A 144179-nucleotide genomic window follows, 5' to 3' on the forward strand; every position below is an offset into this window, starting at 1 on the left:
GGCATCTCCGCTCAGAATCTCTTCATGGTTACCAAATGAACCCTGAATATCTGAGACAGGTCCCAGTCAATTTAGAAAGTTTATTTTGCCAAGGTTAAGGATGCATGCCTGTGCCACAGCCTTAGGAGGTCCTGACAACATGTGCCCAAGGTGGTTGGGGCACAGCTTGGTTTTATACATTTTAAGAAAACATGAGACATCAATCAATAGTCCGAAAAGGCAAGGCAACTGGAAGCAAAGGCAGGACAACTCAAAGTAGGGAAGGGGACTTCCAGGTCATAGGTAGATAAGAGACAAAGGGCTGCATTCTTTTGAGTTTCTAACTAGCCTTTCCAAAGGAGGCAGTTAGACATGCACTTATCTCAGTGAGCAGAGGGCTAACTTTGAATAGAATGTGAGGCAGGTTTGCCCTAAGCAGTTGCCAGCTTGACTTTTTCCTTTCGCTCAGTGATTTTGGTGTCCCAAGGTTTATTTTCCTTTCACACTATCTTGTATATTAAGAGGTACTTTCTTATTCTCACTCTTCCTCCAAAAAATAACCCCAAAAGCTAATACATAAACATTAAATTAAATACTCTTTAAAGTACTCACTTTGTAACCATGTCTACCCAGTTAGAACATAAGGGTAGGGCAGGAACTGCATATTCTGTCTTATTTGCATTATAAAACTAGAACTTGGCACAGTACCTTGCATATAAGTGATTAAAATATTTGCTGATGAAATGAAAGTCATATTTATCACTTGTTAAAATTCTCCAAATAAGAACTTGAAAAAAAATTCACTTATATTTAGAATTGCAGTGGTGTGGAAAATAATAGGAGCAGCAGCAGCAAACACAACAATCTAGTAGTTTTAAATCTGAAAATAGAAAATTCACAAATTTCTTTATGGCATTTATTCTGGATAGAAAAAAGTATAGACATTCCAATTATCCATTGTAGATGTGAAAAGTTATGTTTCTGACCACCACTTTAGACACCTGAAAGCCCAAATGAGTGGCTAGCTAGCTGGATATCTGTATCTCTCCCTCTATATGACTATATAGAGAGATATATTGTCTACATTTCATATGTTTTAATAATATAGTCACTATATATCTAGCTAGCTAGATATCTATTTATATATGGCTATGTATTACCTATGTTATAGTCATATATCCAGTTCTATATCTATCTATATGGCTATATTAGAATTGAAAAGTCTGTTTAAAGAAACACATGTGATTGTATGAACAATACTATATTTAAATTTGAGAGTTTCTAAGCTTTAAACTTGTTTTTGTCAATTTACTTCTTTGCTGTTCTACCTCCTACTATTATTTATTTAGAAAATGATGACAAAGGCCGGGCGCGGTGGCTCAAGCCTGTAATCCCAGCACTCTGGGAGGCCGAGACGGGCGGATCACGAGGTCAGGAGATCGAGACCATCCCGGCTAACACGGTGAAACCCCGTCTCTACTAAAAAATACAAAAAACTAGCTGGGCGAGGTGGCGGGCGCCTGTAGTCCCAGCTACTTGGGAGGCTGAGGCAGGAGAATGGCGTAAGCCCAGGAGGCGGAGCTTGCAGTGAGCTGAGATCTGGCCACTGCACTCCAGCCTGGGCGACAGAGGGAGACTCCCTCTCAAAAAAAAAAAAAAAGAAAAAAGAAAAAAGAAAAAAGAAAATGATGACAAAGAAGTGAAATATGGCATATGTTAGCACGGTGGTAAGAATCTTGCACAATAAATAACAGCTGTGGTTGGGACACTGGCCCAACTTTAGTTAAAGCTTTATGTATCACTTAATAGCTGTATGTATGACCTGGTGTGGGTCAAGGTCCACTCAGAAGAGACTGCTTCTATGTATGAAGTTGTTAATTAGGTCAGAACAAAGAGAGTGACTCATTGAAATTGAGGACCTTAGGGGAGGGTTCCTGCGGGAGTGAGACCTGGCTCTCTAAGGAGAGGAGCTTGATAAAGCTGGTTCTGCAAGTGTTGGAAAACTGCAAACTAGGATTTCTGCTGCTTCAGTGGGGAACTATGACCGGCTAATATATGCCCAGTGGGAGCACGACCAGATAAGAAGAATACAGGAAACTCACGGGAAGCAGCCCGGAAAGTCTCCCGTCTTCCACCTCCAGCCTTGCAGTCACCCTCTTGCACCCCCTCTTGGCAGAGCCTAGCATAGATTCAGCTAGAAAAGCAGAAATGTGGCTTTCCAGCCTTAGAATTTCAAAGCCAGCTGAGGAGAGAAATGTATTTTGAAGCTGGGATATAGGTTAATAATTAGTGCAGGTAGCATAATGACAAGAAGTATATTGCATGGAAGATAAGAGCTGGGACTGGTAGGTAGGTTAAATTTAGCACCTGACCCCATCACTTAATAGCTATATGACCTTTGGCAACTTATGCTTGATAAAATAAATTGGCTCCAGGTATAATATGGGAACAACGTTAACATCATGAAGTTACTGTGAGAAGTAAATTTGACAATGAAGTAAACTGCTTAGCGTGCTGCCAGGCATAGCAGTATGTAACAAATGTTAACACCTACACATTTTATTTGCTTCATATAGCAAGACAGTGACTTGATTATTTAAGCAAAATCTTCTGATTATATTGTAGCTCAGTTCTTAATTTCTGAACTAAAAAGTATTGGATTTACAGTAACATGCCTGGAAATTAATATGCACATTTCAAACAACAGGAATTTGAAAGTCAACTATCATTCATTAATTCATCATTTCCCCATTATGTACATATATTTGTCATTATAAAATTTACAGTTTAGCTTGAGGATACAAACAACTAAGCAATTACATTAAAGCAGCATAAGGACCAGACTAGGAGAAGTGTAAAGATATATATAGTGGAGATGAACAACCAACCCTGAGAAGGGTGCAGAGGATAATTTCTGAAGAAAAGAGAACTAAAGTGAGTCAGGCAAAGTTTGCAGAGAAGAGAGACATACTACTTACCTTTTAAAATTAAAAATGAAGAATTTACAAACCAAGGTTTGGCACCATTAGTGACAATGGAGAAGCTGGTATTCACAGAACATATTAAAGATCTTCATATTGCACAGTGAGAATGTTTAGTCCTATTTCTTGAAAGGACTAGGACAATCTCACACGATTCTTTTCAGTCCTTCTCAAGAACTCAGTGGGGTGCTGAGTCAAGACTCAATATACACTTGTTGAGAAGTACAGTTCTGTAGTTTTGCATTGTTATGGCTCAGGTCTGTCTGGTTAATTAATTCTGTTTCACACTGAGCTGAACACCTTGACATATTGGAACAGAGATTACAAAATGAGAAAGGAAAAGAATGGAATGCTGCTAATCCAGTGTGTGTGTGCATGTGTGTGTGTGTATTACATACTTTCAAAATCCTTTCACACACATATATGTCATATATAATATACATGCTATATATATTATATATAGCACTTTCACCAATAGCTGTGCATTCCTATCTACAAAACTTAAGGAATGATGCTTCAAACCCATTGCGTAATTTTTTTATCCCTTTTTTTTTTTTTGGCTTTCTACATCCATTGTGTTATAGAGATTAAATAACTATTATTATGAACATATCAGCAGAGTTATGATTTCAGTGTGAAATGCCTCTAGATGTTCCTGACTTCTATTTACAATTGAAATAACAATTATAAAAGATAAATTAAATTTTTGTATTTGATTTGTATACATGATGTTATTTGTTGGGTAACATCACTGGCCAGGAAACATAGCCTCTTAGTTCAATTCCACACCTGCTTTTAATTATCTCGTATTCTCTGAGCCAATAAGGCAAACTTTGGCCTAGACTACTATTTCTTTATAAAATACAAGTGAGATTTATCATCAGGCTGCCTTCAATGATTCTACAAACGACTCCTGAGACAAGGCTTTCAAAGCTATTTGGTCTTCCCTGGGGGACCAGTACCTTGCATGATATCATCAAATAAGAGAATGCATCCATATACACACAAGAAATAATGATAACATAATGATGATAATTCTTTACACTTTGTGTAATCAAACTGTATTAAGAAAAGAAAAATGATGAGGCTAAAGTGATTAAAACAATGTAATACAGGTACAAGACAAAGATACCAGTGCAACAGAAGAAAGTGTCCAGATTTAGATCCACATACTAACTTAATTCAGGTAAAAACTACTATTGCAATAAAACAGTGTCTGCAAAATAAATGCTTAATAAATTGGTTGTCTATTTCTTAAAAGCAGTTATTATGTATTTCCTCATTCTATTCTGCTTTGGTGTAAAAGTCTTGATGTAGCTCAGGTATTTCAAGTCATCAGGATCGACAGTAAATCTTCATATTTCTTTCTTGAGTAGTTCTCACTACCTGAAATGGCTGTTGAGAAGTAACTGAGTAGATATTTGCCTTTCTAAACATGGATATTATTTAATTATATACATATAAAGGAAGATAATAAAGTTCTAAATTTGTGATTCTTCATTTCCTCTGGATTATGTTATTTTTTCCTAAAATGGGTGAGTGCTAATAATAATAATAATCACAACTTACGGAGTTTTACGTGCAAGGCAATGTGTTTGGACTTCATATGTGAAATCTCATTCAGTGACAATTTAACTGGTAAACTTAAAAAAATAATTAAAGAGGTTTTTAAAAAAGGGCAAGAGAGTATTTTTATAATATTTTCTACCATGAAAGGAAGGATGCCAAAATATAAATGTGTCTACATGTGTGTAAGTATGTGTTGAGCAGAAACTAGCTTTGGGGTGAATAACTGGAAAAAACAGAGATTCTTGATGTCAATTTTAGCGAGTCAGTATACAATTGCAAAATAGGGCTACTCATAGCAAATAGAGAAAATCCATAAATTGTTCATTAATCAAATGGAGAAAAAGACTCAAAAAGAAGAAATGTTTTTTTCTAAAATTGTACAAGTAGAGAGAACGCAGAGAGAGGGTGCTTATCTTCCAGGCCAGATCAGGTCAATAAATAAGCATGTGCTAAACATCTTCCTTGGCAAAAGTCAGAGTAAGACGCAGTTTTTCAGAAATGTTCAATTTAGTATAGTTTCCAACTCTTCATACATTTCTACCATATTAAGAGAAGTAATGTGTAGACAAGGCACAAACTTAGGGTCCTTGTGATTAAAAATACATCTATGCTCAGAGTGACGTGCTGTGTTACATATATATATGTGCATGTGTGTATGTGTGTGTGTGTTAAATTATAATATAAACAGGAAAGTTAAAATAACTTTTTTTTTTTTTGGAAAAACGAAGTAGGAAAATGCAACAGGCCAAAGGCAAACAATCTGTTATGGAAACATTTTACACTGGAGTACAATAAATATTCATCAAATTAATATAAACATAATACACCAAGATCCTATGTCAGTTATACTTTCAAAATATCTGGTCATCCTTCACTATTTTATATTTGCCTGTTATTGTCATATATGTAAGTTAAAAAGAAGAGTAGCTCCACATCTGGGAGGCATACTCACTGATACTAACTTTCTTTGTGGACTGATTTCTCTTCTTTTAAGTGTAGATAAAATCAAATCCAACCATGTTGTTAAGAAAACTACACTACTCCTCCTCCGGGGTAATTTTCATAAATTTTACTTGTATGACTTCTAAGTGAACATCTAAAGTTCTAAATAACTTTATGGCTTTCTAATTACTTCGGTAATTAACACATTTACACGGCAGAGCAAACTACTTAACTTGTGAAGGGCTACGACAACTACGATGATTATATAATCTATCATGTTTTCGTTGTTGCTACCAATGTGTGGGCCAAGTCCATGCTCAGATATGCAATTGTGGATCTGTGTAATCTATATGGCTTCTAAAACCTAGGCAATTATTTTATATTATGAAGTTTATCATGTAGGAGTGTATCTTTGAATATGACAGCAGCAGGCCTAATGAAAAATATGGGGTCTATTATGACACATTTAAATAGGCAGCATTACCTGCTGAGCTCTGCCTCCTGTCAGATGAGAAGCAGTATTAGATTCTCATATGAGCAGGAACTATATTGTGAATTGTACATGCGAGGGATCTGGGTTGCATACTCCTTATGAGAATCTAACTAATGCCTGATGATCTGAAGTGGAACAGTTTCATCCCAGAACTATCCTCCACCCCCCAGCCCCTGTCCATGGAAAAATTGTCTTTCAGGAAACTGATCCCTGGTGCCAAAAAGGTTGGGGACAGCTAGTGTACGGGCTGTCCTGCAAAGTATTCTCAAAAGTGGAATCTGGTGACTTACATCCATAATATACCAGATACTTTAGAATATTCTCATATATGAGCTACTTCATTTAATCTTTACAATACCCCTGTGAAGTGGAAATCCTGTAGCCATTTTGCAAGTTGGAAAACTGAGGCAATGGCTGTATGTGATATACTTAAGTTCGCACATACTTAGTAAGGGACAGTACCACTGTAAAATTCCAAAGCTCTTTTAACTAGAGATAGCTGTCTCTGTGAGCTAGCCAGATATAAAGGGAGGCATGTTAGAGGACAGAGATAATAAGAAAAATCAGTTTCAATAAAGTATGTTGTAAGTGTGATGGGTGGGATGAGAACTTGTGTGTGGAGATGATTCCCTTCTAGGAAAACTACCAGGAAGTGTGTGTGAAGAAAAGTAGAAAATGTTAAGAAATACTTAAGAAGGGCGGACTTAAGGAGAAAAGAGGAAACAGAAAATAGATTCCTATTCTTTTAAAAATGGATGCTTTTCAGGCAGGGTGTGGTGGCTCACACCTGTAATCCCAGCAGTTTTGGAGGCTGAGGTGGGCGGATCACCTGAGGTCAGGAGTTCGAGACCATCCTAGCCAACATAGTGAAACCCCATTTCTATTAAACATACAAAAATTAGCTGAGAGTGGTGGTGTGCATCTGTAGTCCTAGCTACTTGGGAGGCTGAGGCAGGAGAATCGCTTGAACTCGGGAGGCTGAGGTTGCAGTGAGCTAAGATCATGCCACTGCGCACTGCAGCCTGGGCAACAGACAGAGTGAGACTGTGGGGGAAAAAAAAAAAAAAAACCAAAAAGGATGATTTTTATTTACTTTAATACTTGTGCCATGTTGATGTGCTGCACCCATCAACTCATCAGCACCCATCAACTCATCCTTTACATCAGATATAACTCCCAATGCCATCCCTCCCCCCTCCCCATAATAGGCCCTGGTGTGTGATGTTCCCCTTCCTGTGTCCAAGTGATCTCAATGTTCAGTTCCCACCTATGAGTGAGAACATGCAGTGTTTGGTTTTCTGTTCTTGCGATAGTTTGCTGAGAATGATGGTTTCCAGCTGCATCCATGTCCCTACAAAGGACACAAATTCATCCTTTTTTATGGCTACATAGTATTCCGTGGTGTATATGTGCCACATTTTCTTAATCCAGTCTGTCACTGATGGACATTTGGGTTGATTACAAGTCTTTGCTATTGTGAATAGTGCCGCAATAAACATACGTGTGCATGTGTCTTTAGAGCAGCATGACTTATAATCCTTTGGGTATATACTCAGTAATGGGATGGCTGGGTCAAATGGTATTTCTAGTTCTAGATCCTTGAGGAATCACCACACTGTTTTCCACAATGGTTGAACTAGTTTACAGTCCCACCAACAGTGTAAAAGTGTTCCTATTTCTCCACATCCTCTCCAGCACCTGTTGTTTCCTGATTTTTTAACGATTGCCATTCTAACTGGTGTGAGATGGTATCTCATTGTGGTTTTGATTTGCATTTCTCTGATGGCGAGTGATGATGAGCATTTTTTCATGTGTCTGTTGGCTGTATGAATGCCTTCTTTTGAGAAGTGTCTGTTCAAATCCTTTGCCCACCTTTTGATAGGGTTGTTTGTTGTTTTTCTTGTAAATTTGATTGAGTTCTTTATAGGTTCTAGATATTAGCCCTTTGTCTGATGAGTAGATTGCAAAAATTTTCTCCCATTCTGTAGGTTGCCTGTTCACTCTGATGGTAGTTTCTTTTGCTGTGCAGAAGCTCTTTAGTTTAATTAGATCCCATTTGTCAATTTTGGCTTTTGTTGCCATTGCTTTTGGTGTTTTAGACATGAAGTCCTTGCCCATGCCTGTGTCCTGAATGGTATTCCCTAGGTTTTCTTCTAGGGTTTTTATGGTTTTATGTCTAACATTTAAGTTTCTAATCCATCTTGAATTAATTTTCATATAAGGAGTAAGGAAAGGATCCAGTTTCAGCTTTCTACTTATGGCTTGCCAATTTTCCCAGCACCATTTATTAAATAGGGAATCCTTTCCCCATTTCTTGTTTCTCTCAGGTTTGTCAAAGATCAGATGGCTGTAGATGTGTGGTATTATTTCTGAGGACTCTGTTCTGTTCCATTGGTCTATATCTCTGTTTTGGTACCAGTACCATGCTGTTTTGGTTACTATAGCCTTGTAGTATAGTTTGAAGTCAGGTAGCATGATGCCTCCAGCTTTGTTCTTTTGACTTAGGATTGTCTTGGCAATGTGGGGTCTTTTTTGGTTCTGTATGAACTTTAAAGCAGTTTTTTTTTCCAATTCTGTGAAGAAAGTCATTGGTAGCTTAATGGGGATGGCATTGAATCTATAAATTACCTTGGGCAGTATGGCCATTTTCACAATATTGATTCTTCCTATCCATGAGCATGGTATGTTCTCCACTTGTTTGTGTCCTCTTTTATTTCATTGTGCAGTGGTTTGTAGTTCTCCTTGAAGAGGTCCTTTACACCCCTTGTAAGTTGGATTCCTAGGTATTTTATTCCCTTTGAAGCTATTGTGAATGGGAGTTCATTCATGATTTGCCTCTCTGTTTGTCTGTTACTGGTGTATAAGAATGCTTGTGATTTTTGCACATTGATTTTGTATCCTGAGACTTTGCTGAAGTTTCTTATCAGCTTAAGGAGATTTTGGGCTGAGACGATGGGGTTTTCTAAATATACAATCATGTCATCTGCAAACAGGGACAATTTGACTTCTTCTTTTCCTAACTGAGTACCCTTTATTTCTTTCTCTTGCCTGATTGCCCCAGCCAGAACTTCCAACACTATGTTGAATAGGTGTGGTGAGAGAGGGCATCCTTGTCTTGTGCCAGTTTTCAAAGGGAATGCTTCCAGTTTTTGCCCATTCGGTATGATATTGGCTGTGGTTTGTCATAAATAGCTATTATTTTGAGACACGTTTCATCAATACCGAATTTGTTGAGTTTTTAGCATGAAGTGCTGTTGAATTTTATCGAAGGCCTTTTCTGCATCTATTGAGATAATCATGTGGTTTTTGTCTTTGGTTCTGTTTATGCTGGATTACGTTTATTGATTTGTGTATGTTGAGCCAGCCTTGAATCCCAGGGATGAAGCCCACTTGATCATGGTGGATAAGCTTTTTGATGTGCTATTGGATTCAGTTTGCCAGTATTTTATTGAGGATTTTTGCATCGATGTTCATCAAGGATATTGGTCTAAAATTCTCTTTTTTTGTTGTATCTCTGCCAGGCTTTGGTATCAGGATGATGTTGGCCTCATAAACCCTCAGCTGTTTATATGAAGAATCACATTTATTGATTTGCATATGTTGAACCAACCTTGCATCCTGGGAATGCAACCAACTTGATCATGGTGAATGAGCTTTTTGACGTGCTGCTGGATTTGGTTTGAGAATATTTTGTTGAGAATTTTTGCATCAGTGTTCATCAAAGATACTGGCACAGAGTTTTCTTTTTTTGCTGGATCTCTGACAGGTTTTGGTATTAGCATGAGACTCGTCTCATAGAATAAAGCTACACATGAGTCCCTCCTGCTCAATTTTTTGGAACAGTTTCAGTAGAAATTGTACCAGCTCTTATTTGTATGTCTGGAAGAATTTGGTTATGCATCCTTCTGGTCCTGGGCCTCTTTTGGTTGGTAGGCTATTATTGATTCAATTATGGAGCTCATTATTGTTCTGTTCTGGGAATCTGTTTTTTCCTGGATCAGTCTTGGGAGGGTTTATGAGTCCAGGAATTTATCCACCTCTTCTAGGTTTTCTATTTTGTGTGCGTAGAGGTGTTCACAGTAGTTTTTGATGGTTATTTTTATTTCTGTGGGGTCAGTATTAACATCCCCTTCATCATTTCTAATTCTGTTTGTTTGGATCTTCTCTCTTCTTTATTAGTCTAGTTAGCAGCCTATCTTATTAATTTTTTCAGAAAATCAACTCCTGGATTTATTGATCTTCAGAACGGTTTTTCATGTCTCATTTTTCCCTCAGTTTATCTCTGATTTTGGTTATTTCTTGTCTTCTGCTGGACTTGAGGTTGATATGTTATTGCTTCTCTAATTCTTTCAGTTGTGATGTTAGGTTATTAATTAAAGATCTTTCTAACTGTTTGGGCATTTAGAAATATGTATTTCCCTCTTAGCACTACTTTAGCCGTATCCTGGAGATTTTGATATCTTGGGTCATTATTCTCATTAGTTTCAAATAACTTCTTGATTTCTGCCTTAATTTCATTATTTATCCTAAAGTTATTCAGGAGCTTATTGTTAATTTAGATGTAATTGCATGGTTTTGAGCAATTTTCCTAGTCTTGACTTCTACTTTTATTTTGTGGTCTTATAATGTGTTTAGTGTAATTCACACAACACATTTGCATTTCAGTTCCTTTGCGTTTGCTGAGGATTGTTTTACGTTCAATTATGTGGTAGATTTTAGAATATGTGCCAAGAGGCAATGAGACGAATGTACATTCTGTTGTTGTTTGGTGGAGAGTTCTGTACAGGTCTATCAGATCCATTTGTTCCAAGGTTGAGTTCAGGTTCTGAATATCTCTGTTAACTTTCTGGCTTGATGATCTGTCTAATACTGTCAGTGGGGTCTTTAAATCTGTCATTATTATTATGTGGTAGTCTACACCTCTCTAAGAACTTCCTTTATGAATCTAGCTGCTCCTGTGTTAGGTGCATATATATTTAGAATAGTTAGGTCTTCTTGTTGAATTAATCCCTTTACCATTATGTAATGCTTTTATTGATCTTTGTTCATTTAAACTCTTGTTTTGTCTGAAATTAGGATTGCAACTCCTGCTTTTTTTCTGTTTTTGATTTGCTGGTAGATTTCCCTCCATCACTTTACTTTGAGCCTATGGGTGTCATTACATGTGAGATGGATCTCTGGAAGACAGTGTACCATTGGGTCTTGCTTTTTTACCCAACTTGCCACGCTGTGCCTTTTAACTGGGGCATTTAGACTACTTACATTCAAGCTTAGTGTAGATATGTGTAAATTCGATCCTATCATTGTGTTGTTAGCTGGTTATTCTGGTTTGTGTGGTTGCTTTATAGTGTCACTGTTCTGTGTATTTAAGTATGTTTTTGTATTAGCTGGTAGTGATCTTTCCTTTCTATATTTAGTGTCCTTTCCAAAATCTCTTGTAAAGCAAACTCCTTGAATGTTTGCTTACCTGAAAAGGATCTTATTTCTCCATCACTTAGGAAGCTTAGTTTGGCTGGATATGAAATTTCTGTTTTTATTTAAGAATGCTGAATGTAGATCCCCAATCTTTTCTGGCTTGCAGGGTTTCTGCTGACAGGTCAATGTTAGCCTGATGTGGTTCCCTTTGTAAGTGACCTGTCCTTTTTCTATAGCTGCCTTTAACATTCTTTCTTTCATTTCAACCTTGGAAAATCTGATAATTACATATATTGGAGATGATCTTGTGTAGAATCTTGCAGGGGTTCTCTGTATTTCCTGAATTTGACTGTTGGCTTCTCTAGCAAGTTTGGAAAGTTTTTCATAGACAATATTCTAAAATATATTTTGCCAGTTGTTTGCTTTCTCCCTTCCCTTTCAACAATGCCAGTGATTCATAGATTTAGCCTGTTTACATAATCCCATAATTCTCAGAGGTTTTGCTCATTCCTCTTCATTCTTATTTATTTTTGCCTGAGGGTCTTATTTCAGAGAACCAGTCTTCACGTTCTGAGATTCTTTCCTCAGTTGGTCTATTCTGTAGTTAATACTTGTGATTGCATTGTGAAATACTTTTATTGTGTTTTTCAGCTTTGTCAGATTCATTAGGTTCTTTTTTATATTGGCTAATTTGTCCTTCAGCTCCTGTATCATTTTATTTTGATTCTTAGTTTCCTTGGATTGAGTTTTGCTATTCTCCTGAATTTTGATCTTCATTTCTATCCATATTCTGAATTCTATTTTTCTCATTTCAGCCAGCTCAGCCTAGTTAAGAACTCTTGTTGGAGAACTGGTGCAGTTGCTTGGAGGTGATACCACACTCTGGCCATTTGCATTACTAGAGTTCTTACATTGGTTCTTTCTCACCTCTCCATGTGGGTTCCTTTAACTGAAGCATAGATTGAGTACAGTCAATAGTCTTTTTTTCTGGATGTTTTCACAGAGTCAATGCTTTTTGCAGGGTCTTTATTTGACTCTCATTGACTTGTTGTCTTTGGTTTCACAGTGGGGTATGTTAGCGAGGTATACTTGGAGTTGGAGCTTTGGGATGTGATCCAGTAGGGGGAGCTTAGGTATACTGGTCTGCTGGTAGACTCTTGCTTGGTTGTGTGACTCCCCTTTCTTTCCTCATAGTTGCAGCTGTGTGCCCTCTCAATGCTCTGAAATTGTGGGCTTCTGTCCCCTTTGACTGCTGGCTGGAGATTGTGGCTTGGAACTCCTGGGCAGCCTGCTGTAGCTCTTGAACAATTTCAGGGTATATGTTCCTTCCTCAACTTGGAGGTAGCAGAGAAAAGGACCTTAGAAGTGGCCATAACCAAGGGTCTTTCACTTGTCGCCTGGGAACTTCACCCTAGAAAGATGCAGGTCAGCAATCATTCAGTGCAATCAGATTAGGATGGAGATTCTGTAGCCCTCACATTTAAAAAACCAATTTGTAAAAGTAGTCTGTATCTGGTTTACAGTAAAAGCTTCAAATTCTGATTACACCTTGGAAAAACATATGCAAACTGATGTTCTTATGTAACAGAAATATACTATTATTGGCCAGGTTTTTTCTACCTAGCTTGTCCTTTTATGTGGAATATTCCTTTAGACAGTTTGTTTACTATGCCATAGTTCTTTATTACAGAAACTAAGAGAGGCAATGAATGAAAAACAAGGTAATGGAGATACAATGAGATTACAATCATAAGGTAAAATAAACACAGATAACATAGTAAGTCTGAACACTAGGGGCAAAGTCCTTAGTGCTTATTGTTTCTCATGGATACAGAAACTACTTTCTTTGCGCACCAAAGGAGGGTCAGGCTTGGGACTGACATGTACAAACATATACTTAATAGTTTCATCTGGCATCTAAAGCCTGACCTGAGAAAGTCACTACTTACGCATCATTATTTTAAGATAACTAAGTGAAATCATGGCCACAAAATATTGCTTATACCAATCTGCCAGGGCAAGCTCCTTACTTCTTTCTTAAAACTAACACAATCAGTTTTTTATGCTAAAAAGCAGAGGGTATCGCCCTAAAAATAATAGTGGATATTGAGGTCTTCCTTAACCTTCGTTAGTCCATTTTCTGTTGCTATAACAGAATACCAAAGACTGGGTAATTTAGAAAGAAGAGACACTTACTTAGCTCAAAGTTCTGGAGGAAGAGAAGTCTAAGATTGGGAAGCTGCATCAGATGAAGGACTCCTTGCTTCATCTCATGGCAGAAGGGTAAAAGGGCAAGCAAGCACATGCTAAAGAGACACCAGGAGCCAAACTCACTTTATAACTCCCCCACTCCTGAGACAACATTAATCCATCCACAGAAGCTCTGCCCTTATGACTCAGTCACCTCCTATTAGGCCCCACCTCTTAACATTGTTGCACCGTGGATTAGGTTTTGAACACATGAACTTTTGGGGGACGCATTCAAACCACAGAACTTTCCAATAAGACTAGGTTGACTAGGTCGGGCTCAGTGGCTCCAGCCTGTAATCCCAGCCTTTGGGAGGCTGAGGCAGGTAGATCATGAGGTCAGGAGTTTGAGACCAGCCTGGCCAACATGGTGAAATCTCGTCTCTACTAAAAATACAAAAACTAGCTAGGCACGGTGGCGGGTGCCTGTAATCCCAGTACTCGAGAGACTGAGGCAGGAAAATTGCTTGGACCCGGGGGGTGGAGGTTGCAGTGAGTCGAGATCACGCCACTGCCCTCCAGCCTGGGCAACAGAGAGAAACTCTCTCACGGAACAAGCAAACAAAAAAGGGTAAGTTGACTATGTGAGAAACTGTTTGCTTTGGGAAGCCCAGAAACCATGGTACCGGGCGGGGGGCGGGGGGGGGGATATGATATAGGTCAGAAAGTTTTTATATTTTTGAATTATGCTTAATAGAACTGAGAGCTGCCATAGGAGTTGAAAATTAATAGAAAATCTGGGTGAAGATTAGCATCTATAAAATAAAAAGAGGATATTGTGACCTCATTCACCTAGTGCTGCAATATTAGAACTACTCGGTATTTCCTGGAGCTTGCAATTTATTTACATAAATAAAATAAATTATGGTGATACTAAGGTATTATATTATGAAGCTCTTTATTCTCAGGAGGTATTACAGCCCAAACACAGAGAGGCTATAATAGTAAGTAACACCCACAAAATGAGAGGGAAGAAAGCTGTGTTTTGGGCATAGCCTTAAGTTTGACTTCATGCAGTATTCTCTTTTAAAATCTTGATCAGTTTTGAATTACCAGAGACTCAATATAGGCTATTTAACAATCCAGCATAGCAAACTTTCCAGTCCTGAAAGGTTTAAGGGTTATATAACATAGACTTTCTATTTCCATATATTTCCTACAACTCACCAGAGTTCATCATGAAGTTTTTCAAATTGTTTAAAAAGATTCAACTACTAGGTACTAAACTAGAGAGTAGAGTTTCACTGATGCTATTTTCTAATCATGAAAATACATATTGTTTTAGAAGGACATATAGATATCTATATTTCTACATGATGTCTATAATCATGTAATTAAAATTATTAAAAATATGAGCTTTTTTGGTTTGATCTATTATGGGATATTCCTTTAGACAGTTTATAAAATATTTAATGAGAGTCTAGAAGTTATCAGGCAATACAGCCACCTCTATCATTTTCAAAGATCTAGAAATCCCTTTTTGCTCCTCCCATCCTTCTCTATCAACATTTGATCCATGGATCAACATTTTCTAATGTAGTTTTTAATGCCTAACAAAATATAACAAATTATCAGAAATGAAATAAATTAACACATATAAAAATTTGCTGTGGTGTATGGCTTATAAATTTGAAGTATATAGTTAAAACTGAAAGCAAGAAACTGGAGTTTGGAAGAAAATAAGAGATGATGGAAAGAAAGAAGGAAAGAGCAAAAAGAGAAGGTGAAGATGTGATGGTACATTTTGTTATCATATGGACTTTATGGATGATCTTCATTCTGTTCACTATCAGGTTTAGTGTTCTTATAAATATAGTAAGCCAGAATCTGCAGGAAATGGGAATTAAAACAAAATATGGCACAATATTAAAACTGGATGTATAGGAAATTAAGGCCTAATTATCATGGACATTTTTGGACTGGGACTTATTTATAAAGCAGTTGTTCTGGGGTAAAAAAGGAGACATAACAAGGCAGTCTGGGATTATGTGCTTCTCAAATTTGTAGGGTTTCTCAAAAGGCCAGGTTGGATTCATGCTCTTCAACCTTTCCTCCCACCAAGATTTATACTGTGCTGAGAGATCCAGCCTTAATGGCCTGTATAGCTCAGGGTGTGATCATTGACTCAAACAGACCTCAATTCAGTTCTCAGTTTTGCAACTTTCCAGCAGTGATCTTAGAGAAGTTTTATTCCTAAACTCTCTGCTACTTTACCTTAAGCAGGGATAATAACAGTACCTACCTCAAGGATTTTTATAATTAAAATTACACAGTAATTGCATCTGGAAAACACTATTTAGGATTCAATGCAGAAGACATAATTTTTATCATTATTATTATGGAGAGCAGCATCAAATTAGACCTAATGAATCTTTGTGTACATTTAGATGCTCTATGTTCCTCAGGTCTCCAAAATAGACAATCACATTTAAAGAGCTCAAAGAGTAGAGCTGGTTTGTGAAGTCAGTGATGTCAGAGTTATAAGGTGCCCCATCACAATATATTCAAATAGTTGGATCTGTTAGCAAAGGGGTGTTGGAATGTACAGCTACTCATATTTCTGTGATTAAATTTAAATCCATTCTGCTCTATTCTACTTTACACGGTCTACATTACAGAGTCATTTGATGTAAAACTGTACCATTAATAATTTATTTTAGGAGGTATCATTTTTGAAAGTATTAAAGAAAAATTTGTATATTACTTTTAAAGTATTCATTAATCATGACATTACAAAAGTATATTCTTGCAAGTAGTTTAATATCTGAACACACAAAAACTTTTCAAAACATGCTGAATTTACTATAAAATGCCTAAAACTCATGTAGAGCCTTGAGCATACTCTTTTTTCTCTAGTATTCTTTTTCAAGAAGTCTTCATTTTAAACATATTCCTGACTTCAGTAAATTTTCAGGATACAAAATCACTGTACAAAAATCAGTAGCATGTCTCTACACCACTGACATTCAAGCTTAGAGCCAAACCAATAATGCAATCCTACATACAATAGACACAAACACACAGAATAAAATATCTGGAATATATCTAACCAAGGAGGTGAAAAGAGAACTACACAACACTGCTAAAAGAAATTATAAATGACACACGCAAATGGATAAACATTCCATGCTCATGGATTGGAAAAATTGATACCATTAAAATGGCCATACTACCTAAAGCAATTTGCAGATTCAATGCTATTCCTATCAAACTACCAATATCATCATACCCTAAACCTCAGCATCACACAATATCCCCCATGTAAGAAACTTGTACATGTACCTCCTGAATCTAAAATAAAAATTGGAAAAAAACAACCAAACAAAACAAAACCTATTCCCATTTCTGCATTCTTCTTCCACAAAAAGATGTATACATGTATTATAATATATGTATCTATCAATCTTATGGTCTACTCTTTCATTCATATATTATTTTGTCAGCAGGTAATGTCTCTACTATTTCCATTTGAAAATGAGAAAAAGAATCAATGTAAGTAATTTTATCAGAAAATGTTTCAGTCAAAATATATTAAGGTAACTATGGACAAAAATGGATGAAGTTCACTAGAGTGGGAAATGTAATAACTAAATTATTCCCTCTAATTGAATTTTCCTTCTTTTTTTTTGACTTATAGAACTTTTATTCATCTTTCAAAACACTGTTCCAGTGTCAATTATTTGTGAAGTCTTCTGAAACTTTCTCACACAATTATCTTACTTCCTCTGTATTACTTCCAAGCTTTCATCATCTTCTATTTTTACATGTATAATATATTTACCCTTATTTCTCACAATTCTGAGTTCCTTGGGGATCAGAGGATCATGATACATTCATATTTGTGGCTGGACTATCTAGCAGGGCCTACACCTATAGGTGCTCAACTGTTTCATTTGGATTGAAACAGTATGAAAAGTACGATTTAACAAGGCAATATATTTCAGGTTTAACATATAGAAGGTACTTTTAAAATTGCAATATTATGTATTTTACGGTAGTAGGTTTATTCACTTGATTTATAAAATTGTCCAAGAAGTATTACTAATACATTATTTTATTCTCAGACAAAATACCCTTTAGTTCTTGAAGAACTAAAAAACCTACCTGTTCTTCATGCCCTGGTCAAGTACAATCTTTCCCAATATCCTTTGTCTAACAAGTCTAGCTAATATTAATCTCACCTTCTCTTCTTTCTCACTACTTGTTTTTATTACATGTTTGACAGTTGATTACATTTAATTACAGTATGATTATATACTTATATTTTTTTTCAAAATGTTTGTAAGATACTTCTTTCCCCAGTTTGTTAAGGGCAGAATCAATGAAATAATTTTTGTTGGGGGTTAAGGGAGCAAATTCTCTACAGTGTTTATTAAAATTGAGCATAAATTGGGTGTTTAAGAAACATTTGCTGGACGGATGAATGCAGTACAGCTAGTGAGATGAATAAAATGAATGTAAGAACTATTTTAAAGAAATACGAGGTTACTTACTATAATAAAAGGCAAAGTATTAGAAGAACTTGGTCTTGTCAGAACACTGTATGAAAAATCAGTACTGCAGTCAAGAAAAGGTAGCAAGAAAGCTTAAAAAAAGGACATTTTCCATTATGCTGTGCTGCCTCCAGTAATAGAAAAATCCCCAATTAAATCTGCCAGTAAATATAACAACCCCCAAAAAACTTAGAAAGCTGGATAACTTTCTCCATTACCAGTTAGAGTTGTAGATAGAGAATGCTGTTAACATGTATTGAGCACTACTAGGTGCCAGGGGCTATGTCCTGCTTTATGAAGTAGGCATTATTATAATATTCATTTCACAGATAAAGAAATCAAAACACAGAGAAGTTAGGTAACATGGCAAAAAATTACACAGCTAACAAATTGTGAGGCAGAAGTTCAATGTGTTGTGGGACAATCAAAGACCAGAGAGATCAAAAAAAGTTCAAGAGAGTCTATCAAGGTCATCACCAGCCCAGCCAGACATATGTCCAGAAAGTCCAAGCCCCAAACAAACGGCTTTTCCTACTCTTAAACATCTTAAGGTGGGAACTACGTGAGTCGGGAAGCAAGTTACAGAAGTGAGAAACAAAGGCAGTTAATCAAGCATTACAACATTTCTTACGTCTTGAGAAAGACATGTCTCGCAACCTAAACTTAACGGTCTTGTGACCCTGCAGCCATGCAGGAGCACACTGGCCTGTAATAAACTTGAAGAATTTGGAGTTGGGGAGTATAGATAAGGTCCATTGTCCACAGAGACAAGACAGCCTGTTAATATTCTCTTTTGAGTGTAAGGCTGGGGATGGGGGGACGATGTCACACTTTGCAGCAACTTTAAGAGGATTTTAAAATATCTGTTACTACTACTATTAGTTTACAGTTGATTTCATTAATTCCTTTTTCATTCCCCCCTTTTGGTGCTCAACACAAATGTAGCTTTTCCATTGTCATCAAGCAGCAATTTGTTAAATTAAGTTTTCCATCAACTCCTCCTTCTGAAGCTACAAGATAATCCGGTGCTAACCTGTTCTGATAAATGACATCTCTCATCTGGATCACCTGTAGGGCCAGCAAGTCCAAGGCTCAGGGTGTTTCATTGACTATAATTTCCAGAACTGCTGGCAACCTTATGATGTGGTTTAACATATAAATAAGAGTACAGTATCCTCATGACCTATCCTGGGCCCAGGTGGCAGGTCCATAGTATTTGATAATTCTTTCAGGGGGGCATTCATTATCTTTCCAGTTCCCCATTTCAATGTCCTTTTTAATGTTAGTATTTAGTTTTTCCACAGTACTTATTTTTATAAACACATTTCTTCTGATTCTTTTTCTGCCTTCATCATAGACTGGACAGCTTAGATTTTCCCCTTGCTGCAGTGGGAGTAGGAAAAAGGATGGCTGTATTTTTCCTAATACACATGCCCCTGTCCATTTATTGGGTAGTAATTGATAAGCCTTCGTTCCACAGATCCAACATAACCCTGCAGGTGCTCTCCAAACAGTTGGAGGATCTAATTGGTACCATGATTGATTTAGTGTTGGGAACTGCAAAAAGGGATTAAAATCTGATACAGAGGAATTGTCTGTAAAGCTTCTCCATTGTGTTCTGTTCTCGGATTCTTCAAAATATTGTTGACCTAGGCAAGTTGTTTCCCCTGCCTGGTTCTGAAAGGCCTTGCCCCAGTGGGTGATACAGTATTTTGTGATGATGGGGTTCCTTAATAGCCAAACACTTGGATTTGCATTGAATTTTGTAACAAATTCAGGAAAGGTAAAATTGTCTTGTGGCATCAATTCTCTGAAATCCCAGGGCCATTGATCTCCCATATTAGTACCTCCATATACATAACATGAAGTAACTCCTAAATTATTAGCAATACTTTCGGCTAGCTGGGCAAGCAGATTTTCAGCTGATAAAGGAGGAATTCGAATTTCTGATACTTCAGGATTAAAGTGTTCGTTCAAAGATTTATAAAACCTCAAATGTTGTATTGGACTAACTTGAATTTGGGTCCTTTGGGTTTTCTTTGTGATGACTAGAGGAATACCAAGTCCTAGGAGAGCTCCCGCCTGATCAAAAGTTAGTAACCCTTTATGCCCTTCAGTCCAGAAAGGCATATTTGGCTTTAGTATTGTCAGATGGAGTGGGTTGCACATTCCAGTCGTGCACCCTATATTCGCCTCTTGGCTGGCAAATAGAGCAACCCCTTCCTGTGTATAGGTGCTGATTAAATTCATGTGTGGTCCACTGATTATCACGATCAGCAGTCTTTTTTGGACTCTCCTATTATGGCCTTGGCAGCTCTGCTGCTGACTCTTTCTTGTCCTAGATTTTTACAGATAGTCCCAATATTATTTAGTTTACTGAGATGTGCAGCTTGGCAGGCATCAAAATGTATGAAGATAGTCCCTTTATGTGAGTAAGGGAATAATTCCATTTCGTTTACAAGTTTACCGACCCCGGTTTCTGTGGGGTTTGTGTATGGTGGCATTAGGGGTTCGCCAATTTGGACTTCAAACCAGAAGTCACAGGACAAGAACTCTGGGTCATAACACACTTTGGGCTGCCTGTTTCCAGGATCACAGACTGAGTAACTAGTCTGGTTATAGACACAAGTTCCTGTATGAGTCCCTGTACACTCATAGTAGGTCTGGTATAACACAGTTTTAGTCACATCTTTTCTGGACCAGGCTTCTATCATACAGTGATGACAGTCATCCTGCTCCCCTTTTATAACCATAGGTGAAAGTGTCAGTGGCTTCAGTATTACTAATATGATTAAACTTATACTATGCATGGGCACCCTTCTGGGCAACAAGCTTGGCAGTATTTGCAAAGATAACATGACAGCAAAATAATCAGTACAAGTAGGAGTATAACTATGTTTGTAAATTCAATCCACATTTTCTTATCTATCATTGACTTCCTCAGGCTTTGGCTGTGAGTAGACTACTCAGCTTCCAGTTGTGTGACTAGAGCAGGGCTTGATGTTTTCTCAAGCTTCGGTTGAGACCACACTGGTGCGTGGACCAACCAGCTTCTGGTGTGATTGGAGCAGGGCAGCTGTCCTTGTTAGCGGCTTGGTTTCACTACAAAATCAGCCATGTTGGGTGGTCTGGATTTTGTTGACTGGTCCACTGGTCCTGGGCAGTGGCTGCTGCTGGTTTCAGCTGGCTATGATGAACCCAAGGTGTGATATCTGCAACTTTAACAGCAGTGGTGGTAGACAAGATCACAAAATGGGGACTATCCCATAAAGGCCCTAAAGTGGTTAGGTTTCATCATTTGACCTAGACAGAATCTTCAGGTTGGAAGGGATGTACTGCATCTGTGAGGCTAACAGGTATTCTTTTTCTTACCTACCCTTGTATTTCCTGCATGGCATCACCTAAGGCTTGCATTTTCCTTCTTATGGTTAATTCCTCAATTTCTTTTTTTTCTTTTCTTTGTTTTTTGAGACAGAGTTTCACTCTAATCACCTTTCATCTGAGTTATGATTGCGGGTGGTCGGCCAAACACTATCTCATAGGGTGAATACCCAGTTAATTTAGCAGGGATGCACCTGACTCAGAGAAGGACCATGGGCAGCACCTGATCCCACCTTAGATAAGTTTCCTGGCAAAACTTCTTTAACAGCTATTTGAATGTCCGGTTCATTTTTTCAACTTTTCCAGAACTCTGTGGGTGATAAGCTGTATGCAGTTTCCATTTGATTTTTAACATCTGCATTAGCTGTTGTACTATTTTCTGCCACAAATCCTGGACAATTGTCAGATTCTTAAGTTAGACGTAGTCCAAATCTAGGAATAATATCCTTTAGTAAGATCCTGGTTACTTCCCGAGCTTTCTCTGTCCTGGTGGGAAATGCCTCAACCCACTCTGAGAAAGTGCAGACAAACATTAGCATGTACCGGTAGCCTCCAGCTCCAGGCAGCTCGGTAAAGTCCACAAGCAGGTTTTCATAAGGTGTAGCTTCAGTTTCTTGAATCCCTGGGGGCTGTGTTGGCCCCTGCAGTGGCTCACAAATGGTTCGAGTGATGGCCAATTAGACGTGGCACATAGAAATGCCATCCTACAAGAGTCTCTAATGCAATTTTCCCCGTGTGCGATCCTTGATGAAACTGCTTTAAGAACTGGGGTGGGGCAGGGGGCATCTATTGCTTCTGGGATGGCTAGTCTCCCATCGGAGAACTTCCACCAACCTCCTTTCTGGTAACTTCCACTCTCCTGCTCAAGTCATTAACTTCCACTCTGCTGCTCAAACCAAGCCTTTTCAGTAGAGGAGTAGTTGGGGGTTCTGTAAGGGGAAGCTCCAGTAAAGACATGGTAAGGGTTTCCTCTTCTTTCTTAGTTACCTCTGTCATTGCAGCTCTTTTGGCTTCTCTGTCCATCTTTCTGTTTCCTCTAGCCTTATCACCTCCTTCTGTCTGATGCCCTTTGCAATAGATGACTCCTACTTCTTTTGGAGCCCGTACGGCTTCTAAGAGCTGCTCTATTTCCTTTTGATTTTTCATTTCCTTTCCTTCAGTAGTTAATAACCCTCTTTCTTTATATATGGCTCCATGGGCATGCAAAGTAGCAAAAACATATCTTGAGTCAGTATAGATGTTTACTGATTGTCCTTTTGCCAAGAGCAATGCTCTAGTGAGAGTTATTAGCTCAGCAATTCGGGTCAAAGTTCCGACTGTCAGAGGGTGGGCTTCAGATACTGAGTTCAGTGTTACCACTGCATATCCAGCCCGTCTGACACCTTTAGATACGAAGCTGCTCCCAGAAGTAAAGTCTTTGACATCTGGGTCTTTATTTATTTATTTATTTATTTTATTTTTTTATTATTATTATACTTTAAGTTCTAGGGTACATGTGCATAATGTGCAGGTTTGTTACATATGTATACTTGTGCCATGTTGGTGTGCTGCACCCATCAACTCGTCAGCACCCATCAATTCGTCATTTATATCAGGTATAACTCCCAATGCAATCCCTCCCCCCTACCCCCTCCCCATGATAGGCCCCGGTGTGTGATGTTCCCCTTCCCGAGTCCAAGTGATCTCATTGTTCAGTTCGCACCTATGAGTGAAAACATGCGGTGTTTGGTTTTCTGTTCTTTTAAGGGCTGGTCGTTTAAGTCTTTTCAGCTTGAGAAAACCTCATCCACTATTTCCACACAACTGTCATACCCTGAGCCAAACAACTGGGACTTTCCATGCTCTACCCATTCTACTGGCAGCAGTGTGGCTGGATTTAGAGTATTCACAATATCCAAGGTTATGCACGGGCTTTCACACAAAAGCCCTTAATATCTTAACATCCTAGGATTAGAAAAACCAGCAATGTCCCCTCTGCTCCATCGGGGTGATGACCATGTGGGGCACCCGAATTATCAACCTTTGTCCTAATTTGAGCTTGTTTGCACCTTCTGCTAACAGGGTAGTGGCTGCCAATGCCTTGAAACAGGGTGGCCATCCCATAGCCACCAAGTCTAGTTAATTGGAATAATAAGCCATGTGCCAATACCATGACCCTAGTATTTGTACCAAGATTCCTTTACTTTCATGAACATACAGGTAAAAAGGCTTTGCCATGTCTGGCAATCCTAATGCTGGGGCCTGGATCAAAGTCTTCTTGATTTCTTTGAAGGCCATGTCCTGCTCTTTTCCCCATAGGAGAGGTTCCTTTTGCCCTTCTTTGTGGCTTCATATAATGGCTTAGCCATGAGCAAGAAGTTTAGGGACCAAATGCAGAAGAACCCTGCTGCCTCTAGGAACTTTCTTATCTGGCGCAGGGCGGTTGGAGTAGGAAGCGCACAAACAGCCTGCTTTCATTCACCACTGAGCCATCTTTTCCTTTGGCTTATACAGAAGCCTAAATACTGGACACTTTTAAAGCAGATTTGAGGCTTTTTTTCCTGACACTTTATATCCTGCCATCCACAGCAGGCCCAGAAGGTTTTGGGTTTTTCCCAGGTGCAGTAGCTCTTGGCCGGTGGCTTTCTTATACTATGGTCCTGACCATTTTCCTTATTCTCCTTACATTCATCCTTTCAGAGTCCTTTCCTTTTGCACCATGCACATTAATCTTTTTCTAGCCTCGGCCAGCTCTTATATCCCTGTCCAGATTGGCCTTTATCACGAATGCACCCACACCTCCTTGCAAAGTAAGTATCCCTTCCTGTGCGGGCTGCTGCTAGCAAATCTGCCTTTCCTTAAGCTTCCAATTAGCTTCCTTCTTTGCCTCCTGATCTCTTTGCCTCCTGATCTTGGTTAATGTACACCTTCGTAGCCAGTTTAGTAAGTGAGTAGCACTCACGCCTGTGGAGCTTCTAATTTCTGCAATTTATGCCTAGTATTTCCCTGGGCCTGACCTACAAATGCCATATTTACCATGTACTGTTTTTCAGCAGCCTCAGGGTCAAATGGCAAATAAAGCCGGTAAGCCTCGCAGAGTCTCTTGTAAAATTCACTGGGACTTTCATCTGGCCTCTGGCTGACCTCAGACCTTTCTGATATTGGTGGCCTTTTTCCCTCCAGCCTTTATTCCATTTAGGAGTGCCTCTCAATACCACTGCAAACTTTGTAGCCCTTGAGCCTGGTTAGGGTCTTAGCCTGGGTCAGCCTCTATCAGGAGTACTCGTTGGCCATACTGCTTGATATCTCCTGTGCCTGCAGGCACATTGTTCTCTAGCCTCTGGAAAGTGGCTTGTATAACTCTTCGGTGCTCTACCATATTAAATAATGACAGAGTTGTTTGCAATCAGCCCAGGTAGGATTGTGAGTTAGGAAAATGGGCTGCATTAGATCTATAAGAGCCTGAGGCTTTTCTGTATAGGAGGGAGTATGTTGTCTCCAATTTCAGAGATCAGTAGTAGAGAAGGGCTGATAAATGAAGAGCTATTCTCCCCCTTAGACTTTATTCTGTGCATTCAAATAAATGTGTCCCCATGTTTCTCAGAGGGGCATCTGCATTGCTCCGGCACGACTCGACCTGAGGCGGCCAACCTCATCCCCCTGGAATTCCTCCTTTGGCTTTTCAGGCAATGGCTCTGACTTCTCTCTGTGTGGTGTTGCCTGAGGGATGCTTTCTTCTGAGTCTAGCCTCTGGAGGCAGCTGGGGCAGCCTCCTGTCTAAGCTTTGCCAGGGATGGATAAATTGGTGCATGGGGGGTGGACTTTCTAACTCTTCAGGTGGGGCCTGTAGGACAGGTTTTTTCTGCTTTTCCTGTGACTCCTTTTCTTTTTCTGATGCCTTGCAGTCTTTTTCTGTGGTTCCTGGTTTTGTCCAGGCCACTAGAGTCTTACAGTAGGCCTCAAAGCAGGTCTGCAGCCACTGAGGGTGGGTCTGAATTACATTTAGCCAGGAGTCTATATACAGGAACTGATCTGGGCGCCTGAGCTGTTCTCCAAGCCCGGTGACCACCTGAAACACTCGGCCAATTATCTCCTTGTCTATTGTCCCCTCGGCTGGCCACCCTACATTAAAAGACAGCTGGTTTGTCTCACAAAGGATTCTTGGTTTCTGTGGAGTTAGCTTAATCCTGCAATCACCATTAAAACCTTTTTAAAAGTTTTTCAGCATGCACTCCAGTGGAGTAGGCTTTGATGCTTTTCCTCCCATTTCCTCCCTCACCGCATGCCTTCCCTCTCACTTTCACTCTTGGATCCACCAGACTGGGTCCTATTACGGGAGGTTCGGATGCTGCTTAGCCAGGAAAGTGCCTTAATTCCTGTTACAGCTAACTGCAGCCATGGCGGACACTGCTTAGCCAGGAGAGTGCCTTAATTCCTGTTACAGCTAGCTGCAGCCAGAGCTGGTTCTATGGGCTGTATGCAGTGTTCTAGGTCTGGTTTTTCCACCCTTGTCTCAGAGCACACAGTCCACGCTAGGAGATCTGTGCCTCCCCACGTCATGCCCTGCGTTGGTCTCTCCCGAGTGTCTCTTTCACACACCTCCCCTGTCCCTGGAATGGTTTTCCTTTCCGACCAACTTGCGAGCCCCACCCTCATCTGATGTCAGTTAGGGTATGAGTTTCATCTGAATCAATGGGACTCTCCCATTGTCCCAATCCCCTTGGGTCAGACTAGTCATCATGCCCTGGGAGGTGATCAAGCTCCCCTTCTGTCCTTATGGGACAGGTCTTGCATTAGGACCCAAACCTTACCGTGGTTCAGATGTCTGTGCACTGCTCCTGCGACTGTCCTGCAACCCTTTCCACCGGTTCCATTTGTGCTGTCGGGGGAAGGCCCCAGAATGTGGGAGGGCAGTTCTCTTTCCAGGCTGAAACTCTCCTGGCGGCACCAAGGACCCCAGATTTCCTGTGTCCTGGGGCTCTAGTCCACAGGCAAAGGAGAGAAAATCTGCCATCTCCAATCCCAGACGAGCTCCCAGAAATGTTACAGACAATCAAAGACTGGAGAGACTGAAAAAGGTTCAGGAGAGTCTGTTAAGGTGATCACTGGCCCAGCTGGACATATGTCCAGAAAGTCTGAGCCCTGAGCAAAGGGTTTTTCTTACTTTTAAACATCTTAAGGCGGGAACTACATGAGGCAGGAAGCAAGTTACAAAAGCGAAAAACAAAGGCAGTTAATCAAGCATTACAACTTTTCTTACATCTTGAGAAAAACATATCTTGCAACCTAAATTTATCGGTCTTATGACTCTGCAGCCGTGCAGGAGCTCACTGGCCTATAATAAACTTGAGGAACTTGGAGTTGGGGAGTATAGTTTAGGTCCACTGTCCACAGAGACAAGACAGTCTGTTAATATTCTCCTTCAACTTGAGTGTAAGAGGGAGTGGTCACACTTTGCAGCAACTTTAAGAGGATTTTAAAATTTCTATTACTACTACTGTTAGGTTATAGTTGATTTTATTAATTCCTTCTTCAAATTCTAGGGAGTCTGACCCAGAGTTAATGGTGAATGATTACAAAGCTTATATAATATCTCACATATGGTTGTTTATGTTTTCCAATAAAGTTATATGCGGTGAATAATTACAACAAGTATTTCCGGAAAAAAAAAAAAAAAAAAACGATTGAGAATACTGATACATAGGGTCCATATAAATAATGAGAGTATTTTAATAGCATACTCCACATTGGCTGAACTTTCTCACTACAGCCTATGCTGTCCCATTCAACAGTCTATAAACTAAAGATGACAGGGAGAATCTTGTTTAATCTGTATGGGAACTTGAAGGATGCGTTAAATATGAAAAATATGCAGCCTTCCTTAAAGAGAAGTAGTAAGTGTTTCCATTATTCATTTATTCAACCACTTAATCAATAATGTTAACAATTAAAGGTGGGAGCATTAAAAAAAAGGAAAAGTGGGGTGGAGCGTTGAAGTGAACCTCACTGATTTCTTGCTTTTATCATTTCAAATCCAAAAGTGTATTTCAACTATTTATACATTGATTGACTAAACTTGTTTTACCTTATGGAACACCCTTACTGTGTAGAGCTGTGAGAAATTCAATAATCATTATTTAATGTGGACAACAACAGATAGATCAGAGAAACAATAAACATGAACATATCTACACATAATATATACTCCTTTTCTATCCAAAAATCTGACAAAAACCTTACACAATGATCAGTTAACACCATTTTAAGGACAAGGATGTGGTAAAACAATTTTAAAGATATTTGTAAAATAAAAGAAAAAAGTTGTTTTAATTGCTAATGATCAAGTTTTAACCAAGAATTTACATATGTATCATCAAAACAGTAGCTTGGAACTGAAGCTTGACCCTTGAGAAATAAAGCTTTTAAAGTAAATGTCTAAATTCTCTTTTCTTTATTATGTTACATTTAATTTACTTTAGGTTTTCTAGTGCAATTTAAATAAGAAATAAATAGAGAATATGGTAATCTCCTTAGATCAGGTACAAAGGCTGTGAAAATATTCCCTGCATTTTGCACAGGGAATATGTTCAAATTTCTAATCTGCAAAGAAGAAAAGTGCATTATCTTTTTTGAAATGGCATTTGAAGATCTCTCCATCAGTGAACATTCTTGAGCATATGGATTTTATAATAACAGCAGTGTATATTAGTTTTTTTATTTATCACTAACTGATAACATATACGGCAAAATATAATTTCCGTTTTCTTATCTAAGGGCAGAAAATCCCAATCTATTTCTGAATCTCACTTTTGAACAAGGAAAGAACGACCCGACATGGCATTTTTGATTTCCAACGTTTAAACACATAACGTTTGTGTGCTGTGGCAGCACCTTAGCTTCTGGAATTTATGCTCGACATGAAACATAAACGATAAACAATTCAGTTCACGTTATATATAACGTTATATATAATATAAAATATTATATATATAATATATAATATAAAATATTATATATAATATATAATATAAAATATTATATATATAATATATAACATCTCACACACGCACACTCTCGGTTTTCATGAAACTCACAATCATAGACTTTCTCGGTTTTCATGAAACTCACAATCTACCTCAGGCCCTCAAAGCCGCTCAAAGGTCTGAGGCACCACAAAGAGGCTGCTCCAGCAAGCCTTGGGCACAGTTGCTTGCTGGACAAGACGCCAACTTGGCAAGGTTATGCCTCTGGCAAAGGCAGATTCGTCAGAATAAAGTCGCCACAGGCTCAACCAGGCAAAGCATGAATGGCCCTTTCAGCAGGAGCCTGAGAGGAGGGATGTTATTCAGTCCAGCAACCCTATTTACTTTTTCTCGGTATCCCCAAACTCCCGTTTTTTAAGGCTTTCCGCTTCAAGAGAGCCAGAATTGAAGCCTGGGTTGGCGGCAGTGCAGGTACCTGCTCACCTAAGCATCACCCTCTTAATTTTCCACACTCCTCCATCCACTTGCCCAAGTATAACTTTTGAATAGATTCAGCAGGAGTGAGGCAGGAAAGGTAGGAAGGTGAGAAAACGCGCGATATCAACTCGCAGAGCTCACTGAACTGCCTTGATGATAAAAGGCGGGCACAGGGACTACGTGGGTGGTGGCAGAAAGGGCGCGGGACACGCCTCGCAGAGAGAGAACAGTGGGCGGGGCCACGTGTCGGTATCAGAGTCCGCAACTCGAGCACCCAGTGGGCTAGCTAAAAGTCCCAGCCTGCAAGCCAACCGCGCTCAGCGGGCGACTGGCCGGATCCCAGCGCTCTGCCCCTCGCCCAGCCTGCGAGCGCGTGGTACGAAGGCGCGTCTGCATCCATGCCCCAGCCGGGGGAGCTGGAGGCGCTCGCAGTCCGAGGCGAGTGATGCTAGGCTGAGCGCGTGGCGGCCCGTGTTGTGCCCCGCTGAGCCAAGTGCGGAAGGACAGCGGCGCGCTTCAGCTCTGCTCGCCGCGCGTAGGGCGGGGCGCGGGTGGGGGGCGGGGGGCCTGGCCGCCCGCGGGGAGCTGTGGAGGAGCAGGCGCGCTGCGGACCCGACGGAGGACACGGTTAAAGCATTGCTATCAACTGTGAACCCAGAGAGCCCTCCTTAGTGAACACGCTAACTCTGAAGCCTCCCTTACGCCCCCGAACCACCGAAGGCGGCGACACCTGACTCAGCGCACAAACACGGGTCCCTTCTGTCCCGGATACAATTACGCGGCAGAGACACACTCAAACTCGCGCGGGGCAGCCAAGAGACGAGGTGAGCGGAGGGAACACGCCGTTCCAGCGGGCGGAAGAGGGGCGGGCTGGGTGGAGGAGAGGGGCGTTGTTTGCTCCCTGAGGTGAGTGCCGGGCGAATGGCTGCTATCCAGGGGCGGGGGGGGGGGGGGTTGGGTTGGAATTAGAAAGCACAGAGGGGATTGGGCTGAGGAAGTTAGGAGTGGATAGTGGGGGTTGGCGGGGTAGGGAGAAAGGCTAGGGGTTGAGGGGATGTGAAGGAGATCTTTTTAAGCTGGCCCCTGATAGCGCCAGCAATCCTGTTTCTCCCATATGGCATCCGTTTGAGGGTTCTCTCGCGTATGTGCGCTCAAGGCAGAGGGAGGGTATAACAGGGAGGCGATTCGGCCGAGGGCCTTGTACTTGACCCCTGAAGGGATGGGCACCACGGCCCCCGGAGGCCGGAGCCAGCTGCCACGGCAGGGATAGAGATGAGGGGCCAGGAGGAGCTTCTGGACCTCTTCAACTCCCCCGTACTCGTCCCCCTAAGGAGGAACAAGAGCGGGATGTGTTGGGGGTGGTGAATGTCTCAGGGCTGTACAAGCTCGCTGAGACCTTTCGGGGCCCGCCGTTTCCGCGTGCCCTCGCGACCCTCGACAATGGACAGTGTACAGTGGTGGCAGGGTTTCACGGGTCCCCGCGCCGATCTGGGAATGGTACGGGGTGCCCTTGTATTAGAGAAGCCTGTGTGGGCCCCCGGGATTAGAGAAGAGGTGAGCGCCTGCGGGCAGGGAGAGAAGGACGCGCTGCCGGCAACAAGAAGGGCGCCTTCCACGGACTGGAGGAGCGGCGAGGGAGCTTGGGATGTGTGTTTTGGATTTGAAGGAGGCAAACCGCATCGGAGAGTGCAAGTAGATGCAGTGCGTCGGGGCAAAAGGACAATCCGAGGAGGCGGGCGGGGTACCCACTCTCTACATGCAAACTCGTTGGTTTAATTGAGGATTTATAAAATTGAGTACGGTAAACGTGCCATTGTGCAGCACTTCCTTAGGAAAGGAATAGCCTCTGTACCTGTACCGCGAGTTCCCATCACCTTTCAGCATCTAGGCGGGGAGAGGAGAGAAGGTAGAGAACTTCTGAGAGCGTCCTGAGAACTAATGTGAATGGCTGGATTGCGCTAACTAGGCGTTCTCAGCGGAGAATGTCGCCAAGGGAAGGAGTGGGTGGCTGTACCAAACCAGGCGTGCTCTGGAGAATCACCTTTGTTATGAGCCCGTGTTAACAGTGACGATAGAGTCTTTTATTCTGGTGGGTCCTATTGGTAAAAATTAGAAAAAAACTCACACTACTCCAAATACTCCAAAAATCTTCAGTCACCTCAGGCTGTCACCTTCTACTACCAGTTTTTCAGGATCAGTATCGTGAATGTTAGCAGTTTGGCTAAATGCCAAATTGTTGTTATAATTTCTGATAATTTCATGTTCAAAAACGTCTATATTCATTCAGAATTGGCGTGCTTCTGACGTATCCCCAGAAAAAAAATTTGGAGGAAGGATAGACAGTGTCTTTTTTTCTGTTATTTTTAAAAAACTTTTATTTTAGGTTTTGGGGTACATGTGAAGGGTTGTTACATAGGTAAACACATGTCACGGGGGTTTGTTGTACATATTATTTCATCACTCAGTTATTAAGCCCAGTACCCAATAGTTATCTTTAACCAATATTTTAATAGTGTTAAGAGGAACCAAACTTTGTCCCCAGGAGATTTTAAAATTAAAGAGTCATGCATCTCAATATTATATAGTAAAGGAGACCAGAAGTTTGTGTTAATTGAATTAAATCTTAGCCAGCTTAGTTTTCTCCTATAGAAACTATCTCTTGGTGTTTTGAGGTTTTGCTTTAGGAATGTGTCTGTGTTCAGCAACTATTCTAGATAATGCCAGATAAAAACACTCTAGTACTGTATGATTTGCCTGCCACCTACAAGGTTAAGTTGACACCTAGTGTTGTGTGGCTTAGTATTATACGAGTCTTTATAAACTACAGTAAATCATAGTGCCCCGATATTTAGTAAAAGTTTGATTCTCTATTAGGAGGTTGGGCATAACTGAGCCGAAACTATATTTCTGACTTTTTCCAGGTAATACTACTATACAGATTCAAACTCTTTTTAAATCTAAGATTTCCAGAGGACTGTGCCTGTTGTATTTAAGCTTGGTACGCATCTTAGAATAAACAAACCAATGTAGTAAATAAAGATGCTTATCACAATTTTTTTAAATAAAAACTACTTTTTGTTTAAAGATTTTGACAGTTTACATTTCCCAATAATTTAAATTAAAACATTTTATTGCACTTTATGAACAACTGTCAGTTTCATTACCGTTTAAACATTGCTGAAAATCCCACCTTCAATCCTCAACTCCTTTTTAAAATCATGCTCCTGTTTATCAAATAATATCAATTTGTTGCTTTTTAATTCATGCTAGGATTTTCCAACATACACCTGGGAATTTCTAAGATACACTTGGAGAGAGAGAACTTTTGATTATTTATGCAAGGTATCCCATTTATTTGACATCATCTGCAATGGTACTTATTTACATAAGTACATTTTCTAGGTAGCTGACTCTTCACACCATTAATTACTGAAACTTAAAAAAAAAAATAATAAGCCATTGTAACCCACAAGCAATTTCTAAATCTTACTGTCTTCCTTGTTCCCTTGGAGAATATTGATGTAAGTTATTCTTTCTTTTTGAGTTGTCTTTATGAATTCATAAAGAATTGAATAGTGCTATTCGCTGAGGTGTATAGAGCTGTTTTTGTTTATAGTAAATGGTCTCAGTCTGCTGGGTTGAAATACTAGAATGGGGACAGAAGTACCATTCTTCTTTTTATGTTTTTTTTTTTCTGGGTCTTCTTTCTGTTATCGGCTATCACTTTCTGCTGCTGTCAGACCGTGAGTGGGCCCTGCTGCTATATTATCTGTTGTCTTTTGTTTTCCATTAAATGATGTGGGCTATTGCCTGAGTATAAATCCTGTAGACTTTGTGACAGATACTTTCTGTTCACGTGCTTTATTTGTGATTTGGACTGAGAACTGAAATGTTTAGGTTTCCAGAAGGGTGGCCTCTATATAAAAGGTTTTAATGTATTTTTTATAGAAAAATTTGTGTATGAGATCTTTAGGAGGGTGTCTTAATTTCAGACAGTGAAGTCTTCTGGAAAAACTGAGAAACTGAAGCAGCCCTTAAAAAAAGTTTACTTTTTTATGATAGGCCCAGATTGTCTTTGTTTAGGAATATGTATACTAGGATATTTTGCATATTACTTTCTGCCATTGAAACTTACTAACCATAATGTAGTGTAGTTAATATTTTTCTACCCTGGAAGTCCAGAATAAGAAGTATTGAGAACCCTGCTACTTGAGGCTACATGAATTATTTAAATATTATTTTGCAAATTTACTTATGGAGGAGGTACATAATAAAATAAATATGATTAAAATGGTTTAATTTGGTCTTGAAAACAGCAGTAATCATATCTCCTTAAACTGAAGCATTTCACAAACATTCATTCTTTTATTCAACAAATATTTGTTAAAAGCATACTATGTGCCAAGCACTGTGCTCTGGGGATGTGCATACTGTTAAGGCCCTGGGAGGGCTCTAGGCATAAAAGGGGGAGATAAGAAGGAAACAGGCTATTTTCAATATCTACAGTATAGTGCTGGCTGTTCTGTAAGTGCCGTGATAGAGATATACACACAATACCCTGAGCAGAAAGTTGGAAGTGGTGAATTCTGTGTGGGAACGGGAGATTCGAGGGTTTCTTAGAGGGTAACATAAAAAATGAATCACTGGAGGCAGGAGCAGGATCGTGGAGGGCTGTTTGCCATCCTCAGGAGTATGAACTATTTTCAGTTCAAGGTTGTTTTAAACTAAGGAGTGATGTGATGAGAAAACAGCTCTTACTGCAATCTAGAAGGAGGGATCTGAGGAACGTGAGATTTGAATGGTAGTTTAGAAGGTATTGCAGTGGCCTTGGTAAGAGAGTTTGAGGTCCTTGTACCAAAGTGTTTGCAGTGGGATGAAGAAAAGGGTTTGGTTACAATAATATTCAGGTGGTAGAACCTCTGAGATTAGGTGACTGATTTGGTGGAGGATTGGGAGTGGGTGGTATGGGAGGATGGGATAGGAACTTAAAAGGAGATCCAGATTTGAGAGCAAGAGTGATAAAGTTCAGTTTTAGACATGTTGAACATGAAGTGCTTATAGAAAATCGAACTGGAGATGTGTGTCCAATGAATCATTGCATGTGAGTTCTGAGCAGCGAGGTCCTGGGCTAAATAGGCAGGTAGATAAATGGTGGGTAGATAAAAGGATAGACACACAGAAACATTTAGGATTTTTCAGTGTATAGGTAAGTATAAACCATGAAAGTTGATAGGTTTTCCAGGGCAAGTACCAAAAGTTAATAGGGAACCAGAGGCCTGGGGAGATCCTAAAATTTAATGGTTGGGTAGAGAAATAGGGAGCATTAAAGAAAAATGAGAAGGTACAGAACAGGAGAGGCAAGAGGAGAATTAGGGGGGTGTAACTTTTAAAAGCAGCTGAAAAATGAGAACATTTCAGAAAGTGAGAAGGTCAGGTACTGAAATGAGGGGTATTAGACAGTTTCGGTTCCCGCCCCGTCCCAAGCCCCGAATAGCTCTGTGACCTTGAGCTCACAATTTAGTTTCATTTCCTCATTTTCCAAATGGGGTGAGAAGCACCTACATTATAGGGCTACTGCGAGGATCAGATGAGATAAAAGCTGTCAAGCATAATGCCTGGGAGGTTACTGGTTTGTGTTTAACAAATGCTAACTGTTTTATGGAAACTAGGACTTGAATTTGTGTTTAGAAGGTCCTAGTCATTTTTGCTTTCACAAGTACTTGCTCTCAGAATTCACGGAGAGTGATTGAAAATATATGTTTAAGATGAAAACTTGATCACACTTTTAACTTTTTGGGTTAGAAGCCAGTAGAATAGCAGCCATTGAAAATTTTGAAGGGAGCAGATGGAGTCAACTGAACAAAGTCCTTGAAGAGAGAGTGGAAATTGCCTGAAGAACATTGCAGAGATGTTGGGTTTCTCAGGACAATCCATGCTTCCACCAGTCTGGAGGGTCTGGTGGCATATACATTGTGTTTATAAAGCACCTGGTAATTAAACCTACAGGTTTCTAATGTCCTGTTTAAAGTACTCTTAGTATTTTAATTGTGTTCTAGTTCCTTAGGTAATCTATAAGGACATTGATTATTCGTTTTAGTAGTAGCTGAAAACAAACTCAGAAAACAATACAGATGATTTCAAAATTTAACAAAATGTAATGTAATATTTGATGATTCCTAAGAAACTTCTATACCTCATAGGTCTTAAAAATCAACATGTGAAAAATAATTATTACCCTGTGTGATAGGGGAAGGACTGATTTGTAGAGGTTTGTTTGCTTTTTTTTTTTTTTTTTGTCAAATTTAGATTACTATGGTAATATTTAAATATACCTACTTTTTTCCTAGGATTTTCTGTTTGAATGAAGTAATGCTTTATATTAGAGATAAACATTTTAAATTAGATTTCTATTTTAATATGTATATAATTTTTTTACTCTGTAATTAGTGCATAATTTGAGAAAATGTTTACATCTTTGCACTGGTGTGGGAATCAACAATTGAACATACTGTTTACTAATAGGTTATAAGGCATATTATAAATAATTGTTGTCTTAATACATATTTGTTGAACAAAACAAAATTAGATGTTCCATATTTTTAAGATGAAATGAATTTGTTATCTGTAGTTTTAATATTTGATCATATTCTTTACCTGAAAATCGCTAGCCACACTCTTTGTTATCAGCACCTCTCTATTTTACAGTTGCGTTTTGGTGCTTTTATTTTTTCCCCCACTGTGCTTAGTCCTTCATGATTTATGGTCCTGTTATTTGTAAAGCATAGTAATCTGAGCAGGTGATTTTCAGTTTAGGATTTCTTCTAGTTCCATGTTCTGTATTCACCAACGCAGTTTTAGACTGTATATTGTCATGCTCAGCACTCCCTTACAGAGATAACAGATGCCAAGTTGAAATTGACTTATACAGAGTGCCACACTTAGGTAAGCATTTAGGAGTGCATAGCCAAAATAAAAATGGTACCTTTGGTTTATGAATGGCAGGGTATCTAGGACAGTGTAGTTCGTATTCTCTGGATGGACATTCGTGTAAATGTTAAAATATTTAGATTAGATGGAAAGATGTATAGTAGGAACATTTCAGAAATAGTTTGCTTGTAGCGTTGTACTATGTATCTGAATTGTTAATTTGGAGTAATCACTGTATTGATTTTATTTTGAAGGTATAATCTATTTCCATTGACTTGATATAAATAACAGAAATGCATCTACAAGGAGTCCAGTTCATTAAAGACATTTACATTCATATCTGATTTGGTAAATATTTGCTTGATTTGGGAATATTATATAACAAAATTTGTGAAATCATTTTGTGCTTTTTAATTGTTTTGAAGAAATTTAATATTCAAAATACTTCAAGACACCAAATCATGACTTTTTAGTTATTACATTAGCTATAACTTGCTTTAATAAGTAAAATCTATGGGGCTAATTTTCTTCCAAGTGAAACATTAAGTTTAAATAATGTGCACATGCATTTACAAAGTAGAATCAAGTGTGCAAACATGCTCTATGTTCTCTAATAGGTTCCTGTAAGCTGTATATAAATTCAACTTTTATAAATTGAGTCATATTTATAGAATTTAAGAAAATAGGGCAAACATTTAACACTTCTTAAATATTAAGTGATGGGCATACAGATGTTTATTATGTTAATCTTTATAGTTTTCTGTTTGTTAGAAATAGTTTACAGAAAAAAATTGTGGATAGTGACATTAAAGCACATTATATTTTAAATATACCCAGGGGCTTTGCTATTTAAAGCAATATCAACATACAATTTACCATAGAAAAAATCCTATTTTGATTATTAATACCTGTTTTGCAAATTCAAATTTTTTAATGGGCTTAATTAAGCAGACACACACACACACACACACACACAACAACAACAAACTTGGACACACTTCTATAACACATCTTGAATATAGTCTCATCTGTTGGAGTTTGTTAAACTTCTACACTTAAGTCTTAATCTGATTCTACCTCTTTCTCATAATATCCATTATTCAGAGGCATCAACAGGAAGAATTAAATTTTAATTTAAAAAATTATTTTTATTAGCAACGGAATGAGTGATTCAGTGGTGGTGTCTTCCTGCTTTGAGAGAGCTGTTCTAAGACTAGGCAGTTAGTGCTCCGCAGTAGGCCCTTCCTCTGGGTTCTTTTCATGAAGAAGGCCCTTGTGTTTTACATAGATTTTGCATTTGTGCTGCTGTCCCTATTGAGTTGTTCTCACCAAGCCAATCTGGGGAGCAGCTCTTAGGGGAAAACTAGTCAAACAGGTTTGCCTGTCTATTCAAAAGGAGGGAAAAATGGTGAAATGTATGGATAAAGGCCAAGAATAAAACTGTTTTAAGGAACGTTCATGCTGATCACTGACTTTATTTTCTCCTGTTTTGAAAATACTTTGTAGACATTTGTGAGAATGTATCTTAATGGAGATAAAGTGAGAGTCAGAGAAACTGTAAGGGGAAGTAAGTTAGAAGCAGGGGATAAGGACAAGATGGGGAGAAGGAAGGGAAAATAATGGAGAAAAAAAACTCAAGAAGAAAAAATAGTGTTTCAGTGTCATATTTGGGCTTTATGTAAACTGAGTGTGTTATAGCAGGAAACCATGGTATTGATCTGAGAATGAATTTAATTAAAACAGACGAAACCCCCCACATGCCTGTGGTCCTCAACATCCAAAATAGGGAACACCTTGCCAGGGCAGGCTGAAGTTTGCTAGGAATATTGGTGGGAAAATGTTACAGTTAACCATCTCTGACACTAATCTTATATTAGAGATACTACTTGGTTTCCCCTAGTAAAGTGTTAGATTCATACAGCATTATTGTAGTTTGCAAATCTCTTACACATATATTTCTACTGTTTAGTCCTCATTCTGCTCCTGGAGCATTGCCCTATAGGTAGTAGCATTTTACAGCTCATAACTTGATAGAGTCCCAAGTAACTTTTTGAAGTCAAAATGACAATCTAGTCTGGGGAATTTGATGTTAGAACTAAAGCTTCTTGCCTAGAACAAGTTCTTGAACTACAGCTCGCCACCTGCCTCGTGTTCTGGGGATGCTGAACCTTGATCCCACTGAAATTACCTTTAAGTAATTTCACTGTAGTCCTCAGTAATGTCCTCCTCTGCTCCATGCTTCTTCCCTGCTCCTTGAGAGTCCCTTCCCCTTTCTCATCTGTAATGGTGAGACTCTCCATCTGATCTTTGGTTGTGCCTCTTCTTCCTTCCTGGCATTTTTAATAACATCTTTTGTCCCAGCACCTCTCCTCTTCTCTGATCTCACTCTTTTGGTGTAGTTCTTGATGCTCATAGACTGGATTTTTACTTATATATAGATGATTCACAAATCTGTACTTCTAATTGTGATTTCTTCTATACTCTCAAGAGCTTAGAGTTCCCAGCTCAACTTCCTAACTCAGATCTGACATCCCCATTTGCCTCAGTCTTCAAAGACAGATTTTGGTGTTGTGGAATTCACTCTTTTTTACCCTTTGTATCTAATCTATTCCTAATTTGATCACTGTGTCCTTCATGAAGACCTTCTTCCCATGCCTGAGACTTTCCATTCACCTCTTGATGTCTTGGTGTAGTTCCGCATCACTTCTTCACCGTTGGTATTAAATGACTGTTTTTCACCATGACCTTGACCTTCCATCACCTCCCACTGCCCATAACCATCAGTCACTTGTCCTTACTGACCCATTTGCCTTCGAGTGTGATTTGACTATGCGTTTATTTTCACATGGAGATCTAAAACTTTTAGCCTAGCTTTCGAGGCTTTCTATTGTCTAGCTGCTTTCTGATCAGACTTATTCATTTTCTCATACGCCTCAATAGGATTCTATTCTATTTACCCACTGGGGCATTCATTTCAGGATATCCCCCCTCTTGAGATGTCCTGCCTTTTTTTTCTTCTGCACTTCTAAATTCTCACCCAAGGTTTTGACACTCAAGTCCCACCTTAGACTGTGGCTTCCCAGTCTCTGTCACTTTTCTGTGACTTTGATTTGTACATATATTCATGTTAACAATTAAGTTTCATTTTGCCTCTAAGGAGAGTATGAACTCTTAGAGGGTGGAGTCTCTTGTCTCCTCATACACCTTGGACAACCACTATTGATCAGAGATAAGATATTCAGACGTGGTTGAATGGTATCTTTAGTTTGTCAAAAAACATATTTTCATTAAAAAAAAAAATGAGTCACAATTTAAAAACTAAAGGTAGGTGATTTCAAACCCCTCATTTGTAGTGAAAAGGGCAAAGTCTCTATGGGGTGGTTGTCTCGTGTTATACAGCTAGTTCAGTTATTCGCTGGCAGAGTCGGAACTAGCATTCAGATTTCCTAGGTCCTAATCCAGCATCTTCTATCTGTACCATATAAACACTCTCCAAAGTTGTCACCGCCATATGTCAAATAATAGTTTGACTTTTAAAATTTTGGTATCATTTTGGCACAAATACATCGTGTCAATGTTTAAGTATATTTACCTAATTTTCACAAGACAATGGCAATGATATGCAAAAGACTTTCTCTGGACTTGTCTCATTGTGGTGAATATCTGTTATAATCATAGATACTTAGAAGACACAAAATTGTACATTCTTACCTGTTAGTAAAGGAACATTAGATAAATTCATTCCGTTTTTCTGCAGAAACTACCAACATTTTTCCACTTCTGGGGACTAATATAACTGCTATTTTTTATCTAATACTCAACCTATCTAATACAACCTTGTCCTAGTGATGATGGTAGAATTTTATAAAATAGGGAAGTTTGTTATTTGTTCACCTGTGAAGATGTTCAAATAATTGAATAGGAAAATACCTAGAATTTTGTTTCTTGTTCTAATTTGCTTGTTTATATTTGGTCAGTTTTGTCCTGAAAACATGTTTGATACATTACATAAAAATTTATTTTGTGACTCTTAATAATGTTAAAAATACGTTTAAACTAGTGATAGTAAAGAAAGGATATCTTCATTAGTGGCGGAAACAATCTCATGATCTTTTGTGATTCTACAACATTACTGTAGCCTTAAGAATCTCTAGTAATGTTGTGTTGAAAGCTGTTTCTCCTACATGTGAATATGTTTCATTGCAGGAGAAGATGAAAATTTGATCTGGATATTCACCAGATTCACTTGCTAATTTGGGATTAGCAATTATGGGATTCTAATTAAAATCCCAATAAAAGAGAATTATGAAGAGTACTAACAAAGCATTTTAAAACATCAATCACTGTTTTCGTATTTTTTTAAAAGAAAATGTATACATGTTAGACTGTAAAGCCTCAGATAATCTCAGTTGTATGATTTATGAAACTTTTCTCACTTGTGTAAAGATGGGATCAGAATCAAAACAAAGAATTTCCATATTGTTTGCTGAATGTTTATCACATGATGCAGATACGTGGAGATAACTGTACCAGGCTAGTCTTGGGGAATTGTAGAAATAGAAACCTATATCTTATTCTGTAGGATACATATATATATGGATATAAATACATATATATATACACACATAGATATTAGAAGACATAAAACTATACATTCTTACCTGTATAATAATACTTAGAAGACATATGTTTACATATATATATATATATATATATATATATACACGTATGTATTTTAAAATGAGGTATGTGATCAAGACATAAGTGCTTTAATACCACTGTTTTATTAAAAAGGAAAATTGCATTTTTAAAAAATTACAAACTTTTATCCTAATTGTCTAAATTTGGTTTCTAGAACAGAAACATCAGTGTTACCTGGTAACTTGTTAGAAATGGAAATTCTTGGGCTCATCCCAGATCTGTAAAATCAGAAACCACAAGGGCAGGCCCCACAGTGTGTGTTTTAACAAGCCCCCCAGGTGATTGTGACGCTTACTGATGTTTTAGATCCACTTATCTATGATACCCGATGTCTTGTCAATTCACTTTTCTCGCAAAACGAAAAAATTCTGATCATCTTAAGGACAAAAAAAAATTAAGTTTAGATTTTAAAATGCTTTCCAGGTTAGTTTTATAACCTTAACTCGTATCTTATTTTACTTACTAATTGGTTATTGAGGCATCAACAAACATTTTTAGTTCAGATAAACCTATACATGTTTTAGTTTATTAAAAAAAAAAAACAGGGTTGAATTAGTTGTTTATTTTGGTATACTTTGCTATGACATTGTATAAGTGTAGCCTAGATTTTCTTAATTTTTAATCACAGGGAATAAAGGGGAGGAGGATTGAAAAAAGTCCAAAACCCTTAGTCCTAGGCCTCTTCCCCAGAAATTCTTATTTGATTGAACTTCGTTGTAGATGGCAGGTTTTCAGGCATCTCTATTTTTCCAAAGCTTCCCAGGTAATTATTATGTGCAGTTGGACTATAGCCATATGTTCAAAGATTGGCGCATCCTACCACATATCGGTTCATTAAAAAAATTGCCCATTAGATCTATTAGGTTCTTTTATTATTTTAAGCAAATTGTCCTTTCATGTATGTTTAATTTAAAAATATTATTTTCCAGTAGGTTATTGGTATTGTTGATTTGCTTAACCATGTTATTGATCATTTCATTACTCTTTATTCAGCCTTATGGTTTTGCTGTAAATCCTTGCTTACTCAAAATGCACTCCAAGCACCAGTAGTCCCATATCACTAGGGAGCTTGTTTCATAAATAAGTATGATGGGGCCCCACCCTACATGTACTGAATCGCAATTTATATTTTAATAGTATCCCTATAAAGTGTGTCTGACATTAATGATTCTCTATAACTTAAAATTTAAAATCAAGGTCAATTCTTTTTCCTTTCATTTTGTTTCTTAGAATTTATTGATTTGATCTTAACTACTTTTGATGAACCAAAGATATCAATCTCATTAAACCTATTATTAAACCCTTTTTTTTCCCAGTAAGTTTTAGAATAGTAAGGAATATTTTAAATTATCTAATTTCATAGCCCCACCTGACAGGTGAAGAAAATTAGGGACCTAAATTAAATGACTTGGCCTAAATGACAAAGGCTACTGATTTGCAGATCCATAGATGCATGCTACAATCATTTTATTTTTCTTTTCATTATATGTCACTTAAAATGATGTCTTTATAATTTAAACTACTTGAACTGTGAGCTAACTGAAAAGATAGTCTTAGGTTACCAAGTACCATATATGTCCAAAAAACCCCAACATTTATATATGCATTAACAATTATTTTAATTATCTAAATTGATCTTGATAATACTTTACTAACACACTACTTCAAATTAGTTTAGAATTTAATTAATTAAGTAATAATGGGGAAGTTGACTATTAAACAAAATAAAAATGAAAGGAACTACTATGTCTCTTTACTACTTATTAAGTACTAAAACTATTCATGTGCTCCTGAGAGACTGCTGGTACTTTGTATACAGAAATTTAAACAGAAAGTTGTTTGGAATTGTTTATTCTGAGTTCCTGGGAATCTAGGGCTGTGTGCATTATGCTTTTCTAAATTCCCAAGATAATTGAACTTTAATTCAGGTCTTGATAGTTGGATCCACGTTACTTTCATTGTATTACCTGTATTTCTCTCATTGCACCTAAGTAGCAAGTACTAGATCCTTATCTGTCAATCCGGTGGAGAATTGCACAAATATCCCCAGCTGCTTACTAAATATGCAGATTCTTGGGTTTTTCCCTAAACTCCTTAACAGCTTATTTGCTGAGGTGACTTTGGAACCTGTATTTTTAGTAAGTACTTGAAGTGATTCTTCTGGATGCCAGAATTTGAAAACAACTTCATTATGTGATTATATGTTTGTGTTTTAAATAGTTAAATTTAATCACCATCATCAAGCATTAATTGGATACATACTATGTACAAGGTACTGAGTGCAGTCTGTTGATATTCGTATTATCTTATTTTTATTTTCTCACTATATTTTTGTTTTTATCTTACCTTCCTGTTTAGTGCTTGCAGAGAAACTCCCCAGGTGGGCCTAAGCCAGCTATCACTGATAAGCAAATAGGGTTGAGTTTCTCATTACAGCTTCACCATCTGTACTGTAGATGTCTGAAAAGAGATAACTGCAGATACTTGTGTTGAAGAAGTGTTAAGTGCACCTAGCTTGGAATGGTACAATAGCAACAACAACTTTCCTTATAACCTCTCCTTCATAAGAAGTTCTTTTGTATTCCTCTTGGCACTTATGAATGTTCCAGGTGCAAAACTGAATTTTTTGAGTGGTATTCCTAATGGTCTCTTCCGTTCAGTATTTCATGTGTGTAAAGAGAGGTCTGCATCTGTAATACTTGTAGAGATTTCTATTAATCTTATTTTTCATAAGATGATATACTAGTATAAGGAATGGAATAGTAATACAATATTTTTCATTATGCTCTTTTAAAATATTGCTTTTGTTATCAGGCAAAGCAATATTTTAAAAGTAAAAGTGATTGTGTTAGAAATTTTTACCAAAAACTTATGACAGGGAACTTTGGATTAATTTATTTCATTAAGTTTGTGAAATGGAACCAAATTTCTTCTTCCTTTGCATTCAGCATTTTTCAGTTTTATTTCTGCAGTTAAGCTGTGGGCTTCTATACAAATAAATTTCTTTACTTTTTCTGATGGAATGAAAAATATTTAGTAATGTGGAGGATTTTGAAAATCTAGAGCTACCTATATTTATTAACTACTGACAGCCAAACTGAGTTCTGTCAGTGTGAGGTGTTCACCCAGATTGTACTCCCAAAGGTGCCCGACCTTTTCTTTGTTTGTTTTTTTGTTTGTTTTTTGGGCAGGAGGCACTTTTAACCAACAACAGGTGGCCTCAATTTTCTGAATTATTTCTTCTCCTACTTGAAATCAACATGTTCCCATTCTACAATGTTATTTTAAGGGATTCTTTGCTTTTAGTAGTTTACTTGCTAATAGTCACCATAAATAACTCAAGATTAACAAGAATTGCCTACAGATGAAAGATACATGTTTAAAACCTGGGCTACTTAACAGCCAAGTAGATATAAAGCTGGGTTTTTCCGCAGTTGGTCCACAGTTAACAATTTTTTTTTAAACTTTCTTTTCTTTCTCCCTTCACGTAGTGTGATATGAGTACATTAGTTTACTAGATACTAGATCTTTGTCAAGTTTTCATCCTCTTAGTCTTATTATCTGTAAAGTAGGGGCCACTTTCTTGCCTTCATGTGATCTCAGTATGAAATGAGATAATGTTTAGAAAGCTGGTAATGCAGGGAAGGAGGCATGTAGCAATTAAAAACAGCTGCTGTTTATTGATACTTGTATGTTAAGTCAAAGCTATAGGGTGACCAGCTCGTCCCCATGTGCCCAAGACTTTCCCAGTTTTTGCACTGAAAGTCCCACATCCTGGGAAACTCCCCCCCTCCACCCCCTGTTCTAGGCAAACCAGCATCCTGAGTTCCCCTAGGGCTTCAGTGACTTAGAAAAGGTAGCTCAGTTACTTCACACACAATAATTTGGGCATAAGCAGGCAGGGCTGGTGTTATGGTTCACAGTCTCAGGACCCAAGTGTCTTTGTTGTTATACCTTTTCTGGTTTATACTTCTGTCTGTATGGTCCAGGATGTTAATCATTACCATGCCTCATTCCAGCTGGCAGGCAAGTGAAAAGTGAAACTCCAAGGGCATACATTAGAAATTGCACATAGCAATTCTGCTTCCATTTCACTCTCACTGAGTAGAACTTATTTATGTAACTAAAACCAGCTATTACAGAGGTAGGGAAAAATTGTCTTTTGCCTTTTTGGCTTAAGCCAAACTGAAGTAGGGTGGATTCCATTACTGGAAGAAACAACAAAGGCCACAGCTGTCTCTCATGTGCCTATGCCTAGCATCTAAGTTCTAGTTTCCTTTCATACTTTTTGTTATTACTAAAGGTAAAGGCAGTTCTCTTGGTCATTTATAACACTACTGTGAATGTGTAAAATGAAAGACCCCAGAATCAAGGAAAAGCTGTATTGAAATCAGTATTTCACTTTTATTTACTACTTTCTTCTTCCACCTGTAGTACACATTAGCCCAGAAATTTTCTCTATAGTTGAGTTATGCAAATAACTTTAGTACCTCAGGCAAAGGCTTTTGATTCAGAATTTTGTTCAAAAGTAAGAAAAGTCATATAATTAGAAAGTTCATTTATTTACAATTAAAGAAAAAAGTGGGGCTGATAGTGGAGATGCATGTGGTTCATCTATATATCCTGGTTCAAAATAATAATTGCAGTCATTTACTCAGTAAATAAATGTTGAGTGCTTACTACATAGTTAGGCAATGAGAATAAAGCAATTACCAAGTTTAACTAAAATCCCTACCTTTATGGAGCTTAAGTCATACTAGGGAAAGGCAGAAAAAAATATTTTTTAAATAAAATTTACATTTATTTAAAAGCACCAGTAATGATACTCAATGAATATTTATTTAACTGAATCCATATTTATTTATTTTTTATTTTGCTGGATGGCATTTTCCAAGGCTTACTTGTAGGAGATGCTTTGAAGAGAGATGAAGTTTCTCTTACAATATTCTATGTAGTACAAAGTTTGACCTCTTGTGGCAATTGATTGGTGCATTTGCTCACATTATTGCAGTCCACATAATAGTAAATGCCAGGGAAACTTAAAAGTACTGAGAACCTTAGCCCTTTCAGATTACATCATCTGCTTTAAACTAAATCACCCCCTTCATTTTTCTAAATATAATTCACCATATACAGAAATGATTTTATATTTTCCATAAGCACTTATTTTGTTTTTCCTTTAATGCAAAGGTACTTTGATTAATTCTTGTTTACAATAATGAATTGCTGAGATGCTGGGATGATAGACTCTCAAAAATGAACTTATTTCATGTAGTTTATGTGCTTGTCATTTTTTTCTTATATGGTTCAATGGTTCATCCACATTAATGCTTTCCAGTTCAGAGTTATTAACAATGAGCAGCTCTTAAATTGGAGAAACGAGAGGAATGATTCTTTCAAGTGGTAGTAAAAGGTGATTCCCCACTTTTTTTTAAATAGCAAGGGTGGAGCATGGGAGGAGGGAAAGGATCAGGAAAAATAATTGACTACTAGGCTTAATACCTGGGTGATGAAATAATCTGTACAACAAATCCCCATGACACAAGTTTACCTATGTAACAAACCTGCACATGTACCCCTGAACTTAAGAGTTAAAATAAAAATACAAAATAAAGAGAGTTAATGTATTCCCCCAAAAAAAAAAAAAAAAGGTAATGTTACCGGAGTCACATATGGTATTAAACTCTGGTATTTTAGCTGTAGTCTCTTTGGAAAAATGGGAAATACAGGGGCTTTATAAAAGTCTATTTTCGTCTTTAAAATATATCAATAGTATATTAGGGTGTTCCTTTATCAAATTTCAGCATATATGAACCATTGATACCTAGGCACAGGAGCATTGTAGCTAATCTAACTTGTTTTCTGGAGCACTAATGGTTTAAAACCTTTCCTTTAGGCCACGCGTGGTGGCTCATGCCTGTAATCTCAGCACTTTGGGAGGCTGAGGCGGGGAGATCACAAGGTCAGGAGTTCGAGACCAGCCTGGCTAACATGGTGAAACCCTGTCTCTACTAAAAAAAATACAAAAATTAGTTGGGCATGGTGGTGTGCGCCTGTAATCCCAGCTACTTAGGAGGCTGAGGCAGGCAGGAGAATTGCTTGAACCCGGGAGGTGAAGGTTGTAGTAAGCCGAGATTGTGCCATTGTATTCCAGCTTGGGTGACAGAGCAAGACTCCATCTCAAACAAAACAAACAAACAAAGAAACCCTTCCTTTGGCCTTGGAGAAATCACTTTTACAGATGAACATTTTGAATGTATGACATTTAAGTATAGTACCACCAGTATCCTGATATTCTTACTGTTTTGCCCAAATTAATTCATACTGAAATGTTAAATGGCTTCCCTATGGTGAGTGGTAGATACACCTATTAAAATGCTTTTGGCGTTCTGTCTTGAAAGCAAGCATAGAAATAATTTTTAATAGGAAGAAAAAAGTGTAGACTGATATGCAGCTTGTGTATAGTCTTCAAATTTGTGTACATTCTTTGAATTTTGGATTTTCTTCAAGATTCTGGCAGTATATTACTCCACTGCCAGAATCTTGTAGTCAAGTAGTAGTAGTATCCCAGAAGCCAAGAGAGAATTTAGAGGAAGAGAGAATCACTAGTGGCTAGTGTTAAAGGGAAATCCGAACAGATAAGTGGAAAATGGGCATTTGTGTGAATATTGGGAAGCATTAGTGCTCTTAACAACAAGAATTTGATTAGAATTGTGGAGGATTCAAAGGCTGACTGTAAACATTTGAGGAGTAAGTGGAGACCAGCAAATAGAGACTGATATTTTAAGATGCTTAACTCCAAAGGAAGGATGAGAGTAAGGCTCCAGCTCCAGGGATGTGCCAGCTGATAGCTGTTATAAGAATTACCTACTTTTGGTAGAAATCTTTGAAACTCCTGAAAAATGTAAGAAAAGGAAAGAAAATTGCTCAAGTCCACAACCTTAAACTGTTATCAGTTTCATCTTTACTTCGTTGTCATTATAATCACTTTATATATACATATATGTATATATCATATACATAATTTTATTTCTGATCTTAGTGTTATGTTACAAGTATTTTCTGATATGAAAATTATTTTCAAACGTGATTTTTGATAGTTCTATGATTTTCCGTCATAAAAATATGCTGTAATTAAATTAATCTACTACTGACTTTATAGTGGTTTCTGGCTGTTTGCTGTTGGCTGTGAATGCAATGGACATTTTTGTACATAAGTATTGGTATTTCTGTAGTGTTATAAAATAATATGTCAGTTGCATTTCAGAACATTTACACGAGTTTACATTTTCACCAACTTCTTTTTTTTTTTTTTTCTTGAGACGGAGTCTCGCTCTGTCACCCAGGCTGGAGTGCAGTGACCGATCTCAGCTCACTGCAAGCTCTGCCTCCCGGGTTCATGCCATTCTCCTGCCTCAGCCTCCCGAGTAGCTGGGTCTACAGGCGCCCACCACCTCGCCTGGCTAGTTTTTTGTATTTTTTAGTAGAGACGGGGTTTCACCGTGTTAGCCAGGATGGTCTCGATCTCCTGACCTCGTGATCCGCCCATCTCAGCCTTCCAAAGTGCTGGGATTACAGGCTTGAGCCAACCGCACCTGGCCTCACCAACTTCTTAAGACTACACTGTGCCTTTGCAAGAGTTGAGTATTATCACTAAAAATAACATCCTTGCCGGTTTTATGAGAGACAAGTCTAATTTGTTCATTTGTTCAATCATTCCACTGTAGCCCTGTCAATGCCTCATACCACTTCTCAGAACTAGTGTGTATTTATTTTCTTTTATATTCTTCACTCAAATTTGCGATGGAGCTTCGGGAGAAAAGGAATGGAAACACCTTTTTTAATCTGCCATTTAAACTGGAAACCTCTGCCTGCTCCAGATGTTCTAAACATTCCATAAATATTAATGATTATGCAATTAAATCTATTATTTGTAAAAGCAATTGTTTTCTTTGCTTTATTCTTAATGTTTTCTCTTTCCAGATAATCCTTTAAAACTAAACATTTTTAATGGATTTATCCAAAAAACTTTTAACACTATGCTATTCAATTTACTTTAAGGAAGGTTTAAGGTAAAAAATGTAGTGATTTTATTTTTCAAATATAAAGCAAATTTTTAACACTGTTGAATAAGTTGTTCTTTCCTCACCTATTTGTGGTACTTCCTTCATCATATATTATGTTTATATTTATTCAGGGAATTCAAATAGACTTCCTACACTGATCAATTGATTTCATGTAGAATTTTTGGACTAGTTCCAGTTTTTAATTACTGGGTTTTAAAATATGTTTTAAGATTTATATGGATATTCCAAATCATTACTGTTTCTTTTTAAAAAATGTATTCTCTCTTGTTTTTATATTTTTCCAATGAATATAGGTATAATTTTGATTAAATTCCGAACAAAGCACAACAAATCATCCAGTGGGATCTGAAAGAAACCCATCAGTCTATTTATCACATGGGAAAGATGAACTATTTTAGAATATTTTCTTTCATGAAAACAAAAGTGTTTCTATACATTTAGAAAATATTCCTGTGTATCTGTCTTCAGGGGAAGTCTGGCCATGTTATAGCCAACAAATAGTCTATGTTGGTAATGTAAAAAAGTATGTTGTACCCTTTATTGTTATTGTGAATGAGGTATTTTTTATCATATGTTACTTTAAAATAATATTTATTTTTATTTCAATAAGAGTAACACATGCCCACTATGAATTCCTTTGTGAATACCTAGAAGAAAAAAGTTAAAACCCTTGTAATTCACACTATCCAGAGAAAAATTATACTATTTTGGCAAGTACCATTCCCATATATGTACACATGTATATATTTTGCAAAGTGCTACATGATATGTATAATGTTTAGTATCCTAATTTTCAGTCAACATTAAATCTTGAATATGTTATGCCATATTCTTTTTGTAAGATTATTTTAGTGGCTGCATTATGTGAATGCTTGACAGTCTATTTAATCAATCCCAGTTGTTGAGAATTTAACATATCTTCAAGATTTGCAGATGGTAATAATCCTCTCCTGCACTAAATGAATTCAGGAGAATACTTAGGGAAGTTAAGTATCTATTATATATGTTGCAGGTTGTATTTCTGGGATATCATTTGTCATTATATTTGTTTATGGTGCATTTGATATGTCTTCATATTTTTATTTGTATTGCTTAGTTTTCTTTCTATTGAATATTTTTCAGGTTGCTTTAGTATAAATAATATAGGCTGTTATAATAACATAATTATATTAAAATATAAGATAATTATATTACTAATTATCTAATTATAATAAATTATATAATGAAAATAAGATACTTATATAATTATAAAAAAACTCCAAGATAAATATTATGAGCTGCTTGCATGAAAGCCTTTTAAAACAATTAATTAACTTTAATTTTAGAGCAGTTTTTGGTTCACAGAAAAATTGAGTAGAAAATACAGAGATTTCCCAAGTACTCCCTTTTTTCACATGCACAACCTCCTGCAATATGGATATTCTGCACTGGAGTGGTACATTTATTACAGTCAATGAACCTACACTGACCCATTGTTACCATCCAAAGTCCATAGTTTATATTAGGGTCCGTTCTTGGTGTTGTACATTTAATGGGGTTGGATGCATGTATAATGACATATATGCACCGTTATAGTATCATACATAGCAGTTCACTGCCCTAAAAATCCTGTGCTTTGCTGTGTGTCTCTCCCTTACCCACTAACCCTTGGCAACCACTAATCTTGTTGTGAGCTCTATATTTTTGCCTTTTCCAGAATGTCTTCATAGTTGGAATCATATATTAGGTTGGTGCAAAATCATATATTAGATTGGGCAAAAACCATTAAAAATAATGGCAAAAACTACAATTACTTTTGTGCCAACATAATAGTATGTAGCTATTTTGGATTGACTTCTTTTACTTAGTAATATGCATTTAAGGTTCCTCCATGTCTTTTCATGGCTTAATAGCTCATTTCATTTTTTAGTGCTAAATATAATCTGTTGTCTGATATACCAGTTTATTAATTCTTTCACCTACTTGGCTGTTTCCAAGTTTTGTCAATTTGGTAATGCTGCTATAAATATCTGTGTGCAGGTTTTAATGTGGACATTTTTTATCTTCTTTGGGTAAATACCGAGGAACATGATTGTAGGAATGTGATAAGAATATGTTTAGTTTTGTATGACAACCACACTGTCTTCCAAAGTGGCTGTACCATTTTGCATTTCCACTAACAATGAATGAGAGTTCCTGTTGCTCCACATCCTCATCAGCAGTATGTCAGCTTTCTGGATTTTGACCATTTTAATGGTGTGTAATGGTATTTCATAGTTGTAATTTGCATTTCTTTAATGAGATATGTTATAGAGCATATCCTTATTTGCCACCTGTCTACATTTTGTGGTGTGGTATCAGTGAAGGCCTTTGGTCCATTTTTTAAAAATTGGATTTTTGAAAAATTATTGAGTTTTAAGAGCTCTTCTTGTATTTTGGATAACACTCCTTTATCAGACATATCTTTTTCCAAATAACTTCTAATCTGTGGCTTGTCTTCTTCTCTTGATGTCCCTACATTTTTAATGTATTCAAGTCTGTCAGTGTCTACATTTAGATTGTTGTTTGAGATTTTGATTTAGAAAACTCTTCCCCGCTTAAGTACTACACATTTTCACTAACTCTTCTATTATTTTGTAGATTTATTTATTTATTTTATTTAACTCTTGAACTGGTCTGAAATTGGTTGTTTCATGGTTTGAAATAAGTTCCTAACTTCTTTTCAAAGTTTTAAAAAGTGAGCAATCCAGTTACTGGAATGATTTGCTCATTCTCCACTGATTTGAAATGTCAATGTTTACTGTAATATATATTCATGTACAGTACATACTATATGCAAACATCACAAACATACGTACATATTTGGGGCCTTCTTTTTGGCATTGGTCCAACTTTCTTCTTCTACCATCACTAGATTATTTTGATTTAACTTTATTTTAATGTAACATTATAGTATATTTTAGTAACTGAAAATGCAAGCCTACTGATTATTCTTCAGTTTCAATGTTTTCTTACTTGTTTACAATTTCATTTTTCAGATAGACTTGAGAATCATTTTGTTACCTTTGAAGGGATTTATTAGTAGGAGTTCATGATAGTTTTATGTCTGTACTATATTTGAGAACATTTTATGTCTATATTATACACAGTTCTTAGTCATGTTTTCTTTGGTTTCTCAGAAGTTTTATAATTCTTACATAGTAAGTTACTGAACAAGTTCAAAACAACGAGTGATTAAATAATGAGTATAATATTGATTCCCTTTAACATTCTTTGTATTTCCTTCTGAACAAATGTGTAAACTTTAGATGCAGAAAACAGTTACACTGTTGATGAATTTCAACATTTATTTCTGTGTTTTAAAGAGTTCTTGGCCATCATTTTGAAAATATTTCTTAAAACTAGCTAAAGACGACAGACTGGATAGATTTCTAATAATTTTCATCAATGGGAAAAAAGAAATACGTCTCATTCTTCAATACTTTAAAATGGCTTTTTCCAGTGTGCTCCTTCTTAGCAATTAATATTTTTCTGCATTCTTTAAAAGACAAGAGAATTTGATTATAAAAGAAATGGGCTGACTAGGCATGATTTTTTTGGTCTTGAAAGCTTAAAATGTAAAATTGGCAAAATTTTTTACCTTTTATAATACTTGAAAAATAAGTACCTCTTTGCTCTACAAGTAGAATGAATAGGGGAAGAGTTGAAGCCCGTTTGTTTAAATATTATTGCAAAGAGCTCTATTTGTAGAAGCAAATTATAGGCAGATTACCAGGTTCTTATAAATACAACTTGTACGTGGACATTCTGCAAACCCAGCTGTCACGTTTTTCTTGCAACTCCTTTTGCAAAAGCAGACTAAAATGTTTTAAAATATGAAAAAACTTCATTTTTTCAAAGCAAGAAAATAATTTACTGCTCTCTTACATAATGTATTTATAAAGTTTTTCCAGATAAACTAATCAAATAAATTAGAACAATGCGACAACATTACAAATTTAATTTGTTAGTTGCATTCCTTCTGATGTTACCACGAGGGAATGTTACTGATGATTCAGGGCTATTTCTGAAGTCTGTATGTTGCTGCTATCCCCAGTGATGGTGGACTTATCTTTGCCTTACCTGATCACAAATTATGTTGGGGAAAATAAAGATTTAATGTTTCTTTCAATAGAAAAAGAATTTGGTTTTGCTCGTTTAAGAGCAATGAGAAAATGAAGGAATGTTGACTGTGTTTGGCACACAGGACACGGACCTTCATGCAAGTCCTTGCTTTGCGTGGCATCTGTCAGCTTTTCATCTTTCATTCTTCTTCTTCACTTTTGCTGCTGAGCCTAGCTGTACAAACTTGCACTTTCATTTGCTAATATAAATTCAATTTTGTTTTACCATTTTAGAGACTACTAATGATTAAATGTAGAAGGAGAGGGTGCACATGTTTTTATGTGAAGTGTTAAAAAAGATAAATTTATACCACTGTAATGTGCAACTTTTATGAAAAGAGAAATTGGTTAAACTGCTAGGTTGAATGAGAGACTTCATCTATTGGACTATTTTTTTAAAAAAAAATCCAGGCATATAGTCTTTAGTAACAGCTTGTAATTTGTTAAAACATTAATTTGGGGGTTTTCTGTATTTTCAGTTGTCCATGTACACAGTTATTATATTAAAGAAGAAATCTGTTCGACAACAACAACAACAAAACCACATTAAAATACCAATGAATACTTCCTTAATTTTTTTATAGTCTCAAACCAAATAGAACAACATTCAGATTCTTAAGTTAATTAAAATCAACAGCTAAAATTTTTATATTTAAGAAATGGATGTGGAAGGTCTTTTTATTTTGGTAATATTTTTCAAATGGCTATATAGTATGTACTTTTGTTTATTTTCTTTATTTTCTCTCTCTTTCCAATAGAATGCAAACTTCATAAAAATAAAGATTTCTGTCATTTGGGGTATTTATTATTTTTGAATAACTCCCAGTGTCTTTCTGAAAAATAAATAGATTAACATATAAATATTTATTTCTGGTGATCAAAGCTGTTGGGGGAGGTGTGTGTGGTAACTGGGAATCTTGATCTTTCTTACTAGTTTGCCTTGTTAATTCTTTAGAGTTTCCTGTGAAGAAAATCTTTTAATACTCAGTGAGTCTTGTTTCCTGATTTCTTATCTTTACACCTCCTTTATTTCTTATTACATTGAGAAGTATGTTAAATAATAAAAATAATAGGGGAAATTTTCAGTTGTCACTAGCCTTCAGGTGTGACAAGCATTGGTAAGAGTGAATTCATGCTTTAGTTGATTGCTTGGATGTTACTACACTTAAAATCTCATTCAACCTTTAAAGTCTCATTCAACCCTGTCCTGGTGTTATTATGCAAGAAACTAGAGACATAGCGTTTTTTAACCTTCTATTAAAAAATCCATATTGTTGGCATTTTAAATGTCAAGTGCTACCATAAGTCATATATTGAAAATGATGGGTCATAATTAAACTTTAAACATTTTTGTGTGGCATCAGGTACTTCAGTACCAATGTATGAATCAATGAATGCTTATTTGGTTGTTTTGATGAACAGATATTGTAAGTGCTTATATTTTGGTAAGAAATTATGGTACGGTATCCTACCTTGTAAGTGAAACCCCTGACTGTAAAGGTTTTAAAAGCAAAATATTAAAATTAGGATATGATACAATAATTATGTCAGAAAATCATGTTTTCAGTAGACATACTCAAGTAATTCTAGACTAGCAAGAATCTCAGTGTTTGTTGCTAGTTGTGTTAGTCATTCTGTACAATGGTGTTTATGAGATTAAAGTGCTGTTTAATTTTGTGTTTTAACAGTAGAATGTCATGTTTGTGTAAATGGTAGTTCTTTCTTGGTAATCAGTATTGTTAAATGAAGATGGATGAAAAACTAGTAGGTATGATTTTTAGATGGTATTTTGTCACATGAGTATTCGTATTTCTGAACAGTAGCTTTTAGAATCTATATACTTTAAAACTTTATTCTAGTATGGTAGCCACTAGCAACATATAGCAAAACTACATAAAATTTGTTTCAGTTCCTCAGTCATACCAGCCACATTTTCAACTGTTCAGTAGCCACACATGGATAGGGGATACTATATTGGACAGTGAGGACATAGAACATATTTGACATTACAGAAAGTTCTCTTTGACAGTGCTATTCTAAAATATAAGCAGGTGTTCATTTAAAAATTATGCAATTTCTTTTTACTTTTTAGTAATTACTGAAATAAAATATTAAAAAGGAAGAATTAAACAAAAACACAGTGAAAGGATTTGTTCTCTATGATCATTTTTGTTTTAAGTTACTTATGATAGATTAAGTAGTTTTAACTGTAGCTGAGTGGAGTATGCGTGTGGTCTGCTCAGCTAGATCCAGAACCCAGTGAGAAGAGCAATTTTCTGCCATTATTCCATCATCAAGTACTCTCCTCTCCAGTATGCAAGAAGTGATAGCAGTAGGCAGTAGCTGCTAGAACACCTACCTGTATTGGCATTAGTCTCATCCCTGGAGTTGATAATATTTCCTTGTAAAATCTCTCATTTTTCCTTTTTCAGATTTGCGAGAAGGCCACATTGGAGAGATACATAGGTGAGGCAGTACAGTAGAATAAAGATTTGGAAGGTTTTTCTAAGATAGGCCCCTTAATTTTCTTTCTTTACTGATCTTGTAATTGCAGAGTAAACTTTACTATAGAATCAGTATCTTTTCCAAAGTTAATTATTTTTTAAGCCCTTATAATAATGTAAGTGACGTTTATATTATGTGTTTCTAATATGCATTACTTTTACTTATTCTTAATGGTATAACTTCAACTTTCAAATAGTTTGAAACTTTCCTTAGAGCAGGAGAGGAAAAAAATATCTGGATATATATGTATTTTAGAATTCACACTTGTTATTGGAAGAATCCATTAGTTGCCTGCTATTGGTTTCTTTAGGTTGCTTGCAGTGTTTGAATGTTGAGAAGGTATAGTTGTTAAAACTGCATTTAGGTGGTAGGAATTTATACAAATAGGAGTGTTAATGTATTTTAAGAGGTAAAAATAGGTATCAATTTGGTGATGTGTGTATAAATCTAATTTGAGTTTTTTGAAATGTGTCCAGTTTGCATGAGTGATTGTTTAGATCTATTTGGGGGTCTAATTTGGAGTCTAAGAATTAATTATATTGAATAGGTTAGTGGGTGTATTTGCACATTCTATGGTCCCCATGTATAGTATATTTATCTCTAAAAACAATAGAAGACAACTTTATTACACATATCTATTAACATGAAAAAGTAGGAGAAGTACCAGCCCTCAAGTGTACAGGCATCATCTGACTTGACATTTGCACCTGAGTTAAAAGGTACAACATAGCAAGTGTCATCTGAGACATAATCATTCATCAGTCCTTTTTCAATAAGTATTTACTGAGATCCATTAACCCTCTTGAGTTTTTCTATTAGAAGTTTCTCTTTTACATAATGCCCTGAAATGCATCAGCAAATTGACCTAGATTACATAAATATAGATTGCTAGGACACTTATGGTATTTAGGCAAAGGGAAAATATATGTTAAAGATCATTTTTCCTCCGGAAAAAAAAGTCTTTTCTGCAGAATCACCAAACTACCATTCAAAATAATTATTTGCAAAAACAGTCTTTCTTCGGTATGCTTTGATTATAACTGCAAATGTAACTGTTGAGTTAAAATGATTTAAATAAGAGGCACATGCTCATATACCTGGAAATTAAAAAGGTCAGCTCTTCTTCCTGGGATTAACAATGACATTCAGTTAGAAGGTGAACAGATGTTCCATAGATATTTCATAGATCCCCTTCCAAAAAGATATATTATGTGTCATTCAGCCTTATCAAAATGTTATTTCAAATGTTTGAAAATAGCTTACTAATGCAGTTTTCTTCCCAAATAGATTCATTAGATTCATTTTTAATATATTTCAGTTTATGTCAACTTTACTTTCAATTCTATACTTAAACATAATTGATCTTTCAAAACAAAGCGGTAATTAGAACAAATATCAGGATAATTTTTAATAGCAATTTTTTTTTAGACAAAGTATTAGATCAGATATTTTTGGGGAAAAATGCTTTGTGACTGCTTGTTTTGAATGGTGAGCATTGTTTTTTGTTTTAAGTTGTTTTCTGGTTGTTGTTACAGCTATGAAGTCTTACACTCCATATTTCATGCTCCTGTGGAGTGCTGTTGGGATAGTGAAGGCTGCCAAAATCATCATCGTGCCGCCAATTATGTTTGAAAGCCATATGTACATTTTCAAGACGCTAGCCTCAGCCTTGCACGAGAGAGGCCACCATACAGTGTTCCTCCTCTCTGAAGGCAGAGACATCGCCCCATCTAATCATTACAGCCTCCAGCGCTACCCAGGGATCTTTAACAGTACCACCTCAGATGCTTTCCTACAGTCCAAGATGCGGAATATTTTCTCTGGGAGATTGACAGCAATCGAACTGTTTGACATACTGGATCACTATACTAAGAACTGTGACATGATGGTTGGCAACCATGCCCTGATCCAGGGTCTGAAGAAAGAAAAGTTTGACCTGCTGCTGGTGGACCCTAATGATATGTGTGGATTTGTGATAGCTCATCTTTTAGGGGTTAAATATGCTGTATTTTCAACTGGCCTTTGGTATCCTGCTGAAGTGGGTGCTCCTGCTCCATTAGCATACGTCCCAGAGTTTAACTCACTCCTCACAGACCACATGAACTTGCTGCAAAGGATGAAAAATACCGGTGTTTACCTCATTTCCAGATTAGGGGTCAGCTTTCTGGTTCTTCCCAAATACGAAAGGATAATGCAGAAGTACAACCTGATGCCGGAGAAGTCCATGTATGATTTGGTTCATGGGTCCAGCCTGTGGATGCTGTGTACTGACGTAGCACTGGAATTCCCAAGACCCACTCTGCCTAATGTTGTTTATGTAGGAGGAATCCTAACCAAACCGGCCAGCCCACTACCAGAAGTAAGGTTTGCTGAATTGCTTGGTAATTCTTTGTTAATGTAAAAGTCAATTTTGATTTTTGAAAGAGATACTATTTGTTATTGTATATATACAGTACTCTAAAAGGTGATTAGGACATGGGGCCTCCAAAGTCCCTTTATTTGCGTCCACCATTTCCCTGGGAAACATTTCTGCTTTGAATGAGCATTTCTGTAATACTGAAGAGACCGCTCTGCTATATAGTCAATAGACTGGCTGGGAAGCAGTTTTCTGATTAAGTAATAGTTATAGTATGTGAGGAGAATATAGTTAATTGGTTAGTTTTAATGAGTATAAGTGATTTTTACCTTTACACACAGAATCCTCTCGGTCCTACCCCAAATAGCACAATTACAGGTATATATGTTTAGCTTCGATTCTGTGAACTCAAGTAAATATAAAACAAGTGAATAGAGGTTCTTCTCTGGGAGGTTATTACCACTAGTTTATGTCCAGTAATGAAAGTGAGGTCGTAACTTCCATCAAAGTAGGGAGTTGGTTAACTTAAGCTAGTAAGTAAATGTAATGGTTTTGAGGAAAGCATGCTCTATTGCAATTTCATTTTAATGATGGAATCAATGGAACTTTAAGAAACTCTGTTCTCTATGTCAAACTTAAATTCTTTTTATTGGTTGAACCATCAGTAAATCCCTTAGTATTCTGTTCACCATCCTTGTTTTTTATTAGGTATCCCACACTAGCAGAAGCCATACACATACCTGTTGTTATAGTGAGTTTTCTAACCTCAGATTGAATCTCTCAATTTAACCTCAACATCAAATCCCATTTACTAGGAAATGTAGGGCTTGTTGCAGGACTTTCTCTATTCAAACTACTTTTAATCCTATCTCTGGAAATAGCCACTCAAAATAATTTTGCTAAATTGTTGATTTCTAACTCTGGTACTACATACTAAAAATTCTGTCAGGGCCTTGATGAAGAATAAATCCAGATTTTCTAATATAGATGAGGACAATCACATGACTGAATTTTGTCATGAGGCAATAAGGTGATTAGAAATACACAACCTGTAGGCTTTTCTAATATGGCCATTAGAGTTATATTTAATAAATAATATATTTATATATTTCATGTAACATGGAAACATAGAAATGGCCTGTACACCCACAGCATTTCAAATCTATGCAGCCACTGGAGGCTATGAGGGCACACTTGTTCTCTCTGACGTCAACTGTAAAGGATAGGGATTAATCTCAGCTTATCTTAGCCATTCATGAATTTATTCCAGCTCGTTTTGAATCCTCAAACCTTCTCTGTCAGAGTCACCTTCCTAAAGGTAGCTAACATCAGATTTTAAAAGCAGCTTCTGAAGGATTTGGTAATCAGGTGTGTCTTTTCCTTAACTGAGTCATTTAAAATGTTACACAAATCTTCCTTGTTCTCTCTAGGTCGTCATCTTTTCCCAACTAGAACACTACCCTTCTGCCAGCTCCCTTTGGTTTTCATCTGGGTGCTGTCTCTCTTCTTCAATCACTTGACTGAAGAAGTATATGATGAAAAGGAGCCAGACATGGTGGCTCATGCCTGTAATCCCAGCACTTTGGGAGGCCAAGACAGGAGGATCACTTGAGTCCAGGAATTTGAAACCAGCCTCAATAACATAGTGAAACCATGTCTCTACAAAAAATAAAAATTAGCTGGGTATGGTGACACATGTCTGTAGTCCTAGCTACTCAAGAGGCAGAGGTGGGAGGATCACTTGAGTTCAGGAGGTCGAGGCTGCAGTGAGCTGAGATCACACCACTAGACTCCAGCCTAGTTGTCAGAGTAAGACTCTGTAAAAAAAAAAAAAAACAAAACAAAAAGAATGTCCTGATTGCCCTTTCTTTCCTTCCAGTTCCTGCTGTACATTTGTCTTGAGTTGCAGCAACTTGAATGACGCAGTATAAGTATAGGAAAATATGTTTTATTTTCAATACTCTACTTTTCAAAAAGATGCATAGCATGTGGGAATTTTTTTTTCTACCATCCAAGCATTTTTTTCTCTCGTGGATTCCTCTGCACACAGATTTCCTTACTAGTGTCACTATTTTGTTTTACATGAAAAGCATCTTTTTAGTGGTTTTTGGTGCTCGACATAAGGTATTACTCAAAAATATCCTTTAATTTGCCATAATTTCTCATTTGACATTGGCTTGACTTTCTTTGTGGACTTCTTTCTTCTTTTTCCTCTGGGCTATTTGTAGTGGTTCTTTTGAAATGCGTTTTTTATCAACTAAGTTTGCTTTGTGCCGTTTAGTTTGGTTGCACGCACAGACATGGCATGTGTGCATGTGTTATCTATAGTATGTGGACATAGATACGTGTATTATTATTACAGGAAGTCTTTTAGGTTATCATTGTGAAGGGCTGTTTTCATTTCAGAATGTTATTTATAGTTTTTGAGCAGGGAGTATTTTGAAGAATGATGTGCAGTACTCTCTCGGGTATTCCTTATTCTGGTGTGGTTTTATATGCTTATGAACATGTGTTCCCAGTGAGATTTTTCTACTAGATTTATTTGAGATAATAAACTGTACCTTTTCATTCTAAAAGTTACTGAGTTTCTCAAATGCCTGTATTATTTACAGGGCATTCTTGTGACGGTAACACAGGAGGGCCCAAAAAGTAGCTGCATAGAACACGTGATTCGCATATAGCAGCTTAATTGTTAATTGCCTTGGTATCTTACACTGGGCATAGATTAGGTTTTCCAGATGTCTGTAAATGATTGGACAGTGCGACTGAATTTCACAACCTGGGATAAAAGGGTGGAGAAAATTTATAATGGACATTTTAAATAAGCTTTCACAATGTTTGATCCTAAGGAAATCCTGTAGAGAGCATATAGTTTGGCTCCATTCATTTTATTTATTCTTTCCTTTAAAGGAGGTAGAATAGAGATAGTGAATAGTCCATCCATTTTTCACATAGTAGGTACAAAGACTTCATCAAAGGCCACACAGATAGTCTGTGGCAAAGTCAGGTGTAATGTGGGTTCTTTTGCTGTTTGTTAGGTGTTTTTCAAGGTGATTGCATCTGTTGTCACTCATTTTAGTCATTTACTTACTTATAATTTTGTATAAAACCATGCAGAGACAGCAGTTTTTTGAATCTTATTTATTTTATATCTCTCAAAGATTGTCAGTGCTTAATACTCAAGTCAAATGAAACCATATGGACTCTTAATTATGCTTTAGAGATTTGATAAACTAAATCAGCCTAAATTCAAATGCTTTTGATTACAAAATGTTGTGTCAGTGTAGAGTGAAGAAATTGTGTGCCTTGATAGTAGAAATCATTTTAAAATGCATGTTAGAAATGTGCCTGGAGAAACAACTTATCATCTACTACCTGGCTGCCTCTAATAGGAGTCTTTAAACGATGTGGACTAAGCGGAAGAATTCTGGGTTGGATCACATTCATATAGTGGTTTACCTACTCTATCATTGCAGGCCAGTAGAGAACATGGATAAAGATTAAAAAATAAAAATGCTTTGATCAAGAAGAAGGTCTGTAGACAGGCCCCTGTTTGAATAGATTCTTTTTTTTTTTTTTTTTTTCTTTTGAGATGGAATCTCTCGCTCTTATCACCCAGGCTGGAGTGCAGTGGCATGATCTTGGCTCGCTACAACCTCTGCCCCCCATGTTCAAATGATTCTCCTGCCTCAGCCTCTCAGGTAGCTAGGACTACAAGCAGGTGCCACCATACCCAGCTAATTTTTCATATTTTTAGTAGAGATGGGGTTTCACCATGTTAGCCAGGGTGGTCTCAATCTCCTGACCTTGTGATCTGCCCGCCTTGGCCTCCCAAAGTGCTGAGATTACAGGCCTGAGCCACCACTCCTGGCCACATAGATCCTTTAAATATTAAATGTGAATGAAATAATGACACCTAATTAGAAAGTTATTTTAATTTTTATTGATTTCATTAGCAGATAATCCACCAAAGAATAGTACATGTTTACTTAGGGAATCTAATGGTTATTAAAAAGTAAATGTTTTAGTGATACTTTTTAGATGATTTCCCACCAGCTGAAATGGCCTAGGCTGCCAGGCAGTTGCTCTCTGCCAGTTTTCAACTTCTACAGCCCTGAACTCTCGTAGCACCTGATCGCACTTTAACTACTGTTTGTTATTGTTGTACTGTTTTTGTTGTTGTTGTTTATTTGTTTTACATGCCTCTCTTAAATAGAATGTGAGTACCTCAGAAGGTTGATCATCTATAACCCGAGTGCCTGAAAAATGGTTGGTACTCAATAAAAAGTTTCATATTTAATGAACTGTATCAAATAGAAATAGTTGCCAAAAATAGGTGATAAGAGTTAGTGCAACAATATTAATATTATAACTATCATCTGTTTGTTCCAAATTTGTGTCTGTATACTGTCCCAGCCATTAAGCAACCCAAAAATCTGTGCTAAGTTGTTGGTTTTCTAATTTTTTTTTTTTATTTTTTGAGATGGAGTCTCACTCTGTCACCCAGGCAGTGGCATGATCTCCACTCACTGCAGCCTCTACCTCTTGGGTTCAAGCAATTCTCCTGCCTCACGCTCCCAAGCAGCTGAGATTACAGGTGTGTGTCACCACGCCTAGTTAATTTTTATATTTTTAGTAGAGACAGGGTTTCGGTATGTTGGCCAGCTAGTCTCGAACTTCTGACCTCAAGTGATCTGGCCACTTTGGCTTATCAAAGTGCTGAGATTACAGGTATGAGCCACTGCCCCAGCTGGTAGTAAGTTATTTTAATGAATTAGAATAGCCACTCTAATGTTATTGAGAAAAGAAGATAACCATACATTACCCAATTGTAAACTAAAAGAGTCTTTTCTGTCTTCCGAATATGTGTATAAACAGGGACAGTATTGAAAATCAAGCCAGCTATTGCCATCTTGAAAGATGATTTGAGGCAGCATGGCACTCATTTGATGTTCTTCAGAGATGCTATATTTCCACATTAGGAGTATTAAGGTCATCTTAATTTCACCAATTGTGGAGACATTTTTATTTAAGGAAGCATAGTCTTGGGGAGAGATAAGAGATAAACAGATAAGAAAACACATGGGACCAAGGACTGCACCAGGAGATATTCACTGTTTGTCATTTTGTCATTTGCTGGAAGTCCCTCAGAGAATGATATTGGGGACAATGAGAGATTGAGCAACAGAATCGTTAGATTAGCCACTTGTGAGCAGGTGAGTTTATGAGAAGAAAAATGAAACGAAGAAACAAAATAGTGGCTTTCCATACTTGGTATTCCTTGATTAACATAGAAGCCATTACTTTTTATTACATATGGTGATTGAAAGCTGATTTCACTATTAATGAATGAAGTCTCTAGGCTTGGATATGGGACTAGGGTCTTTGGGGCTTAAAGACTTGAATCAGGTTTGCAGCAGCTGTGGAAAATTAAGGCCATTTTATTAATAATTACATATGCAATTTATTATGAAATTTAAAGCTGGAGATGTAAAGCTTCATCTGTATAGTAGTACTATGTTATATTGTTAGCTATGTGGGGGTCAGAAAATTGAAGATTACAATGTCTAGAAGAAACTAATAATTTCATTCCAGTTACTAATTCTGAGTTCAGAAACGATAGTACTTTCTGTTTGTTTGTTTGTTTGTTTGTTGGATGGCTCTCTTAACTAGAATGTGAGTACCTCAGAAGGTTGATACTCTATAGCCTGAATGCCTGAAAAATGGTTGGCACTCAGTAAAAGTTCAATATTTAATGAACTGTTAAATGATAGTTTGGAAAAAAAAAAATTCTCTAAGGGAACTCATTAATGTAAAATGTTTTTGCAGAAGCTTTATAGGTTAATCATGTATTTTGTTATTATTTTGTAGTAAGAAACCAAATTACCTTTCTAAAGAAATCTATCCAGGAAGTAAATAAATCAAGCACCATTGAAACTATCAATGACTTAACTGTTCAGTTCACTGATACAGAAATTTTCTAAGCAGCATTATAGTTTTTAGTAGCTTATCATCTGCTTCTATAAGCATATGGACTTATAAGGATTTCCTGATATGATAGGAGATCCAATATATGAACGGAATCAAACAAACTTGTTTTGAATTGATATTGCAAGATCTGACGTGATTTTTAACCCCAGCACACATCATTAAGTTTTTAAGCTTTAATAAGCCCTAAAGAATTGTTCATTTAGGTATTAAGTCAAACACTGGCAATATTTTTAAGGGAAATATTTTTAACTGATAATTTTTAGAAATGACAGTTTTCTCAATTAAATTACTGTTGACGCCAGTTTTGGGGGATGATATTCTTCACAAATACTCTTATTCTAAGCCAAACAGGTCTATTTATGAAATTTAAATTTCTACTGCCAAAGGGTTTATCAGATCTATTTCTGAGCTCAGATTTTGACAGGATGTTGTAAGCAAGAGCTTGTAACAAATCAGTGGCACTGAAGACAAACTACCTATTTTCTGGCTTTGTTTATGAAAAATTTTATCTCACCTTTCCAGGTATTGTTCCTTGTTGTACAAAATACCAAAGTGGAAAAACATGGACTTTTTTAGTCAAATGGCCCTGACTTTTAGTCTTATCTTCATATGACTCTTTTGGATAAAGGAGTCAGCCTAATCAAAATGATGATAGGATGTCAGTACTTACTTCAGAGGACTTTTGGAATATGAGAGCCACGACAGTACCTGGTGGTGGCAGTTATTACTCTTATTATTGCTGTAATAACCCTTGTAACTTACAGTGAGCCAAGAGTATGGAATCACTGATCACTTCTTATTTTCCACATGCTGAAGAGAAGAATGATTCTCAGGGGAGTGGATGGAGCTTCTATGGTTTCACCTCTCTTCATTCGGGCAGTTGACACTGGTACTTCTGTTTCCATCTTGGGGATTTTTTTTTTTTCTTTCTTCCATTCTTTTTCTCACTGAAGTAGAAGGAAGATGACAATTGTGTGAGATACGTGGTTGTTAGATCACCTGGAGTTTCTTAAAAAATGAACAGAAATTGATAGATATGTCTTCTCTAGGGTAGAAAGAAGAATTAAGGGAGGAGCTTCATCAGAATGCTGGCTTCTTTACCCAGGACACTGTTGTTTTTCAACAGAAGCCCCCTCTTCTGCCGGCTCCACACCTATCCATTCTCCTGACTCTGTGTTTCTCATTTTTGAGTGAGTTTAGGGGAGAACTCTAGGCAAATAAATGATTGCCTTCCTTCTAGCCCAGCATTACACTGAATCCCCTCCACACTCAGACCCTGAAGAACTAGACTCAGTAACCTAGAAATGCCAAAAAAGGCTTAGTAGTTTCTTCTAAGATCTAAGATTCAGACTCAGCAGCCAACCCCAATATTTATACTGACTTCTTCTTGTATTATTTATTAGGTTGGTACAAAAGTAATTGTAGTTTTTGTCATTAAAAGTAATATCCCAGCAGGGCTCGGTGGCTCATGCCTATAATTCCAGCACTTTGAGAGGCTGGGGCAGGCAGATCACCTGAGATCAGGAGTTGTAGACCAGCCTGGCCAACATGATGAAACCCTTTCTCTACTAAAAATACAAAAAAATTAGCAGGACTTTGTTGTGCAGCATGCCTATAGTGCCAGCTACTTGGGAGGCTGAAACAGGAGAATTGCTAGAACCCGTGAGGTGGAGGTCACAGTGAGCTGAGATCGTGCCACTGCACTCTAGCCTGGGCAACAGAGTGAGACTCTGTCTCAACAAAAACAACAATAAAAGAAAAGTAATGTCCCATTGTATTCTTTGTATTCTCCTTCACTCTCCTCAGTATTGTTTAGATCAGAATTCCATGAAATTCTTGTCAGTACATGATTGTAGGCCACTTAGTAGATCTGGGGTGGGTCTAATCATTTGTACCATGTTACCTGGTAATGCTGATACTGTTGGTCAGAGGACCAGCCAGTGTTTGAGAACCATTAATTTAAACTCACACAATCCATATGATCCATAAATTTTAAGAGCATTATGTAATGCATTTTGTATGAGAATCATTTTTCTGGTAATTAAATATTTTCTCTGTTTTAGAAAGTTATTTTCAGTGTAAATTGCACCCAAACAAATGGGTATGTATCTAGATTTCAAGAACTAGAAAAGCCCTGGATTACATCATAGATCTGAACAGCTCATTACCTTACAGTTCCATTTTGTGAAACTAAGATGATGTTGTTGAATGATCAATTCTTGCTTTAAGATATAGATCTAAATAGAATGGCCATGTACAGCCATGTCAATAATAGGTAAGGGCCTCAGAACTAGTAACTTTCAACGCTTTCCCTGTTTTAATTCATCTTCACCATTCGCTTTTGGCCTTCTGTCAGGGTATATTTTTGTAAAGCAGCATTTATTGCTATTTGTAGGAACCACTTTTAGGAGAAGATTCAAGAATTCTGATTAATATAAACAAAGAGTTAATTAGTTGGTTAACAGAGCATCCATTCTAGAAAGGGCTGTGAGAGATGAAAATGCTATTATATAGGAGAGAGAAAAAGAGACAGACAAGCATGTCTTCCTTTGTCCTAAAACTTCAAAGAAGTTCCTATAAAAGTGGTCATTTACATATAGTATTTCATAAGGGTGGCCTTTGACTGGGTGGATTTTCAGAAAAATTATGGTGTTCAAATGCAGGAGGGGAAACTTAAGACCATGAGGTGGGTACTGGCTTCCCTTGATTTTCTTCTGCTTTTTTCCTCCCTGGATATGTGATAGAGTGAAAATAAACTTTACAAAGTAAGCTGACTTGGTTCTATACTTCATTGAATATAGTAACTACTTAATAAATGTCTATTCAATTGTTTTATGCTGAATTAGATTTAGAGAAAAGGTCTTCTTATAGCATTTAAAAAGATTTGATTTACACAGATCTTTAAGGAAAACATTAGGTTCTAAGGAATTTTAAATCTTTCAGAAACAAATAATGGAGGAAGCAATACTCTTTGAGAGGAGGGATCTCAGGTCAGTCTACTTTTATGTCCCACCCACTTTCATACCTATTACTACAGTGCTTACATAGTATGGGTTTTAATGCATATGTTTTGAATTAATGTAATCCAAAGTTGCAAAAGCCAGTGCAGTTGCCTAATTTATTTAGCAAAAATGGAATAAAAGTTCTGTTACACTATAAATTTCCAGACTTTGTATCAGTGAAAAGCAACTTAATTGGCTTGGTAAATATTGTTAAAACTTTGAGGCTAACTAAATTCCTCCACTTGTGTTTTCAGGCCATGATGAGAAACAGATAAACAGACTTGACTTTTTTTCACTACAAAGTCCTCTTAGAACTTTTTCACATGTGTAACATTGGAAAGGTTTTACAAACCACAAAGAGATAGCCACACTTAGAAAAGATAGATGGCCATTTAGTTATGCATTCATTGCAGATTTATTGGGTACCTAATATGTGCCAGGCACTGAGCTAGCAATGTTAAGTGCAATCGATAGTTTTTTTTGTGTTGCTTCTAGTCTAATAGGGGAAATAATAAAGATGTAAACAAATTAATATGATGCATATTTCCAAAGCTAAAGTGCTGTAACAGAAGCCAAAAGAATGCAGCGATAGAAAATAAGTAGTCTTCTCAGGTGATCAGAGTAATGCCTCCTGAGAAGGTGGAGACAGCCGATGGAAGGAGAGTATTTCAGGAAACCAACACCCATCCCAAAGTGGGAGGGACTTTACATTTTGAATAACTGAGAAAGATCAGTGGGAACTGAGAAGCTGATGGCATGGAGCTAGGGTAGAGTGACTGGGGTGACCTTAGAGAGATGAACAGAGATAATATCATGCAAAGCCTTGTGCACTGTCCAAGGTTTGAATTTCCTTCTGAGGCTGTAGATGGGCTTTAACATGATGGGATTTACTTTTAGAAAGGATCACTCTGGGCCAGGTGTGGTGGCTCACACCTGTAATCCTAACACTTTGGGAAGCCAAAGTGGGCAGATCAAGAAGTCAGGAGTTCGAGACCAGCCTCACCAACATGGTGAAATCCCATGTCTACTAAAAATACAAAAATTAGCCAAGCATGGTGGTGGGTGCCTGTAATCCCAGCTACTCGGGAGGCTGAGGCAGGAGAATCGCTTGAAGCCAGGAGGCAGGGGTTGCAGTGAGCCCAGATGGTGCCACTGCACTCCAGCCTAGAGGACATAGTGAGACTCTGTCTGAAAAAAAAAAAAGGATCAGGGTTGCTTTGTGGAAAAAGAACAATAAAACGGGAAGAGAGGAGACAGGCAGGATCAATTGGGTGAATATCACAGTAGCTCAGAGGTGTATTGATGGCTGCAGAGATGGTGAGAAGTGGTATAATTCCAAGTATATTTGGGAGGTAGAATTGAATGGGGTGAAGTTGAGTGATGGGCGGTTCTAAAAAACACAGTTTTCTTGCTTGAGCAACTGGTGGATGGCATTTCCTTGATGCAAAAGAGAAAGGGATGAAGAAGTTATTTAGGAAAATACATTGTTTAGTTGGGGGCATATTGAATTTGAAAAATCTGTGGGTATATGAGTGGATTCAAATGTTAAATTGATGTTTGAACATGTGAACATGGAGTTGATAGGAAAGATCAATGCTGGGTATTCAGTTGTGAGAGTTACCTTCCAAAAGATTATAGGAAAGCCATAGATATAAATGCAATGGCTTATAGACTGTCCAAGGAAGAGGAGGAAGAGGAGTCTCCAAGAATTCTGAGAAGTCATGACTAGGAAAGTTTAAAGGGTAACTAGAAAAAGTGGTATCATAGGTCCATCCATTATCAGTGTTGGTGAATTGGATGTTTCCATGAGTTAGGTGGGTATGTATGCCTGTGGTCTTAGTCACTGGACAACTTCAGTTGTTGCTAAATAGATATACAGTAATAAATGACTAAACTTATACTCTCCTTTAACAATCCACTTACATTTGTGGCATCAGACCATTGGTAGAGGTGACAGAGTACTCACTGGGAACCAGGCGAATATGTAGTCCTTGGCAAGATCACTTTACCTTTCTTTATCGCAAAATTGTGAGTGGGTCAGTGATAGGGCTTGGATGGTCTTTAAAGTGTCTTCCACTTCAGTGATGGTGTGAAAGAGAATATTTTGAGCCTTATACATATATTAAAATACAGACTTCTATTCTTAAAATGTTCTTATTTCTAGTGCAGTTGGCAGATCTCTGATAATTCATAAAGATGGAATCTTGCAGAGGATGGACAAGTGAGAGGCATAGAAAAGAATCAATTTTACAATTTGTGTACTAGTGAAGCTGTGATTTTATTTTAGTAAACCATGATCAATAATTAGAAATAGGCTTAAGACAAGTAATATATTTTTTTAAAAAACCAATGATTAAAAATTCAAGCCACCATCACTTGAGGTCAGGAGTTTGAGACCACCCTGGCCATCATGATGAAACCCCATCTCTACTCAAAATACAAGAATTAGCCGAGCATGGTGGCACACACCTGTAATACCAGCTACTCAGGAGGCTGAGGCAGGAGAATCACTTGAAGCCCGGAGGCAGAGATTGCAGTGAGCTGAGATCATGCCACTGCACTGCAGCCTGGGTGACAGAGTAAGACTCTGTCTCAAAAAAATAAATAAATAAATAAATTCAAGCCACCATATTATTTGATTTTGTACAACACAGAAAGTACATTTTTCCCCCAAGGAATATAATTGAATTATCATTTTTATTGAAAGACTTTTTTTCTTCAACTATAATCTTAAAGAGAATTTTGAAATGCATCAAGCCGTATAGATAATTTTCTTACCTTTTAAAAATTATACCTTTCAGCTTTTTGTGATAGAGAATTTGTGGAAAAGATTTTGTAAAATATTTCTTTAGAAACATTTTAAGGAAAAAGTTGAAATTATAGAAAAATACTTCAAGCTTTTTCAAATTTATTTTGGTAAAGTTCAAATGCTTTCCCCCCTCATAAAAAAGATCCAGTTATTTCAGTTAAGTTTTAAGTAACTTGCTTTGTAAATAAAACTTCAAATGAGACTTGTTTACCAGATCTTTACGAATTTAAAAAGCAGAAATTTATTCTGATGTATAATTTGAGTCAGTTTCCTGTTATGAAGACAGAATTTGTTTCCAATTTTTAGAAGCATTAGATGTTACAAGAAGAAATAATGTAAAAATGAAAAGATAAGTAATGCACTAGATTATATACAACTTTTCATATGAATACAAAAAAGCTCATTTTTCAGAACATATGGGATTCTGATAATGTTTTGATATGGATGGTATAGTTTATCCCTCTAGACTTGCTTAGTAATAACTTTAGTCTTTTAAAATAACAGTTTACTGGAAATCAGTGTAATATATTCTATATATGATTTCAACTGAATACATTATTTAAGCTAGGCTTATTTTCCATCTAGTCCACATAACTTTTTAACAGAAATGACAAATAATATATAGATATCAGCTTTATTCACATATTGTATACAATCAGTGCTTATGTTGATTACTTCTTTCAGCTGAATAGGGAATAAGGCCTCAAAAGGTTTATATCCAGTATTTGAGTACTTTTGTTATTCTCTTTAAAAAGTCAGTATTAGGCACTACTGGTTACTACCAGCTGAAGCCTTACACAGCTGTGTATTTAGCATTTAATCATGCTAAGAATTGCTAATTAGAAAATCAAACCGGACAAAGCGTACCCAGTGGAGTTGATACAATACCATTTCTGTTTGAGAACCATAAATAAATAATCTTTAAGCATTAGTATTTCATTAATAACCATTTGTGCTGAATGTGTAAAGCAGGCAATATTTAACAAAATGTTTTAACTCACTAGAAATAATTTCTTGATATTCTTTCACAGAAATCTGTCATGTCTTTAAAATATGGCCAACCTTATCAAAATTAAGTTTCTATTTAGCCTTTGATTTCTCTGTTTTTCACTTTCTTCTGTTCTGCTCCATTTCAGCATTCTGTTGCCTCCTCTGCCTTCCCCCAAACTTCCCGCTGCCCTCTCCTCTCTGCTTTGTTTTACCCCACATTGGAACCCTGTGGCCAGAAACCAACTATAGCATCCTCAGTTAGCCTTGTTGTGGCTCAGGCTCCAAAATTCCTTTCTCTCTCTCTCTCTCTAACTCTCTCTCTCTCTTTCTCTGTCTCTCTCTGTCTTTTTATTTTCTTAAATTTAAACCACTTTGTTTCTAAACCTCAGATACACTTAGCTGCAGCAAAGAATGAGGGCAAAGACATTCATTCAGCACTATGTGTTGATGACTGATAGCAATTTAACGTATTACCTTTCAAGGAGTAGTGAATATTTTATACTGAAATTGGAGGTCTAGTGACAGTAAGGCATTAGTCAGAAGAATCAATACCAGCAGCATAATCTGGTTAGTAAAAGTCAGAGAGGTGATGGTTCCAGAGGATTAAGAGGACACAATATGACTGCCCCTAATACCAGTTTTATGGTCCACTCCTATGGGTGATTATGGCTCAAACTTTGAGGAAAGAGGTAAGGCAGCATTTTCAGCTGCATCTGACTTCTCACAGTCATTGTGAGTTCACAGGTAACAGTGAATGCTACAATGCCTGGCATGTTGCTTAATATCCTTCTGTAAGTTTAATTATGTCTTTTCTGGTTTGAGAATAAAATAGGCCGGAAACATCCCATGTTGCTGTTTAGACTGTACATATTTTGTTGAGTGTGTGTTCTTGTTTAGAAATATACATTTTGGGAAGTAACAAAGTTGTGATTTCCTGAAATTCAGTAAGTACACACTTCATTTTAGCCTTTTTAGACTAGCTCTGTTTCGCTGATTATTATTTTCAAACCTGTCCATGTGGTAACAGAAGAGTTCTGGGATTCAAGTGATTGGAGTTTGAGTCTCATGTCAGCCAGTGACTGACTTTGGCATCGTGGAACTTGTCACCTGGACTTTCCAGATGCAGCTTTCTTATTTGTAAAATGAGATAATATTTTTGTCCATATCAAAACATTGAAGGTCAATTGAAATAATATTTGTAAGTATCTATAAATTACACAGCATTATTATAAAGGCCAAGGGCTTATTACAACATTATGTAGGAACTCTACATGATGAATTTTTAAAAATATAACACATCATTTTCTAAAATGAACTGCATTTTTAAGAGAATATTTAATGGAAAACCAAAGATCTAGAGTTTTGATGTCATTTCTTCTAACAGTAATAAACAGACTTTTTCTGGAAGTGTCATTTACCTGAATGACACCAAGAACTAGAAAGAAAGTCACAAAGACATTTGAGAGACCAAAATCAATGCCAAATGTCCAGGAACTAACATTGACTTGACTCACAGTAGCTGCCCTTAGGTCTTCATCACACAGAGTTAATTTATTCCAATTATATACCTGCTAAACAGCTTAGTTATTTTATTTCCAAGCCTATGAAGGTTAAAAACAGCAAGTACATTTTGAGGCAGGTATGCTGAAAGGAATGAATATTGACAATTTAATAACCTGACAGAACAGAGAGATCCATCATGATAGGCCCAGTTTATTCATTTGCAAAATAAAGAGTTTCGGCTAAACTAACCTTCAGAATTACAGGCTAAAATATGTAACCTCATACATGTTTTCTACCAGATTAATATATTTTAAACCTCTGGCAGATTTTTTGAAATTAACTTTAGCATAGAATGCATATATGATACACATTTAGAATGACATGTGGTGCTTGTTTTATTTAGTTAAAACAGCAAAAAATACCCTTTTATCATTATGATCAGACCAAAAAATGACGCTTAAAAATAGTAAATCATGTATTCATTTAAATCCAGTGACTGTATTAGCTCCTGAGAAGACAGAATTTAGCAGAACACACTTGATTTTTGCTCTCATTAAACTACTAATCCCATTACTCAACATTTAGAAGTGCTGTGAAGGAAAGCATAGGGTGCTAAAGGGTGTGACATTAGGGCCTGGGAATAATGAACAGGGTCATTATAAGCCTTTTACATGAGGATTCCAAGGGTGTTCCTCTGTAGTTTTTCCATCCCTGACTTGTGGATCTGTGCTAAGAAAATGCTTACTAGGTAACTGACAGCAAGACCTTCTGGAGAACCCAGTAACTAAAGCTCCTTGACAGGAGTAGGAAGAAAAAACTCCAGACGAGGCAAATTTTGGGAGCATTAATCCGTCCTCCCTCCCTCTGTTTTCCTTGCTCATTTCATTTCTTTCCATAGTAAGTTATTGAAGGTCACCACATGAAAGACACTGTGCACTGTCTCACTTTTAAACTCATCTCCTGTGACAGAAAGCAAGGACCTTCTTCCTCCTATCATGAGTGACATTTTAGGTCATTCTGATCTTTGATTATACTGAATGTTCTCTGTTTTATTGGAAAGTTTAATTCCTCCCACTGGCTACTTGTTTGGGTGATGAATTTCCTACATCATTTTGTGATTCCACGAAGTTTTGTAGGTCTGCTGTGGCCCATTCGTACTCGGGCCTGACTGGTATTTTTGCATATCTCTTACTGCAAAAGATTTTCTAGCTTCCATTCCAAGCTCATTGAGGATTTCTTATAGACTTTCCTATTATGGTGGGGATCTTAGCAGAGAATATTACTTTATCCTTGTAAAAGAAAATGCCCAGCCCTTTATACCTATATTATTGGCTTATTCTATTACTTATTGGAAAATATTTATTGAGTGCCTATCAACTGCAGGGGACTCCATTAGATGCTGGAGATACAAAATAAAATGCCATAGCCCTGAAAGCCCTCAAAGATCTTGCAGGCAATCTGTTAAGTTTTCTTTTCTTTTCTTTTTTTTTTTTTTTTTTGAGATGGAGTCTTGCTCTGTCACCCAGGCTGGAGTGCAGCGGCGCTATCTTGGTTCACTGCAAGCTCCACCTCCCGGGTTCAAACCATTCTCCTGCCTCAGCCTCCCGAGTAGCTGGGACTACAGGCGCCTGCCACCATGCCCGGCTAATTTTTTTTTGTATTTTTAGTAGAGACGGGGTTTCACCGTGTTAGCCAGGATGGTCTCGATCTCCTGACCTCGTGATCCGCCCACCTCGGCCTCCCAAAGTGCTGGGATAACAATCTGTAAGTTTTCTAGCTCACTGTGATTCCAATGTCCTTTTCATTTGTGAAAGAACGCCCAAATGGTAATAAAGAATAGCAGTCTCTGGCTCTCTTCCACACTCATTATCAGACTCCATTCACTCATTTCATTCATTCATCAGTTCTCTCAGCAAATATGTATGCAGTATCAGGACCTATTCCAGTCAGATACTCGAGGAACCTGCCACTACAAGCCTCGTCGTCTAGGTGTTCTGATGTCCCTGGTTCCCTTGTTTAACATAAGGACATTCACATTCTCATTAAACCTAGGCATAGTTGAGGCCAAGAGTTGGAATGGGATTATGTATCCAGAAAGTGGTGCCATGAAAGGCAGCTTTGCTGGCCTTTATTTTGGAATTAATATGTGTTTTGTAATCTTTCCCATTACTTTGCTTTGCCTTTTCTTCTTTTATTGTCTCTTGACTTTTCCATAACAACTGAGCAGGGTGCCTTTTGGAAACCATCTTTGAGATGACCTAAGGAGGCTGATTGGTACTAGAATGAGTACAGGTTTTACACACAAGGCAAACCTGAGTTGTAATCCTGGGTTTACTATTACTAGTTGTAAGTCATTGGGAAAGTGATTTAATTTCTCAGAACCTCAGCTTATCCATGAAATGAGAAAAATTGTTCTTTTGTAAAACAATAAACAAAATAAATTGTGTTAAGTACTTGGCACACAGTAAACCTACTTCTCCTTAGTTGCCTAGCATTGTCTTCCTGAAACAGAGCTTGCCTGGAGGAGAAGGGGATCACATGAAAGCAATGAACTGGAATCAGGATGATGGATGCCTTATTGGGTACATGAAACATCAATTGTTGACTTCAGTTTAGTGTCATATTTAACGCATTTCCCTTTTTACTGTTAAGATTTTATAGATTGATAGTTTTCATGTAAAAATATGTTTTTTAGAAGAGAAAAGTTTCTCAGGTTTTTACTTATACTTTTCAGGAGGAATACATTTATAGCTATTGACTCATGTAGGCCCTAGCTGACATCCAAAATAAAATAGGCGATTTTTAAGTGTTAAAGTTAAAAAATATGTATGATATACCCCAAGGTAGCTGGATTTTATTTAATTCAAAGACATATGCTAGGAAATCTCACCAAAGGACCTGTATTAGTTTGTTTTCACACTGCTGATAAAGACATACCTGACACTAGGCTGTTTACAAAGGAAAGTGGTTTAATGGAGAGCCAACAGTTCCATGTGGCTGGGGAAGCCTCACAACCATGGTGGAAGGCAAGGAGGAGCAAGTCACATCTTACGTGAATGGTGGCAGGCATAGAGAGAGATTGTGCAGAAAAACTCCTGTTTTAAAAATCATCAGATCTTGTGAGACTTATTCACTATCAGGAGAACAGCACGCGAAAGACTTGCCCCCATGATTCAATTACCTCCCACTGGGTCCTTCCCATAAGACATGAGAATTCAAGATGAGATTTGGGTGGGGACACAGCCAAACCATATCAGGACCTATCTTAGGAAATGTCACCAAAAGGACAGGCTAGTCTTACCTTATGTGAATCTCTGATCTTTGTGGCATTTTAGTCATTGTTATCTGTCATAGTGTATTTCTGTGGAGAAGTTCTACTAAACTTTTGAATATGCTGTGTTCAAAAAAACCTGGCAGGCAATATCTAAATTTAATAGTTAAAATTAATAGCCTTCAGAAAGGCTAAAGCTAAAGTCTGAATTAAAAATTTGTAATGAATCTTTATCATTTGACAATCAATTGCTGCTAAAAGAACCACAAAAGCTCTACTGTTGGTGGCATTACTATCTTTATAGACAAGGTTACCCTAAAATAACAGCATCATTAGGAGCTTCCTCCTTCCCTTTCATCTATGGGAGAAATCTGTCCCTCTTTGTTCGCTTCCACTTTGTTTTTATTCCCACAATCAAAGCAATACTTGGAATTTTGATTATATTAAATTTGAGTTTGGTCACTGCCCTGAATGAGCCAATCATAGACTCCAATTCATGGACGCTGTAAGAGAGTTATTTCATAATTTAAAATGTTAGACCTAGAAAGTTTTCATAATATGTTAGTTTAAAAAAAAACTGTGGTGTCTGTAAACCCTAATGGATGCTAGACACAGGTTTATTCATATACGTTTATCTGGCAAGGGTTACAGTGATATGAAGACCTCTAGTCTATTGATATTTATTGATTCATAAAGTGAGAGATTTAACATTGTAGTATATAGTAAACCTCAGTAGTAAACTGGAGAAAAACGAGAGAGAAAAATGGAACAGAAAAAAAAAATTGTTAGATTTTTGGAACCTGAAATAGAAACAAACTTGAATAAATTATAAGATCAAAATATTTTTATTGCCTGAATTAATCTTCTCATTTCCTTTTACACTTTGACAGACAAAGGAAAAGTTGGTAAACATTATATTTTTTCATTTATCTCTGTACTGAAAATAAAATCAACATGACTGATAGTTTTAAAAGTGAATTTGAGATGTTACAAGTTGACATTCAATAGTTTTTAAGTTGGAAATTTACATTAAAGGGATATAAATAAATATCAATAAAAAGAGGAAAGGGGGCTTATTATCCTAAAGTAGTTGAGATGGGAATTAGTGCTACCTAGATGTTGAGTAACAGCCTCCTTTTGTTAAAATTGTTAACAGGACCCTTTTGTATGTAATAGAATTGTAAGGTCAGATGCAGCAAGGTGTGGCTGAAAGATCATGAACTTTTTCAACGTATATTAACCTGTGTTCACTTTTTTTTTTTTTTTTTTTTTTTTTTTTTGGCGATTTGTGTCTTTGAGATAGTGGGAATTTCTGAGTCTTCTGTTCTCATTTTTAAGGGAAACGATCTATTTTATAGTGATGTTTTGCAGTTTAAATGGGATAATAAAGTGAGTAAAGCACCATTTTCTGCCATGCTCAACACATATTAGGCCCTCAATGAGCAGTAGCTATTTCTTAGCTTGTAGCAAGATTAACATGTGTTTACAATTTTGGGGGGTAGAGTTTTATTGATGTATTCGTCCGATATGAGAATGCTTAGATAAACCTGATACTTTTTTACCAACTTCTCAGGCTGTGACTATTTTGCTTCCTGAATCCTCCTCCTATATTTTCACTTGAATGAGCAGTTGTATATTGAATCACCCAGCGTGGACAGCTGAATAAACTAGCACTCATCACTGCAGTAAATAAAAGCTCATTTTATTTATTTCGTCTTTCTCTCTTGTAGCTGTTTTAGTTTGTAAGCAATAGGATTTGTTTGCTTATCATTTGGCTTTCTTTTGGTATAAGAGAAAAATGTATTTCAAAAAAATTGTTGTTTTAAAGGCCCTCAAGGAGAAAGTGATAGAAAATAAATAGGGTAGAATTGTTTAATGATAATATTTTAGAAAAATTATTTTTAATGCAGAATATGGTATTTTTATTTGTGAATTATTATCCATGGGTCTCTGAGATCAGCTATGTGATCTCTGATTAGTGTCATACCTCAATCAGAACAAAATTAGAAACAACTACTCCTTTAAAGGATTATTTTTGTCCACAATGAGAAATAGCTTTTTTAGATATTTGAAAGAAGAACAGAGGCTTTTTGGTTCTTATTATTTTAATGTTTTTTAGTTTGTGTAATTGTAGGTGAAGGTCCAAGGTAAAAAAAAAAAAAAAAGTAGTGCCCAGGACTTAAGATGCACAGTCACATACTCTCTGACTTTTTTGTTTATATTAAGTTATAAAAACAATGTCTGGATGCAGGTCAATGGCAGTGGTTTCTAGGTAATTAGGCACTCATATTCAGGAGAACAGAAAGAAATACTACAAACAGAAGTTTAAATTTTAATAGTTACACAGGTTTGGGGAATGATAATGCACCCCATTAAGCCACTTGAATTATAGTTGGGACACTTAGGCAGGAATAGAAATATCCTTTAAAAAATACCACTGAGCCATATAGTAACCAGGAGAAGTTGTTACTGTTTTGTGCTTTTCCATTTGGTACTGATAAAGAGCAACTTGTGGGGATTAGAAAAAATATTATATTATCACATTTTTCTGAGTGAAGCTAATGCTAGTTAGCCTTTAAATAGCTTCAGGGCATTGTTTTAGATCATATTTCACAAACAAAAGATAAATCACTCCAACTGTATTTCCTTCTGATAGTGCTGAGCATAGTATGTATTTGGCATTATACACAGTAGGTACTCAGTGAATCTGTTGGACAAATAAATGCATTTGTAATTTTTATGTCAGTTTCTCAGGTGGTGGGAAAACTAAGACTTTAAGCATATTACGTAAAAGTTAGAGAAAGGAAATCACTTTGGCTGACATAGGCATTGTTTTTTAATATTCTATTTAGGTCTCTTAAAATCCACAATACATGAAAAATGAAATACACATTTCTCAAACTCTCAGTGCTTCTTTCTTTCTGGTCTCAACAAATACTGGTGGTTCCTCCTTAGAAATGTCATCTATATTTTTCTGTTCCATTTTATTTCCACTCCCATTTTCTGGAAATTGCTGTGACCTCACGTGTGAACAATTGCAGTGCCTACTAACCTGTTTTCCAGGTTTTACCCTACAGCCATGGTGCCTTTCTTCTCTGAATCTGATCTACACTGAAAACAATGACTGAATAATCTGCAAATAACACAGCACTTGTTATGTCGTTTCTCTCTTGAGGAGTATTCTTTTGGGACCCCATGTGTAAATGATGTTAAACACAGCCTGAATTCCCCCTCAAAGTTTCTTTATATATTTCAAACCTTGAAGATGGTTAGGAAGTATGTCTGTCTGTGAATTGCATGTGTAGAGTGTTATAATTAATTATAGCAGAAGAATATAGTAGAATTAATTATAATAGAAGAAGCTGAAAGTAGCTTTAAGGAGCTAATAACCAGATGAGGAATATCAGCTACTGGCAGTCAGACTTACCTGTTCATTGGTATCCTTCTCATTTTATGCCTCATGGTTATTCACTTCAGGTAAACTGATCTGTTTCCCATTTTTAACATCACTTAATTTGGAAAGCTTCCTGAACGCTTTGCTTTGTTGTTGTTGTTGTTTCTGAATCCCATAACTTATTTTAGCATATCACATTGAATTGCAATGATTCTTTTACTCGCCTTTCCCTCCTTGGACTGTGATGAGTTCGTGGCCCCTCATTTGGACCTCTTGAGGTAGGCACTTATTTTATCATCTGTGTCTCCCTGAGCCTGGTATATTATAGTCCTTTCATAAACATACACTGAATGGATGAATTAATACAATTTATAATTTGTGATCTGTGCATTTTCAAGCCTTTTGCTGCGTAAAATGTTCTATCCCTTGGTTTATGCCTATTAAAATCCCACCTATCGTTCATCTCTTTCAGTTAATGCTTATTGAGTGCCTCATATCTGCAGGGTGTGTTGAGCATGGAGTTGTCAACATGCATCTCTGCATGGTCCCTCTACAGCTGAAAGTGGTCCGCTTGCCTCTTAAGTTATAATTCTTAGGCACTACTTTCATATATAGTTATACATCCAAATCTTTGTGTCTTAATATTCCTAATCTGGTTATTAGCTCCTTGAAGCTACTTTCAGCTTCTTTGACTGTAATTAATTCTACTATATTCTTATACTACAATTAATTATAACACTCTACATATGCAATTCACAGACAGACTTCCTAACCATCTTCAAGGTTTGAAAAATATGAGGAAACTTTGACGGGGAATTCAGGCTGTGTTTATGGTGAAGAACATTCAATGAGCAAAAAAATTAACAAATCCAAATATTGGTTAAAAGTTGTTAGCAAGCCACGGGAAAATTTCTTGAATGAGGATAAGCATCAAGAGTTTCACTACCAGGCTCCCCTTGAAACAATCCCAGTGGTGATTGGTTGGTGAGTGCTTACCATGAGGAAGTGTAGTGTTGAGTTCTTTACATGCACTATTTCATTTTATCCTCATAATATCTTGTGAAGTGTAAGAAGTATTGACAACCTAATTTTCCTTATCAGGTAAGAGAAGATGAGTAACTTTATTCAAGTCACATAGCGAGATATCAAGCTCAGGTCTTTTTGAATGCCTGTATTTCTAACCATTGTTTTTGGACACTATTCAGTTAATTTGGCATTAAATCAGACTAAACCATTAAAACAAAAGTATTGGAAGATGAGTAGTATTTTCCTGTTTTCTGGATCTCTCAAAAACAGCATGATTAAATTTTTTTCATCATGCCATATTACACGTAATATTTTTGTGCTTATATGTCACATTGTTAGAAAAAGACCACAAATGGTAACTGTGTACTAAAATTTCTAATATTTTATACAAGATGAAAAGAGAAATAGAGACAATAAGGAAAATTCTCTTATGGTCATCATAGAAAAAGCTGCTTATACTAAAGAAGTGGTCATGAATATATACCAGTGACCTTAAGGTGACTTGTCATCTGGGAAAAGACAATTTCACAAAGGCTAGATTTGTTAGGTTTGTGCCTTGATATGACACACAGATACGGCTTCTATTTATCTGAGTTGTATAGGGATAGATTAGTGAAATAGGGAGATTTTACACATTTCAGGATACTGTTGATTTAGCAAACGTTTATTGAGTGCATACTATGAGATAGAGCTTGTCTAGGTTGGAGGGACAGAAGAGAGAATGAAACAATAATGTACATTTTTAAGTGGGAAGTCAGATGTAAGCAATTAAATAGATAACTGCACAGAGACACAATGTCTTTTTCTGTATTATGTAGTATGTGTAATAAGAAATACTGCAGAGTATCTATTTATTGATCTTTCAAAGTGAATTAGCTCAGGGGATACACTTAAATATACTGTTTTGCAAGACTTACGTGTAATATAATAATTAAAGAAAAACTTCCAGAGGATTGATTAGTGACAAAACAAAAGTGCCTTTCAGGGAAAAAAAAAAAATCTACATTTACTTTCATTGCTAATTAAAATAACCCTGAATCAGATATCCTTATTTGAACAAAAGAGCAACATTAACTATTTATTTGTTTGAAATTCACTGTGAAAAAAAGCTGGTAATTTAAAGTATATCAGATGAACACATATATATATATATCCATATACACATACATATATCTGTGTGTATATATATATATAATATGCATAATAAAACACTTCAGCCTCAATGTCATAGAAACAATGTGATAAATAGTGAAGTTGTCATCATTATGATAATAATCATCAAGAGTATCATGGACGTAATTTCTGTTTTAATGAAAAAATTATTTTCCAGAAGTAGCATTTCACAACTGGGGTTGCATAGGAGAATTAAGCCCTGCAGAAAATGATCTGAATGACTGTTTTCTCAGTTCTCCTAAAGATGACACAGAGGTAGTACCATTTCCAGATGCATTCAAGAGAAGTTAATTCATTGAACACAATGGACATCTTGGATAGGGCATTAGGTCTAATTCTCTCACAAAACCAGAGATGAGAAAGCATCTTGGCTAGTCTCTTGAAATAGATTTCCATGCTATGTGATGCTGATAATTCATGATTATGATGTAGTGCTTTTTGATATACCTAGAAATGACAATATTTTTTGTTTCAATTTGGTCAAATTGTTGAGGCCACTGCCACTTTCATGTTGGAGTCACAGTCCTGCAGAAATGCACTTCCACAATCATTGTGGACAGGCTTTTGTGAAGTTTCAGATATTGAGACAGAACTAAATCTTTTGGAATTCAGAAACATGACTATTTATGTAGGGAAAGAAGTGTGTTACCATCACTGGGATTTAGTCTGAACTCTTCATTCTGAAGCAGTTTGATTCTGTTTGTACACATATATGCAACTAGAAAAAGACAATTTCAGTGTAAAATAATTTCTTGTTTTTAGAAAGTCATATTGACACCTGTAGAGATTTTATAAAATATATCAACTGTAGCTTTAATTTGTAAGTAGTCTCCAGTGGTATTGCCTGAGGTGTTACAAAAGATGTCAACTGCTTCCTTCCTGAGGGTCTATAGTAATAACTTCTGATTTTCTTTTATGTCATTACTTACAATGACAGTTAAATAATAATAGCCAATGCTCATTGAATGCATACTGGTTACCATTCTAAACAATTTACATGAATTAGCTCTTTTTTTTTTTTTTTTTTTTTTTAAGTCTCACTCTGTCGTCCAGGCTGGAGTGCAGTGGCGCTATCTCAGCCCACTGCAACCTCAGTCTCCCAGCTTCAAGCAATTCTCCTGCCTCAGCCTCCTGAGTAGCTGGGACTACTTAGCTGCCCCCATGCCCAGCTAATTTTTTTTTGTATTTTTAGTAGAGGTAGGGTTTCACCACATTGGCCAGACTGGTGTCGAACTCTTGACCTCAAATGATCCACCCACCGCAGCCTCCCAAAGTGCTGGGATTACAGGCATGAGCCACCAGAATTAGCTCTTTCAAGCCTCATAACATCCCTAGAAGGTAAGGACTGCTTGTATCTCCATTTTCAGATGAGGAACATGAGGTCGAAGGAGGCTAAGTGATCCTAGAGTCCTGGAATTTGCGAATATTACACAACCAGTGAGGGGCAGAAGACAGAATTTGAACTCAGACTGCTGGCTCTTAGGCATCACCATGCCTCTGTCCCTTATATCCTTTTATCACTTTGTCCGTATTCTTGATTGTTAATTGACAGAACTGTGGAAGACATTTTGTGAACATAGATAGATATTCCAGTTCATGGACAATGCAGTGTTCTTGCTTATTTTTATGGTTAGTTGATATCAATTCAGTGTACTGTTTACCAGAGAGATTTTCTTACTTCCTGAAGACTCTAAAACCCACTTAATTCAACCTACCTTCTGAGGTCCTTTGCCTAGTTGACTTTTCAAATCTATAATAAAAGATTCCTTGTTTTGATTCCCTTTATTTCTCTTCATTATGTAGGATAGAATGCCATTCCAATATGTTTGAGCTTACTCAGAGCAGATCAGTATGTGATAACGTTTATGTGCTTTGTTAATACTCAAAAGCATATGAGAAATGGAGAGTATGCACTTCTTGTCTGTGGTGAGGAAGGAAGGGTTGTAACTGGTGTGAGCATGAGCATGTATATTCAGTAGTATCATTAATACATGATGTCAGACACACAGAAAATCTATTATTTATTTTTTCAGTCAAATCAGATTCAGGATACTTAATAAATGGTGTTTAGGCTGTCTTATAATAGTTTTGGGGAAAGGCATTGTTTTGTAAATCTTGCCATTATGGCACAAATATTAGATATGGGGTATATATGATTTATTTCAATTTTGTCATGGATTGTAATTAAATAAGAATATATTTATGAAGAACAAGCTGTTGACATATTTTTAAAACTTCAGTTGCAGAGTTTAGGGTAGATTAATGCCTTTGCAATAAAACACACTCTTTTAAAGGAAAGAAAAGAATGACCAGAAACTACAAAGTGTTTACCAGTTGCAAAATTGATTAAGATTTCTTTATGTATATCATTGTTTGTCCCTTCCTTCAAATATATAGGGGAAGAAAAAGAAATGTAACTTTGGGGAATATAATACAACATAATTTCTTACCATTGAGCAAATTTGTAAAAATTTATAAATTGCTTCAATTTATTAACTTTATCCTTCAGAGGGACTTTAAATAGCCTAGATTATTTCATAGAGTATAAAACTATGCTAATATTTTAGGATGGAGGGCACTGAATTACAGCATAGAACTGGAGCTTAATTCTAACTCTGCTTCTGATTACCTCCTAGCACTTAATACTTGCTTCAGTTTCTTCAACTGGAAAATAAATTACTACCACAATATAATTTTAACTTTTCTTTAAAATTAACGATGCTGGGGATAATATTGGATTGCATATTGGATATGCAATTTCTGATCCCTAGGGTACTAAAGGTTGCCAATGTAATGTGGGTAGAGTATTCTAGTTTTAAAGCAACTCAAATGACACAGAAATTAGTATTATACTAATAATTTACATTGCAGTGCTTCTCAAACCTTCACACCACAGAGGAATCAGTGTGCCTATCTGAGTGATACTGGGCTAGCCTTATTTATAGTCAGTCAGAAGCGTGAACATTTATTGATTTATTTGAAGTCTCCCGTTTTGTATTCTTCTTTGTGGTTGCATCAATTAGGATTATGTTTTAACACACATAATTGAAAAAAAAGTAAATAGCTATACACAGTGGAAGTTTATTTTTGTGTCACATAAAGGAAGTTCTGAGATAAGCAGTCCAGGGTGGTATGACAATGCTGAGAATCAGTAGGGACCCAGGCTCCTTCAACACTCTGCTTTACCGTCCCCTGTGCCACACTCAACCCCACAGTTAAGATGGCTGCTGCGTTCTAGCCATCAGATGGTGCATTTTTGTTACATCTCATTGGCCAGAACATTGGCTAGTCATGTGTCCACACTTACCTTTAGCTAAGACTAGAAAATGTAGCCTTTAGCTGGACTGCAGTATGCCCAGCTAAAAGTTGGAAGTTGTTACTAGGGAAGTGGAGGAAGTGTCTTCCACAATGACCTATCTAATGTTTGTTTTATTAGTTAAAAAAAAAAAACCCTTAAACTTTATGAATTAAAATTAAAATTTCATCTTATGTCTTTATAGTATTAATTCTTTGGTATGCTTTGTTGTTTTTCCACTTTGAGAAATACTGATTTATATGTGATTATTTAAATTCAATAAACATTGATATAAAATTGTATGTGACCTGCTAATTAAAAGCAGCAATGTTTTGGATCAGTGGGTTTTTTAATCACTTTCATTGGTATGCAGAGATTTTACCCAACCTGAGCTCACATGGCGATTCTGCAGTTGCCCTGAGGACTTGAAGTGTATTAAGATCGTTGATTCTCCTCTCCTCAGGTGCTAAATCTTTTGCAGTGGCTCCAGCTTGGAGATCTTTTCCTAGAATCTTATCTGCATGTTATCCTCCTGGAACGTTTTGCAAATAGCAGTTGTTAAAGAATTTTTCCACATTTGTATCTGTTTAGCCCATTTATGCCGGAGGTTGCAATTTTTGGAATTTTTGCATGAGTGGAAAATCAGACCTTGGTGATGACTTGAGCAGTAGGACATAAATAACTCCCACATGCTTAGCATTCCAATAATGGAACACTAGCCATATAAGTGGGTGTGAGCTATTTTTTAAAGCCTCATATATTTTGAAGCAGTCTATTACTACAACTAACAAATATATTAAAGTTAATTTGTCAATTTTTATTTAAAGTGTAATATATGTATTCTTATATTTTATGAGACACTTAGTTCAATATTATGACTATGATTTCCCATTCCTTAGAAAGAATTGTTTTCCTGGGGATATTTCTGACTTTTGGTCATTGGTTTTTTATCTATTTTGTGGCATATTCAGTTTGTTAGAATCAGTCTTCAGGTTACAGGAATCCAGAATGAACTCATAAATTCAGGGCTTTGTTTAAAAACACCACCAACAACAAAAGAAAACAAAAACAAAAAAAAAACAAACAAACAAAAACCTTTCCATCTACTCTTTCACTGATATATTCCTTTCTTGCTTTTTCATACAAAGGTTTTGCTTCTGCAGATATGCAAGTTTTTTTTTTTTTCTATCCTGCAACACCTTTTTTTCTTTTCATAGATCATATCATTTCCTTTGCCCAAAACGTCCTCTTTCATCCTACCATTTCCTGTCTCTAATATAGACTTTCCTATCTGAAACTCGCCTTTTCAAAAACTCCTTACTTGATTGATCCTGGAAAGATCTGATCTCTACTTTACTTAGCATTCCTTCTGTACTTGTGTTCTCCAATTGCCTAATCTTAGACTCAGGTTTTTAGAACTTGACAAGATATTTGAGATCATTGCCAGCATAGGTTTTCATTGTAGCTGTTAATTTAGCAGGGAAAAATTACTTCCCCATTTTTTTTCAATTTTCATTTTAGTGAGTAGTGTCTCTTACCAAGTTTCCTGTGAAGTTACATAGTAAAATAAACTACACCAAGAAAATATGCAAAGAGTTTGGCTTGAAAAGACTTGACAAATTATGATTGGCTCTTTCTATTTTTCCACAACTGGGAATACTTCAAGTACTTCAAGTGTTCTTTTCTAGGAATTATTACTTAAACTTTTCTCTTTAGACATGTTTCTCTTTTACAAATATAGAAGTCTCACGTCTCATTTTAATTTTATGTGAAATTTAAGGCAATTTCAAGATTAAAAGCAAGAACTAGTTTTCCTTATATACACCACTTCTGCCATCTTGCTGAAATACCCTGATATGGGTTTTCCTCCTGCCCTCTCTGTTACAAACATATCTTAGATTCATACGCTGTTTAACATGCTCACTGTTAAGCATATGCAGAGAGTCTGTCATTCTCTGACACCCGGGATTAGAAGTACATTAATTTGTGGTACCCAGGACCTTAAGGTATCTTCCAAATGTCTTTTGAAGTAATCATCAATCCAAAATATACCTGAAATACTGAAGTGTAACTTTATCCTAAATTATCATGTATAGCAATAACATTTTGGGAAAATGTGCATAGATTTCTGAAAAGATTTACAAATGAATTATTGAATAAACTCTTATAAGTTGATGAATTTCTTATGGATTTGATTTCACAAACAATGAAAATTAAATATAAGCTATCAGATGACTATTGAGTGTACACAAATTATGGGCAATACACTATTTGGATGCCTTGAAATTAAAGGAATTTATAGTCTGCAAAAAAAGACGACATATGTATACAAATAATTTTATCACATGTGCAAATATGAACAAAACCAAAGAAGCTGTAAAGTACTGTCAAATAAGATAAATTCTTAAATTTGGCATAATTAGACATGAATTGATATAGTAAGTGGCATTTCAATTGACCTGGAAGGCTCTGTTGAAGGTAGCATTTGAACTGAGCTTGAAGGACTTGTTGAATTTCAGTACATGGAAGTATTTCTAACAAAGGGATTCAGAGTGAACAAAGTCATCAGAGTGGTCAAGGATGGGATAAGCTAAGGGAATGTAGAACAGTGTAGTGTTGGTCAGAGTAGGAAGTAAGAAACAGAAGGACCTTGGATGTCAGCTGGTATTGGACCAATGAAAATTTCAAGATTTTTCTCATGGGTATTTTTTTTTAAGTAACTAGTGTAGAGAACTTGAGCATTGGCATTGAATGGAGAGTATTTTAATAGGACTTTTAAACTAAACTGGTTGGCATTGGGAAGTGAACTTTTATGAGAGGGCCTAGGAGTTAAGATAAAAAGAAATTGGCGAGAAAGTACATTTTGTGCTGCTTATTCGAAGATATACTTCTATTACAGACTTCTCTGTGAGCCTAGTGATAAATTGTATTAATGGAAAGAAGTCACGGCATTGAAGGATTAGAAGAGCACGTAAATCCAAATTTTAGTTCCACAGAATTGGCTCTATAGAATATAATGAGATGAAAGAGTGCTCTTGGCAGGTCAGCTGCTTTAGGGGAGGCTGAGGGTCATAGCAACCCCCAATAGCTCTGTTTGATAACTGATGTTTATTCTAACGCTGGAGTCTTTGCTGGGTCCAATTAGGATTTTTATCTTATTCTGATCTTATTGTTTATGCAGGCAAAGAATAAGATTTATTTTTAAATTGGTTTTATATGAGGTAGTACATGGAAGAGTACACAGTCTAGCAGTCACTGTACCATGGCTCTGCATGTTTCTGCCCAAGGCACAAAAGCTTTCCCTGAGATGACCAAGTCACTCATCCCAGGATTAATGCACCATTGCCCCTACCCTTCTGGATCATTGACTTTGTTACAAACGAGTTTACTTCCTGAATAGTTGTAGAAATAGATTATGAAACGTGGGGAGTGAGATGGAGGAGAAGGGGTGATCAGTTCCTAGTTTTCTAGTCTATATAGTCACCCCATAAAAGTTAAAAGACTTCTCTTTCCTTGAACATGTATGCTGTTCATGTTCATAAGATAGAAACACTAGAGCTAATGGATATATCCATGAGGTCATAGTCATAGGATATGACCTTATTGCATATTGTGATCTTTGCCTAGCTTTATACCTACTACATTAGGCATTTGAGAGAAGCTGACTTAAGTATACTTTGATATTGTCATTGACCTGGAAGGATCTACTTGAGTGTTTTACCCTGGAAATTATGTGAACTTGACCTGTTTTAGCCAAGTCCTGCACTTACTGTTTCTCTATACAGATGTATAATCTAGAAATGCTAAATATCAGTATTACTTTAGAAAAAGAGAAATTTTCGTTAAGAATGGATTCTTTAGTTGCCAATGAATTTTTGACATAATTTAACTGATTATAAATGTATTTCTAATTGGTTTGGAAATGTTGGTGTGCAACCTTTAATTGCCTATCACTAAACTGTTCCTTTAGAAATTCAACTCTGAAATCAAGATAAAACTGGGATATAATTTACAGAGATTTAATGTAAGTGCATTTTTGGAAAGTTTATTATTTATTTTCAGACTCTTTATTTCCCCAGTCTTCAGTTAGGAAATAGGGCAGAGGCAGTATTAATGTGCTGTTAATAAAGCTCATGAATCTGAAATGGACTATGAACTTCTGAGGAGGAAACCATATCTTGCTCTCTTATATTCCTGGCACCTGGTGCCTGGCACATAGAAGGTGACCAGTAAAAGTCTGTTAACTGATATTGAATTATTGATTAAATGAATATGCATGCAGGTTAAACAAGATCTGCACTGCTCTCTGTCTTTGTTGGTAATATCAGTGGACTTCAAAAGGGAATATAGCTACCAGAATTATTTTGGAAATATACTCAATAAGTATTACATTTTCTTTGTTGAAGTGTTGTTGAGGATCATAGGTTAGTGGATTAGAAGTAGGTTATTTGCTATTATTGGGCCTCAACTTTATTATCTCTCATATTTTCTTGGAAGAGATAACTTAATGGGTTTAAAGTCACAAAGTAGGTATTCAGTTATGTTCTATTCTCCCTCATCTTTATGAGAAAAATAAATGTTAGGGACCTCATGTGGATCTCTTAGTGCTGTTTTTCAGATGCATTTATGACTCTTGAGAAAGAAACCAAATGAAGATGCATTGAGACATTTCAGTCCCTAGAGCTGTAAAATCTATCCTGGTGACGTTTAAGCAACCATCTATTATACCTACAGGTGAGGAATTTAGACAGAATAGCAGGAACTACTTTTCTGTGCTCTATACTGTCTGGGGAATCAGCTAGAACACTTGAGAGCTAGAGGCTGGAATCATCCTCAGGCTTGTTCAGTCTCATGTTTGGCAGTTAAGATTAGCTGTTGGCTGAGACCTTAGTTGAGCTATTAACTATAACACCTACTCTTGTCTTCATGTTGCTTTCTTTACTGATACAGCACGGTGGTCGGAAAGGAAGGGTGAGTGTTGCAAGAGAGAGAAGTAGGTGTCAAGTGTATCTTTTGTTATGAGCTAACCTAAGAAGTCACATAGGATTATTTCTTCTGTAATCAATTGAACAGAGAAGTCATGAGTCAACCAAGGCTTACCTGCCCAAGTTTATACAGTGTGGACATAGCACCTCTTGATGGGGACATTCTGAAAGCACATGTGGGACTGGAAATACTACTTTAGCTGTTCATGGGAACATATAGTCTGCCACATAATATAATTCCTATGTCTTTTTCTATGGTTTTATGATTTTCAAGTATGACTAATAATTTATATTTCCCTACATTGTTTTTACCAAATACACCACTTACCAATTCCCAGTATCTAGTTTTTTTGTTTGTTTGTTTTAAGTAACTTGCAGCTCATTATGTTATTCAGATACTGAAATTGATGGAGGGAAGTTTAAATTTAAAAATAAAAATTAATCTATTATCTAGATACTTTTATTTATTTAGTTTGCATCATCCAGAATCCTGAGATATTTGTTTTTGTTTGTTTTGTGTGTTTTTTCTCTAAAACAGTTTATTTGGGAATAGCAAGGGTCTGCAATGCTGGATATGCATGCTGTTGCAGACCATGGATGCATCTCAGGGGTCTGAAGTAAGGGGAAGCTTTTAGAGACAAAAGGAAGTCCACATAAGTTGTTTTGAAACAAAGGTTATTGGTTCCAGGGGCTTATTCTAGGTGGTGGCATTTGTTACTTGATGGTAATGCTTGTTGATAGTAAACCATGTTTCTCATGTGGAATTGTTAAATTGAAAGCCGTATTCTTTTTATTTAATTTTTCTTTTGTAATATAACAATCCTCCGATACATTATTTTTAAAATAATATTAAGTGTACAGGAAATTTGCAAACTCAGTTCAAAGTTCTTTTTCAACAGAACTATCTGACAATAAGATTTCTATATGATACCCTGTCACCCTCCAAAACATTGATATACATTTTGTGCACTTGAGGACATTATTCTACATAATCGCAATACAAACCATCAAAATAAGAAAATGAACAATGATATATTACTACCATCTAAGTCTTACACCTCAGTGAAATTTTGTAAGATCCCCTAATAATGTACTTAATAAGGAAAGGATCCAGTTCAGAATTATCTGTTGCCTTTATTTGCTATGTGTCTTTAGGCTCCTTCTTCTTGAACATTTATTCAGTGTTTCTTTGATTCTCATTATTGTGATGTTGTTGAAGGATATTGGCCTGTTGTATAGAATGTCCCTCAATTTGGGTTTATCATATGTTCCTCGTAATTGGATTCAGGTTATGCATCCTTACAGGAATATCACAGAAGGGATGCTATATTCTGCATATTGCATCTGATTAGCTGGTACATGATTTTGATTTGCTTCATTATTGATGATATCCACTTTGATCATCTGATTAAGGCATTACATACAAGACTTCTTCACTGTCACATTACTAATTTTATCTTGGTAATCAGAATTGGAAGCTATATAAATATTTCTCATCAATCTCTGTGTCTTTATGGCGTAATACTGATTATCATGAAAAAAAAATGTTGGGTGTTTTCTTTTTGCTTTATTTTTTTCTGGAAAGAATGAAGGCAGACAGATTAGCTAGCAAGACTACCTTTCTTTTGTTTATGTAGGTCACGTAATTTAGTAGCTAAGCTTGATTTTTAAAAGGAGACATTTCTGTAAAGTGCTCAATAGTTTGTTTTAAGTTCTAGGGAAAAGACAGTGTTATGTATCCAATTAACTGAACAGCAAAATAAAGCAGTGTACTTGTTGTTTATCCTTTCAAAGATTTAGATTACTGTTAGCTTTCTTGATTTATTAAAAGAAGTAAGTATTGAGCACCTACTGCATCTCACACCTAGGAGAACAAAAGTCTTGTGCATAAACTCACATGCTACAAGAAGTGTGGTAGGTGCCTTGTTGAAAGAACAGGTCTCACAGGGGAGAACAATAGAGGAGATACTTTGTTTCGATCTTGGTAAATAATTTTGATGTGCTGGGGAAGTTTCAGGTACCCAATGGCAGGCTGCATTTGGGGGAATGAAGAGTAGATAAAATATTGGTATCTGATGAGTCTGAGGCCAGATTTCAATACTTTATCTGCTCTTCATTTTCCCATCTCTACTTACTGTAGGTATGGCCTCTTTAAAAAATATAAACTCTCTGAAGACAGAACATTTTGTTTGTTTATGTTTTGATATGTCCCAAGTGTCAGATATGGCACATAGCAGCTGGTCATGGCTATCAAATAATCATTTATCAAATAGTGACCCAGCAAATTAGGTGGGTTTCCGAGTCCATTCATCAGTTTTCTTTTGTAACATAAGAAAGATTTAGATGTCATTTCTGTAGTGATTTTATTTTTCTGGTAAGAGTTTCACCTCTGTTTATTATTTCTGTCTTTTTTTTTTTTTCTATCTCATGGTTACTTTCCATATCTCCTCAGTGCCTTGCCATCATCATATCCTCAGGATGTCCCTACTGCTTGTGTTCAGCTCCTTGAAGGTCTTAAGAACCTTGAAAATTTAGCTTTTCAAAGTCAATTCAGGGTTTCAAATTTTGCTTACTTATTTTAATTGTAACTGTACTGGCAAAATTAATCAAGCTCGCAATGAAGAAAAACCGATACTGCAGAATCTCAGTGGAAATGAATACACCCTTCTGGTTGCTTATTTCATTCTCCTGAACTTTCACTATGTTAAAGGCATCTTTTGAGATTTAAAAAATAGAACCATTGCCTTGACATTGATCTCTATTGCTTTTGTAGGATAATTGTAGTTTATACCCTTCTAGATGATCTGGGAAATCATTTGAGTTTTCTGAAAAACTGAAAACTAGATTTGATGCTACATGTAAACACTTTTTGTACTACTCATTTATGTATTTTAAACAGCTTTATTCTGAAAAATCTAAAACATAGTGAACAAATATAACTGAGAGACAATATCTTGTTGCAGAATGAACTTTTTTTTCCTTTTCTCAATGTGTTTATCATTTCAGTCCATAATCTGTGTATTACTTATCAGATATCATGGCCAGGGAAAAGAACAGCATAATTTTTAGTTGACAAAGCACTTTTATATATTTAATCTCATTTAATCTCTGCAGTGTCCTTGTAAAGTATCATAAGTATTTTTAGAGATGAGGAAGCTGGTCCTCAGAGAGAATAGGTGGCATAATTAAGATCATACAACAAATTGTGGAATTCGGGTTTGAAACAAGCATCCTGCCAAACAAATCAGTGAAAACAATGATTGGTGCATTTTTATTTTGAATGGTGACCTTTATATTGTAAGTGCTTTTTGTTTTGTTTCGTTTAATAAGTCTTGGTTACCTATATTAGCAGTAGTCAGAGATTATATTTGATATCCCAAGATTGTTTTAAAAAGCATTTTATATCAAAATGTTCACTATCATTTTACCTACTAAATTTTGCAGAATGAAATTCTTTGCAACCCACCTGACTAAAGCAGAGCATTCTTTATATCAGAAACATTAAATGGGAAAAGAGGCCTATTGATGTTGGTGTTGGGAATAAGAAAAGGAACTCCAACACCCACCCCCCTCATCTCCCATTATCATCTCTGTGTAGGATTCTCTCACAGTCCAGGCATTCTTTTCCTCAGAATGGATGGGGCAAACAAAGGATGCAGTGTTATAGGTTTCTCCACTGTGCTGGCCCCTTCTCAAGGCTCCCATTCTTGGGGGAGAGAAAGGAGTGGGTTTGGGTTGCAGGCTTGTATCAGGAGAGATCTGGAGTGCAAACATGACGGCCTGGTGTGTCCCCACACCTCAGACCTGTTATCCTCTCTAGAGGTCTAAAAGACTCTGATGTCCTCATAATCCAGGATAGCAAGGATGGAGGTGGGCTTGCACCGTTCAACTTGTAATTATTCTTGCATTGTTTCTGAAGCTCATTTTTAAGAAGCTACTTATGATTTTCTTGCATTGGGATGTATTTTACATTGACCACAATGAGTAAAAATTTTTTGTTTATTTTTGGATAGGGGGATGAGTGTGTGTGTGTGTGTGTGTGTATACACATATATATGTGTGTATATATATATATATATATATATATATATTTTTTTTTTTTTTTTTTTTTTTTTTGAGGCAGAGTCTGGTTCTGTTGCCCAGGCTGGAGTGCAGTGGCCAAATCTCAGTTCACTGCAAGCTCCGCCTCCTGGGTTTACGCCATTCTCCTGCCTCAGCCTCCCGAGTAGCTGGGACTACAGGTGCCCGCCACCTCGCCTGGCTAGTTTTTTGTATTTTTTAGTAGAGATGGGGGTTTCACCGTGTTAGCCAGGATGGTCTCGATCTCCTGACCTCGTGATCCGCCTGTCTCGGCCTCCCAAAGTGCTGGGATTACAGAGTATATTTTTAAGAAGGCATTACCCAATGATTGTCTTCTCTAAAAGTTTCAAGATCTTGCTTTCCACTTCTTTGAATATTTTTTCACCATCTTCCATTCTTTGATGTCTCTAATATCAAAACATTACCTGAAAATAATGAAAATTTTATACTTTAGGAGTAGTTGCTCCCCGAGTCTCACTCTGGTACATTGCTTAGCTTCTATTCTGCCCCGTCTCCAGCCTCACAGAGCTAGGCTGTTTTACCGGCTTATGCTGGACAGCACCACATGGAGGGACATGGGAGGACAAAACACCCCTCACTGCTTCATTCTTCCTGTGGTCCAGTCAAGGCATTTGGTATATAATTACTCTAGGATAAGAAATCTGGCAATACTAGAAACAAATCAGTGTCTATCCAGATCATGATCATTAAAACAAATGCAAATACTTAACATATAGCATCTGATTATGGGAAATAGAATGTATACTTAATCCATATTTCTTTATTATGCTAACTTTTCCCATAAAAGACTTCAAACAGATGACTTAATCCTACAAGAAGATAAAATGATTATTTTTATTGTGAGGTTGTCTTTTCAAAAACACAGACTTTATAGCTAAGTATAGGTAGACATCTGTTACTCAAGTTGCATAGGAATGGAATTATTCATTGTAATGTAGCGAGGAGAGCGCCTATGAGTGTTGCTGATTTCCGGTTCAGTATTTGGTCCCTTATTGTGATCATTTTCTTTTCAATTTGAAAATTTCACTTCTTCCCCTTGGTGTAGGTTCCCCTATACCCATATAGGTAGTCGGGTTTGGGCATGTAAGCAGGTTGAGCCCAGACATCGCTCCTTTCCTGTCCTGCCATCTAGTGGAGAAATGTGCATGCAGTGCTGGCCTACTGTAAAAGACAATGCAATTTCTAAATTCCTGTATTGAGTGAAATGAAAGGCTTATTCTGTACCTTATACACAAATATTCATAACTTAGTTAAGAAGTAGTAGTACTGGTAGTAAATGACCATTGATGAGTTACCAAAAAAGATGAGTCCTTAAAAAATATACTAAGTATAAGAGTAACTAACAGAATCCCCAAAATGAAAAGTAATAAAATCTAACATTCCAAATATAAAACTGTAAAATAAAATTCTTGGCACTGGCACAGAGATGGATAGATCATTGGAACAGAATAGAATTCAGAAACAGACTGTGAGGGTGGCATTTCAAATAATTGAGATGATGAGATATTAAATAACTAATGTTGAGAAGACTGGCTAACAATTTGGTTAAAAATAAAGATGGATGTCATTGTTATTTTTTCCTTCAAAATAAATACTCATTGTTTAAAAGATTAAAACATTAAAGAAATTATAGTGTAAAATTATGAAAAGAAAATATGAACCATTTAAAATATAATCTTGAAGTGGAAAAGGCTTGCTAATAACAGTAAACCCAGAGGCCATTTAAGAAAAGACATTTATGCTTCCAGCAAACAAACAAAAACAGTTACGAGAAAATTACAAAACAATAATACTTAAAGGGTAAATTCTAGGTTCTATTCTTTAAAATGAATTAAATATTAATGAAATATTACATATCAATAGAGCTCTATATAGACAATATGAAAACAATTTGAATTTGTTTCTCTGATTAGTCAATGAAACAAAGGTTCTTTTAATGTTTATACCATTTAGTTTTCTTCTGTGAATTGGGTGCTTTCTGGTTTTCTGGTGTTTGTGGTTTTATTCCCCCTATTTTATTTTAGTATTGGTCCTTTATTATGTGTATTGTAAATATTTCTGTCAGTCTATTAATTATTTTGTTGATTTTTAAAATGTCTTTTTAACATTATAAATCAATTTAACTTACAATCCCTCTTTGACTGCTACTAGAGGAGGGATAGAATCTCATATTTTTTTCTTCAATCGATAGCTGATTGTCTCTGTCATCATGTTCCATTGTCCCCATTTATTCAGGTTTCCTTCCTTCTTTGTCTTTTAGTAAAGTTTTCATGTTTTCTTCATGTATATTTGGTGTATTTCTGTTAGATTTATTCTTAGGTCTTTATGGATTTTGTTGCTGTTATAAAAGAATTCTTTAGTCCAGTTTTAAAATTTGGTATTTGACCAGGAGCAGAAGTTATTTGACCATGAACAGAAGTACTTTTACTTCTAAAAATGTTACATTTCTGGAGTTAGGATTTATGTGTGTGTATGTGTGTGTGTGTGTGTTGAACACATTTACCATGAAGTTTGTTTTCTAAGAGCTGTTATTAAATAAATTTGCCTTTTGTAACTGGGTCTTAAGTTCCAAAAAAAGCCTGTATTTTTATATATGGCTAAGATATCCTGAGGGCCTCCCAACCCACCAGAAGATATCAGTATACTTTTCCGTGAAGTTCCAATTTCAAAGTTTTGCCGTGAGCAGCAAATTTAAAATCGCTTCCACGTCTGGCTCTTGCATCTGTTCATGACTCCAGAATCACCTGCTTGTCATCTGAATCCAAAACCCAACCCCTTCAATGTTCTCATAAAGCATTCATCACACCAAATGTTCTGTGAATTTAGGCTGAAGATTAGAAATCATGGGGAGGGGTTACATCGAGGGACAGTAAGGCATCCACTTGCTCACTGTCTCTGTTCTGGCCTTTCCTCCAACTCAGGAAATAGGAATTTGCATGTCACCTTGGTTCCCACTCTTCCTTCTAAGCCAAGTGGAATATTATCTTCTAAAAGTACTGAGTATTTTTTCCTGAAGGAAACATGATGAACGTAAATTTTCCTACTCTTTTACATATCAGTAAAGGCTTATATTTGGTACTTATGTACACCATATGTATTCATATGATTTTACTGTTTTATATTGATTTTATTTTGATTTATATTGATTTATATTGATTTTAAGTACATCTGACTTAGGACTGTATATAAAATTTTAAATCATTCTGCTCTTGTTTATTACTTTCAATCTTTGGATAACACTTAAATTTTCAGCATCTACGTATTCTAGGTAAATGTAACAGAATATAAAAGTTTTAATTCAAAATTGATGTAGTCTGTATTTCTTTTATATACATATGTTCTTTGACTTACACTGGGGTTCTGTCCGGATATCATAAGTTGAAAATATTTTAAGTCAAAATGTGTTTAATACACCTAACATACCGACGTCATAGCCTAGCCTATGTTAAACGTGCTCAGAACACTTCCATTAGCCTACACTTGGACAAAATCATCTGCCAAGACAGTACACAGTTGTGTGTTGGCCACTCACCCTCATGATTGCATTACTAAGTGCTACAGCTCACTGTCACTGTTCAGGCATATGACCAGCCTTGGAAAAGATCAAAATTCAAAATTTGAAGTACAGTCTCTACTGAAGGAGTATAGTTTTCACAGCATCATAAAGTTGAAAAATCATAAGTCAAGGATTATCTGTATTTATAAATAGAGCTTCCTGGAAAATACGATGTTTTGGTAAGATTTTCTTCCCTACCAAATAATTGTAGACTGTTTTACTCATTCAGTAGCTGGAAGGATGTACCTCCTTTCTGTCATCACTCTCGGTCATGCAGTGACACTATTCACTAATTTTTGGGGACATAAAATGTGGTCAGTCACTTGCTGAGTACAATAGAGAATATAAATTTCTTTAGGTGATAAAATGAATAGAAAAGGGAAAGGAAGGAAAACTTAGGCTTAATGTTCCATTAAATAATTAATTAAGCTGTGCAGTGATGCCATTGTGACGATGCTTTTTTTGAGACAGAATCTCACTCTGTCGCCCAGGCTGGAGTGCAGTGGCACAATCCTGGCTCACTGCAAGCTCCACCTCCCTGGTTCTCCTGCCTTAGCCTCCTGAGTAGCTGGGACTACAGGTGCCTGCCACCACGCCCAGCTATTTTTTTTTTTTTTTTGTATTTTTTTATTTTTAGTAGAGATGGGGTTTCACTGTGTTAGCCAGGATTGTCTCCATCTCCTGACCTCGTGATGCGCCTGCCTTTGCCTCCCAAAGTGCTGGGATTACAGGCGTGAGCCACCGCGCCTGGCCGTGATGATACTACTTATTGTGCAGTACTCCTTAGCTACAAATCAGGTTATGCTACAAAGTGTGAAATGCAGAAGCATGGCTGACACAACCATGGCAATAACTCATTCTTCCTGAGTGAGAGACCTGCAGGGTCTATGATATATAATTGTGGCAGCTCACTCTGCACATTATGAACACAGAATGGGTCAGGCTTCTGCTTTCGTGACTTCATTATGGCATAGGCCTCATCAATGGACAGCAAGTGTATCATTCTTACAATGGAATTCATGTGTTCTTCAATGTGCCCTGGCTCTATTAGTTTTCCTATGGGAAACTGAAGCTGGGTGTCTTTGGCAAGGATTTATTCAAAGGGATGACATCATGAAAAACAAGCTTGTGCCTATACAATAAAATGAAGTAAGGGTGGTATTTCTTAAAATGAACTGATTTGATTTTCAATGCAAATCAGTCATACTGGCAAAAATTTGTAAACGATGCATTAACAAATTTTTGCCAGTATGATTGATTTTTCATATGTTTAATCCACATCTTTTGCTTGTGTCTGCATACAGATTGTTTTCTGACCATGTATCATCATTTCCAATTTTTGCCCTTTTTCTGAGATTTTAAACCTTTAGCTACTTATTTTTTAAGTTATTTTTGTTGTGGTTTATATGTCCTCATTTCGGTTAGCATTATCAGATGAAATGTTGTAAATAAAAGCAATTATTTAGAAGAAAATATATCCTTTACTTTCTAATTGTTTAAGAAAATTACTTTAAAAGTTTCTTTTTTTAACTGGGCTGTTAATAACACTAATTACAAACTAGATTGGTCTTCGTAACTTACTGCCATGTTTTGATTTACAGGATCTCCAAAGATGGGTAAATGGTGCTAATGAACATGGCTTTGTCTTGGTGTCTTTTGGAGCTGGTGTCAAGTATCTCTCAGAAGACATTGCTAACAAACTGGCAGGAGCTCTGGGGAGATTGCCTCAAAAAGTGATTTGGAGGTAAGGTAATAATGTAGATTGTTTCTTTGTTATTGACATTCCTTATCTCTTTGTTTAGCCCACAGGTCCCAGTAAAGCACAGCACATTGTTTCCCTGGCAAGATTAGCAAGATGCCCTTGACTTTCATTTTGTTTCTTAGCGTATTGAAATTTAGGAATTAATTCATAAGGCTCTATGATGGATAAAGAAACCTCTGACCTATAGGACAGAAAGAAGATATTATTCAGAATGACTTTTCCTTGTGGCAGATGAATATTTATGTTTCCCTCAGAGATCCACCCTCATTTACTCTTTTATTATTTATTATGATTTTAAAAGTTAGTTTTAATTGCATGCCTTTTTATATACTCCTTCAAATCAGTTTTGAAATGAGGAAGAAAATGATGGATTAACAAATACCTAAAATACCATGGACTCTTTTTGGCTCCCACTTTGTCTCCTTTACATATATTTTTGATTTATTTTATTTAACAAACCTGGCCTTTAAAAACACACTTACCATTTAACACAGTTTAAGATAGAACCATAGACTGACCATAGCTTCTTTTGGAAGGCTTTGCCAACACATGACTGTCTTTGGAATTTCCAACCCAATGTTGAAAACTCAGACATGAACACTTTATTTAGCATGTATTTATTGAGCACATACTACCACTGTTGAACTCTAGGGATACAACATTGGTCCCACAGTTACTACCATGAGTAGAAGAAAGTGCCCCTTAAGCCATTGCAATTAGGCTTTTAGTAATAGAGATTTTCCCTTTATAACAAATGAGTAAGGATTAGCTCCCCTGCTGAGCTATGCAATGACATTTATTTTATTCTAACTATTCAGGACTTTTCCCTTCAGATCTCGGTCTCATTGGGTTTCCTCTATTAGGCTTAACCCCAGAAAGTACTTCTGCTTCATTTAGGACAGTTTATGTCTACTCCGTTCAGACTCTTTTGTCACCCTCTTAGTTGTTAAGCATATTTATGTTTTATCTTTTAAATATCAGGCAGAAAACACCGTAATTATGTGCTTTGCCTCACAAAACTTTTATTTCTGGTGAAGCTAAAGAAGAGAACTTTCTGATTTCTTTCAACACTTGTGCCTTCCCTCAGGCTTGGGGTGTTAAGGATTAGGGATATGGACTGCCATAGCAGTGGCAGCCCTCCCTGCCCCTTCTTGTTCCAGCTTCTGACTGTTTGTAGGGAATGACTTCTAGTGTAGGTTTATTTGGTTGTTTTTTTGTTTGTTTGTTTTTTGTTTTTTCTATCTCTGTATGTGTATAGGTGTGAGGAGCCAATGGAAAATAGATCTCTATGTAAGCAAATTATTTCTTGTTTTTCCTCCATCCAGTGAAAGTTTTTTAAAAGAAACTTAATCAAATATTTGTTGTTACCAAAGCATGGTTTCATTCTTAAGAATATCAACAAAAGATCATCGAACATTTATTTTAAATCTCATACTTTAATCAGAGAGCACATACTATGAGTAAGGTTTGATTTTTAAAAGATTAATTTTCTGGTGTACATTTTAGGTTTTCAGGACCCAAACCAAAGAATCTAGGAAACAACACTAAACTCATAGAATGGTTACCACAGAATGACCTGCTTGGTAAGTAAATGATTTGTGGTTACTTACTTGGCTGTTAGGTTTTCATTACATAAATGTGATTTTTTTTTTTTTGCTTGAGAGGTTCATACGGTATGTGTGTAGTAAATGTTAGAGTTTTATATTTTTTGTCCAGTATTTCAAGTCTTAAATTTGAGGTCAAAATTTTAAGTCTTTATTTATTGGAAAAGAGTGTGTAAAATGTAAACATTTGGGCATCTATATTAAAATTTTTAGACCTGTCTCCAATTTTAATTATCTGGAAATTATGTACTTAATAAACTATATAAATTAGTAGTGAATAAGATTAGGCCTAATTAGAGTAATCAGGTGAAAGTGCAACAGTTAAAACAATAAGAATGTAGATTTGGGTTACAGATTTATTACAGATGGTCTGAGAACCAAGAGAAATTAGAAGTTATTCATTTGTCTGAAACCAAAAAGAAGCGGAAGACGAGAGGAACAGTCAATTTATTTTAACTTTAATTAGATTATCTGCTCTGTTTAGTCCTAAATCACTGGGTAGTTTTGAAGAACTTTGTATTATTTAATCTTGGGGATTCTGATTCTCAAAATTAAAATAGTGATTATTATATGCATGTCTTTTAAGTGTGTTTGAATCTAGATAATTTAACTCTATGTTCAATAAACATAGATAATAATAATGCAAATTTTTATTCATTAAATTTTTAGAAAAAGTTAATGCCATAGTATCCTTGAATATATTGATTATAAAAATTGTAAAAATGAGATTGATTTTGACAGTATTGACCACCATTTTTTCCATAATACACCTAATATTATGTAAAAGTGGCTTTGATTTTAACTTATACTTTTAAGACATTGAAACTATATTTTAATCCAGCTATAGTGATTCTCCTAAAAAGCAGCAAATTAAATTGTATAACTAAAAACCAGTAAAGAATTTTATTTATGTATATAATTTCTTTTCATTTAGCTTATTATAATACTATTCTATATATGCTAAAACTGAAGAAAAAAGAATACAAGGCAATTTACTTTTCTTGATACTTGTGTTTTTTTATTTTTAAGTCTTTAATGGCTTTACTATTATGACTTAGATTCCTTAGACGATAGGAAAGAAGCAGGAAATTTAAATAAGATAACCTGGCTATCAACTACCTCAGTGCAACAGAGTGACATTGTTATGTATGAACATCTAAACTTTTATTGTGTGTGGGTTTTATGTTTGTTAATTTTTTTTTTTTTTCTTTTTCTTTTTCTTCTTCTTTTGACCGTGAGGCTCTGCTACAAGGTCCATGCCTGAGCACCCTCCTCAAGTCCATAGCCGCTCTAGGCTTCTCAATGTCAGCTCTCTGACATTTTCAAGATTAGTATCTTTTTTAGCAATAGGTACGATCCTTGTAAGTCCTCTAATAGCTTCTAACTATGATCAAAAGATTCTTCCAGGATGAGAAGTAGGAACTAAATCAATGTCTTTCCCCTCCCCTCGTAGCCAGCTCTTCCTCTTTACACAGCAGTTCGGCTTTATTTTTTACTGTTGGGCTTGGTGGTTGGTTTTGTTCAAAGAGAGGGGTTTTTGCTAAAAATAAAGATTGAAATCCACTTCTAGGGCAGATCCTTTAGTTGGACTTAAGAGTCAGAGAAGCCACCTGTGGGTAAGGGCTATAGACACTGACTAACCAGTTCCACTGGAATTCAGGATGGAAGAGCTCTGGGAGCACCATTGAGACCATGGTTCCCACACACAGTAATTTTGTACCTGGCACATGTATATTTTAAAAGATCGACATTTCAGCTAGGTATAATTTCTTTCTGGCCAATAACATATATCCTAGATACAATGTTTTTTGTTTTGTTTTGTTTTGCAACTCTTATGCCAAACTTTTGATCTCTTTTATGGAAATGTAGGCCATTTACTAGGAGAACAAATCTAAGTTTTGAACTTCCACATTAATTTTGACAAATTATCTCTTTTATTCCTATAACAACTAGATGTTATGTGATGTCTCATGTCTTAGAAATGATTATAAATGTTTATCTCTACATGTGTGAGCACATAAATGTAAAATTAAACCCTAAAATTGTGAAATACTAATGCTGATAGAACTTGGATGTTGTAAATAGTGATTATAACATTTCTTTTTGTAGAAGCACACAAACTCTTCATTGACTTCTGGAATCCAGTCCTTCTTTATATTTATTTTAAAAAGTGTTTTTAACTTTAACGTTGATAAACATTTGAGTAGCCAGAAAGTAGATGTCTATTTTTTCACTCCGGTATTTGGCATTTCTTGCTTTCATTGGCTTCCTAATAATTATTGGCCATTTAAATATGTTAGTAATGCAGTGTTTGTGTTCAAAATAGTAACGTACATTTCAACTACCTAAAAATGGCTTTTAATTGATGTATCAAAATCTGACAATTATGTATATAATAAATATTTTAATTGGTGTAGAACAGGAATCAGTGAAATTACGCTTTAGGTATCCTTTATCTGAAATGCATGTTTACTGTGGTGTCAGTTTTAATACATTTCTGGGAAAATCTCTTCTGTAGAGTAATACTGTTGTAAGTTGTTTTCTTTTTCATCTTTCTTCAGGGCATTCAAAGATTAAAGCCTTCCTGAGCCATGGTGGCTTGAACAGTATTTTTGAAACTATGTATCATGGTGTGCCTGTAGTGGGAATTCCACTCTTTGGAGACCATTATGATACTATGACTAGAGTACAGGCAAAAGGAATGGGAATATTACTAGAATGGAAGACAGTTACTGAAAAAGAGCTGTATGAAGCACTGGTGAAGGTTATCAATAATCCCAGGTAAGGTTTTGAGAGGTGGCAACGTGCTAGCAGCCCTCACTCGCTCTGGGCACCTCTTGGGCCTCGGTGTCTGCTCTGGCTGAAGCACTCTAGGAGTCCTTCAGCCCTCTGCTGTGCTGTGGGGGCCCCTCTCTGGGGCTGGCCAAGGCAGCAGCGAACTCACTCTGCTCGCGGGAAGGTGTGGAGGGAGAGGCGCGCGCGGGAGCCCGGGCTGCACATGGCCGCTCCCGGGGCGGACCCCAGGCTGCCCAGCCAAGCCTGCTGGGCTTGATCCGCAGATGAGCTCCCTTTGGGCTGCCGGAGTACCCGCAACGTCCCGCAGCGAGTGCCAGTGAGAAGTCAAGCCGTCTGGGCTTCTGGGTCAGGTGGGGACTTAGGAGAACTTTCCTGTCTAGCTAAAGGATTGTAAACGCACCAGTCAGCACTCTGTCTAGCTAAAGGTTTTTAAATGCATCAATCAGCACCCTGTTGAAACGGACCAATCAGCTCTCTGTAAAGTCGACCAATCAACAGGATGTGGGTGGAATCAGCTAAGGGAATAAAAGCAGGCTGCCCAAGCCAACTGCAACAACCGGCTTGGGTCCCCTTGCTGTCTGTGTAAGGTCTGTTCTTTAGCTCTTCACACTAAATCTTGCTGCTGCTCACCCTTTGGGTCCGCGCCACCTTTATGAGCTGTAACACTCACCGGGAAGGTCTGCAGCTTCCCTCCTAAAGCCAGCGAGACCACCAACACACAGGGAGGGAGGAGCAGCTCTGGACGAGAGGAAGGAACAACTCCGGACGCGCCACCTTTGTGAACTTTTAACACTCGCCGCAAAGGTCTGCAGCTTCACTCCTGAGGCCAGGGAGACCATGAACCCACCAGAAGGAATGAACAACTCCAGATGTGCCGCCTTTAAGAGCTGTAACAGCGAGAAGGTCTGCAGCTTACTCCTGAAGTCAGCGAGACCACAAATCCACCAGAAGGAAGAAACTCTGGACACATCTGAACATCCAGAAGAACAAACTTCGGACACACCATGTTTAAGAACTGTAACACTCACAGCGAGGGTCCATGGCTTCTTTCTTGAAGTCAGCGAGACCAAGAACCCACCAATTTCAGACACAGTTTCAGTTAACATTAAAGCTGATGAATGTACACACCACAGTATATTGTCAGTAGCCAATTATTTTCAATAAATTGTCAATAAATTATGAAGTTATGGAAATATCCTTTAGATTCCTGTGATAATGCTTTATGCATGTTTTCTATAATTTAGAAAATAAAAACAGCAGTCATTTGACCAGTCATGTTGACACCAGACAATATTCTACCAGGATCTTCCAAACTGAGGGAGAAACTGCAGTTGAACAATCTTTGGATATCTACATTGTGTCAAATGTTATGTGCTTATTTCATTTTCATATTTATGACAGCTGTATATCACAGTTTTTATTATCCACATTGTATAGGCAAGGCACTTGATATTCAGAGAACTTAAGTACTTTGGCTTACAACAGCAATCATAGTCGAAATTAGAAGCCAAGACTGTCTGATTACCAAGACAGTGCTCTTTGTACTGCACGGTAAGCCTGGTGTTGCTGGGTTTCCCTAGCACTGAGTATTAAAGAAATACGGAGATTTATTTACACAGGTGAATGATGAAGCAGAATCTTTATTTTGCTTTTTAAATTCTTGATAGGTCCTGAGCCTAGTTAGTTCACAAATGAGTCTCAGAGGGTGAAGAATTGGCCTATGTAGTTTTAAAACAAAGTAGCAGTTTTCTTCATTTGTAGACATGATGTTTAATTTATCTTGCATTTCTGATAGCATTAAAGATTAGAAGAGTATAAGCTTTTTCTTTTTATGCCCAGGGGATATGGCTTAACATTGGCTTGAGAGACACTGCCACATTCTAAGGAACAACCAATAATAAGAAAAATTATTTCATGTAAAAGGATTATGCTTGCATATAAAATGCCGAATTCAACTGAAGTTCGTTATACGGCCTTTATGTGAGCTCAGAGGTGACCTTCATGCTCTGGACTCTTAAAGGATCCAGTGTCGGATACAGCTCTGCCATTGGAAGCAATGTGTTCCATAACTAGGGTTGCCTAAGTAGATCCCTTCTTCTGTTATCTATAGTTTTTCTTTAAAGGTGTGCTTTTCAAAACATGATGTTCTTTCATGTGTATATGTATATGCACACACATATACATCATATATGTATCATATGTATATGTGTACATATGTGTGTATATATATGCAGCCTTTCAGGAAGGTTTGTAAAATATAGCTCTAAGTAGAATTATGGGGAAACAGTTGCAGAACTGCTGAGATTGGGTCGGATAAAAAGGAAAGCGCAAAAATCTAGGTTATTCACAGGTAGTTAGTCCAGCTGTGTTTTGTGAGGCATGAACCAAGCTGAATCAGAGCAAGAACAGGTTACAATCTTAGATCACATGGCAATTCCAGCTATAGAATATTGAAGAGATGTAAGTGCTTGATTTAAGCATTATTCTATGCCATGAATAAATTTATATCATTCCCAAAAGTATGCATACCAGATAATGAGTTAATCATATATAACTTGAAAACCTTAAATATTTAACTGAAAGGATTTTGTACATAGAAAGATGTCTTAGTCAATGTAAAAATGCCAGTGATTTGTGTAGCATGTCCTTTGCTAAAAGTCATTATATAAACCGAAGTCATTTGTCTTTGTTTCAAATGTGATAATATTCCACATTTAACAGGTGATAATTACTGAAAATATTAGTTTGCCTCACTAAGATACTGTGTCCAAGATATTCTGGTTTAAACCAAGTAACTAATACTGTAAAAGAAGATTCCTTTTATGAAGCCAGCATTATCCTGATACCACAACTGGAAAGACACAACAACAACAACAACAACAAAAAGAAAACTTCAGGCCAATATCTCTGATGAACATCAATGTGAAGATCTTCAATAAAATCCTGGCAAACTGAATCCAACAGCACGAGGCGGGCGGATCATGAGGTCAGGAGATCGAGACCATCCTGGCTAACACGGTGAAACCCCCGTCTCTACTAAAAATACAAAAAAGTAACTGGGTGTGGTGGCGGGCACCTGTAGTCCCAGCTACTCAAGAGGCTGAGGCAGGAGAATGGCGTCAACCTGGGAGGCAGAGCTTGCAGTGAGCTGAGATTGCACCACTGCACTCCAGCCTGGGCAACAGAGCAAGACTCTGTCTTCAAAAAAAAAGCTTATCCACTATGATCAAGTTGGCTTCATCCCTGGGATGCAAGGCTGGTTCAACATATGTTAATCTATAAAGGTAATCTATCACATAACCAGAACAAAAGACAAAAAACCACATGATTATCTCAATAGACACAGAAAAGCCTTTGATAAAATTCAGTACCCCTTCATGTAAAAAACTCTTAATAAACTAGGTATTGATGGAACATATCTCAAAATAATAAGAGGTATTTATGACAGATCTACAGCCAACATCATACTGAATGGACAAAAGCTGGAAGCATTCCCTTTGGAAACCAGCACAAGACAAAGATGCTCTCTGTCACCACTCCTATTCAACATAGTCTTGGAAATTCTGGCCAGGGCAATCAGGCAAGAGAAAGAAATAAGGAGGATTCAAATAGGAAGAGAGGAAGTCAAATTGTCTCTATTTGCAGATGACATGATTTTATATTTAGAAAATCCCATCGTCTCAGCCCCAAAATTTATTGAACTGAAAGGAACTTCAGCAAAGTCTTAGGATACAAAATCCCTGTGCAAAAATCACAAGCATTCCTTTACACCAACAATAGGCAAGCAGAGAGCCAAATCATGAATGAACTCCCATTCAGCAATCACTACAAATAGAATAAAATACCTAGGAATACAGCTATCCAGGGATGTGAAAGACCTCTTCAAGGAGAACTACAAACCTCTGCTCAAGGAAATAAGAGAGGACACAAAGAGATTGAAAACATTCCATCCTCATGAATAGGAAAAATGAATATTGTGAAAATGGCTACACTGCCCAAAGTAATTTATAGATTCAATACTATTCCCGTCAAACTACCATTTACATTATTTACAGAATTAGAAAAGACTATTTTAAATTTCATATGGAATCAAAGAAGACCCCATATAGTCAAGAAAATCCTAAGCAAAAACAACCAAAAAAACCCCAAAACAAAACAAAACAAAAAACAAAGCTGGAGGTATTACACTACCTGACTTCAAACTATACTACAAAGTTGCAGTAACTAAAATAGCATGGTAGTGGTACTGAAACAGATATATAGACCAATGGAGCAGAACAGAGACCTCAAAAACTACACCACACATCTACAACCATCTAATCTTCTACAAACCTGCCAAAAACAAGCAATGGGGAAAGGATCTCCTATTCAGTAAATGGTGCTGAGAAAACTGGCTAGCCATATGCAGAAAACTGAAACTGGACCCCTTCCTTACATCTTATACAAAAATTAACTCAAGATGGATTAAATGTAAAACCCAAAACCATAAAAACCCTAGAAGACAACTTAAGCAATACCCTTCAGGACATAGGCATGGGCAAAGACTTCATGACTAAAACACCAAAAGCAATGGCAACAAAAGCCCAAATTGACAAATGGGATTTCATTAAACTAAAGCTTCTGTACAGCAAAAGAAACTGTCATCAGGGTGAACAGGCAACCTACAGAATGGGAGAAAATTTTTGCAATGTACCCATCTGACAAAGGTCTAATATCCAGAATTTACAAGGAACTTAAGCATATTTACAAGAAGAAGACAACCCCATCAAAAAATGGGCAAAGGATATGAACAGAAACTTCTCAAAAGAAGACACTTATGTGGCCAACAAACGTGTGAAAAAGCTCAACATCACTGATCATCAGAGAAATGCAAATCAAAACCACAGTGAGATACCATCTCACCCCCAGTCAGAATGGCAATTATTAAAAAGTCAGGAAACAATAGGTGCTGGTGAGGCTGCGGAGAAATAGGAACGCTTTACACTGTTGGTGGGAATATAAATTAGTTTAACCATTATGGGAGACAGTATGACAATTCCTCAGGGATCTAGAACCAGAAATACCATTTGACCCAGCAATCCCAGTACTGGGTATATACTGTAAGGAATATAAATCATTCAACTATAAAGACACAAGCACACGTGTGTTTATTGCAGTCCAATTATAATAGCAAAGACATAGAACCAACCCAAATGCCCATCAATGATAGACTGGATAAAGAAAATGTGGTACATATACACTATGGAATACTATACAGCATTAAAAAGGAAAGAGGTAATGTCCTTTCCAGGGACATGGATGAAGCTGGAAGTCATCCTCAGTACATAACACAGGAACAGAAAACCAAATACCGTATGTTCTCACTCGTAAGTGGGAGTTGAACAATGAGAACATATGGACACAGAGAGGGGGAAGAACACACACCAGGACCTGTTGGGGGTGGAGGGTGAGGGGAGGGAACTTAGTGGATGGGTCAGTAGGTGCAGCAAACCACCATGGCACATGTATACCTGTGTAGCAAACCTGCACATTCTGCACATATATTCTATTTTCTTTTTTTAGAAGAATTAACGACAACAAAAACCCCCCAAAATATTCGTTTTTAAAAAATTCACAACTTGAGTAAAATTACACATCTTCCATCTCTGCTTCCTAATGCTTTGGATTCATTTAATAAAAGCCTATTGCTTTTTTGTTCACTTGTTTGGGAGGATTATTTTGAGTCTGAAGCTTTTATTATTACGAAATAAATTAGAAAGAAAGATGGAGAGTTGATGATTATTAACTTAGCACATATCCAACCTGTGGTCAACTTTTAATAGAAAATATTTATACTTTTGTAAAATTTAATGTACATGTGAGCCCTTTACAAGGTAATTGTTTTATTAAAAGGGGCTTTATCTAAGAGATCCCTTGGAATAACTTAGAACTGTCTGGAGTGACCATTTTAATCACACCAATTTGTTTTTGCAATATTCATATACTTACTGGAAGGAATTTTGAGTTGTAAAATCAACTGTGTTCATAGGACAATGCCAATACACTACATTTGAGGCCAGTTTCAGCACGGAAAATACCTGCCCCTCAAAAATTTATCTGTGAATTCTCCAATATTCCTTTCCAGTTGATCCATGGACCTCCTCTAAACAGAATAGTCATACAAAATGAAATCGATTAGTAAGCAATCTAGCTTTATGAATCTACTCTAGGTGGGACTAAGAGTCTGACTGATGAAAGTCCCTGTTCAGATAAGCTGAGTCAGATGTCAAGAGCTTTTCTGATAATTAGTGATCTAGGACGAAGTGAACATATTGGAGTCCCATATGAGTTAATAATTTATTCAAGAGTGCAAGAAATCAGATTTCCCATTAAAGCATCTGTTTAATCTGTTTAATCATCACTAGAGAAAGGGTTATATACACAGTGACATTAAGGTACCTGAAGACTTAAGATTGTTTTTATCCTCCTTTTCCATCTTTGTTAAAATAGGTTGGATTTTATTTTCTAAGATGTCACGTTTCATTTTTGTATTTTAAAGATACTCCTTTGCCCCATAAGCATTTTGTCATAAAAAGGAGTAGTAGAAACTTTCTAGTTTCCCTTTTGCCATCAGTTAGAAATTATGATAAATTACAAAGCAAGTGAGGATAGCCTTTTAATATTTGGTGAGGTTTTTATACTTTTTAATACAACTAGATTTATTATCTGCTCATAATTTTCTGATGAGGCATTGATGAGAGAGAAAACGTGCCTGTTAATTACATACTCTTATGTAATAGCCTTAATTTGCTTTTTCTTTCACTCCTAACAACGTTCTGTTCACTGCCTCTCAAATTTGTTTGCATAATTGTTAAAACTTAATGTTTAGGTCTAGAGTGAAATCATAAAAAATAAAGGCTCATCAAATCAACTCAAATATCTGAGTAGATTTTTCATTAGGCTTTGTAATCTCATAGCTCCATCCTCACATTTCTAGTGGCTCTCTCGGCTTTCCCTTTCATTACAGCCCAAACTGTAATCATTTCCAGCAGCATGTGCAGTGTTCTGTGTTACTGTGTTCTGTTAATTAACTCTGCCATGTGAGTTATTCAAGCTGGAAACACTGCAGTTGCATATGATCTCTCTCTTTCCCTTCACTTTTAATCCACACTCTTACCAACTCCTGCAAACTCTTCTACTACACCATTTCCCTTTATCTGTCTAATCCCACCACCATTTTTTTACTCAGTCTTTCATTGGCCATTATTGAGGTCTTTTTAATGGACTTTCCATCACGAGTATCTTCCCTCTGCTTTAACAGCCAGTCTTCCTGATCTAATGGCTCCTTGGTTCTAAGAAAGAAGCTATTATATCTTGTCATTCAGAATACCCATGGGGAAGACTCTTCTTCCAATCTAATTTCTAACTAAATTTCATACTTTTTCCAAATCAGTTTGTTCTGGGCGTATTCTTACTCCCCCACTTTTATGATTTAGTTTACACTCTTCTCTTGGCTTTATCAAGTCTTCACATATGCCCAATCTTTTGTTCCTCTATAATGCACAACTCAGTAGTGCTATATCCTCTGTGACAGATTTTGTATCTCTCAAGGTGGAAATTATTTCTTATGTCTAAACAATACAAACTTCAGTCATGAATTTATGCAAGAGGGCTTTAGCTGTTTGTCAAAGACTGACACATTAATGTGCAGTCACATGTTTTTAGATTAAAATAAAATGCTTATATTTTACTACTTTGTGATTCCCCATTTTCCTTGGTCTTTTAATCATTTAAGAGGGTGTTTTCTTTATATATATATATACATGCATACATTACCTGTATATGAATACTGCATATAACATCAAATCTGACTTCATGGTGTTTCTCAACTCTTTTTTATCTCTTTAATAATGTATCACCACCCCATATTTAATGTTATTTTAAATTAAGACAAAATTAAATATTATTGCTTTAAAAAGTGGTAGAATGAAGTTCTATATCTTTTTCTCCATCTTTCTTTTAGAATCTAATAAATTTAGTTTCCATCTTGGTTGAGACTTGTTGATTTATATTATTTAAAAGTATGTGGAGAGAAGAACTACATGTAATGTGTGGAAACAGCAAAGGGTTTGGAGGCAAGAAATTCTGGGTCTCAACTTTGTAACATAATCAAGTTACTTAGTCTCTCTGATTTTCACTTTTCTCACCAATTTAAAATATATTTTATTGGGTTAACGTAAGATAATGTGCTTAAAGCACTTAACACAGTGCTTGCTTTGTAACATAATCAAGTTACTCAGTCTCTCTGATTTTCACTTTTCTCACCAATTTAAAATATATTTTATTGGGTTAACATAAGATAATGTGCTTAAAGCACTTAACACAGTGTTTGTACATGCAAAGTACTTACTAAAGAATAGTTGTTTTTATTATTTCCCCCTTTTACATGAAGATATGCATAAATATAGAACTTTATTATTAACCTCTTCATTCTGTGTCCCCCTCTCCATAGCTACCGTCAGAGGGCCCAGAAGCTTTCGGAAATTCACAAGGATCAACCTGGTCACCCTGTCAATCGAACTATCTATTGGATAGATTATATTATTCGTCACAATGGAGCCCATCACCTACGTGCCGCTGTCCATCAAATCTCTTTTTGTCAGTATTTTTTACTGGATATTGCCTTTGTGCTTTTGCTTGGTGCTGCCTTGTTTTACTTTCTCTTGTCTTGGGTGACAAAATTTATCTACAGAAAAATGAAAAGTCTGTGGTCTAGAAATAAGCATAGCCCAGTTAATGGACATTACCACAATGGAATCCTCAATGGCAAGTACAAAAGAAATGGCCATATTAAACATGAAAAGAAAGTGAAATGAGCTAACAGCCCAGGTGATAGAAATAAATTGGTTCACTCATTGAATTTTTATTGCTATTATTTAATCTAACAGCTACTAAAAGTAAAACAGTAAACAATTCTAACATGCCCTTATGAGATCTACTAATGAAATTCTGTGGAATTAAGATGGCTGTAAAAAGCACAAACCTAAAATGCAAAAATGTACTTTATTCAAATACTGACGTAGAGAGTTTTGGCACTGAACCTTTTAGAAGCCTTAATTATTTAAATCAATTAAGTGACTGTGTCCAGACCTTAGTTTTAAATCTTCATATGTGTGTGTCCTGGATCAGGAATGGTTGCATTTTTCTTAATAAGGTTGTGTGTGTGTGCGTGTGTCTGTGTGTGTGTGTGTGTGTGTGTGTGTCTCCTAATTAAGATAATTTTTACTGGCTGCTTGTTACATTTGTTGAGAGTACAACACACTCAAGAATAAAGTAAAAGGATAGTCAGGATCCAGATGTTTCTTTTCTACCATTTAATATGTGTGAACTCAGAACACTACTATGAAAGAACACTTTCCCCCAAAACTGGATGCAGAGGAAGAAAAAAAAAAAAAAAAAAAAAGGAAATGGCACAGTTTTTTTTTGTAATTTTTGTTTTATTTTTGTTGTTTTTCTTGTTTTTATTTTCTGATAGAGTATGGCCACTTCTGGGGGAAAAACATGTAATTAAGTAAATGTATACATTGGTTTTCACATTTTACTTTTGTTTTCCCACTACCAATAATTTTCCTCTGGAAGAATTTTATAGTGTTTTTCTATTTAATTTTAAGGAGTAACTATGTTAAATACATAATTAAGACAAAGCAATGAAATTCTGACTTTATTCAAAGTACTGAAGATTATTGCTTCTAGGGCATTTTTAAACAGCACCACTGTATTGTTGAATGTTTATGTAACTGTTTGATGGCTTTTCTATAATGTAACTTTTGAATGTTCAGATGTTACATTTCCAAAGTTTTACTTTTAAAAAACCATCTTCTGATCCCTTTTATTGTCCAGGCCACACAATCTATATATTACATAGGTGCCAACATTTAATTCCTTTAAATGAAACATTTGCAGTTTTCCATATTGGTACCTCTGGAGAGGTCTGAGATCTTGTAAACAAATCAGACTTTACACTACATACAGATGTGACAGATAAATTGAACCACTTTTTTGTGAAAATGAATTCCTATCATCCTCCTCATTCCCTCAGCCCTCACCTCAGCAGCCTTTTCCAGTCATTGTGGCTGACATGGAGCAGTGACAGTATTCATTTGAGAACAGGGATGCAAGTCACAGACATCATAAAATCAGGGCCTCCCTGCTGAAGCATTCACTAGTTGGCAACTATGAATTTCTTCCATGTCATTCTGTTTACTTAGCACTTGCACTACCCTTGTTGGTTGAGTGTATGCTTTATTTGTTTGTAGTTTGAAATCCCACATCCGATAGCTGAGAGTAGGCAAATACAACATTTACCTAATGTTACTCACTAACATGGAAGAGTTGTGAAAATTCTATAGTGCTGTAAATCCCTGGCATACACTATGACAAACAACTTCATTACTCTCCCACCAGGAGCTGCTCTCCTGCACTTAGAAATAATGTCACAAGTAGTTTTCTAATGCACAATGCAGACAAATGTACTGCTCTCTGAATACTTGAAGAAATGGTATTATACATACATAGAAACCGATTAGTTATACCTTTTCACAATCTTATTACGATGTTGCCGTTAAAAGGGAAAAAAGATACAGGCAATGAATGGTGGGATAGTAAGAGGACTTAGAGTGTATGAATGAGTTGATTTTACTTTTTTGGAATTGGATTAAGTTGACAGTAGGCACTGATTGGATGATTAAGCATAAGTTAATCTCCACTGTGATAAAAACTTAAATAATAAACATGATTTAAAATAGAGAAGTGTTGTTGGAATAAAATTTTTATTCAGATTTTATTTCATAATATTATATATATTCATTTTAAACATGTTTCTAAGACAGGTCTCCCAGCTTTTGTATGTATTTATGAGTGTGCAAACAATGTATTAAATGTGAGACTTTTTCTTTTAATTGTTAAACAGAGGGATTTACCTTACAAGGACATGGACATGGATCTTAAAATTCTGTTCCAGAAGTAAGAATGTTAAGTGTAGGTATTTACTGATCATTGTTGTTTTTTATTTTTTCTAGCAAGATTATACAGTTTTGGTAAATAGGGTGATTTTTAAATTTTCCACACTTGGGCTAGATTCGATAATAAAGTAAAGTTTTCAAGAAAGTATTTATTCATTTATTATTTAGAAAGAGTTTCTGCAACTATTAAAATATCCCCATAGCTGGTTATCATCATATCAAACACAAATGAGAATTAAGACATTTTTCCTCTAGAGTGGCAACTTCTGTTATCCCTCCACATAGACCATAGGGGCAGGATTTGGGTGTCCAGGGTTGAAAAGATCTAATGTTTGGGTTAAAGTAATAGTTTATGATTGAAACTAGAGATTCTCTTCAAAACTCAGCTTCTCGCTCAGTCCCAAATGCTGCTAAAACTGAACAACTCCACTTCAAAAATAAAAGGTTTATAAATGAAAGAACCAAAATAAGTTGAAGAAAAACTTCAAGGGATAATCCAGCAATCTGTTTTACTGATAGTGTAATTCATATTTCATTCTAGCTTCTAAGTAATTCAACCAGCTTATAAATATAAAATAACATTAGAGAATGGTTATTTGCAATCGATATAATCAAAAACATCTGAAATAGAAAATTTTACATTTCATATGATGAGGTTTGAGAATTATAGGAGTTCTATTATTGAAACTTCTCCAAAATGTGCATTAAAGAGCTGCTTATCATGCTTCCGAGATGGCAACATTTTAGCCAGCTTTTGAAGACACGCATTTCATGTGAGGATAGTATTGATATTTTTGACAGCAAAAACATTTTTCCAACGAATTTAATTAGAAGGATCTTAGATGTCCACACAATTAAAGTATTTATATTGCCGTTTTTCTGCAAGTCCTACAAAGTGTTAAAAATCCCCAATCACTTGGGTGTTTGGGTTGCTGAGTTGGGGTTAGCAGGGCAGGTAAGGTGTATTGGTACCAAGACACCTAGCTTTTCAAATATGGAAACCAAAGGCACACAATACTTATATGACTCATACCTTCACTTTGGGTAAGGCAGACACGATGTAAGAGATAATTCATTTATATTGTATCCTGCAAGACTAGTGATCTTCCTTATTATAAATAAAACCAGCAGATTATTTTCAATAGAGTAATATATAATCCAAGTTCAGACTCTGAAAAATCAGAACTACATGTAGAATTACGTTATTCAAATAAAACAATTACAATAATGTCCATCTACTCAAAGTAGATCAAAGTAGATATAAAAATGTCCATCTACTCAAAGTCCAACATCAACATTAATCTCAGGTAATACATTATCTCAGGTTTTTCATTTATTAACCAGTAAAACCTGAAGTTCCTGCTGAATTTTATAGAATTAAAAGTACTTTATTTCTGTTAGTTTCTATCTACAATTAGTTTTAACTTTTCAGTAACCCTATTTTGTGCAGTGATTATTCCATATTCCTGACAGCAGAGGTGACTTCAGTTCCACTGTGTCAATTTAATAGTTACCTACTTACCTAATTTATTTGGAGACAGAACCTCCCTCAGTAGCCCGGGCTGGAGTGCAGTGTCGCAATCCCAGCTCACTGCAACCTCCGTCTCCCGGGTTCAAGCAATTCTCCTGCCTCAGTCTCCCGACGAGCTGGGATTACAGGCATGCACTACCACGCCCGGGTAATTTTCGTATTTTTAGTAGAGACAGGGTTTTGCCATGTGGGCTAGGCTCTTCTCCAACTCTTGGCCTCAAGTAATCCATCCGCCTCGGCCTCCCGAAGTGCTGCGCCCGGCCAATACCTGTATTTTTAAAAAGATAATATCTACTAAGCCACGAGGCTTAGTCGTAATATTAAGATATTTTCACTGAAGTCAAAAAAAAAACTAAAAAGCAGTGCAGAGAGAAAAGTTTTGTTGAGATTCGTTATACAAATAGGTAATATTTTAATCGAGGGATCTATTACTCTTACTTAGCATAGCACTGCAGTAGAGTATCTAATGTGTTTGAAAAGATGAATTTCATATGTTCATGCTAATTTTGCTTTAGTTACCCACGTAGAACTTTGGCTGAAGGCCATGAATATTCTTTACTTTTAGCAGAAAATGAAAACTTGAATGTAAATGCATTTGATAAATTGCATAACATTAAACTTCAAATTAGCAAGGATGTATATCTCTGGGTAACTTATTTTGTCTATAAAAGGAACTGGCAGAGATGAAGCAACCAGAAAAGTCCAACGCTATGATATATTAAAGATTCTCAATTCTGCTTCCAATCTTGATTCTGCCCTCCACGTATAATGAGAGGTTCAACTTACGGGTAAGAAGGCAGGGCAAGGGTACTTAAAATACCAATGTGAACAATTAAGTTTGAGTCATCAGAAAAAACAAATGCTAAAGACATATATTAGGTTGAACAAAAATATGTATTATTAATACCATTTTACATATATTTATGTGTGTAGCGTTTACACTATTCTCGCAATTCTTTCGAAATTTGATTTTTAAAAAATTTAAAATGCTCTCTCAATTTTTTTAAAAGAATGGCCGTATTATGAAATTTTTGAAGTCTTTTAAGAAACAAAAACTATATTTTTTAAACTAAATAAAATTCAAAAGGACTAGCAAGTTTTAGATCGGTCAGATCTATCCCTGTAACACTTCTTGCTAAAATATTAGGAATAAATAGGATGAAATTATTACAAAATAAAATCAAGTCACTGCTTTGAATGTATTCTTCTTTCTTGTACTTCCATCTTCTAACTCTAAAATGGAAAACATTTTGAGATTTAGAAATTTAAACCACACTTAGATTATAGTATATATAACATTTCTTCTCATTTGCAATCTCAAAAGATAAAGGCAGGAAAGAAATTTACTTTGGGTACCTCTGAATAAATTTTATGAATCCAAGAGAATGGATATACCAGTTGCACCATTTGAGAAAGCGCAATTAATTTTGAATTTGAATATGCCATACTCCAGGTCCAGATTTCATACTACTGACATAACACAACCTTCCTTACCTGTTCTCTCCCATCTTCATGCTTCTAAGCTTTCAGTTTCCTCTCTTGGGTTTTCTATTACCCTTAGGTATTTTTCCAAGCTGCCCTGTCCTTTTCAAGTTTATGGTGCATAGATTGTGCCTGTCTTTCTAACGTGTATGTAATGATTTTTTTTTTTTTTTTTTTTTTTTTTTTTTTTTTTTTTTTTTTTTTTTGAGACAGAGTCTTACTCTGTTACCCAGGCTGGTGGGCACAGTCTTGGCTCACTGCAACCTCCTCCCCGCAGGTTCAAGCAATTTACCTGCCTCAGCCTCATGAGTAGCTGGGACTACAGACATGCACCACCACGCCCCAGCTAATTTTTGTATTTTTAGTAGAGGTGGGGTTTCACCATGTTGGCCAGGCCCAGGCTCTTCTCAAATTCCTCACCTCCAGTGATCTACCCACCTCAGCCTCCCAAAGTGCTGGGATTACAACTATGAGCCACTATGCCCAGCCAGATGCTTTTGTTTTTTAACAATGAGGAAATACAATAAACTCAAACATTGTAATTTACAAAGGTAAGCTAAGAAAATGTCTAGCATTTTTTTAAAAAAGTTTTATCTGTACTAGATTAATGCCATTTATGATGTAAGATCAGAAACAATGGATGTGCATATGATGCTTCTTATGGGTATTGGGAGGAGGGCTACCACTGAATGAGTTTGCACTCTCTCAGGGCACTGTGCAACACTCTGGATGTGGTAGTGAATGAACCATTTGGGTCATAGCTCAATGATCACTAAACTATGAAGCCACATATACTCTTCTTATCCCAAACTTGGTCAGCTAAAATTTTTAGATAACTGCTTGTACAAATAGAGACGTTGGCTTTCCCCTGTGGAAGCCTGTCTCAAACATTCATTCTTGGTGCTCCTAACAGGATCCTTTTGTACCAAAAAAGAGTGCTGTCTCTGATTCTGTAAATCTCACTTAACATCACTCATATCCCCAGTGTTAAAATGTGCTAGAACTGCAGCCATCTGTCCGCTGGAGCACGAGAAAAGCCCAAGACAGATAGGTGGCAGGTATTCAAAAATGTATCTTAAGCTAGGATTGCAGCAGTAATTGTCTTTCCTATAACAATGAGCAGAAAGGTGTGGATAGCAAAGGCAAGGACAACCTGGGAAGGAAGCAGCAGTGAGTGGTTACAGATCAAAAACTACCTCAGAATTCCTCCCATTCTTTTCAAAATGGATTTTTATTCCACCTGGTATATTTAAGTGATATTCTGGAGAAGTTTTTCTGAATTGGATAGGTGGGTCCCCCAACTATGCAATCTATATTTTGGAATGGTCATCCATCTTTTTTAAAAATTATTGTTTCATCAGAGATAAGGTGGGAAGGAGCACAGATCAAGCAAAGATCTTTAAAGGTTTTGAATGTAAGGCCCAAAGATATCAGTGGAATTTGGCAAGTGCAAGACTTTGGCAATATCTAGGCATCTATAGGCATATGGACCACATTATGTCATACATGTTCTAGTGATGCAAATTTCAACATGAATGGGTGTCCTACCTGAGAATGTGGCCATACCACTGGAAGTGTAGGTGGCATCAACTCACATGTTTGTGCATATCAAGACAGAAGGTGCAGAACATCTCTCTGCTGGCTATCATGTCTTAAATCAGAGGTAAATGACAGAAATTTAACTAATTTTTTTTTGTTCTCCAATCATAAATTTAGCATTAGGTGACATGGAATTGCATTTTATAGTTGTGTCTTCTATTCATCTACCAGCTTTCAGATGCCAGGTCTAGTATGTTTGCTCTTCCTCACTGGTTAAGAAACTGCCCATAGATATACACAGTAAATCTGTTCAAATTACACAACAAATTCTGTGAAAACGAAATAGAAAAGAAGCAGATGGGGAAATAGTACAATTTAAAAAGGTATTTTAGATTCCTTAAAATTTCATGCAAGTTATGTTGCTTTAATTTCTTATTTCTGTTGCTTTAATTTCTTATTTCTGTTAAATGAGTAGTAGCCTTACATCACCACTTTAGAATACTCAGGCTTTAAAGTTTAACAGTATTGGTTGGACGCGGTGGCTCACGCCTGTAATCCCAGCACTTTGGGAGGCTGAGGCAGGCAGATCGCGAGGTCAGGAGATCAAGACCATCCTGGCTAACTTGGTGAAACCCCATCTCTACTAAAAAAAAATACAAAAAGAAATTAGTCGGGCGTGGTGGCGGGTGCCTGTAGTCCCAGCTACTTGGGAGGCTGAGGCAGGAGAATGGCGTGTACCCAGGAGGTGGAGTTTGCAGTGAGCCGAGATCGCACCACTGCACTCCAGCCTGGGCAACAGAGCAAGACTCTGTCTCAAAGAAAAAAACCAGAAAAAGTTTAACAGTATTAAGAGTGTCATCCTAAAATCCTATTATCAAGTACAAAAGGAGACTAAATAATATGCCTTTCCATAGCCTGCAAATAATCCATTTATTTGTGCAATTAAGCAATGACTGTCAGTTTTTTAAACTCTAATTATCCTTGTGTATGGCTTGAGATACTATGTTTTTGCTACTGTCAGGTTTTTCTATAAACTTTTGTTTTGGATTTCAATTATAAACTAACAACTGAAAATGTGGGTTGTCTGTTAATTTTGGGCTGTAATACAGAACACTGTTCAAGACTACTTGTCACTTGACCATTATTGATATTCCCGCCCTTGAATCCTCTTACCAGTCAGCCCAAATGCTCTTATTAGTTACAGGTAGGAGCACATCTTGTTATTATCAGCATCAAATAGCTCCAGTTGTTCTTGTTCTGGTGTCTCTGCTCCTAGAAGGCTCTGGATTTCATTGTAAGTTAAATATCCATTTGCTTTGTTGTCAGCCTATAGAAAAAGACTTGAAGGTCTATGAAAATAAAAAGTTTGCTATATTTCAACTCAATTTTTCAATGTTAACCCAAACATCTACACCTTTAAGAACAGCATTTTGTCCTGGAGCTGGTCTTCTTTCTGGTCCTCAAACATTCCTAGATCATTCTTTGCTTCCACCTTGACTTTCATTGCACATCCCTTTACCACTTCATTTGTTCCTTTCCTTTCTTTCAACATCCAGTTTACCTCTTTTCTTCATTCTACTTGAATTATCTGATCATTTACTTCAATAATTTTTCTTCTGTGATCTGTGTTCTCATGATGTTTTATATCTAATCATAAACTAGTGTTTTCGTTTTCTGTTTGCCTCATTCCTTAACATAAGCACTATAATGGAATATTCTTCTTCGCTGGTAGTGTAGTTTTTGGTACATTCATTGGATCTTCTTTCTCTCCTAAAACTGTTATAGAAAACTTCCATCTGGCTACATTTTAATGGCCTTTTTATCACAGTCTTTGTACTTCCTTTGTTTACATTCATTTCCTACCTTCTGTCTAATATTTCTTAATATTATATCAAAAGATGCCTACTTATGTTGCTAAGAATTCTGAACATACTGATATTTCTTACACTCTGAAGTTAGTAAAATTTTTTAATTTATACAAAATTGTATGTTTCTTCATTTATAACACCACCAAATACTATTCCTTTGTCAGTATTCTTACTATTCTCTTGATCTCACTGCTCTAAGTACTGCCTTTATTAAAACACAAACAAACATTGTTTTCTGTTTCCAAAGTGCCAGGCTCTGTATGTGATACTGGAAATGCAGGGATGAAGAAGTCATAGTTTCTGACCTCCAGGGGACAAAACCAGCAAGTAAGCAGTTTCAATAAGCAAAGGAATATATTTTGTAATATGGGTACAGACCATGTGCTATTGAAACAGAGGAGAGTGAGAGAAGTTTCCACGTGGGGATTGTTTCAGTCCAGTCAAAAAGAAAACATAGAAGCTCACCAGGTAAACAAATAGATAGAGGTAATTTTTGGAAGGCATGACCCTATGGTCAAAGGCATTGAATTATGGAAGAGTGTGGCACATTGGGGAGCTGCAGCTAGTTTGCTCTGATAGGAGTATACACGATGAACAGATGTGACCACTATGCTAAGCAAAAACAAACAAACCAACAAAAAACTTTTCTAACTGACCTCAGTCTTACTTTTGGCTCTTTAGTTTATTACTGTAACACAATCTGCTTTGCATTAGCTATTCAGTAACTTTCCCCAAGATACCTGTTTATGTTCCTGAATGTTCGATACCCGGTCATATAGCACAACTTTCAAAACAGCTGGTGTTAAGCTTGTTGTGTTACAGATGATTTGATGTAATGTAAAGGCACTCTATTCAAGCTAAATTGTAGATAGACAAAAGGATAGCACTCAAGTTTACTTGTGCTTGGCTTCGGAAATCTGTCATACAGTTTTAGTATGTACAGCTTCTTCTTAGCTACTTTGCAGAAGAGAAATGAGAATTTTTTCATCTTAAAATATGAAAAGGAATATGATCTGGTAATAAAAGAATCCAGCAATTACAACAATTTATAAATCATTTTTTTACTTAACATAGTAAATAAATATAAATGCCTAGGAGTACTGACTGACAGTGTGTTCAAGATAACAGTGACAGGCCGGCTACAGTGGTTCACACCTGTAATCCCAGCACTTTGGGAAGTCAAAGTGGGCTGATCACCTGAGGTGAGGAGTTCAAGACAAGCCTGGCTAACATGGTGAAACCCCGTCTCTACTAAAAATGCAAAATTAGCCGGGTGTGGCAGTGGGTGCCTGTGATCCCAGCTACTTGGGAGGCTGAGACAGGAGAATCGCTTGAACCTGGGAGGCAGAGGTTGCTGTGGGCTGAGATCGTGTCACTGCACTCCAGCCTGGGCAACAAAGTGAGACTCTATCTCAAAAAGAAGAAAAAAAAAAAAGAAAAATAAATAACAGTGACAGAGTAAGTATAATATTACAATTATCTAGGCAGTCATGAATTAAATAGGTGTGCATGGCATGGGTTACTATATAATGTTGGGTCTTTGGTATAGAAAGAGAAATTACTACATTAAGAAGTTACTATATAAGAAATATAATAACCAAATGTCATATATTATATTTTTTAGGGATTTTAACTGTAGTCACACACATTATTCAATTAGCACTTGCCTCTTACTGCAATTTTTGGTTTTGCTTGAGTAGTTATTACTCTATTTTTATTAATCTCCATTTTGCAAAAGTATACATGCCAAATACCAAACCCACATCCCAGAATTATAACAAATTTGGTTTCTAAAGCTTCCCAGATGTTTAAAAGGAAAGGGATAGGTAAATCAAACTTCTGTATGACTGAAGGAACTGAGAGCAATAATGAAGTGTGGTAAAATAAGTAATTTTGACTATTAATTTAATAGCTCTCTTCTCAGGTTCAATATATTTTCTCTGTCAACAGGTAAAGAACACAGACTGTAAAGAAATAGAATTAGGAAAAGTTTCAGGTTTGTGTGTGGAGCCCCTGCAGATACAGTACCTTCTAACCCCTTTAACAAAGATTTGATTAGATTATTCTAGCTCATCGAGTCTATTATATCCTAGGAGCTGGCAATAACCAATACTCCTCCTCCTTAGGGATGAAAGAAAATGATTTTTCTTCCCTTATCCTGATTCGTTTTGGAGAGAAAGTGGGAAAAGGAGGCCAGGAAAGCAAACAGCCTTGAATTTTCTTCCACTAGAGGCAGATGATGGTATAATCAAATAAATTAAAATCTGCAAACATAGATTTTTTTAAAATCCACTTTCAAAAAATGTTTCCATATTAAGCCCAGAGCTACATTTATAGGAGATTAAAACAATAAGATTTAATTGTCTGATAGGCAACACAAGATGAAGTGGGAGAATTTAGATGGGTTCCATGCCTCTACAATGAAAAGTCATTTAGATGTCAACTCTAAGAGAACATTTGTTACATCCCATATTGTTTCTCCCTCTAGGACTTTTGCTGAAGTTCTTTTGTCCAAGAGGGAATCAAAAGCTCCTTCCCTTCAAATCCTGTGAACCATTTTCTTCTAAAAACAAAAGTAAGAAATACAAACTACTGTATGCAAATAATATTTAAATTAAAAAACAAAGTTATCACAGACTTATTTTATACTTGCTTTAGAGAACTTAAGCTCAATCATTTGCATAGGATGTTCCATGATGGGTGACTATTTCATGCTCAGGATGCCTGCTCCTTGGCCAACATTTATTGAAGGTCACAACGTAATATACTTTTCTGTTTAAGGAGGCTGGACTAGTGGCCTTGAAAGTCCTTCCAACACTGGTAGGCCATCTGACAAATTAATAGCAGGTTCCCTTGGTTTTGTCCAAGCCCTTGACTTTTTCCTTCCCCTTCAGTGAGCAACTCCATTCCAAACCTGGGGCTTTGCATCACCCAGGGTTTCCCCACTTCTGAAATACTCTGCTCTTAAGATTTCCCCTCTGTTCTTAGCCTCTTAATATTCCAGTTCCCATTCCCATTACACTCTATTGGTGTTCAGCTCATAACTGCTCCTTTTTTTCCCTGTCAATCTAAAAGATTCCTCCTGGCTACATTTTATTTGATAATCACTCTGAGCCTTTGATCTCTAACTTAAACAATTCTATTGTCTACACCCACAAAACTTGACTCTACTTTCCTGCTACACTCACAAAGCAAAAGTCTAATCCTGGATAAACCCAACCACCTGTGTTCTCCACTCCTCTACCTGGACTCATGAAATTTTACAGAAATCAAATAGCCACGTGGATTTGTGCTACTAAAATTGAAATCCCACAGATCAAAGTCCTCATCTTAGTTGAACTGTCAATGATACCTGCACACCATTTTATATTTCCATTTTGATTCCCTCTCTTATTATCCGTAGCAATTTCAAACCTTCACCATTTTCCCCTCAGTTTTTTTTTTAATTTGCCAATTTACCTCCATTGATTTCAGCAGATTATCTTTTTCTACTTACTGAAAAAAATAATTCCCAAAGCAAGTGTTTCTTCATCCTGCTGCCACTTCTAACGTGTTTGTATCCATACCTCTAGTTTTCTTATTTTCTTTAGTTTCAGTGAAAAAAAATATAGCAAAAAGTTAACGACACACACACTTTCTCTTCTAGTGCCTAAATCTAATCTCATTTTTCAGATTCTACTCTACAGTTCTTTATCAAGCTCTCCAAGTGAAAATATCTAGGAGATATTTTTGTATACAAATCTGGAACTCAAGAAAGAAAGCCTGGTTGGAGATTCATGTTTGAAATTCAGCAGCAAATAAAGATGAATTAAAACTGTGGCAGAAGAACAGTGGCTGGCACATATAATACACTGAATAATACCAGTCTATTCTTGTCTCTGTTTCCCTAATCTCATCCTCTTCCTCATTTCCTCTCTTAAATAGTGACACCAGAATTAATACCACCACTCAAGCCAATAAATCCTTGTGTCACCTTAGATGCCTTCAACACCCACCATCTTCAGCCAGTAACGAAGTTTTGTTAGTTTACCTCCCTGGTCTCTTTTGAGTATCTGCTCTGTTGCCGTTGCCTTCATGCAGCTGGTTAGCGTGTTTTACCTGGCTTATTGCCACTGTTCCCTAAGTATTTGCTCTGCTTCCAGGCTGTCTTTCCTGCAACCTATTTTCCTTACACTTATTGAATTATCTGTGTACACATGCAAATGTGGTCATTCTATTTATAATTACTCAAGGTCTTTAAGTAGTTCCCTAGTTACAGTAAGATAAAACCTACACTGGCACATAATACCCTTCATTATATGGTGCTTAATTGCATCTCTAAACTCATTTCTTTTTACTTTCTACACTTCCTACCTGCTCGATATAGTCATTTGCAATTTCTCATATGTATTATACTATTTTTAATAAACATAAGCTTTAGTATCTCTGTTTCTTTCTTGAGTTCCCACTACCTACCATCTTTTTCCTCACCTCTTCCCACTTCTCTCTTCACCCTTTCCTTGACCAAATATTTCTTCTTAAAATCATCACCCTAATATTATCCTTTAGAGAAAGACTTCTCAGTCTGAGTTATTCTCCCTGCTCCCAAGTTTTCTTCTGGTTTTCTGTGCTCATGTCTCCTTATAATTGCTCACATATTAGTTTCTCCACTGCAGAAACCATGTCAGTGACTTTTTAATTTTCATTCCCAGCACCTAGTAGAGACGTAAGACATGGGAAGCACACATAAAATGTTTGCTGAATGAACTAAAGAAGCATTTTGGTTCATTATTTATCCTATTGCTTCTATATCTGTATATGTTAGAATTTAGGATGAGAATTTGTGGTAGAAATAAAGCTAAATTTACGTAAGATGAGACAAGATATATTTAACTGTAACTCTTGGCCACTCTGACTTAAATAAGACCCCCTTGCTAGCTTTCTCTGAGTACTAAGCATATACATATATTTCCCCCCTCCCCTTCTGGGCTTTAAATTCTTCCACATCAGGAACCACATCTGTCAGGCTCAGTGACCTATCCTCAGTGTCTGGCACAGGATATTTTCAATAGAGGCTGTGAGATTTACTAAGTAATTGATTATCTTCTGGAGAAAGTCTAGTAGAATAATTGTTCTCGATCCTTCATAGGCAAACTTGTTTCTGAATCTTTGTTAAGTAGTGCCTTTCTTTCTTGTTGCCCTTACAAATTAAAGCATAAATTCACCGATTTTATATGACATATATAACCTATGTGTTAAAATATATAGGATGTGAATTTGAGCTCAACAAAGATGTTATTTTTAAAAACCAAACCAGAAACACATACAAATATGTTATTTTAATGCAGTAGAGAAAGCTCAAAATAATAACTTGTATCCCTGTCAAAAGCAGGCAGGCAACATACAGTCATATAGTCATTATATAATAATATGTAATAATATTTAAAGGATAAATATTATTTAAAATAAGGCAAGTCATGTGGAGACACTACTTTATACTTATTAAATTATTTTCAGATGATATGCTTGGACATTCCACTTTGTTATTAAATCATGAAACTTACCTGTAAGATTCTTTATGAATGAAATAATTATCTTGTATTTCTCTTTCAATATTGCACAATCTGTCTTTAGTATTTTTTGATGCTGATCCTGGAACAGCTCTTACAAAGAAAACAACACAATAAGTAATCCTGGTCTAAGAGATGTGAGAAAATGAATAGTCACATTCTTGGTATAGTATGTCCATGCAAACAATTGTAGGTCTAAATTATCACTTTATAATCATCTTACCAAGTAATCTGGAACAGAATGTTTAATTCCATGCTCTTTTTGTTGTAAACACAATTAAAAACCTACCTATTTTCACATGTTAATGTTTCATTTTCTTCTCTCTTCTTGCTTAATGCTTGTCTGTGTATGTTATTTAGACTCCTCAGCAGGATAATACATTTATTTGTTCATTCAGAGAAACATGTACGGAGCACCCACTCTGTGCTAGGCACAGGACTATGTGTTGTGGGAGACCTAGCTGAAAAAGACATGGTCTTTGGCACAAAGACCCTACTGTCTAATGATAAGTATGACAACAGGAGGTTTTTGAAGGTGTGATGTGTGAAAAATGCCCAGGCTGAGATTTCTAGTACAATTAATATTCTCAAAGGTTGTTTAATCCAACTCTCTGATAAAAGAGCCATGGCAACAATAAAAACATAAAAATAATTACCTTAAGTGCTCAAGAAATCAAACAGCAGGTAATCATTTGAGAACCCTAAGATAAATTTTGACTAAATATAAAATACCATGTGGCGTGAAGGAAATGGAAGGCCAGAAGAATGGAAGACCCCCTGGAGTTTTAAGGGTGGTAGAGAATTAGAAAGAACAATTTGCTGTGGTTCATTTCATGTAATATGAGTTAAAATTGAAATCCCAAACTTTGCTAAGTACAACACTACTCTATCACCAGACTTTGGGAGAGTCTTGGCTCTATAAGCATCATGCATACAAAATGTAATTTTTCCTGCTCAGAATCAGATAGTGAAGACAAGAAAATCTCGCTTAAGTTCAGCAAAGGCACACTTCTAGATGGTATACATTGGGTTAATCACTGAACTAACTCCCAGGTGTAGCTCTTCATCAAAATTCCCTGGGAAAACTCAGCTATCTGCCTACTGCACACTGCACCAGAATAGCTGAATATTGCTAGAGAACACCACAGTGCTGACTGGTTTTCTCATTGTACCTGTGACTGCAATCTTAAATGGCCTCGCAACACTGCTATCCATCTCTTTACCCTTTCTTAATAGATTTGCTATTTTTAAATTCTCTTTCATTAATTCGTTAATCTTTTTTTAAATTGTTGTTGTTGAGACAGAGTCTTACTCTGTCACCCAGGCTGGAATAAAGTGGTGCATTCATAGTATACTGCAGCCTTAACCTCCAGGTCTCAAGTGATCCTCCTGCTTCAGCCTCCTGAATAGCTGGTACTACCAGCCTGTGTCGCCATGCCCAACCTCTTTTTTTTTTTTTTTAACCATTTTTAGAGATGAGGGTCTCATGTTGCTTAGGCTGATCTCAAACTGCTGTCCTCAAGCAATTCTTCCACCTCAGCCTCACAAAGTGCTGAGAAAATAGGTGTGAGCCACTGCACCCAACCTTTTCCATTAATCTTTCTGCACTCTTCCCTCTCATACTCAAATGGTGACCATCATATTACTTTCAGACAATAGAAATAGTCATGAACATCCTCATATACTCACCATCAAACCTACCCACCTTTCCTGCTTCAGTATCTATATTCTTTTTGCCCAGATTCCTGTTAAAATATACAATCTCAGCACCCACAAAAAAAAAGTTAGTTCCTCTCCACTTACAGTTTGAATCACATTCTGGTTTTTCAAGGTTTTGCTACAGCAATTAATCACTATCTTTCCTATGTAATTTATTTCCATATATAGGATAATAGCCAGAAGAATAAAAATATTTCTTGGTATCTCTCGTATCTTGAAAACAAAAATTATTAATATAGTGTCTCCTTCCAACAAATTTATGTTTTCTCTTTCCTTTTTATAGAAAACTTCTCAGAAAGGTACTACCATTTTTTATAAAGCACACTTTTGTGGAACTCTCACATTCATCCTATTGAGCCTGTTTTTTCTGAAATCACCAATGGCCTCTCTCTTGCCAAATAAAACATTCACTTTTATGTCTTTAATCTTAGTCAAGCTCAACCTTGCAGCATATTTGACATAGTTTCTTCTTTCTTAAAATGCTTTTCTTAATTTTTCTCTGTCTTTGACTCCTCTTCTACAAAAGGAGGTAAGTACCTCTGTTTACCTACATCATGTGGCTGTTGTGAGGATGGAAGAGTTAATACTAGTATATAAATAGTATTTTTTTTTTTTCTTTTTTTTTTCTTGAGACTGAGTCTCGCTCTGTCGACGGGGCGGAAGTGCAGTGGCGGGATCTCAGCTGCAAGCTCCGCCTCCCGGGTTTACGGCATTCTCCTGTCTCAGCCTCCCGAGTAGCTGGGACTACAGGCGCCCGCCACCTCGCCCGGCTAGATTTTTGTATTTTTTAGTAGGGACGGGGTTTCACCGTGTTAGCCAGGATGGTCTCGATCTCCTGACCTCGTGATCCGCCCATCTCAGCCTTCCAAAGTGCTGGGATTACAGGCTTAAGCCACCGCGCCCGGCCCATAAATAGTATTAAATGTGCCTAGCGCATGATATTTCTCAAAAAACGAAAGCTGTTACTGTTTTTAAAAGCGGTACTCTCCTGCTTCCCCTCCTATTTCAATGACTGTTTCGGTTTTGATTTCTCGCTGTGACTCTGCTGCCTGACCTATAAATAGAGCAGGGCTCAGGGCTGAGCCCTCTTCTCTTGTCTGTCTTAATTTCCTCCCCGTATAATCTCATAGAGCCTCATGTCTTTGATTATTATATGGACATTAACATCCCAAATTTATATCTCTACCTCTCATCTATCTCTCGAGCTCGCAACTTAACTACTTGTCATCTCTATTTTAAGTCTAATAAGGATTTTAACTTTAAAATACCATAACAGAATCCATAATTTCCCCCAAGATTTTTCCATGTTGTAAATGATACCAATATTTATCCAGTTACTTATACACTCGACTGCTGTATTTTTCTCAGTCGTCACATACAATCAAATATTTAGGTCCTGTTGGTTTTACCACTCTAAGTTTTCCTAAAACACTTCATCTCTTGCCACCCCTAGTCATGCTCATCTCTTGCCTGGCCTACTGCACAAAGCTCCTGGAGGATCTCCCACCTTCTATCCTTGGCTTTCTAATATTAAGTTTCTACTCAACAACCAGAGCCCTCTTCAAAAACCATATAACATGTCATTTCACTTCCCTCTCAAAACGCTTGGATTTTCTAAGCATCCCACTGAGGCCTACTGGTGTCTACCTCTTCTTGCCACTGCCTGTATTTTCAATCTGATATTCTACCACATTTCTGTTTACTCACTAAACTTCAGCCTTACTGCACCTTTTTTCTTTTCCAAATATGTTGAGCCAGTTTCCTTTGAGGGGCCTTTGCAGTGCTGTTCACTTTTCCTGGAATACCTTTTCTTCAGATTTTCATGTGGATGCCCTTTCTTCTCCTTCAGGCCTGTCTAAATGCCTTTTCAGAGAAGCCTTTCCTGATTAACCAACTTAAATTAGCCTTCTCCACTGATTTATAATTGGATCACCCTTTCTTAATAACGCTCACTATTATCTAAAATCATGTTATTTATGTATTTATTTCTTTACTTTTTTTATGTTTACTTCTCTCAGTGAGAAGGCAATCTCCATGAAGGCAGAGATCGTCTTTGAATGCTGAGTCCTCAGTGACCAGAGCAATGCCTGGCACATGGTACTTGCTAAATAAATATTGTTGAATAAGTAAATATTTAAGAAGAGATATTCCCAATAAAGTGTGAGAGCAACCCAGGGCAATTCATATATCCTCTCATTGGTAAAACTGAATTTTATAGATATCCTTTCCTTAAATATAAGTTAACAATATAAAAGCATGACAATTTCTGTCAACCCCTACATTTTGTCAACATGGACTTGAATACTATAAAATATTGGGGTTATAAGGAACATGGAATATCATATTAAAGTTTCTAAGAACAGTAACTTATTTTCTCAATTTATCTCAGGTTGCTGTGACTAGCTGGTCAATTGTCTTATTTTCTTCACTCCTGAATTGTTTATAATAATCTCTGCTTACCTGTAAGTATAAGCTGCAAAAATAAGGTATGTCCCTACGTTAAAATTTGCCAATATATTATTATCATTAATATTTCAAATGGCATAGGTATTACTTGCAGAATTAGAGATTAGTATAGAACAAGCCAGAGTCTCTCTTCTCATGATTACTGCCACGTATTATTCATGCATTTATTCATTTCTTCAACAGATACCTACAGAATATCTAATATGTGCCAGGAAATATACCTGAAGATATGCAGTGACCTAAATATATACCATGCCCACCCTTTTCTGAATATCATATGAAAGCAAATTATTAGTATAACCAATGATCAATCTATCAGAAATATCATAATTTTGAGTCGGCATTATATATGACAGCCTTGGAATATATGATTTCTTTTATTTCTCTTGGAAGGATTGAGTTAGTGATTGAGTATATGAATTTAAATGTTCCATCGTGGTCATAGTCAATGTATTCTCCAAAACATAGAGATTATCTTTAAGTTGGGAAATTTGCAATAAAAACACCATTCAGGTCCTAGAAAGCAAAGTGTAATTAATGAGTGTTCAAAAGAAGAATAAAAATGCTTAATCAAAATGGTTCCAATTATATTACATTTTATCTTGAAAAAAAAGATACTACAAAGCACATTTAGGGAAAATATTTAATACCCGAAGTGATATTTGATAGCACATTATGAAGAAAAAGTCTATATTGAAGAGAATGTATTCATTATTTATTTTATTATGAATTTTCGCTTCCTGATCTCTTTCAGTTTGGAAGTATGCCAATTCAGATGAACATCAACCTACTTACTCTAAGCAATAAAAATAGATTATTAGGCCGGGCGCGGTGGCTCAAGCCTGTAATCCCAGCACTTTGGGAGGCTGAGACGGGCGGATCACGAGGTCAGGAGATCGAGACCATCCTGGCTAACACGGTGAAACCCCGTCCCTACTAAAAAATACAAAAAACTAGCCAGGCGAGGTGGCAGGCGCCTGTAGTCCCAGCTACTCGGGAGGCTGAGGCAGGAGAATGGCGTAAACTCGGGAAGCAGAGCTTGCAGTGAGCTGAGATCCGGCCACTGCACTCAAGCCTGGGTGACAGAGCGAGACTCCGTTTCAGAAAAAAAAAAAAAAGAAAGATTATTAGATTGGGTTTTTCAGATAAAATTATACTTGTTGCATGAAAGTTTGCTTTTTATTATTTATTTATTTATTTATTTTTTATTATTATATTTTAAGTTCTAGGGTACATGTGCATAATGTGCAGGTTTGTTACATATGTATACTTGTGCCATGTTGGTGTGCTCCACCCATCAACTCGTCAGCACCCATCAACTCGTCATTTACATCAGGTATAACTCCCAATGCAATCCCTTCCCCCTCCCCCCTCCCCATGATAGGCCCCGGTGTGTGATGTTCCCCTTCCCGAGTCCAAGTGATCTCATTGTTCAATTCCCACCTGTGAGTGAGAATATGCAGTGTTTGGTTTTCTGTTCTTGTAATAGTTTGCTGAGAATGATGGTTTCCAGCTGCATCCATGTCCCTACAAAGGACACAAACTCATCGTTTTTTATGGCTGCATAGTATTCCATGGTGTATATGTGCCACATTTTCTTAATCCAGTCTGTCACTGATGAACATTTGGGTTGATTCCAAGTCTTTGCTATTGAGAATAGTGCCGCAATAAACATACGTGTGCATGTGTCTTTATAGCAGCATGATTTATGATCCTTTGGGTATATACCCAGTAATGGGATGGCTGGGTCATATGGTACATCTAGTTCTAGATCCTTGAGGAATCGCCATACTGTTTTCCATAATGGTTGAACTAGTTTACAATCCCACCAACAGTGTAAAAGTGTTCCTATTTCTCCACATCCTCTCCAGCACCTATTGTTTCCTGACTTTTTAATGATTGCCATTCTAACTGGTGTGAGATGGTATCTCATTGTGGTTTTGATTTGCATTTCTCTGATGGCGAGTGATGATGAGCATTTTTTCATGTGTCTGTTGGCTGTATGAATGTCTTCTTTTGAGAAATGTCTGTTCATATCCTTTGCCCACTCTTTGATGGGGTTGTTTGTTTTTTTCTTGTAAATTGGTTTGAGTTCTTTGTAGGATCTGGATATTAGCCCTTTGTCAGATGAGTAGATTGCAAAAATTTTCTCCCATTCTGTAGGTATGTTCATCAGGCAGTTCACTCTGATGGTAGTTTCTTTTGCTATGCAGAAGCTCTTTAGTTTAATTAGATCCCATTTGTCAATTTTGGCTTTTGCTACCGTTGCTTTTGGTGTTTTAGACATGAAGTCCTTGCCCATGCCTGTGTCCTGAATGGTACTACCTAGGTTTTCTTCTAGGGTTTTTATGGTATTAGGTCTAATATTTAAGTCTCTAATCCATCTTGAATTAATTTTTGTATAAGGAGTAAGGAAAGGATCCAGTTTCAGCTTTCTACTTATGGCTAGCCAATTTTCCCAGCACCATTTATTAAATAGGGAATCCTTTCCCCATTTCTTGTTTCTCTCAGGTTTGTCAGAGATCAGATGGCTGTAGATGTGTGGTATTATTTCTGAGGACTCTGTTCTGTTCCATTGGTCTATATCTCTGTTTTGGTACCAGTACCATGCTGTTTTGGTTACTGTAGCCTTGTAGTATAGTTTGAAGTCAGGTAGCGTGATGCCTCCAGCTTTGTCCTTTTGACTTAGGATTGTCTTGGCAATGCGGGCTCTTTTTTGGTTCCATATGAACTTTAAAGCAGTTTTTTCCAATTCTGTGAAGAAAGTCATTGGTAGCTTGATGGGGATGGCATTGAATCTATAAATAACCTTGGGCAGTATGGCCATTTTCATGATATTGATTCTTCCTATCCATGAGCATGGTATGTTCTTCCATTTGTTTGTGTCCTCTTTTATTTCACTGAGCAGTGGCTTGTAGTTCTCCTTGAAGAGGTCCTTTACATCCCTTGTAAGTTGGATTCCTAGGTATTTTATTCTCTTTGAAGCAATTGTGAATGGAAGTTCATTTCTGATTTGGCTCTCTGTTTGTCTGTTACTGGTGTATAAGAATGCTTGTGATTTTTGCACATTAATTTTGTATCCTGAGACTTTGCTGAAGTTTCTTATCAGCTTAAGGAGATTTGGGTTGAGACAATGGGGTTTTCTAAATAAACAATCATGTCATCTGCAAACAGGGACAATTTGACTTCTTCTTTTCCTAACTGAATACCCTTGATTTCTTTCTCTTGCCTGATTGCCCTAGCCAGAACTTCCAACACTATGTTGAATAGGAGTGGTGAGAGAGGGCATCCCTGTCTTGTGCCAGTTTTCAAAGGGAATTTTTCCAGTTTTTGTCCATTCAGTATGATATTGGCTGTGGGTTTGTCATAAATAGCTCTTATTATTTTGAGGTATGTTCCATCAATACCGAATTTATTGAGCGTTTTTAGCATGAAGGGCTGTTGAATTTTGTCAAAGGCCTTTTCTGCATCTATGGAGATAATCATGTGGTTCTTGTCTTTGGTTCTGTTTATATGCTGGATTACGTTTATTGATTTGTGAGTGCTGAACCAGCCTTGCATCCCAGGGATGAAGCTCACTTGATCGTGGTGGATAAGCTTTTTGATGTGCTGCTGAATCTGGTTTGCCAGTATTTTATTGAGCATTTTTGCATTTATGTTCATCAGGGATATTGGTCTAAAATTCTCTTTTTTTGTTGTGTCTCTGCCAGGCTTTGGTATCAGGATGATGTTGGCCTCATAAAATGAGTTAGGAATCATTCCCTCTTTTTCTATTGATTGGAATAGTTTCAGAAGGAATGGTCCCAGCTCCTCCTTGTACCTCTGGTAGAATTCAGCTGTGAATCCATCTGGTCCTGGACTTTTTTTTGGTTGGTAGGCTATTAATTATTGCCTCAATTTCAGAGCCTGCTATTGGCCTATTCAGGGATTCACCTTCTTCCTGGTTTAGTCTTGGAAGAGTGTAAGTGTCCAGGAAATTATCCATTTCTTCTAGATTTTCTAGTTGATTTGCGTAGAGGTGTTTATAGTATTCTCTGATGGTAGTTTGTATTTCTGTGGGGTCGGTGGTGATATCCCCTTTATCATTTTTTATTGTGTCTATTTGATTTGATTCTTCTCTATTTTCTTCTTTATTAGTCTTGCTAGCGGTCTATCAATTTTGTTGATCTTTTCAAAAAACCAACTCCTGGATTCATTGATTTTTTGGAGGGTTTTTTGTGTCTCTATCTCCTTCAGTTCTGCTCTGACCTTAGTTATTTCTTGCCCTCTGCTAGCTTTTGAATGTATTTGCTCTTGCTTCTCTAGTTCTTTTAATTGTGATGTTAGAGTGTCAATTTTAGATCTTTCCTGCTTTCTCTTGTGGGCATTTAGTGCTATAAATTTCCCTCTACACACTGCTTTAAATGTGTCCCAGAGATTCTGGTATGTTGTATCTTTGTTCTCATTGGTTTCAAAGAACATCTTTATTTCTGCCTTCATTTCGTTATGTACCCAGTAGTCATTCAGGAGCAGGTTGTTCAGTTTCCATGTAGTTGAGCAGTTTTGATTGAGTTTCTTACTCCTGAGTTCTAGTTTGATTGCACTGTGGTCTGAGAGAGAGTTTGTTATAATTTCTGTTCTTGTACATTTGCTGAGTGCAAGTACAACTACTCAGTACAAGACTGAGGAGTGCTTTACTTCCAATTATGTGGTCAATTTTGGAATAAGTGTGATGTGGTGCTGAGAAGAATGTATATTCTGTTGATTTAGGGTGGAGAGTTCTATAGATGTCTATTAGGTCTGCTTGGTGCAGAGATGAGTTCAATTCCTGGATATCCTTGTTAACTTTCTGTCTCGTTGATCTATCTAATGTTGACAGTGGAGTGTTGAAGTCTCCCATTATTATTGTATGGGAGTCTAAGTCTCTTTGTAAGTCTCTAAGGACTTGCTTTATAAATCTGGGTGCTCCTGTATTGGGTGCATATATATTTAGGATAGTTAGCTCTTCCTGTTGAATTGATCCCTTTACCATTATGTAATGGCCTTCTTTGTCTCTTTTGATCTTCGATGGTTTAAAGTTTGTTTTATCAGAGACTAGGATTGCAACCCCTGCTTCTTTTTGTTCTCCATTTGCTTGGTAGATCTTTCTCCATTCCTTTATTTTGAGCCTATGTATGTCTCTGCATGTGAGATGGGTCTCCTGAATACAGCAGACTGATGGGTCTTGACTCCTTATCCAGTTTGCCAGTCTGTGTCTTTTAATTGGAGCATTTAGTCCATTTACATTTAAGGTTAATATTGTTATGTGTGAACTTGATCCTGCCATTATGATATTAACTGGTTATTTTCCTCGTTAGTTGATGCAGTTTCTTCCTAGCCTCGATGGTGTTTACATTTTGGCATGTTTTTGCAATGGCTGGTACCGGTTGTTCTTTTCCATGTTTAGTGCTTCCTTCAGGGTCTCTTGTAAGTCAGGCTTGGTGGTGACAAAATCTCTAAGCATTTGCTTATCTGTAAAGGATTTTATTTCTCCTTCACTTATGAAACTTAGTTTGGCTGGATATGAAATTCTGGATTTAAAATTCTTTTCTTTAAGAATGTTGAATATTGGCCCCCACTCTCTTCTGGCTTGTAGAGTTTCTGCCAGGAGATCTGCTGTTAGTCTGATGGGCTTCCCTTTGTGGGTAACCCGACCTTTCTCTCTGGCTGCCTTTAAGATTTTTTCCTTCATTTCAACTTTGGTGAATCTGGCAATTATGTGTCTTGGAGTTGCTCTTCTCGAGGAGCATCTTTGTGGCATTCTCTGTATTTCCTGAATTTGAATGTTGGCCTGCCCTACTAGGTTGGGGAAGGTCTCCTGGATGATATCCTGAAGAGTGTTTTCCAACTTGGTTCCATTTCCCCCCTCACTTTCAGGTGAAAGTTTGCTTTTTAAAGGAATTCTGCCATAAAACTATATGAAGCAAATTATTTCATTATTATTTCCTGTGGGAATAAATATAAAGAATGAAAAGTATATATTAAAATTATTTAGACTTAATTAAACATGTAAAATCAATTATCAGATTCTTCATCTTGGGGCTAATAATAATAGTTACAAATGATATGAAGAGTTTCAACTGCTAATAGTGTTACAATCCTCCCAACTGGTGAGTTATCTTAGAGTGAAAGAGGACAACTTGTACTTATTTTCCAATAAAAATGGCAGAGAAATTACATGCATATATGTTTCTGATAAATATATATATATATAAATTATATAAAAATTACTCTTACACTGGCAATGCCTACTAATTAGATCTATTAGGAGTTTTGAAATGATAAAGTAACTTCTCTATTAACATACATTTGGGTTATTTTTATTTTTTTTTAAAGATATTGTTGCATATGGAAAGTCATTATTTAAACATTGAGGAATTAGACTATTTTACTAAAATCATCGTTTCCTGATTATGCTGAGAAATAGAATAATTTGTCCGGTAGAGATCAAATGGCCAAAAGCTGGATGGCTGATGTATGTTTTGATGAACAGATCTTTGATGACATCTAGTGGTAAAATGTAGATTCATTTACTCACTGTTTTCAAAGTTTTAAGATGTCAATGTATATATCTTGAGAGACATTGAGATAAGTTGGAGATTGAATAAAATGGAAAAATTTGGTAATTTTTGTCTTCAGCAAAAATACCTTAAAGTGGTTAAGAACAAAGGGGTAGGCAGAAAAGAGCTAAATAACCTTTAGTAAATATTTTTACATTTTAATTCTGAGAAATTCGTGTAGAGAATAAAATTTAAAACTGTAGCTTATATTATAAACATATTTCTTCATGCAATTATGTTTAGCTGATGTGAGTATGCTCCATTTCTGTGTATAAGCACCACACTTGTTCTGATTAGGTGAATTTCAGTAATATATTAACTTTTAAGAAAATTTAAAAGAAAGCCAGGAGACCACCTGTGTATATATTTTCCATTTATGATAATCTATCATTATTTATATTTTTAAATGACTGAATAGACATGTCCTTATACTTAGTAGCAGCAAATTTTGTTGACTTATGCTTATTTTATATGTGTTTCAAGCAAAATAACATCACAAGCAATGAAGTCTAATTTTTGCTAGGTTTTCAGGAGCAAAATTATCTATACTTTTAACAAATCAACTCAGACCTTTAGTCAGCATGTTTCAGCGGCACAAACGTGCTGGAGACTGTCAAAGTTTGTCTTCAGACATATATACATAAGAAGAAATTAGTATAAATTATTTGATATCATTAAGCCTGAAATTTATTTTCAGAATGAATATATTGGATTAAACTCCAGGCTCTCTTTGAATCCAAACATTCTTTGATTTTTTATATGACCATCTATATGCTTTACTTACTCTTTGGAACAAAATTCTACCAAGCAGTATGGGGAAAATGTCACAATTATATTTCTAAGACTCTGTTTACAAATTACATGTGAAATTGGAATTATGTTAATTATCCAGTTAATTCAATTAGTGTTTAAATCCAGACTCAATTTGTCATAGCCTCATTTACCTACATTATTGTCTATATTGATTAAATAAAATGTTTAGCCTACACTTTGCTGTGTTGACTTAACTTGTAAGCTGACAGAGAAATAAGAGAGTACATAATAATGTAAACTAGTACAGTTTCTCAGGGGAAATATGTTTTCTTTATATTAGATAAGCTCTGTTGTGTTAATCGCACTGTAAATGAGCAACAAAATATTTGACATACATGATCAAAATGTTATAGTCAGTTATTTTTATTAATTCAAAAAGTATTTACTGAGTACTGACTATGTGCTCAGCATACAATTTTATATTGATAAAATTTGTTTTGTGGTATCTTTTCCCCAGTGGTCTCCAGCACGTTTGTGCCACTGAAACATGCTCACTGAAGGTCTGAGTCGATTTGTTAAAAGTGTAGATAATTTTGCTCCTGAAAACCTAACAAAAATCAGACTTCATTGTTTGTGATGTTATTTTGCTTGAAACACATATAAAATAAGCCTAGGTCAACAAAATTTGCTGCTACTAATTATAAAGACATGGCTATTCCATCATTTAAAAATATAAATAATGATAGATTATCATAAATGGAAAATATATACACAAGTTTTCTCTTGCATTTCATTTAAATTTTCTTATATATTTCCAAATATATTCCATATATTACTATATGTATATATTTACTACATATTACTATATATGTTACCATATATTACTATGTATATTACCATATATTACTATATGTAATATATTTTCATATATTACTATATGTAATATATTTTCATATATTACTATATGTAATATATTTTCATATATTACTATATGTAATATATTTTCATATATTACTATATGTAATATATTTTCATATATTACTGAAATTCACTTAATCAGAACAAGTGTGGTATTTATACACAGAAATGGAGCATAATCACATCAGCGAAACACAATTGCTTAGTGTTTTGAAAACATGCTTTCAGCAATATCTTTGTGTTTGTTAATTCTGTAATATTCACTTTGTTTTATTAGGATAGAGTCCTAGAACTGAAAATGAATTGATGAAAGTATAAGAATACTTTATAGCTTTTGGTAGGCATTGCCAAACTGCTTTCCAAAAAGACTTAATAGTTTGCAATATCACTAGTACTTGTTTTTCTACCGTGTATCATTATTAGGAAGTAAACTTGTTTTTTCTTGTTTTGCTTGTTTGCTAAGTGAAGTTTATATCTCATTTTGATTTGAATTTTCATTTCTTTAATAGAAAAAGGTATCTGTATGTGTTTTCTGTTGCTATTTAAAATTTCGGTTGCTATTTAAAATATATAAGGATGTATATATACTTTGAAAATTTTGGCAGATATATCTCTTACTGTATTATTTACCTTTTACTGTTTTTGCATAATATTTTTTTTCTTATCTATCTTTTCCTTTATAAGATCTCCCTTTGTTTTCAAATGTAGAAAGGCACCTCTATCTCTTCCAGGATATTGTAAATATTTGGGTCTAGTTTCTTTTAGTTGTATGCTATTTCATTTTTAAAACTTTACCTTTTAATTCACTTACATTTACTTGTGTTTGATGTAAAATATTTACCTGAATTAATTTGCTCCCAAATTTTAAATAATTATCCCAGTACTGCTTATTATATAATGCTTTCTTCACTCTATCATGGTGATATTTTCTTTGTCACATAAAGTTTTATGTTCAGCAGGACCCTTATCTTGTTTAGGGCAACATTTTTCTTCTTGGTTAGGTTTTACACTTTTTCATGCTTTCCCCATCCTGACTTTGATGAATATTAGTTGAATGAGTGGCTATAATTTTTAATATGTTTTACCACCTGATAAACTAATTGACATTCAGACCTCTTGTCATCAAGTTTAGGTGTCTGCTTTTTTTTTTTTTTTTTACAATTTACTTCCTCCTTTTCTCATTTCAATGTAATTGTGTTCTAATCTCTCCTAAATATGTTTGATCTCAGTTGTATCATGCAAGGACGTCTGAAAATCCAGCTTCACTTTTACAATGTAGCACTTTTTCCAAGTACATATTTTGTGAGGCTTTTAACATTTATCAGTTAGCAACTAGATACTGACTCAGGAACAACAACTAGATACTGAGTCAGGAACAAAAGCAACAAAAAAAGTGTTCAATGAAATGGCCTGAATGCATGACCAATCTAAGCAGGAAGTCTTCCTTTTTCTGTTTAGTCCACTGATCCTTTTTTTCTACAATGGACTAAGGATGATTTCAAAATTACTCTTATGCTGTTTCATGGATTATTCTGGGCTGTTTATGGATGAATACAAGGTAACCATTCAGTGGAGCAACACTGTTGTTGTCTTAAAACATAAAAGAACAATGCAAGGACAACTGACCTTGGTACCCTAGTATTCTATCTTGAACATACATTTGATATTTGCAGCCTCAGTCTGAAGTATACATTTGAAAAGTGAGACAGAAAAGACAAGTGAATATAAACTCAGTTATAAATACTCCTTATATCATTAAACATAGACTATTTGGAAATATTCCCAGGATATAAGCAGTGATTTATTTGTTTGGGGAGGTAGGCATGGAAATTCCTCCCCTTCTCACTAAACAATATCATTCAAATTCTTCATGTTCAGTAAATTCTAAGCACTGGGGAATACATTTTCCTTCCTATAACTCAATGTGGTTTGCATTAGTCCTTAATAAATATATTATGATATGCTATATACCTCTGTTTGCAGTTTTGCAAATCATTGTGTAACTTCCTGCCAACCACCTCCAAAATGTACAAATAGGCTATTGCACACAAAGTGAGTAACTGTGTATCTTTCAAAATTGAATTATTATCCTTTTAAAAAATTAATCACCCTCACTTGTACACCAACCTAGAGAGAGTACTGACCTACTGTAAGCAGTTTTGAAGGTTATTCAAAGTGGTAGTGACATTTTCAAGTTGTTTTTCAAATGCATTCATTTTTGAACCAACAGGACTTTGTAGCTGCTGAAAGAGAATATCACAAAGTCATATACATCAGGCAGCAACAATGATATAACTAATTGAGTTGTAGGTAAAATTATGTAAAACAACTTGACTTTTGAGTTCGTCAGTAAGGTATCCAGTTCATTTTGGTTTTTTTTTTTGCAAAGTAAAGCTGGCAGTGATATTTTAGTGGTGCAATACTGACATCCAATGGAGAGACAAATTAAATTTTGTTTATTTCCATTGAACAGCTATAAAAGAGTTATTTATGCTGTTTCTAAGAGATCTTCCACATTGAAAAATCCATTCATTTTTAAGCCGTGTAAATTTGTATCTCTGTATCGTCTCTTCAAAACAGTATTATAATTTTCAACATAGTTGTATAAATATGTCAAAAATTTTCAGTTGTAATCTTTTTCTTGTGGTGGCTTGTTTGGTTGCAGGTTCCTCCCTGAAAGAAAATACTTGCTTCTTAGTTCATCAGGATATAATCACTAAGTAAATAAATATCATTTGCTTATACATAACTATATTTAGGATCTTAAAATGAACATAAAAGTTATGTTGTTCACAGTAAAGAGAACCATTTATTGCAGATTTTTCTTCAAAATATTTTAGAGCTTAGCTGAGTCAACGTTTGGTTAATTTTCTAATATAGCATAATTAGATGTGTTTCAACACTTAACAGAATCTTAAAGAGCTATTAGTGCTGGTATAGTAAATCATAGCCAGTGTAAATGAATGTTTCTAAAAAACCATTAATGTCAGTGGAAATTAGAACCTCAGGCCTGTAGCTTTTCTGTCAGCAGAAGACAATGTGTATTCTGCCCAGGAAGATTAACTATTGCATTCTTATTCAAAACCCAAATAAGTTTGATCATTTAGACTGAGCCATATTGAAAAAATTTGAAAAGGGACCAGGATAGACACCTTTGTGTGTGTGTGTGTGTGTGTGTGTATGTGTGTGCACATCTGTGTGTGTTTTCCTGCTCAGCATACCTCCTCATTCTTTTGACAATGAAGCCCCTCCTTATTGGGGGATTCTATGTAGTTTGGGTGGGTTAAATTCTTTCCCCCAGTGACAGAGATTTGCACGCGAACCAGGACTGGTTAGTCTGAGTAATTCATCTCCTGCCCACTGTGACAAGTGCAGGGATCAGAACACAAACCAAGCAGGAGCTATTTTTTCAGATTCTTCTAGGATTGCTAAACTCATAGGACAGGAGCTTCAGACTCAATGGCTCTGGTTCCCTGGATCCAGCTGCAGCTGCAACAAGATACTGGCTTTATTAGGTACATGAGTTAATCCATTCATTCGTATACTTAAGTTAGTTTAAGATAGGCTTATGATTATTGTTGTTGTTATTATCATGATTCTTGTTTATAACAGAAACAAACCTGAGCAATGCAGTGAACACAATACTGGTGACTGGTATTAAAATTTTGAAATAAATTATAATTATCTACAACAATAGATTTATGCTACCAGAATATATCTCTATTGCACTAAGAGGTTAAATCAAGTGAAACTTCTCTGTTAACCATGAAGGGAAAAAATAGTTTTAATAAAAAATTTTAAAAATCACTAAAAAATAGAAAGCACTAAACTATTGATAGTGTGGAATAAATAAATAATTTTCTTACTAATAAATTCAGTGATCTGGAACAAATCACTTTCTTACATTTTTAATTTCCTTACGTGTTTGATGAAGGAGTTAAACTCCATAACATAAATCTAGCTCATACTGAATACCTGACTATTATAACGGCAGAAAGACCGTATCTTCCAATGTCAGATAGTCTCCAACACAAAGCGAATCAGGAAAAATACAAAATGAAAATAAAAAACAGAAATCACTAACATAAAACTGGAACCAAAACGTATGTATAAGGCTTTATACCCCTAGAAATTCTGTTTCAATGTTTGTTTACTTTTTACAAAAACATCTACACCAAAGAGTTTATTCATTTTTTCTTAATTTTGCCTTTTGCTTTTCAAATAATGTTTTGGGTTTTGTGAAGTTTAGGAATATGAATTTGTCTTTTTTCCCTAAAATATAAGAGAATCTTGCATACACTGGTATGTAGACAATCAGATTAACTGCAATTTTTCATGTATTCAGCAACTTAATTAATCAACACATAGTTATTGAATAACTACGGTGTGCTAAACACTTGGCAAGAGTATTCTATTATTTTGAAAAACAAAAAATATTGACACTGACCTATTTGAGACAGAACAGATGAAGGGGTTCGGGTGGTTTTAAGTGTAATTTTAATTAGCACATTTTTTCATAGTCTTGGGTCTCTGTGTATACAGATTTGAACTGAGAAAGACAGGGATGGGGCACAGAAAATACTAAGAGGGACAGGTGCTTTCAGGTCATATTTGAAATTTACTGCTACTCTTTGTGAAGACCACTGAAAACTCTAGGAACTTGAGGTAGATTCTCTTCTTTCACCACTATAAAGAGTCAATAACCTAAACTTATTTTATCTGTTCAATATCCCAGGAAACTAGGAAATTTTTGTTTAGTATTTGTTTTTGACAAACATTTGGCAGCTGAAAAACTTCCAACCAGATTAGTAAGCTCTGAAGAAAGATGAAAACTGGGAGCAACCACTCAGGGTCTGATTAAATGTAAAAATGTACATGTTTACTATGTAATTTAGTTACAAATAGTTTTGTAGGAAAAAACCCAAACTTAGTGGCTACATCTAGTTAGGAAGGCAGATAAAGATGCGTGTCATCCAAACATGAACTTGGTGAGTAAGTTGTTGAAGCTCAGATACAAATTCACACAGGAGTGATTTAATTTTCTCAGTATAACATACCTTGCCAGATTCTTGGCTACACTCTGATTGTTACCTACATAGTAGCAGAGTTGAAACAATAAGATTGAGCCAAATAGCATTTCATATGTGGGGCGTGGGGGAGATGCTGGTGGTGCTGGTGTTCTTTCTTTAATGACTATTTAAGGATGTTTCATAAGTGTGTTGCTTCTATCACTATTTTTCTTATTTGGTATAACTCTGAATGTAATTCATCCTAGTTTTTTAAAAGGTAGCTCTTTATTTCACAGAAGTTATGGATCCATTAAGATTTCAATGTAAAATGTACACTATTTTCTTGCTTAGTAAACCTCTGGATATCTCAGGCCAACATTTTGTAGGAATGATAGGCTGTGTGTATGTATTGCTATTCCAGGACTAACCTCTGTTACATTTCATATCACTTTATCGCCAAACATTTCCATAGTAATCCAAGACTATAGCCTTCATTGATGTTTTTTCAACCTTTAAATCTGTGGATGAAGATTATTAAGGATTGTATCTCAATGATTAATATCAACTTACTAACTACTGATTAACACTATCAACTGATTTACATTGTAATACAGTACTACTAAGAAAATCGAAGTCAGTCAGAATAGCCTATTAATATCTTTCAGAGGAAAGAAAATAAAGATGTGTCCTGGTCAGTCTCTCTCCCTCTTCCCCTCTTTTTGACACACTCCACAAATATTTTTACATCTTTAGGTGAATATCCCCAGATACAGATAATTGAAAGATAAGCATTTTCTTGCATGAAAAATGAATTAGTTTTATTATCAGGATAGAATAGGGGGTCTTAAGAGA

At 36.2% G+C, this 144179-nt stretch overlaps 1 protein-coding gene across 1 annotated transcript; it reads left to right on the forward strand.

Annotated features, from left to right (window-relative positions):
* Positions 1 to 29243: 29243 nt before the first annotated feature.
* UGT8 (UDP glycosyltransferase 8) lies at positions 29244 to 113700 on the forward strand. Its single transcript, XM_023220063.2, has 6 exons — positions 29244 to 29763; positions 56837 to 57660; positions 98355 to 98497; positions 100022 to 100098; positions 102681 to 102900; positions 111407 to 113700. Exons 2-6 carry the CDS (start codon positions 56839 to 56841, stop codon positions 111768 to 111770), a joined length of 1626 nt encoding a protein of 541 aa, XP_023075831.1. The 5' UTR covers positions 29244 to 29763; positions 56837 to 56838; the 3' UTR covers positions 111771 to 113700.
* Positions 113701 to 144179: the final 30479 nt, after the last annotated feature.

This window comes from Piliocolobus tephrosceles, chromosome 3, assembly GCF_002776525.5.
Source record: "Piliocolobus tephrosceles isolate RC106 chromosome 3, ASM277652v3, whole genome shotgun sequence".
Lineage (NCBI taxonomy): Eukaryota > Metazoa > Chordata > Mammalia > Primates > Cercopithecidae > Piliocolobus > Piliocolobus tephrosceles.

Excerpts from the sequence above, each read along its gene's own strand:
- UGT8 (XM_023220063.2), top strand. The coding sequence starts at position 56,839 with ATGAAGTCTTACACTCCATATTTCATGCTCCTGTGGAGTGCTGTTGGG. Across the intron at positions 57,661-98,354 it reads CGGCCAGCCCACTACCAGAA|GATCTCCAAAGATGGGTAAA; the intron begins GTAAGGTTTGCT and ends TTTGATTTACAG. Across the intron at positions 102,901-111,406 it reads AAGGTTATCAATAATCCCAG|CTACCGTCAGAGGGCCCAGA; the intron begins GTAAGGTTTTGA and ends CCCTCTCCATAG.